We start from the raw sequence: 144,179 nt of genomic DNA, 5'->3' as shown, positions 1-144,179 counted from the left end.
CTTAAGCAAATAGCCTCATGGCAAGCATGTTGAACATGGCAACACTCACACTCATGCAAGTATGCTAAAGCTTAAAGACTCACCGAGTACTCCAAGCCAAAACAGAAAACTAGTTAGAAATATGCATGATCCTAACTATACAAAATGCCTAACGCAACACATGCAAAATGCAATTAATAGGCTCGGCTATCTAAGATGGCATATGAATGCAACAATTCGATACACGTATTCAAGTAAGTATTGAAATACAATGCAGTTTGAATGATGTGCCGAGCCCTGTGCATGCAATACAAATGAATGAATGCAAATATGCAAAGCATAAGGTATGCTAATCGAAATATGACCCTAAACAAACCATCGAAAGCGGTTAAGTAAAAGGGAGAAAGAAGTAGGATTGGAAGACATGCACACACGCACGCACACTTATTACAACATTGTGCCCTCACGAAGGAGGGTCCGAATGAATATGCTAAGCTAATCTAAGCTAAGCTAATCAACTAATCTAATTAAGATAATTAGACTAATTATTACACAACCAAATTGAACAACTAGTAAACTACTTACTAATTATTACAACATTTCAACAAATTAGCAATCTAATTAATTAATTACAAAACCAACTAAGCATGCAAAACATGTAAGCTAGGTTGCCTCAGCTCTGCCTTGAGTAATAAAGAATGCATGCTCTCGGTTGCCGCCCCGAAACGCCTTCCGGTTTGCTCTTGAGAGACTCTGTTTGTAAGGTGTCTCCAAGACCTTTCTGTTCCACCTTACCAAATCACTGCTGGGGAGTGCACCAGTGGCCTGTCGGCCATGGAATGCTACTGTTGGCCATCTGCCGACCAAGGGTGAAGCACTGCCGGCCACAAGTGAGGCACTGCCGGCCACTAGTGTATTGAAACACCAAACTGCAACAGAGCACAAAATAGAGAGAAAGAGAGGGTTTTCCAGGGACAAGTTATACTACGCCACTCCTTATCATCTCAAAACATCAAAGGAGTTGCACCATTGAACCCAAAACCATCAATCAAGCATGTTCAATGCATGATGGCCAAAGATCCAAGTTGTACACTTTCAATAAATGCACAAAAACAAGACACAAAGGACCACCACCCTATCATGCATGATCAATGGTGATGGAGACAAAGGAGATTGGCTCATTTTCATCACTTTGAGTATGAAATAGGCCAATCTACCTTGTGTTCAATATAACGTCCGATTGAACATAATGCAATGCAACTACAACATGCTTACTTTTGCATGTTTTACTTTGCTCAATTCTTGTTTACACATTCTACATTACCAAGCCATTCATTAACCGATTATGTCCAATATGAAAGTCCTCTAATTAGAGAAGGGTCAATCAAAAAGATGACTTAAGACATGAGAGAAACCATGCCTTTGACTAGGAGGAACTCTCAAAAGAGGGTTAAAGCCATTTAAGCATAAGCCTTAATCCCAAGCTTAAATACAACTTTAGGACCAACCAACCCTCAAAACAAATGAAAAGTGAAGAAATGAGGGAGATGGCAGATATTTCAGTGCTGATATGACATGCTAAAGACCTTAAACCATGCAAGCAATACATGCAAGCAACACATGCACAACATGTTAAAAAGCCAAAGGCATTAAAACTAGTGAAGGACACAACACTAGAGGCATGCAATACAATGCTCAAATGGGACCAACAGTCCAAAACAGTCCTAAAACACCCTAAATAGAGTTCTAAAACATGCTTGAAATAAGCTAAGAATAGCTATATTAAGAGGCCAAAATAATAGCACATGCTAGGCAATTTAGCACAATTACACTACAAGCATACGAAGTAAAGCTCATGTGATCAAACCAGCTCAAAACAGAGCTTAATCATGCCAAATCAGTAGCTAAAACATGATAAAACTTAGACACAAAAGGCAAGAAAAACATGCTCATTTGTTGGCTCGCAAGCAAGGCATAAAGCAGAACTCTCAAAAGCAATGAAAGAGTGAAATATGTGAGAGTGTGACAGAGGCATATCTTTGAAATCACATGCTAAATGATGCTATATCATGCAAACAACCCAAGCATAGCATGTTAAAGACCTTGAAACTCAAGGCTAATCAAGGCCAATTACACTATAGCTATACAAAGCAAAGCATATATGACCAAGACCATCCAAAACAGAACTAGAACATTCTAAATCAGTAGCAAGAAAGTGTTGGAGCTAAGCTAACACATGCTAGAATGATAGGCTAAATCATCAAGTATGTTAGGCTAGTAAACAAGATTACACTACAAGTGCAAGATGTAAGCAACAAGTGGCCAAACCAGCCAAAAACACAGTTATCACATGCTGAAATAAGGCCAAAAATATGCTTGAACTAAGCCACAAAAAGGTAGCAACACATGCTCATATGTTAGGCCATCAACACATGCAAACAAGACACAAGGAAGAAAGGCCACCCCCTCCTATTTTGGACCTCAAATCATGGTTTTTGTCACTAAATAACCTCTGAGTTTCAGTGGTAAAGGGGCTAAAAAATTTTGATTTGAAGGTGATGAGAAATGGTGCAAAAAGCTTCACAAGCTAAAGAGCCAAAAGGAGGGACAACCACCTAACTCACAAAGGCTCAAATCACCATTTTTAGGACTGAAAAATAGAGGTTTTTACAGTTGAAAACCAGCTCAAAAACAATTTGCAAAGGTGGCGAAATAAGTGTGCAAAACAAGCTTAAAGGGTGAGTCTTATACCTCTTGAAGGGAAGACAACACTTAAGCAACAAAACCAAGCCAAATGACCTTCAAGAGCTCCAAGGAAGCTCCAAGAGAGCTTCAAGCAACCTCAGCCCATAGTTGAACCACTTTCATCAAGGAGGAATAAGCTAAAGTTTGATGTATGCAAGCCTTCAAGCACAAATGCTCAAGAGAGAGAGAAAAAAAAATCTAGAGAGAGAGGTTTTAGAGAGAGAGGCCCCCAAACCTTTTGCTAAATTGTTCTCACCTTCAAAACCATAGAGAAGCCTCTCTATATATTGAAAAATGCAAGCCTTGGTCGAAAATATCCCAAAATGGACAGTTGTACTAGCTCGAACAAAAATATCTGCAAAAATCTGCCTTTCTGCATCAATGGCCGACATTTCATCATTGTTGGCCAGCACTACATCATTGTTGGCCGGCATGGGACACTCTTGGATGGCAGGGGTTGGTATAGGCCATTCATGGCCGGCATACGGCCAGAAAATCCCATTTATGGTCAGAAACTCCACCTCTGGTTGGCCAGAAAAATCTTCTTTTTGGGCCCGAATTCAAATGGACATAACTCTTTCATCTGGACTCCTTTGCAGGTCATTCTTGAGCCTAAATTGAAGCCCTGGAAGTATTCTTTCCTATGGTGGCAGCCTCACATAAAAATTCCAACTGTGAAAAAATATATGCTCATTTGAGTGAAGACTACTCAGTTTCGATCCTACCCGAATTCATGCCCAACTTCTCCCCAACTAGCTTTCTTCTCACCTCTCCTCTTTTCTTCAACTTCAAACCACTGAATAGGGTATTTTGAAAGATTTTCCAAAGAGTTCACCTCTCTTTCATTCATTTTCACTTTGTCCTTGCTCAATTTACCGAAAAGCGTGACATTTAACAAAATGCGAGCGTCGAAACATCATAGGAACCTTTTCAAAAATATTTTAAAAGAGAGGATTTAAAGGTCTAAAATCTTTTGGTCAAAATCGCTTTGGTCCAAAAAGGGGGTGTGAGGTTGAGATTTGACTCTCTCATTGCCGAAGAAATTGAACCTTTTCACTGCACACCTTTCATCACCAAGTAAACAATCAGTAGTGCCCAAGTCTTAACGGCGGTCAAAAATGGGGTGTCTACACCTAACTATATAAGATGCCTAATGCAACGCATGCAATAATGCAACTAAATAGGCTCGGCTATCTAAGATGGCATATGAATGCAGCAATTTGGTACATGCTTTGAAGCACGTATTCAAATAAGTGTATTGAAATTACGATGCAGTTTGAATGATGCGCTGAGCCCGGTGCATGCAATCCAAATGAACGATGCACTCATGCGAGACTAACGTATGCTAATTGAAACGAGCCCTAATCTAACCGTCGAAAGCGGCTAAATAAAATGAAGAAAGACATGGGGTTAGATGACATGCACACACACGCGCACGCTTATTACAACATTGCGCCCTCTTAAAGGAGGGTCCGAATGAATAAGCTAAGCTAAGCTAATTATTACAAATCAACTAACTAACTATTCTAACTAATTAATTATTACAACACAATTGAATAACTAGCTATGCTAAGCTAATTAAAATATTACAAAACAGATTAAACTAATTAATTACAACGCATGTATTAGTTAGCTACAACAAGCTAATAAAACAATAAAAATGGCCTCGTGGGCGAGGGAGATATTTATGCTCGGTTGGCTTCTTCCCGAAAATCTACCACCTTGCCTTTAGATGCCTCTATTTGTACATCTTTGAACCTCTGAAAATTATGCCAACCTCTAGATTGCCTCTGTTCCATCTCAAGAACACATTGGTGACTGATCGGCTATGATTGGTGGCCATCGGCCAACACTAGTGGCCGGTCGGCTAGTACATATGGCCGGTCAGCCACTGATCTCCTAAACTTCCTCCTTTGGCTGCAATAGAGAGCAAACACAAGACATGGCAGTGTATTTGTCAAGGGATGTGTGTACGGCCACCCTCCTTATCATTTCTCAAGCTCAAAGGAGTGTGGCACTTGGCTCTCAAGCCACCAACCAAGCATTTTCAATGCATGATGGCCAAAAAACCAAGCTTGTACAAGCTTAATGAATGCACACATAAGACTCAAAGGGCCACCACCTTATCATGCATGATCAAGGGTGACGACGACCAAGAAACATGACACGTTTCATCAATATGAGTATGAAATGTCCCACATTTCTTGTGTTTGGATTAACGTCCAATCCAAACACATGCAATGCAACACAAATGCTTATCTTGTTCATGTTTTACTTTGCTCGTTTTGTTTACACATTTTACATTACCGATTAATCCTTTAACTGATTAAGTCCAATGTGAAAGTCCTCTAATGAGAGAGGGGTCAACCAAAGGATGATTTAAGTCATGAGAGAGATCATGTCTTTGGCTAGGAGGAACCCTCAAAAGAGGGTTAAAGCCATTGAGCACAAGCTCTATCTCAAGCTTAAACACAACCCTAAGACTAACTAACACTCAAAGCAAATTAAAAGTGAAGAAATGAGGAAGGTTGCAGATATTTCAGTGCTGAAATGGCATGAGAAGTAATACAACAACATGCAAGCAACACATGCACAACATGTTAAGAGCCTAAAAGCATTAAACTAGTGAAGAGCACTACACTAGAGGCATGCAATATCAAGCTCAAATGACCAAACCAGCTCTGGACAGAGCTTAAACATGCCAAAACAGTGGCCAAAATATGCTGAGGTTAAGGCATAGAAAGCAAGAAAAACATGCTCACATGTTGGCTCGCAAACAAGGCTCGAAGCACAACTCTCAAAAGTGATGAAAGATTGGAATATATGAGAGTGTGACAGAGGTATATGCACTGAAATGACATGTAAAATGATGCTATAGCATGCAACCATCTCATGCAAGACATGTTAGAGGTTTGAAATCACTAAGCTAGTGAAAGCATTTGCACTATAGCTATACAAAACATGAGTCATATGACCAAGACCACTCAAAACAAAGTTAAAGCATGTCAAAACATTAACAAAAACATGCTGAGATAGGGCTAACACAAGCTAGAATGATAGACTAACTCATTAGGCATGCTAAGCTAGTAAGCATGATTACACTACAAGTGTAAGAAGCAAGCAACAAATCACAAAACCAGCCAAAAACAGAGCTGAAGCAGGTCAAAAAAGTAACAAAAACATGCTAAGGTCAAGCCATGAGATGGTAGAAAAACATACTCACATGTTGGGCCATCAACACTTACAAAGAAGACACAATGAGGGGAGGCCACCCCCTCCTATTTTGGACCTCAAAATCAAGTTTTTACCACTGAAATTCCTCTAAAAATCAGTGGTTAAAAGGCCAAAAAAAGTTGTTTGAAAAGCTTTAAAAGATGGCACAACACTTAGCAAACAAGCAAAAAAAGATGGTAGACCACCCCTAACTCCAAAAAGACTCTAAACCACTATTTTTAAACCTTTAAAATAGAGGTTTTTGTAGTTGAAAAGTAGGCCAAAAACAGCATGCAAAGGTGGCCAAACAAATAACTAAAACAAAGCTTACACGGGGATAAGGCTATACCTTTGAAGCACAGCAACAAACAGCCACTTTTCTGAGCCAAAACCAGCTTTAGAAGCTCAAACAAGGCCTCCAAGAACCTCAGCTCTAAGATGAAGGTGTTTTGCTAAGGGTCCTAGTGCAAACATGTAGAGAAATCTCACTTTCAAGCATAAAATAGGAAGAGAGAGAGGATTCTAGAGAGAGAGACAGAAATTTTGCTCTGAAAATTTTGTAACTCTCAAATGAGGGAGAGACCCCCCCTCCCATTATATAGAAATACAAGACAAAGCTTGCTTTCAATCCCTCTATACACGTGTATGGAGATGAGCATCAGTGACCAACAGTTGGCACAATTGGCAAATAAATATCTGAAAAAGGAGAAAAATGGCCATCAGCCATCAATGTGGCCGACTGGCCATCAGTGTAGCCGACTGGCCACCACTAATGGCCGGCAAGCACAAGCCATGGCCGATGGACATTGGGGATGGCCGACAAGCCACCCTCTTCTCCAGATGCAAAGCACAAAGCTCTTGGTCCACAACCAAGCACAAACAGACAGGTTTCAAAAGCTCAAAGGCAAGGCACTCCGCCAAGAACTTCGGGCGTTCAAAACAAACAAAAACATGGATGATCATCGAGTGTTCAACCGATGACGTCCAAGTCTTGAGGACGATCAAAAAATTTCTGTCTCTCTCTCTCTCTAGAATCCTCTCTCTCTTCCTATTTTGTGCTTGAAAGTGAGATTTCTCTACACATTTGCACTAGGACCCTTAGCCAAACACATTCATCTTGGAGCTAAGGTTCTTGGAGGCCTTGTTTGAGCTTCTAAAGGTGGTTTTGGCTCAAAAAAGTGGTTGTTTGTTGCTGTGCTTCAAAGGTATAGTCTTATCCCCTTGTAAGCTTTGTTTTAGTTGTTTGTTTGGCCACCTTTGCATGCTGTTTTTGGCCTACTTTTCAGCTACAAAAACCTCTGTTTTAAAGCTTTAAAAATAGTGGTTTAGAGTCTTTTTGGAGTTAGGGGTGGTCTACCCTCTTTTGTTGCTTGTTTGCTAAGTGTTGTGTCATCTTTTAAAGCTTTTCAAACAACTCTTTTTTGGCCTTTTAACCACTGAATTTCAGAGAAATTTCAGTGGTAAAAACTTGATTTTGAGGTCCAAAATAGGAGGGGATGGCCTCTCCTCCTTGTGTCTTCTTTGCAAGTGTTGATGGCCCAACATGTGAGCATGCTTTTCTACCATCTCATGGCTTGATCTCAGCATGTTTTTGTTACTTTTTTGACCTGCTTCAGCTCTGTTTTTGGCTGGTTTTGTGATTTCTTGCTTGCTTCTTACACTTGTAGTGTAATCATTCTTACTAGCTTAGCATGCCTAATGAGTTAGTCTATCATTCTAGCTTGTATTAGCCCTATCTCAGCATGTTTTTGTTAATGTTTTGACATGCTTTAACTCTGCTTTGAGTGGTCTTGGTCATATGGCTCATGTTTTGTATTGCTATAGTGCAAATGCCTTCACTAGCTTAGTGATTTAAGGCCTCTAACATGTCTTGCATGAGATGGTTGCATGCTATAGCATCATTTTACATGTCATTTCAGTGCATATACCTCTGTCACACTCTCATATATTCCACTCTTTCATTTGAGAGTTGTGCTTCGAGCCTTGTTTGCGAGCCAACATGTGAGCATGTTTTTCTTGCTTTCTATGCCTTAACCTTAGCATATTTTGGCCACTATTTTGGCATGTTTAAGCTCTATCCAAAGCTGGTTTGGTCATTTGAGCTTGATATTGCATGCCTCTAGTGTAATGCTCTTCACTAGTTTAATGCTTTTAGGCTCTTAACATGTTATACATGTGTTGCTTGCATGTTGTTGTATTACTTCTCATGCCATTTCAGCACTGAAATATCTGCAACCTTCCTCATTTCTTCACTTTTAATTTGCTTTGAGTGTTAGTTAGTCGTAGGGTTGTGTTTAAGCTTGAGATAGAGCTTGTGCTCAATGGCTTTAACCCTCTTTTGAGGGTTCCTTCTAGCCAAAGGCATGATCTCTCTCATGACTTAAATCATCCTTTGGTTGACCCCTCTCTCATTAGAGGACTTTCACATTGGACTTAATCGGTTAAAGAATTAATCGGTAATGTAAAATGTGTAAACAAAACGAGCAAAGTAAAACATGAACAAGATAAGCATTTGTGTTGCATTTCATGTGTTTGGATCGGACGTTAATCCCAACACAAGAAATGTGGGACGTTTCATACTCATAGTGATGAAACGTGTCATGTTTATTGGTCGTCGTCACCCTTGATCATGCATGATAGGGTGGTGGCCCTTTGAGTCTTATGTGTGCATTCATTAAGCTTGTACAAGCTTGGTTTTTTGGCCATCATGCATTGAAAATGCTTGGTTGGTGGCTTGAGAGCCAAGTGCCACACTCCTTTGAGCTTGAGAAATGATAAGGAGGGTGGCAGTACACACATCCCTTGACAAATACACTGCCATGCCTCTGTTTGCTCTCTATTGCAGCAAAATGAGGAAGTTCAGGAGATCAGTGGCCGACCGACCACATGTACTAGCCGACCGGCCACCAGTGTTGGCCGATGGCCACTAATCATAGCCGATCAGTCACTAATGTGTTCTTGAGATGGAACAGAGGCAATCTAGAGGTTGGCATAATTTTCAGAGGTCCAAAGATGTGCAAACAGAGGCATCTAAAGGCAAGGTGGCGAATTTTCGGGAAGAAGCCAACCGAGCATGAATATCTCCCTCGCCCGCGAGGCCATTTTTATTGTTTTATTAGCTAGTTGTAGCTAATTAATACATGCGTTGTAATTAATTAGTTTAATCTGTTTTGTAATATTTTAATTAGCTTAGCATAGCCAGTTATTCAATTGTGTTGTAATAATTAATTAGCTAGAATAGTTAGTTAGTTGATTTGTAATAATTAGCTTAGCTTAGTTTAGCTTAGCTTATTTATTCGGACCCTCCTTCGAGAGAGCGCAATATTGTAATAAGCGTGTGCATGTGTGTGCATGTCTTCTATCCCCACGTCTTTCTCCCTTTTATTTATCTGCTTTCGGTGGTTAGATTAAGGCACGTTTCAATTAGCATACCTTATTCTCGCATAAGTGCATCATTCATTTGTATTGCATGCACCGGGCTCGGCGCATCATTCAAACTGCATCACAATTTCAATACACTTATTTGAATACGTGTTTTAAAGCATGTATCAAATTGCTGCATTCACATGCCATCTTAGATAGCCGAGCTTATTTAGTTGCATTATTGCATGTGTTGCATTAGGCATCTTGTGTAGTTAGGATCATGCATTGATTTCTAATTAGCTTTTGTTTTGGCTTGGAGTACACTGTAAGTTTTACGCTTTAGCATACTTGCATGAGTGTGAGTGTTGCCATGATAGCATGCTTACCATGAGACTATGTGTTTAATTGATTTAACTATATGAATACCTGTGGATGAAGGCTTTGTTGCTTGAATTGGAACAATTCATCAAATGTGAGTTTTAAGCCCACTTTGCGAAGTAGCAAATCATCATGTTTTAAACCCACTTAAGGGTGGCAAATCCGCGCTTTAGCCCACTTGAGGGTGGTATTTTCAAATCATTTTTGAAAACAAACACGAGTTGTTTTGTTCCAATTCTTGTGATTTAGTCTATACTTATATGCTGTGCGCATCACATAGTAAAGTTAGCTAATAACCGGAATAAGAACACATGTGTTTTTAAAACAACATATCATGCTTAGTAGAGGCCAATCCTTTGATCGGGCGAGCGGGGGTGCTCATTTCATGACAGTCCCTCCCTCCTCGTACCCAAGTTCCCGAGCCGAGGCAACTTTGGTGATGATAGACACGTGGCCTTTGGCACGAGTCAGGGTTTCTTAAATTTTCTAAAAATAAAATATTTAGGTGGCGACTTTGTAATCTAGAAAAGCAGTTCAATTTTGGTATTATTTGATTCAAAATCTGATTTTCCAAAATGATTTGCCAAATTGGACTCTTTGGTGATTTATCAGTCTTACATTGTACTTTGTGATATTAGATTTAGAACCGTGACAGGAATCTGAATTGTAGGACCAATTCGCGCCTCTCCGAAAGGGGGGACGCGAAGAAAGTCGAGCGCTACACTAATATCCAAAAAGAAGATTTGGAAGTCGTGCCCTAAAAACAGGCTGAAACGCAGATTTATAGTAATCAGAATCGCGATCTCCGTTCGAGCGCAGGAATGGCCGTTTGAGCGAGCTGACTAAAATGTATGTGACTAAACAAGGTCTATGCTTGAGCGCAAGAATGGCCACTCGAGCAAAAAAAAACAATTCCCAGTACTTTTGCAACTCGATCCCTGACATAGTCAGTGAAGCGGCAACAAATTCCTCTACAAAGGCACAATTCGAGTTGGATTCGCATCTAAATACTCAGAGTCTCACTGAAATTAAAGACCGAATAAAATTACAACTGAAGGTGTTTTGTCTAACGAGATTGCCAATAACAAAAACCTACCAAATTTCATTAAGATTAGAATTCTGTGTTAGTCACTTATTGTGGAATATTGTTTCCACTGTTCCCTGGTTGAATGTTTCTATTAAAAAAAAAAACTATAAAAATAAAATAAAATAAAAAAAATCTTACAAGAAACTAATCGTAGAAGGTAAATGAAGACAAAGGCAAACAAAAATGAATAAATTCTAATCTAGTATTTTTCCAAGCCTATAGGAAATACCATGTCAATAGTTAAATGGGAGAAAAAGGGTTGTCACAGGTAGGGGTGGGCGCGGGTTAGTTGCGGCCACGGAACCTCAAATTTGTTATCCGTCCGTCAGATTGATAGATTAGAAAAAATCAATCTGCATCCATCCGCCAATCTGGCGGATGTGGATTGAGCGAATTAGCGGATGAATATGAATCGGTTTGGCAGTTTAAAATTTTATAAATTTTCAACATAATTCAACTTGTGCACTTCCTCAAAAACCAAAAAAAAAAAAAAAAAAAAAAAGGGTATTACAGTCAATGACTTAAAAGAGTATTACAATCACTGCATGTCTCACTCAAACAAAGAAAGTTTGAAACTTTAGGATATTACAATCACTGCATGTATTATTCACATATTACAATCACTACATACATTATTCACATATTACAATCACTACATGCATTATCCACATATTACAATTACAACATGTCTCATCCACATAATAAAGTATTACAATTTGTGGTTCTTAAAATATAAAAACAATTCAAACCACCAAAACCATGATCAGAGCAATAGTAGAGATTGTATGCCTCTGTATTGTTATATCTATATCTATTTTTGAAAACAAAATTCAACCAACATATATCATCTTTTTTATTTATTATTTTTAGATTTAGATTTAAAAACTAAAAAATATATTCAAGTTGAAAACTCTTTTTTAACAAAATATATTCAACATAATATTTAAACTCTTTTTCAATTGAAAATACAAATAGAATATCCAAACAAATTGAAAACACAAAGTCTTATAAATTACTAAAGGTGCTTGCGGTTTGGCGGTTCGGTTATAGCTAAAAAATACCTCAAATCTATCATCCGTCCAAAACTAGGCGGATTAGAAAAAATCAATCCTCAACTGTCCGCTCATCATCACACATCCATCCAAAATGCAGCGAATCGGTTCGGTTTGGTCTGTTTGGACAGATCGGTATATTCGTTGCTCACCCCTAGTCACAAGGATAAATAAATAGGAGAAGAATCCTCTCCAATTTAAAATCTAGGTTGGAGGGTATTATTTGACTCATAGGGTTTATCATAGGTCTCGTTTCAATTATTCGAATTATTCATTTTGTCAGACATTTGGTATATTTCATCCACACAAAAATTAGATCGATCTGATAACTATAACTTGTTCAATTTATTGTGTTTGTCACCTAAAAATGTATTATTTATTTTTAAAAATACAATTGTCATCAATTTTTTTGGTAAAAACATGATAAATTGAAGATGTTACGATTATTAGATCAAGCTAATTTTTTGTGTGAATAAAATACATGAAATATTCGACAAAATAAATAATTCAGATTATCGAAACGGGACAGTGGTGAATTCTACAAGTCCAAATAGCACATGCTAGTCTATGAGATCTGCCTCGAAATAAATATATGCAAAGCATTCTAACATTGATGGGCCTACTAACCGTGTTAATCATTGATAAGTAGAGATTATTTTAATAATTTTTTATTTTTTATGAAAAATTTGTAAAAAAAATAAAGAGGTGATGTAACCTAAAAAAAATAATAAGAAAAATAATAAGTATATTATTTTAGTTGCTAACCAAACAATCCCTTAGAGTCATTTAAGATGAAGTCTCATCGTAAATTTATTTTTTTAATTTCATCGTGCGAAGTCTCGTTTTTGAATTACGTGCTTGTTTTGTATGAATCTATCCTTCAAATAAAAAAATAAAAAATAAAAAATAAAAAGTAAGGGTAGTGGTATGAAAAAATTATATTCTTGTGAGATTTATATAACAAGATTCATATTTGACATAAAATTATGTAAACAAGAAAGATGAGAAATTTGTGAACTTTCATAATTTTATGGGAGCACACACACCCTCAAAAAGAAGATGAAGAAATTTTATATTTTAGGGGTTGTCTGGGATGACCTAAATAAGTGTACTTTTTATCTTTTTACGAAAAAATGTGCAGAAAAGTAGAGAGGTGATGTGATGAAAAAAAGATAAAAAGATGGATTATTTTGCAATTGCCAAACTTGGCCTTAATAAGCATAAGCTATTTCAAAAAACTAGACCAAACCTTACATTTTAGGTTAAACTAAGTTAAAAGTAGAAAAATAAATAAATTAAACTGCGCCAAACGATCACATTATAATTTTGGTTTTGGGCTCTTATGGAAGCTTGTTAATAAAATGAAAAATCATCAATTTCAACACTTAACAAGGGGTGCAACTTGGTGACAGCCCATTTCAAAAAAAAAAACAAAAAATTAAGCGTGGATAAATATTTTTGAATGGAGCAATTATGGGCTAATATTATGCATTTTTATTATAATATTATATATTTTATGATTTAAAAAATGTAATGTAACATGGTCATAAAATGTATAACATTGGAACTTTTTGAATATATTTGAATTATAATAGGATAGAGTGTTCCGGTCTCAAACCACTGTAAAATGAATTTTATCTTTGAAATAATTAGCATGATACCCGTGCTATATACATGTATCAATAAATAATCAAAAAAAAATTAAATTAAATAAAATATAAAATTAAATAATAATTTTTTTAAAATTTTATATATTTTTATCAGAGTTATACATAACAAAAAAAATTTTATTCTTATGTCATTAATTGTGTATTCTAAGTTTTTAATAAAAAATACATGTCATAATTTAATTGGTAAAAATTAAAGAATAAATCACAAACATTAATTTTAATTCATCATATGATAATAGTAAATTACATTTGTCAAAATATTATTTTTTTAATGTTTTGTAAAGTCCAAAATTTGTCTTATCAGACATCAAAATTATATGGATGACTCATGTATGGGTCTTATTAAGTGGATTTATTGTCCAATAGATCCTACGATAATTAATCAGCATGTTTGGTTTAAATTTTCTGGATTAAGCTTTTTGAAAACTAAGTTTTTTGATTTTTTTTGTTTTTTTGTTTTTAGTAAATATTTTTAAAATTTTAAACAATTTTTTTTTTACTTTTTTAGATACAACTTATTTAGATGTGTCTAAAAAGTAAAAAATTTATGAAAAAATATTTTAAAAAATTAATAAATACATAAAAATATAAAAAAAACTCTACTGAATTCTTGTTTTTTTCTGTATTTTTGGTATTTAGTAAATTTTTAAAAGATTTTTTTTACAATTTTTTAAAAAGTAAAAAAATTGCTTAAAATGTTAAAAAAATTTAGTAAAAACAAAAAAATACGAAAAATAAGAAAGTAGAATTTTTTTAAAAGTGTTTTGGGAAAAATAGAACCAAGCAAGCTGAATGGTATTTTTCATACACTATTAAAAAAGAGAAAATCGGTCTAGGGTCCCTCTCCCATTTTTCGTAATGGAAGAGATCCATAAAATTATTTTTTGATGTCTAAGGTCCCTAAACATATATCAGATGAAAGTTTCACTGGCTCCTCTCTTTCCACTCACTGAAAGACCTCTCGATCGTCTTCAACACTAGACAATTTGATTCATACAAACTCAATTTGACCGATTCAACGATCGGAAACTCCGAAACCTAACTTCAATTAGAAACCCTAGGTTTGTCCAGGATTCAACACTGCGATTACGGCCTCAGTTGGCTCTGGAGGAGTTGTAAACAGCTCAAGAAACTCCAATTGCGAAGCTACTATGCAATCGGCGATGAATCATCACTCTCATCGTTCGTCAAATGCTTAATTGGTCTCCAAAAAGTGGAATTGTGGACATGTAGGGCGATAATCGACGAGGTTCCTCTTCCTCCTCCTCTTTCATACACTTTCTCATTCTAGGGTTTCAAGTTCTTGAACCCCCTCAATTTCATTTTAATTCATCATCCCCTGTTTTCCCTACTCTTTCGTCAAGCTTTTACAGTCTATTTCATACACTTTCCCTACTCTTCTGTCCCTGATGCTTTAGATTTGCACCTTACAATGAACAAGTGTGATGATCAATCTTGGAAGCAAGATGCAAAAGAACAAGAAATGGAATGTCTGGTTGTAGGAGATGCAGTTGTTTCAGAGCCCGGGGAGACTAAGAGTTTTGGGGAGGAAAAAATTTCAACTTCTTCTATGTTTGAAACAGATGCTTCAGTTCTTGAAATTGAAAAGACTGAGAAGCAAGATGCAGAAGCACAAGCGAGCAATGATCTTATTTTGTAGGTTGCTCTTTTGAAGCCTTGGTGGATAGACATGGATGGAAGATTCTGCATGGATGGAAGATTCTGGATGCTCTTTTGTATGTTTTATGGACAGAGAAAAAGTTCCTTTATCACATCATATATGGATGGAAGATTCTGCTTCTGGTGGACAGCAATCTACTTGTTGTGAACCAGAATTTCTCTGTGAAGTCCAGAGACAATTCGACTAGAGAAATTCTCTGTGAAATGTGAAGTTCAGAGAAAATTGGACCAGAGAAAATCTCTGTAAACTAGAATTTCTCTGTGAAGTCTAGAGAAAATTCGTCTAGAGAAATTCTCTAGATCGAATTTTCTCTGACTAGTTGAGTCTAACTGATTCAATTTCCCCTTCTACAGCTTGTATTATATTTGTCAACTACACAAATGGTGTGTTCTTGTACATGTGTGCTTTTGGTATTGTTGTTGTTTCTTGGTAATAAAGTTTGTGCATCATTTGTGCTGTTTAGTTACTGATATAGAGGTTGATGAAGATGTCGAACAAGAAAATAAACCTGGAGTTTGAAACCTTCAGCATCTCTGTGTTCTACAAGAGACAAAGCAGTCAAGTAAAAGTCATTTTCATCTCGTTATTGCTCCGAGCCTTCACTTCCAACTCGGCCGAATCCAGTGACCATGACGATAATTCGGGCTTAAGCATTAGCGATTGTATGGAAAAGTGCTAGAACAATTGCAGTTGTGTTGGGTTCACCACAAGCAATAGCAATGATAGTCCAGAGAAATTCTCTGGGTTCCAAATTAAGCATTCCAGGTTCCAAATTGTGAATTGAATTTTTTTTTTTCATTTAAAGTTGAAACCAGAGAAATTCTCTGGTTTTTGAATTGAATTTTCTCTAGGTTGAAACCAGAGAAATTTTCTGATTTTTGAACTAAATTTTATCAGGGTTGGCCCAGAGAACCAGAATTTCTCTGGACCAATTTTCTCTGTGACGTGAGATGATGACAATGGTCATGATCCGGCGCTGAAGAAGTTGCAGAACTCTCCCATTAATGGAAGACTGAAGCGGAAATATAAAGGCCACGAATTGTATACGAAACACAATGGTAGAAAGAATTTTGAATTTACAGCCAATACATTGTTTTTTCTTAGGAATTGGGAAGAATTTGCATCAGGTGATAAAAGGGAAAGGGGGGAAAAAAAATCATTCGTAAACTTCTTCAAGATAAAAAAGACATTTCTTGATTATCAGTGCACAAACATTCACCAAAAACATGCATGGTGTATGTGTGGCTCCCTCTGCATAAAATTCTGAGAATAATTAGATTTTCCAGAGAAATTTGGACTGAAATTTCTCTGGACCAATTTTCTCTGGACTGAAATTTCTCTGGACCAATTTTCTCTGGACTGAAATTTCTCTGGATCAAGGTTGAGGAACCTTAGACATTATGAAAATATTGTTGATGGACCTTAGCTATCATAAAAAATATTTGATGACCTTTATGCTATAAAATCATAATATCAAGGACCTTAAAAAAAAACCCCATTAAAAAAACGTCACTAATTATTAATTTTCAACAATAGTTTGAAACTTTTGTCACAAAAAAAAGGTCACTAATTATAAGTTTTAGCGACAGTTTAAAAAAATTCGTCATGAAAAGATCATTAATTTTCAACTTTCAACAACAGGTTGAAAAATTTGTCACAGAAAAACATCACTAATTGTAAGTTTTAGCGACAATTTATAAAATCGTGACAAAAAAAGTCACTAGTTGTCAATTTTATATGTAAAAAATCGTCACAAAAAATTATTCTTAGGGACGATTGTCTTAGGACATATTTTTAATAGGACTTGATGGTAATTAAGTTCAACTATTAAGATCTATTGATAGTTTATTCAAATTATAATTTGTCTAATGTCATAACTCTTACATAAAATGAATTGAGATTGACTTGTAGTGTTAAAGTTTTGCTAGAAACTAGTCAATTCAATATTTACGCCAACCTGACTTTTAATTAATTATTAAAAATTGTCTTCATTTATGCACAACTTATAAATCGTTTGACATATTTATTTATTAAATTGATAAATAGATATTTGTAAATACTTTTTATAACAAAAATAAGAAATATGAATATATTTTATGCATACATGTTAAAATTTTTGAACTTAGCTAAAAAAATTATATATTTATGTTTAAAACTATTAAATAAATAGTTACATATATTTATGTATGAAAAATTTACCTAAGATAGAGCTGCCCTAAATTATAGATCATATTGTACCGCTAATCTTACACTTAATCTAAAAAATTGATCGGTTAATTAGTAAAAATATTTTGTAATAATAAATTTAAATTTTATGTTTAAATTATATCATAGTTTATCAGATCGTGACCAGTATGAACTAGTTTGGAGGTTTTAATATTAAATTAAACACTACAAAGTAGCCTAAAAATAAAAATTTGATGGTAAGTAACATGAGATAAATACATGTGGTTAGATAGTTATAAAATATATGTCTTATATTCAACACTTACATTGTAAAATCTACACTTTGAATAAATCTCAATCATACATTATTTTTCTAAATCAATTCTTCTCCCAAACTATTTGCTATTCTTTTAAGTAATACTTACCTTTTCAAAACTCACCCAAACAATACTCTAATCAAGCTCATCATCATTTTTGTTGTCACCATACTCACCTCCTCCACTAATCACTATGCAACTTCATTTTAGTTTTTTATATTTGCAAATATAAAAAGACAATGTTTAGAAAATATAAAGGCACGGTTAGAATTCTAAAGAGTTAAAAATGAAAAATGGGAGAAAGGCTTGATTTTAGGTGATCTTATTTCATATATGGGTAATACTTTTTTTTTAAAAAAAAAAAATCCATAAATTATGGGATTTTAAATTCTTATTTATTGATGGGTAAGACAATTAAACATATATGTTTTTAATTTTTTACAAATTAAAAAATTAAAAATTAAAATATATATATATATATATATAAAGAGAGTGGAGCAAGTGACTTAGAATTGAATATATAATGAGGCAATAATTCATGTCATTATAGAGATCAACTTGATCCTATTTTTATATGTCTTTTAGACTTTTACTATCTAATCCAATTATAACCTACTCAAACAATCAATGTTTATTTCTATTAAAGAGACTATAATGTAATTTAAATATAAAGTTTAAAATAATAATTACTAAATATTTTTACTATTTGGTCGATCACTTTTTTTAGGCTACGTCTTAGGCTAGCTCCCTTTAATATTGGATAGTTTTTTTTAGACACAAGTATTTTCTAATAAATTTGTTTCTTAAATGTTTCTAAATAAATCATTATATTATATTAAATACGAGCCACATATGCGTATATAATTATCTTCAAAAAAAAAATGATTGAAAGTGATGTGTTGTAAAAGAATAGAGAAATATTATTGACCAAAAAAAATGATTGAAAGTGATGTGTTGTAAAAGAATAGAGAAATATTATTGATATGGTCATTTGTACACCAAAATATTTTATTTAAAATTAAGTAAAAATAACTACTCTGCAGAATAGCAATTAAGATCAGGTGTCAATCCACTGAGATTTATAATGAATAATTTAATTAAGAAATTTAGATTTGTTTGCGAATATTTGGAGTGAAAATTAAACTAATTAATTAAACAAAATAAAATAAATATCTGAGAATTTCAAATCCATCACTAATGTATAATTGGGAGTAATTATACTCAGTTTTTAGAAAATCATTAATTTGGATACTGTGATGTACATTGATCAAAAATACATTGTCAAGATTTGTATACCAAAATCAAAAAGCCACGAATCATCTTCGCTTAGCATGAACCATCACCATTAAACTACAGTTTGATGCATGACTCGTCTTACTATATATGACTCGTCTAATAATTCTAATATACAACAGTAAAAATCGTCGTATAACATAATTTGAGTAAAACATTTATTGCACCAAAAAGATCTAAAGTTATACAATTATATCCAAATTAAATTAAAATTAAAAATACTAAATACAACTTATCCCAATTATTTAGTCAAAATTTTACTTTGTCCTAAGACATAAAAATAATTTCACACACTAATATTCTCACACTCTAGGCCGAAGCCCTAGCCTAGACCTCTCCACCCCGAGCTCGCTCTCCTCTTCCTTTCTTCTTTCTTTTTGAATGCCTTTTATAAGCAAATTCCACGCCATCACTGACATATATAATTATTGAGGGAGTGTGAGGGGTGATTGCCTGACACCCTCCATCTTATTTTCCTTGTTTATTTTTTTTCTTTTTGCTTTCTTTTCTTTTCTTTGGTTACAAATTTGGTAAAGTGGTCAATGAATTATTATGCACTTTATAATATAATAATATATAAAATATTTAAAATATATTATTTATAGTAATATTGATAGATGAACTAACAATGACTAGGTGAATCAGAATTCTCATGAGGGTGTTTGTCACGCAGAAGAATACAATCTGAAAGAGACAAAAAATAGAGAGAAGTTCAAGTAAGTACTCTGCATTGATTTTGGCCTAGTATTTATAGATAATATGATGTCTTGAGAGAGAAGTCATACCCTTAGGATTTTAATCCAAGAGACATAATGCTTCACCAAGCATTGTGCCTTTTCATTCAAATTTCAAACCATTTCTAGATTCTTCTTTCTTGCGGGATTGTTTAGAGATCACTCCATATATGGGCTTTGATTTGGTGTGAGGAGATCCACCATATTATGGTGTGATCATCTCTCGTACCTTCATCTCCCACTTGAGCACTCTATAATATTGGTGATAAAACCTAAGTTGGGCATGTTCATCTTGGTACGAAAATTTTGCCTCATGCCAACTTTCATTTATGAAATTACCTCATAGATCGACGTCCGATTGTGACTTGGCCATATGTGTGCACGTTTTTGCCTCTAGTCTAATCACACCCATACGAATGTGTTCTCTTACTAACAACACATTTCAGATGATTTCAATTCACTACATTTCAAATGAACGGCATCAATTTTCAGTGCTGGGTTCATAGTCCAAACCCAACCACCATTGACAACTTCAGCCGCACACATTCCTCATGTGTCGACCTGTGCTGAAATTTTTGTTAAGTACTTCCTCTAAAGCCCATTCCTGAAGGTTTTCCTTAACACACTGTATCAAAGACTTTTTGTTGATCAAGCAGACAACATCACCTAGTCAGCATGTTACATATCATGGATTTACATCTCATGCTAACTATGATATCCGTACCTTGTCAGTTTTTCTATCTTATTACCTGACCAAACACATGTTTGCATGTAAGATAGAGTCGCAAAACATCTCTTATCTAGGGCTCCTTAGAGTCATCCAGCTATGCTTTTATATAAGTAGCTAGTCATTTTTCAATCCCATATTAGTTACATGTTCTCTGAATTTTTCCAGAGACAACCCTTTGGTCATAGGGTTGGCCACCATCTCTTTTGAGGGTATATAGTCGACTTTAACTTCGCCTCTCTCCACTATATCCTGAATATAGTGGTAACTTACATCAATATGTTTTCCCTTAGAACTATTCGCTCCACGTTTTATTAATAAGATGGCGAACTGATTGTCACAAAACATAGTGACCGGTCTGGCAGGCATACCTAATTGTAAACTGTCAACAAATCATTTTATCCTGACCGCAGTACTAACGATTGTGCTGCAGGCTATGTATTCAACTTCCATAGTGTACTTTGCAGCACAACTTTGTTTCTTACTTAACTAACCAAACAAGAATACATGACCACTAGTAGATTTTATATCATCTAAATCTCCTGCAAAATCCACGTCAGTGTATCCTTTTATGTCTAGATCACACAAACCAAAATACAATTTCAAATTCTTAGTGCCTTTTAAATATCTGAATATTCTTTTAACTGCTTGCCAATGTTCCTTACTTGGATTGGATTAAAACCTACTTACCAATCCGACTGCATGACAGATGTCAGGTCTTGTACTTGTCATAACATACATTAGATTGCTTACTGCCTGAGCATATGAGACATCTCTCATTTCCTCAATGTCAGACTTAGTTTGAGGACTCATTTTTTACTAAGACTTTGTCCCTTGCAAACGAGTGTGCTCAAAGAATTACAGTTATCCATATTAAATCTCTTGAGCACCTTGTCTAGATATTTCTCTTAATCTAAATATAATAATTTTAAATTTCTATCTCTTGAAATTCTAATTTCTAGAACATAGGTTGCAAGGCCCATGTCTTTCATTTCAAATCTAGATGCCAAGAAAGTTTTGGTTTTTATAATCTTATATGGAGAATTTCCTGCTAACAATATGTCATCCACGTATAAAGACAATATTGCTAACTTGTCATCATTTTTTCAAATATAAACATAGTGATCTAATGGACTCACAACACAGCCCATTTCTAAAATGGCTTGGTGGAATTTTAAGTACCATTGTCTTGAAGACTGTTTGAGTCCATACAGGAATTTCTTCAACTTGTAGACTTTATCCTTGTTGCCTTGGATTTGGAAACCATCAGGTTGCATCGTATAAATTTCCTCTTTTAATTCTCCATTGAGAAAAGCTGTTTTAACGTCTAATTGATGCAGTTCCAAATCCATCCTGGCTACTACCGACATTAGAATCTTTATTGAGCCAAATTTTGCAACAGGAGAATATGTATCTATGAAGTCTATTCTAGGTTGTTGAGTGAATCCCTTCGTTACTAACCTAGCCTTGTATTTCTCCAAACTTCCATCTACTTTGAATTTCTTTCTAAGAACCCATTTGCAACCAATGGTTTTTTTTTTTCCATTCGGGAGATCGGTTAATTCCCAAACATCATTTTTCTTTATCAAATCAAATTCTTCATTCATTGCCTTAAGCCATTGTGTAGCATCACTGCTACTCATTCTTCATTATAACTAGTAGGATCATCTACTAAGTTATTAAATTCTTCAACTTGAAAAACATAATGATCTTTCAAAAATGTAGATGGACATCTTGCTCTCTTACTCCTACTTATCTCAGGATTCGAAACAGGTAACACAACATCATGTAGTTGTCGTTTCCTCCCACTATTAGGTGGTTCTGGGAGAACTGTAGTGCTAGTGACAAAAAAAGGAAGAGAAGAATCTGGAGATACTTCGGAGAGCAATTCAATTTGTTCAATAGGAGTGACAAGATCAGTGGATTCAAGAAAAATAGCATCTCTACTTTCTATTAATCCACGTTCGGGATGGTAAAAACGATAACCACTCTCATTTTCAACATAGCCAATAAACTTGCATTCCCAAGTTTTACTTCCCAATTTATCCCATAAAGGATTGGGAATAAGTACATGTGTTTTACATCCCCAAACCTTGAGATGTAGAACATTAGGTTTAGTACCATGCCAGCATTCGTAAGGAGTTAGAGGTTTGGCTTATGTTTTGACTCCATTTAATATGTACGTAGCGGTAGACAAACATCATAGACCTTCTCATTTCCATTAGAGTACAATTTCGTCTTTCTGCAATCCTATTTTGTTGTGGTGTGTATGGCATTGTAAACAAATGTTTTATGCCATTGTCCTTGCAAAAAGAATCCATAGCTTCATATTCACCATCTCTATCATTATTCAAGTGTTTAATGGACCGACCAAGTTGCTTTTCTACCTCTAATTTATATTCCTTAAACTTTTCAATTGCCTCTGATTTGTGTTTACGAAGGTAAATATATCCATATTTTGAATAATCATCGGTGAAAGTAATCAGTATTCCATGCCTTGATGAGTTTTAGTTCTTAAAGCGCCACAAATGTCTGAATGAATTATGTCAACTAATTTCGATGATTTCCAATGTTTGAAAAATGGCTTGCTAGTCATTTTGCCTTTGATACATGGTTCACATATATCAAAATCATCGGAACATACTTTAGGCAATAAGCCACTGTTAAACATTCGAGACATTTTATTTTTATTAATGTGACCTAATCTTATATGCCATAAATAAAAACTATTACTTGTAGAAACAGACAAATAATTAGAAATACATACATTATTATTATCAATAGGAAGAGAGTACATATCATTCACTTTTATACCTTTCATTAATACATTCCCTTTCTTAATCAACAGTATGTTCAACCTAAAATTAATCTCAAAACCCTTTTGGGTTAAAACAGGAGCTGAAATTAAATTTCGGCGAATTCTGGATACATAAAGCACATCATGAAGAAACAATAGAAATTCCATTAATAGATAATTGACAGTTGTCAATGCCCAAAACATCACTATAGGAGTTGTTGCCCAAGTAGATTATGTGTTCACCAATCTTCTTTTCAATAAACTCCACGAACATGTTTTTATTTTGCACGATATGCCTAGTTGCAGCAAAATCAATCAATCAACCATGAATTGGATGAAAGTTCAAGCACCATTGCTTCAGAAACGGTCATGGCAATGGGATTTTGATCCTTTTTCTGCTTGTTCTGAGGACAATTGGCTTTGATATGACCTTTTTTACCACAGTTGTAACATGGGCCAGTTTGATTCTTGTGATGTTGTTGTTTTTGCCATCCTTGCTGCTTTTTCTATCCTTTCTGGAACCCCATCTTCCATTTTTTCTTGCAAGAAGTTGTCTTTTTCTTGTTGAATGGTGTGTGGGAATTATTCTATGGTTGTGGCAAAGATTGTGCCATGAACAAATTAGAAGACAAACTTTCTTTACGCCTTCGCTTCATTCTTTCTTCTTCCAAAACTAAGAGTATGAGCAATGCTACCATTGAAATCTCTAGACCGCTATGAGTTACGGATGTGACAACATGATCCCAAGACAATGGAAGACTATTAAGTATGGTAGTTACTTGCATCTTGTCTAACAAAGAGTGATCAGCGTTGGATAATTCTTTAGTAATTAATTCCATTTGATTAACATGATCACCAACATAATCATTATCACTCATACGAGTGTTATTATATTTGTCCAAGAGCAATTGAATTTGAGTGTCCAATCGAACTCCATACTTACTTTCTAGTGCTTCCATTAATTGTTTTGTAGTTTCATGTTCTTCAAAAAACGGAATAATGTTGTCTTTCATATTATGTAACATAGTTGCCTTTGTCATCGCATCATCTTCTATCCATTTATTTTGAAACCAATTAGAATCATCATCTAGTTTATAAGTGGATAAAATGTGCAATGTTTTTTCATGTGTAAGAAGATAAGAAATGTGGCATTTCCATGCTTGAAAATTATTTCCATTAAGCATCTCAATTCTTAAAGAATCCATGGCATTTTTAATAGCCATACTAAAAACAAAATGTGTTACAATAAAAATTCAAATGTGGATATTACAAACTAAAATGAACAAATAAGCAAATTAAATATAACAACAAATCAATAACAAGTCTTTATAAGGACAAGCCTTGAAGTTGTTGTGTCGACCCTTGTGGTGAGCAAAAAATCGATCGTTTTGTCTTAGGTAAGAAGAATGATAAAAACCCAATAGCCTATTAAACCCAATACTTTGCATATCAGTATTGTACAAATAGTTACAAGCCTAAGGGACACAATGGCGCTTATTAAATTTTTTTTCTTTGGATGTTTTCCTGGGTAACACCCTTGGATAGCCTTCTCTATGAATTTTTCCTTCCAGAAATGTAGTGCAATTACCGACAGAAAAATTCTTAGAAACATTCTAGAAATTTTGGCTTTTGAATAACTGAAAACGGCCTTGAAATGAGCGAGAACGAGCCAAAAAACCGTTTGAACCAGGCTACTGCTAGTTCAAAAGCTGGACTAAACCGATTTGGGCCGATTGGGGCTAAACAGGCTTGACACGCGGGTCAAGGTGCGAGTCAAGTCGCGGAGTAGAAAGGCACGGATCTGGGCCCGGATCTTGGCTGTTGGGCTGCGTCTGCGGTCCTAGGTTGCTGGGTTGTGCCTGCGACTTAGGGCTGTTGGGTTGTGCCTGGCTTGTCTGGGCTGTGTCTGCGGCTCTGGGCTGCTGGGTTGGCCTAGAAAATTTCTTTTTAATTTTCAAGCCCAAGAGGACAGATTTCCTAGCAGTAACTCTAAGTTTTGGCCCTTTTGTCTTTAGCCCAAATGTCTAATCTTTCAAAACAGAATCTGCAACGGCTTTATTGCTCCGATTATCTTCTCCGATGAAGGTGTCGGAGACCAAACACTGAAACTTGAACTTTGTGGGTCAATTTTTCGCTGTTTTTCACAACGAATTTCACCGTTGTGTTCAAAATTCTAAGAAGAACAAGATAGTGCTAATTTGGAGATGCAATTTGAACCGAAAAATATTTTATAAAATTGCTTCCAACGGTATAATTCGGCTTCACTTTCGGCAAGGTTTGGAACAATAGCACCACCAATGGTTATTTTCTTTGGATAGTTTTTTGGAAATGCAACACATTGGTAATGATTAAATAAACAAATGGAATTAATCAATACCGAAGATTGATGGTCAATAATTTTCTGAATTTTTTGTAGAAATCTTTCGGAAAATTTTTGTTCCTCTGAGCTATAATTCATCATCTGCGTTTATGTGTAAATCATGCTCTGATACCACTGATAGATGAACTAACAATAGCTAAGTGAATCAGAGTTCCTGTGATGGTGTTTATTACGCAGAAGAATACAATTCGGAAGAGACAAAAAATAGAGAAAAGTTCAAGTAAGTACTCTGCATTGATCTTGGCCTGGTATTTATAGATAATATGGTATCTTGACAGAGAAGTCACATCCTTAGGATTTTAATCCAAGAGACATAATGCTTCACCAAGCATTGTGCCTTTTCATTCAAATTTCAAACCATTTCCGGATTCTTCTTTCCTACGAGAATGTTTAGAGATCACTCCGTCCATGGGCTCTAATTTGGTGTAAGGAGATCCACCATATTATGATGTGATCATCTCTCGTACCTTCAAATATAGGTATAAACACTCAAAATATATAAAAACACACAAAGTATACAAAATTACAAAATAATATAATTTAATGGACTAATAAAATGTATTTTAAATGGTCAAATGTGCAGCATTTAAGCTCTGATTAACTACTGTTAAAAAATAAAAATGTGATGAGTATGAAAAAAATTAAATATTGACTAACCTTTAACAACCTTAAAAAAAAAAGTAATAAAAATGGTGTAATACTCTCTTGCATGATATAACCATTTTAGGAGTAAGAAAGTTGCATATGACATTTGAAAAAAAATAATGGAGCTATGTAAGGTAGTTAGAATTTTTTGAACAGAGAGATAGTTTGAGGGAGTGTGGCTCGCCTTTTTCACACCCCCCCTTTCGGATAGGTTGAAAAGAAAGGCCTCACAGATCGAACTCTCATGGTTCTGAATCTAATCTCATAAGTGCAATGTGAAATTGACAAACACCAAAGAGTCCAAATCTGACAAATTTGTTGAAAAATCGATTTTTGGATCAAAATGCCAAAATTGGACTGCTTTGCCAAATACAGAATCGCCACCTAAATATTTATTTTGGAAAAATTTAGGAAACCCATGACTTGTGCCAAAGGCCACGTGTTCGTCATCACCAAAGTTGCCTCAGCTCGAGAACTTAGGTACGAGAGGGAAAGGTCATGAATTGAGCACCCCCGCTTGTCCGATCAAAGATCGGCCTCTACTAGTCATGATATGACTTTTTATATACATTATGTACTCTTGTTCCGGTTATTAGGCTAGTTTTACTATGCGATGCGCACAAGTAAGTATAGACTAATTTGCTCAAGTTAGAACAACTCAATTTCATGTTTGTTTGTGAAAATGGGTTTGAATTTGCCAACCTCAAGTGGGTTTAAAGTTTGCGGATTTGCCACCAAACATAGTGGACTTAAAACATGATTTTCCACTCAACAAAGTGGGCTTAAAACAAACATTTGTTAAATCGTTCCAATTCAAACAACAAGCCTTCATCCACAGGTATTCAAGTAGTTTAGCATATAAGCATTTAGCCTCATGGCAAGCACGCTAGACATGGCAACATTCATAGTCATGCGAGTATGCTAAAGTGTAAAAACTCACCTAGTACTCCAAGCTAAGAAGATATGAGTTAGAAAAATGCATAATTCCTAACTATACAAAATGCCTAATGCAACACACCCAATATGCAATTAATAGGCTCAACTACTAATATGGCATATGAAACAATTTAAACAACATGCGATTAAACATGTATTCAAATAAGTATTAGAATAACAATGCAGTTTGAATGATGCGCCGAGCCTCGGTGCATGCAATATGAATGAATGGATACAAGCATAAGGTATGCTAATTAAAACATGTCCCTAATCTAACCATCAAAAGTGATTAAATAGAAGGAAGAAAGACGTGTGGTTGGAAGACATACACACACGCACACACACTCATTACAACATTACGCCCTCGCGAAGGAGGGTCCGAATGAATAAAAGCTAACTAACTAGCTACGCTAATTAAGCTAACTAATTATTACAAAACTTGAATAAATGGCTAAACTAATTAACTAATTTATTACAACACTTGAAATGAATACTAACTATCTAAGCTAATTAAATATTACAACATCAACTAATTAGCTACGACTAATTAGACTAATTAAATATTACAACACAATATATTATACTAATGAAACAATTAAACAATCAAACACATTTGATGTGAGCATGACGGAAGATGGATGAAGGTTGAATGCACAGTGCCTGAAAGCTACTCTGTCTACCCAGACTGCCTCTGTTTCACCTTCAGCCACTGCCTCTATTTCTGCAAAACTACACTACTGGCCACACACCAAGGGCCGGCTGTGCATTACTGATGGCCAGCCGGGCCTACAGAGGGCCGGCCGTGCATTGATTTGGTGCAAACTCTGTTTTTGTGCTCTGAGGTGAAATCAGTGCAGATGGAGCATTTTCAGACTCTATTTGTCCTTCATTCCTTCTCTGTCATGGGAAAGCCTCAAGAGAAGGTTGGGACAACTCTAAAACCATCAATGAGCATTATGATCACTTGATGATCTCGGATATCATCTTAGACCAAAAATCAATAAATGTAATGCAAATGGACCACCCCTCCCCTTTTTGTCATGGAATGAACTCAAAAAGGGAAGTTGAGACACTTCAAGGACATCAAAAACATCATGAATTGATGCTTGATGACCCTCGACACAAGGAACTTGGTATAACGTCCAGCCAAGTTCAAGCTATTTAAGCCATTTTCTTTAGGTATGTTGATCCAAATTTTAAACTAATTGTTTTAGGCCTTGCCATTCATTAGTCCATTTGTCCATGGTGATTAAGTCCTCTAAAAGGAGAGAAGCGTCAAATGGGAAGTAATTCTCAACATGAAAGAGAGATTACACCGTTGACAATGAATCTCCGCAGAGATTAAGCCATTAAGCGCAAAACTCTAGTTCATGTGTTGAATAACCATCAACCATTTAAAACAACTCTCTAATGAAAGTAATAAATGGTAAGTTGATTATTAAAATGAGGCTCTTAAACAAGGAAATTACTTAAAGAAAAACTAGAACAAACATGCAATGAGCTATGTATATGAACATATGAGACAACAAGCAAACTAATCAAAGCATGAAACAATTTGAAAGGCTAAAACAGCCCCAAAAAGCCCCTAAACATGCAAAAAATAATAGCTAAAACCATGTTAAAAGAGCACAAAACAAAGCCAAAAGTAAGGAGGCACAAAGCTAGTAAACAAAGCTAAGAAAGGGTGGCTAACCCCTCCACTTTTAGGACTTTTAAAACATATTTTAGCCTTTGAAAATAATCCAAAAACAGTCCAAAAATAGCCTCAAAACAGTGGCTACAATCAGGTTAAAAGAGCACCAAAAGATAGGGAAGAACAAGAGGTACAAAACTAGTAAGCAAGACTAAAGAGGGGTGGCTAACCCCTCCACTGTTGGAACCTTTAAATCAAAATTTTCAGCCTTTTAGACTTTGAAAATCAGCATGTAAAGACAAGAAAAATAGAGGAAAAGAGTAGAAGAAGATGAAAGAAGAAAGTGCAAAATTATACCTTTGAAAGAGAGGTAAACTCTTAGTTAACAAACTTGATTCCAACACCCTCAAGTTTATGAAACTTAGTCTAAAATCTCAACAAAGCTTCAAGAACAAGCTCCAATGGTGTATGTATTGTGTATGTATAGTTCAAAAAAGGTTTGAAGGTTAAAAGAATGAGGAAGATGGTTTTAGCTCTCAAAGCCTTTCGGAAATTTTTTCTAACCTTGAATTCTGAAGGAAGAGGTCCTATTTATAGAATTTGAGCCAAAAATATCATAAATATCTTCAAACAAAGATATTTGTTCAATTCCCGCCAACTGTCTGTCTAACGTCATCGAGGCCTGGCCGGCCTTCACTGATCCATGGCCGACCCTCACTGATCCATGGCCAGGCCTCAAAATCTACATTCAGGCCCAACTTCAAATGGGCATATATCCTTCATCTGGACTCCTTTGCAGGTCATTCCTGAGCCTAAATTGAAGCTATAAAAGTTTACTTTCCAATGGAAGTGGCCTCACATAAAAATTCTTAGTGTGCTAAGAGATATGCCTATTTTAGTGAAGGTTGCTCAGTTCTATCTTAACCGGATTGATGCCCAACTTCCAACAACCTCATCTCCGCCATCCAAACTTGGTTTTAGATAATTTTTGAGTCCAAAGTGAAGCCCTGGAAGTCCACTTTCCAATGGTGGTGGTCTCACAACTTAAGTCCAAGTGTACAAAAGGATAGACCTGATTTAGTGAAGGCTGCTCGGTTTTCTCTTAACGGTTTATGCCCAACTTCTTCCCCAACTAGGTTTCTTCCCTCTCCTCCAATTTTCTTCAACTCTAAACCTCTAAATAAGATGTTTTAAAATATTTTGAGAGAGTTCACCTCTCTTCCATTTATTTTTACTTTGTCCTTGCTCGGTTTATCGAAAAGTGTAATTTTTAACGAAATGCGAGTCTCGGAACATCGTAGAAACTTTTGAAAAAAATATTTTGAAAAATAAGGTTTTAAGGTCTAAAATAATTTTGGTCAAAATCGTTTTGGATCAAAATGGAGTGCAAGGTTTGGGATTAGAGCATGAATCCGAATGTCTTCGCTAAAAATTCTACATGGAGTAAGAGAAAGAGTACAAATAAATGTTTTAATGTTTTTTAAAATTGTTGAGAGAAATTATGATGGGAAAGATTATGGAATATTTTGTTATTTTTTTATTTATAATTTATAGAGTAAAGAATAATTATTATTTCTAAAATAATTAATAATTAATTAAATATATCAATCAATAATTTGTTTTTTAATATTTTATAAATTAAAATTTAATAATTTTAGAATAAAAATTTAAAATTCTTAAAAAGTTTCTCACTAAAATCCCATTCTCATATATAATAATAATAATAATAATAATAATAATAATAATAATAATAATAATAATAATAATAATAATAATAATAATAATAATAATAATCACACAGGTCACGTATTCCTAAAATTTGACCTTAAATTATATTTTTGCTAAGGCAAAGGTATGTCTGTATCATAATATTCGAAGGACACAAGTTAGACCTGAAACTAGCGTGGGAAAGTACCAAGGCGGACCAAAACCGAGACTAGACTTAGCCCTAGTCCTAGTTTATTTGGTTGGTTTAGGTTTTAGAATTTAAAAAAATAAAAAATAAATAAATAAATAAATTACAAACAGAAAAAATAGTTATATTAAAATAAAACAAATAATATATAAGATTACAATAAAAATAATAAGATTCTAAAGGGCCAAACAAATAACCAAGCAACAAATTACAAACAACAAAAATAAATTTGTTAAAAAAATCGCTACGATCTTCCGAAAATCACCGATCTTCTTATGGATGTGGTTTGCAAAGCAAGATTTGTATCAACACCTGCCGTCGCCATCGTCATCACATCGTCATCACCATCACTGATGTCCAACTTCATCAACACCACCATTGCCGCTGAACTTCAGATACCGTCAGAAGTTAGAGTTGAAGAGGAAGAACATTCACAATGGTATGAGAGAAGGCTTGAGAGAAGAGGGAACCTCTGTGGGTGTCAAAAATTCAAAAATTATTGTCAAAATGGGGAGAGAAAAACTTAAAATTCCTATTTGAGACATAAAAAATTCAAATTTATACTTTAAAAATGTACATTTATACTTTAAAAGTGTACATCAATATTTTAAAAATGTAAGGAAGGTCACCGAAATTTTGCTCAAACATCACCAGAAATCTCTAGAGAGAGCCCCTCTCTCTCTAAGGGCCTCTATAAAAAATTTGTGAAAGCTTACTATGCTTAATGAATGGGAAATTTGGCTATAAACCCCCTTTACCTTCCTTTCATTGTTAAAAGGACTAAGAAAAAAATTATACTTTCTAAACCTCCTCATAATTATAAAGTCTTGCATAAAGGACAAATTTATTATTTAAATATTTTATATGACTATTATACCCACTCTCTTCCCCACTCTCTTTCTTTCCACAGATGGCATCTTCAAGAAGAGCAGCAAGCTCAGCAACTTGTGCGGCACCGAAGCCGCCGTCATCACCTTCTCCAACGCCGGCAACACCTTCGCCTTCGGCAACCCCTCCGTCGACTCCGTCCTCGACCGTTACCTCTCCATGACTTCATCATCCTCCAGAGCCTCCGCAAGCTTCTCTTCCCTCTTTCGACATAAGGTTTCAACTCAAATCTGTGCACCATGAACAATTCCGATCTCTAATCTCCCGAGATCGACCTACGTGAACCGTTGTAGAATCGGCGAATCCCTCATCAGCAACCGTTGATCAAACACAGTTCCTACAAATCGCACTGATACATATATATATATATATATATGTTTTGAGTCTTTAAGATCGGAGATTTGAATGATTTTTTAGTAGAAGAGAGACCTGTTACATCAAGTTTTCGACAAAGAATTCGAATTGTGAAAGAGTACAGAGACGAATCGCGCGACTGTTCAAAATTTTCATATTTGAACACAGTTCTTCAGATTTTTCATATATATATGTGTGTGTGTGTGTGTGTGTGTGTGTGTTTGTGTGTGTGTGTGTGTGTGTGTGTGTGTGTGTGTGTGTGTGTGAGAGAGAGAGAGAGAGAGAGAGAGAGAGAGATTTTTCATTTGGATAGTGTTGTTAAGTTCTTAAATTGATCTATTGATGAGTTGTTACTATGTTCTCTCAACTTTTTGTTGTAAAATTGTTTTTGATTTTGATAAATTTTTGTGTCGTAAGTGAGCAATATGGATTGTGTATATGTAATAGATAACAGAGAAGCCAAAAAGGTGATACGAAAGAGGCAAGTAACTGTGAAGAAACAGAAGAATAGTGGTTGTGAATGATCTAATTTCATTTGATAGAACTAGAGTAAAATTTTACTCTAATTCTATTGCTCTATTTTTTTCATTTGACAGAACCAGAGTAAAATTTTACTTTTATACAGAGTAAAATTTTACTTTTAGCTTCAGAGTCTCACAGTTTACTTGTTTTTCAGAGTAAAATTTTACTTTTATACAGAATAAAATTTTACTTTAGTTTCAGAGTGTAACATTTTACTCTTATTCAGGGTAAAATTTTACTTTTATACAGAGTAAAATTTTATTTTTAGTTTTAGAGTGTAAAATTTTACTCTTATTCAGAGTAAAATTTTACTTTTATACAGAGTAAAATTTTACTTTAGTTTCAGAGTGTAACATTTTACTCTGAAATACACAGTGAAGATGGCTTAATAGGAGAGCTGATAGATATGAGGGTATTATAGTAAAATAAACAAGTTTCAAAATATTAGGGGATTTTGAAAGTACTTATATAATTATTGTCCTTTTGAAAGACAAATTAGATAGTGAGGGGGCTATCACCAAATCCCCCTTAATGAATTGCTCTTGGAATTGTTCTACCCAATTCAAAGGGATTTGTGAAACATTCTGCCTATGATAAAAAAAAAACTTATAATACTATGAATTGCTCTTGGTATTGTTTTACCTAATTTTCTTGAAATGAACAGACTTATAAATATGTAATAATAAAATATAAGTAAAAAATAAAAATCAAGATTTCAGCTCGGTTACAAATTGAAATCTATTTTTAAATTATTTTAATTTAAATTTTGTATTTTTAAAATGATATCAATTTTAGCCAACCATTTATATATGTTAGTTATGACCAACGAAGAAAGATAATTTAAACAAGAATAATGCTATATGTACCAATTAATGTACACATTAGTGTACTAACAAATGATGCAGCATTATTTGTATGGTTTCAAGTATTTATAACTTGTATGATAAATATGGTCAATAATAATATTGTAACACTAGTTGGTATACCAGTATATACACTAATTGATGCATGTAATATCACCGTTAAAACAATTTAATCACTTTTTTCCTTTCAATAATGTCGATAGCCACCTCCCACACCTTTATTGTCACCCATCATCACCCCACCCCTCTTCCCCAATCTACTAGCATCCATTTTCCTTGTCCATCGCTACTTCCTCATTTTCCCCAACTCAATGCCATTGCTTTCTTTACTTTCCCAGTTAATAGCCACTGCCTTCATCTAGCACCACAAAAGTTTGGCAAAATACAGTAAGTCTCATGAATTTGACATAATTACAATGAATTCTCTCAAGGTTTTAATTTATATAACATTTTGACTCATTTTCATTAAAAAATTCGTTAATTGTATCAATAAAAAATGTATATATTATTTATTCTTTTACATTAAAGTATATATGTTCTCTTATGTATTTTTGCATTTTCATACCAGCTGAATTAGTTATGATTTCTTTGACCTTACTAAAAGAAGGGTCAGTATAATTATATCAAAATTATGTAGCTTAATGTATTTTCTTTATGGGGTACATGTAGGTCCTAATGGGTGGACTTATTGTCCAATAAGTCCTGCAAGAATTAATAGCGTTTTTTATCAAATACTATTAAAAAACGTCACAAATTGTTAATTTTCAACGACAGTTTGAAAAATATCACAAAAATGTCACTATTTATAAGTTTTAGTAACAGTTTAAAAAAATCGTTACAAAAAAAATCACTAACTTTTAACTTTCAACAACAGTTTAAAAAAATTGCGACAGAAAAATGTTACTAATTGTAAATTTTAGCGACAATTTATAAAAATTGTGACCAAAAACGTCACTAGTTGTCAATTTTTAATGACATATGTAAAAAAATATCACAAAAAATTATTTTTAGCGACGATTTTACAATAACTTATTTTCAATAGGATTTGATCGGAATTAAATCTAACTATTAAGACTTATTGGTAATTTATCCTCTTTATTGAATCTCAAGAGTGCTCAGTGTATTTACTAAAAAAAAAAAAAAAAAACCACCTTTTGTGACTCACTCTTAGAGATGGTCATTTTTTCCCGTCTTGTTAAGGGAGTAGGGCATGAACGGATTTTGTTTCCCCCGCCACCTTCTCCCCGACCCCGTCCCTATATATTTTATTATATATATTTATATATATAATATATAATTTAATTTTTTTCACTATGATAAAATTAAAATACTAAAATACTATACTTAATATTAATTTTTACTTATTTATTTTGGGAGCCATTATTCTCATTCCACTTTACTCTAAATACTCTTTTCTTTGTCCCTATTATACATAATTATATTAATACACTTTCACACAAAATACACTCTCTGAAAAAAATCAAAATTCTAAGGGTATTAATATAATTATGTATAATAAGAATAAATAATGGAGTATATTTGGAACAAAATGGAGTGAGAATAGCAGCTCCCTTTATTTTTTATCTTATATTTTATAACTCTCATTAAGTATAAATCATTATATGTAATATATTATATTATCTTTAATTTTTTTATTAATATTTTTATTTTTGAACTTACAAAATTAACCCGTTTCCTGTCCCTCATCCGCCCTTGCCATCCCCAGATTTGTCCCACCCTGATATGATACAAGGTGGGTGCAACTACAAACCCATCTCAATTCCGACACGTGATCATTCCTTCTCTCTCTCTCTCTCTGCAAACACATTCACTCTCTTCTCTCACTTCCACTACGTAACCACCAATCACGGCCCTCTACCACCACCCTCTCCTTGAATCGCCATGAGTGAATTGTTGTTGGGTGAGATCATTTAGGCTAGGAGTGTAAAAATGGCCCGCGGCCCGAATCCCGCTGGGGTGGGCCCAGCCCGTTTAGGCCTGGGTCTGGGCCATCATTTTGAAGCTCGGCTTGGCCCGCTCGAGGCCCAGTGTCTTTTTTAGTAGAAAATAATAAAATTTTGGTTAAAAAAATCAAAAAATAAATGGTTAGGCCCGCCCAAGCCTGGCCCAAGCCCGAGTCCAGACCTAGGCCCACCGAGCCAGCCCACCAACCTGCCCAAGGCCCGAATACTCCCTAGGCCTGAGCCTAATTTTTTGGCCCGTGGATCGGCCCGGCCCGAATTTTGGCTAGAGCCTGCGAGGCCAGACATGGGCTGGGCCAGGCTAGATTTACACCTCTAGTTTAGGCTATGTTTGACATAAATTTTTTGGGCTAAAATAGTTACAAAAAGACAAAATTTGCTAAAAAATCAAAAATAAAATGTTACATCCAAACCATAATCATTTTATTTTCTCTCACAAAAGTCAAAAAAGCTAAAAAAACCATCTCAAACGAGACTTTTTCACCTTAAGCTAAAATAGTTAAAAAAACTCAAAAGTCAACACACATCCCAAACGAAGGCTTAAGTCTCGTTTTTGAACAAACTATTTTAATAATTTTTTTAGTTTTTTAGTTAAAATATGAGATAGAAAAATTAGTATATTTGGAATATTTTTTAATTTTTTTACGAAAATATGTATAAAATAATGATAATTTTTTTTTTAATTTTTTTGTATAAATTATTAATTTTTTTATTTTTTAGTAACCTTTTAATTTTTACACTAAAATGTCAAACGAACTCCGTATTGTTTGGTTCCTTTTGATTTTGACTCCCATGGCATTGCAACATAGCCACCAAAAAAATATTGAGAAGTTGGTTGGCTTTTTGTTTTTTTGATTTTTTTAAATTATTTTAGTCTGGGTTAAAAATTCTGGTTTGGAAAGGGCTTTGACTCTTTTGACTTTTTTGTGAGAGAAAAATTATAATGATTATGAATTAGATGTGATATTTTATCTTATTAAAACTAAAAATTCTATTTTATTTTTTGTGACTATTTAACCTCAAACCCACCCAAATCTACTTCTCAAACAATACCTGAATAGTTTTACTGACCCACCACCTCAACCACTATTTTGATTCCTTTTTATCTGCTTTTGACTTTTTGTTGAAAATTGAAGGAAAATATCACATCAGTGACATGCAAAAATAATAATTATAAAACAATCCAAAAGGAGGAAGCAAGAATCAGGAAGGAGGAAACAGCACTACTAAAATAAAAATAACACTTAAATAAAACTTAACTTAATAATTTAAAATAAAATTTACAATTGTTTACTGGAATGAAGCAAATGAAGCAAACCGTTCTTCCAAATATATAACTTGAAAATGAAAATATAAAATTACTGGGATAGCTATTTTTCTTGAGGAATGAGCACTCAGATTTTTTCTAACCCTGTCGTATTCTTGACTGAAGAGGCTCTTTTATAGATGAAAAGAGTTGCTGTGGGCCTTGTAAAGGAATATGACTTTGAAAGAAGCACTTAGGAGCTGTCTACAACTTTCGGTGAGTGACTAAAGTTGATGGCTACCTTTGATTGTACTGAATTTGTCGGTTGGATAAATTATGATGAATGGTGAATAGTAATGTTGAAGCATGTGACTGAGGGAATCAATATATATATATATATATCAGCAGCTTTTCTCAAAAGAAGAGTATTGATTGAAACTGATAATTATAGCTATAATCCAATGACTATATCAAGCATATGGATCCTGAGCATCTTGAAACTGGGGCCCATAAGGGTCTTTATTGGTTGAACCTTCAGAAGAGTCTGAACCATTTGAACCTTCGTCTGAACTGGCTTCATCAGATTGTGACTTGGCTTAGGCCATGAGTAGGCGAGCTATTTGGAGAAGCTCATCTTTGGATGACTTGGACTTGGCCTTGGGCTTAGCCTGAGATGATGAGGGTTTAGTCTTGACTTTGGACTTTGTTTGATCAGATTTGGACTTTGCTGACTTGGGCTTGGAAGAACTAGAAGTTGGGCTTCCAAGATTGACTGGAGGAAGTTGGCTTCCTTGTGTTAATGAAGCAGTTGGGTTCTGCTAAGCTTTGACCGTGGCAGGTGTTGGAGCATGAATATTGACTGGGAATTCTGCTTGAACTTGTTCAATAATTCGTGGAATCTTGAAATTATCCCACCATTTAACAAAGTGTCGATGAAAGATTATGTCATGAGAAATAGCATATTGCCATTTAAATATCCATAGGACCTTGTATTTGGATATAAAAATGAGCAATGTAGGGAATTTCTTTTATTGTGGACTGAATGAAAAAACAGTAGAAAAATAGTTGATTTGTTCAATCAAAATAGAGGGGAAGATATCTTCAATAGCCCCATACTGAGTCCACCATCGGAGAAACCAAGCGGGGAACTCTGACTTGAATTTATGATCAAATTGGAGGAACCAAGAGTGACTGCTTGACTCATTTTGATACAGGAGAACTTTGAACCAAGCGTCAATATAATCATAATAACTATATTGAATTGTATGACCAGGTAAATCTCGGAGTTAAAAAGGAGGACCACATTCATTTAAAGAGACTATATTGTGAATATACAATGAATACAATTTTATTGGTGTAAGTCCGATCATAGATAGCTTTAATAACAATGGACTGATGGTTGAACAGGATATCTTTGTAGTAGGTGATTGATTTTTCTGGATGAAAAGGAGCAAAATGCCATCCAGAAGGAAAATAAGATTTGACTAGATCAAGAACTATATGATTTTTTGAGAGACTTGGTTCTTTGAAGAAGAGATTAGTTGTATGGGATTTAACATAATCAGAACGGCCTGATTTAATAGGGTTAGGAGGGTAAGGAATAACTGACTGCGAGGAAGAGGCAAAAGGGTCAGTAGCCAAAGCAGAGGTATAATTAGGTTTAGAAATATTACCAAGAACTTGGTAACAATTGACTAATTCAACAGGATGATATCTAGTGACTAATTCTAAATGAGGAACTGGTTGACTATAAGGAACAAGAGCCTTACTAGAAGGTCTCAAAGGTCTCTGAACAGACATCTATAAAATAGGTGGACAGGACTGAAATTAGCATCCACTGAGGATTTCTAATTTACTCATATGATAATCAGCACAATTAATATAGTGAGCTAATAAATTACGGCGATTGCAAATGGTATGAAATCGAATAAATTGAGCACGTTTAGTAGATTTTTTGGCTAATTTGAGGCAAGCAATATGATAAGCAGTTTGGTGAATGAGATTTTGGTAATAGGTAACTTGTGATTTATGGTAGGAAATAAAAGGAGTTGTCATCCCTTATCCCCCCTGTAAAAACTCTCTGATAAGAAAATCAGAAATAGAATTTTGACAACCAGGTATATATCCAATATCAAAATCAAAAATACTTAAAATAGATTGCCAAGGGGCAAAAATTTCCTTACTAGCAAGATTTTGAACATGTTTTTCTAAAACATATTTAGCAAATTTGCAATCAACACAGAGTAAAAAATTTTGATTTAAACTATCACCTTGAAATTTACTAATACATAAAACAGTAGATAATATCTTTTGTTTTATAGTACTATAATTTTTTTGTGCTTTATTCCAGACACCAGAATGAAAACGAACAATATGTTCAGATGACTGAGGAGTGATTTTCTGGAGAAGAATACCACCGTAACCAATATCAGATGCATCAGTTTGAATAATCTTAAATGAATTTTCAGTAGGAATACCAAGACATGAGAGAGACTTGACATATTTTTTGACTTGTTTAACAATATCAGTATGAGTAGAAGACCAAGGAGGAGGATTACCCTTCAATCAATCAAAGAGTGGTTGATAGGTTTTCCGAAAGTCTTTGTAAAATTCAACAATATAATTAAGTGATCCTAAGAATCTTTGTAACTGGGTTTTATCTAAGATTTCATTAGGGAATTTAGAAGCAAATTCAATGGATCGACTAATAGGTAAGATTGTATTTTGGTGGATGTCATATCCTAAAAATCTGATTTTGGTTTGAAATAGTTTAATCTTAGGAGCAGAAATAACTAGACCATGAGTTTTTATGGTATAGAAGAAAGCAGAAAGATGTTTCCAATGTTCACTAAGGGATTTAGAAAAGACGAGAATATCATCTATATAAACGAAAATGACTAAAGGGATTGAAAATGTCATTCATTATGTTCTAAAATTCACTAGGAGCATTTTTTAATCCAAAAGGCATGACATTTCATTCATAATGACCAAAAAGTGTAGTGAACGCAGTTTTATAACGATCTTTTGGGTGAACTTGTATTTGCCAAAATCCACTTTTTAAATCAAATTTTCTAAAAATAACAGCTTGACTAAGTCGTTTAATTAAATCTTTTTTTATTAGGAATTGGATAACGAATCCATTCTAAAACTTTATTTAAAGGTTTATAATTAATTACTAGTCGAGAAACTCCACGTTCTAACTCAGCATTTTTATTAACATAGAAAGCAGGACAAGACCAGGATGACTTGCTATGACTAATAATTTTGTTTTGTAGTAATTCATTAATTTTTTTTTTACACATTTCAACTAATTCATGATTCATTTGAATAGGTCTAGATTTAATAGGAATTTGTCTTTCATTAAAATTCTTAATATATGGAAGTGTGACTACATGCTTTTTCCGATGCCAAAAGGCAGTAGGTAAAGTAGAACAAACAGTTAATTCTAATTTTTGTTTGAATTGTTCAATTTGAGCAATAGTAATAGGATCAGTTAATTGTTGCTCAATTCGTTTATAATTTACTTCTTTAAGATATCTAATGTGACGAGTTAACCGATTAATTGTTTTAGAAATAGAACAGTCTTTTAACTGGTATAATTCTTTAACTTCAGGTGGAGATAAAAATTTGAAAGCTATGGTTTGGCCAAAGACTTGAGTAGTTATTCCTTGATTAAGGGTTGGTTTGGGATGTCCTAAAAAAGTGCACTTTTTGTCTTTTTGGACTAAAAAAGTTGAGAAAAAAATATGGAGGTTTGGGTTAACTTTTTGACTTTTTATAGAAAAATATGTATTAAAAAATTGTATAAAAAAAGTGTGTAAGAGATGATTAGAGAGGGGTGGGCCCCAGCCGTACAACCGGCAGGAGTCAATTGGAGTTGGAAATTATTGGCTAATTTTTGTACAAAGCACTGGACGGTTTTGTTTAGCCCGTGGGGGTCATCACGGGTCCCATTTTAATAATCTGAACCGTTCAATGTGTGTAACTCATCGAACACTATGTACCTATGAAAAATCATGTTAATCGGATATCGATAGCTATCTGATTAGATTTATTTATTTTTCAATCATTAATTATAACACCATCCATTTGTTGTACATAACTGATTTGATCATATAGTTATCGATATCCGATCAATGTGATTTTTGGCAGGCATATAGTACTCGACGATTTCTACGCATTGAACGGTTCAAATTATCAAAACGGGACCCGTGATGACCCCCATGGGACGAACAACGGTATGTGTAAAAACCACACCCAATCATTTCTTTTTTCTCCACTGCCGCACACAGCAGCTGCACACACATCAATTCGGTGTGTACTTTTTTTGAAGAAAATTAAATTTTTAATTTTTTTTTTTTGGGTGAATAATGATATCTTTTTGGATTTTGGAGTAACTTTTTGACTTTTTGGCTTATTTAGGATAAGCCAAACCAGCCCTAAAAGTGGTGAATGGATAAAGTAAAAATATAAATGGTGTTCCTAAAATAACTTTATCAGTCATATTTCTAACTAAAACAAATGATGTTTTAAAACAAACATTATTTTCACAAATATGGACTTTGGGTAATTTATATTTAATATGCATTTTACTGCCATTAGCAGAAGTTAATTGTTCGCCTGTTTTATAATAATATTTGGTAAGGAGTAATCATTCTTGAATACAATTAAGATCAGCACCAGTATCTATTAATGCTATAACTTCTAATTCAAAATCATTGACAACTAATTTGATTTTTGAATGCCATTTTTTAATATTAATTTTATTGATAAGATTTAATCTTTTATTTTCAGAATTATTGAATGGATTGGATCGATTATCGAACAGAACATTATCTGGATTAGTATCTTCATTTTCAGATTCATTACAAGAGATGGCATCATCATGTTGAAAGTTGTCTAAACTTTTATTAATTTTTAATACAGATATTTCTTCTTCTAAAATTTTATCTTTACTTTGTAAATCTTTGATGAGACGTTTAATTTGGTTAATTTCTTGTTGCAAATCTTGAAGAGTAACTTTTTTTTATTTATTTTTAAATCTTTCAAAAGTTTTTGTTAAGCTAATGATTGGTTTATCATGTTGTGATTTAGTATCTTTGTTAATTAATAATGATTTTAATTTGTCGGTATATTTTTGCTTCAATTTAGGATCCTCTAATTTACTAATTAAGTCAATAAGAGCAGTTTCTTCTTGATGTTGTTTAGTAAGGACGGTGATTTGTTTAATAGGTTTACAACAAGTATCATTACAGCCTAATTCAATGTTATTATCTGAAGTATCACTAGATGAATGGTAATCATATGAGGCATTTGAATTAAGTATATCAATGGGGGAGTTATTAGGGAATTGATCTAACTGGAAGATTTCAAATAATTAATTTTTAGATTCATCATTTATTTGGAGTTGATTAACTTTATATTTTAATTTTTGTTTTTCTTTACATTTATTTGAATAATGACCTTTTTTACCACAATTGAAACAGGTAATGTCTTTAGTAGATTTTGACCTTGGATTCTTGTAATACTTCTTTTTAGGTTTAGTATAAAATTTATCAGTTGATTTAGGGGGTGAATACTTCTTATATTTATTAGAGTGTTTGTAAGAAGTTTTTTGTTTACTATGTTTATGTTTTCGTCTAGAGGGTGCGACTGGAGGTAAACCATATTGTTCACAGAAATTTCCTAATTCATATTTAGTTTTATGTTCATCCTTAACAGCTTTTTGACTAAGTTTTAAGTCAATACACATTCTTAATCCTTCTTTTTGGATAGTACTGATGATATCACCATAGCTTAGATTATCATATTCGATTACACGAGTAGATTGACTAAGGACATCTCTAATTTTATGAGCAAAAAGACTAGGCAAGCCATTAATGAATTTTTCTTTCCAAAATAATTTAGTACAGTCTTCCCTAAGCATGACACGGGAGGTAAAAACATCTTTGTACCATCTGAAATCACTTAATGTAGGACAAGTAAGGTTACTAAGTTGCTCATGGATTCTAGAATATATATTAGTAGGTGTACCAATAAAATGTCTAACTATGGTGTAAATTAGGGTGTTGATTCCATCAGGTTTATAATGGCCAATTGTTTCATCAAATATGGATAAATCATTTTCATCTTTTTGATTTGCATGTAAAATAGATTCTCTTTGATCTTTAGTGAGATATTTTTTCCACCAAGATTTTAACATATCAATAAAACCAGAGGTTATTAATGAAACAATTTCAGGTTGAGTATAATCTGGGTAGTTACTAAGATAACTATTGGCAACCATGGATAAATGGTTTAATTTTTGAAAGATTTGATCTTCAGTAAGACCATCTATATTGCATTCATATAATTTTTTAGCAGAAACAGAAAATTGGTTATTAAGGTTAGTTTCTTCATATTGAAGATCAAAAGGAGTAGTCCTAGAATACCAACTTTTTGTAAGAGTTGTAGGATTGACCTTAGGATGAGTAATTCGATTAAGATTAGAAGATTGAAATTGCTGGGCTAAAAGATTAATTTCATTGTCAGATGTGTCGGTTTCTGAATGATGGGAAATAATATCTAGAGTAGGTTGTTGGTTTAATACAGTAAGACCTTTTTCAATTGAAGGAGAAGCTGTCGTTTCATTTGAAGGAGAGGCTAGTTTAGTGAATAATTGCTCTATGATTTTAACTATAGAACTATCCTGAGTAACTAGACTATCTCTTTTGGATCGTTGACTTGGTAGATTAATTAAAGGTTTGTCTAAAGGCTGTTTTGAGGAATGACTGGGTGTATATTCATCTAAATTAGTTTCTATTTTATCTAATTATTTACCAATTGTTTTTAAATATTGATTAGTGTAATTGTTTTGTTCAATGACCTTCTTTAATTCATTGTCATTACCAGGTAATTTAAATGGAGAAGCTTGAATGACAGAACCTTGGTGTTCTATAATTATGGTGGATAGAGGAGGATGACTGGAACTAACAGTAGTATTAGAAGATGTTTTCCATTTGGTTTTTGTAATTGTATTAACTTTGTTGTAATAATTTTCTAAGTATTCAAAGAATGGAACTTCTACACTGTGTTCAGTCATAAACTTATACCATTTGTGAGTAATTTTGGATTGCTGATTAGAATCATATTTAAGTCTGTAAGCTTGGCGTTTGGCTTTATTATTTTTAGATTTAGGCCAAGTTTGGGAACACCCCAAAAAGCCAAAAAGTCAAAAAGTTACTCAAAAAGTTAAAAAGTTATCACTATTCACCAAAAGTCAACAATTACGGCTGCACAACTCCCAATTCTAATTTTCTCCTACAAATCAATTTTTACAATTTTTTATTACACATTTTTCCATAAAAAGTCAAAAAGTTAACCCAAACATTCATATTTTCAACCTCAACTTTTTAGTCTAAAAAGACAAAAAGTGCACTTATTTAGTCTTCCCAAACTTGACCTTAAATTCAGTATGTAATTTATCTAAGTCAGAAGCAAAAGGTTTACTAATCGTTAATAATTGAGGGCTTATTGGAGGTATGACTTCAAAGTCAGTTTGTGTTGGTGAATACTGAGAAACAGTATCTTCTTCAGGAAAATGAGTATAACTAGAATAGACAGGTTTACTAATTTAAGAAGTTGCCGAATCATCTACTTCTTTCATTTTACTATGTGAAGTTTGACCAATATGAATTTGACTGTTTTTTTCTAAATAATGGTGTATTAAATATTTCATCTTCTGTTTCAGTATCAGTAGGTATACTAGAAGTACTATGCCTAGAGGATTTAGTAGATCTATTAAATTTAATTCTAACGGAACCATCAGTAAATTGTTGAATATCTTAAACGTCTTGACAAGTAGATTGTTTTTTATTATGTTTGTAATTTTCATTGACCGTCACCCATTGATCAGGAAGAGTAATATCTTTCCATTCAATCATCTTAGGAATATTTATATTAGTATCATTACTACTACTTTGAATTAGTAAAGTTTTATCTTTTGGACTCTTGTGTAAAGCTTGAACATTTAGATTAGTTTTAATATATTTGTAATAAACACGATAAATTAATGCAATATTATGAACTTTTTCTTTCATGTTTGTAAAAGAACCACTTAACTAAACATTCAAAGTTAAAGCATCTAATATATGTGGATCTCTAAGACTAAGGGTAAAATCAGGAAAGCAATTAAAATGGGTGGGTCCTCTATGGAGACCAGTTTCCATCATCCCCATTAAACTATCATTATAATCTAAAAAACAAGCATCTCGTAGACACAATAAAACAGAAGTTTTTTTTACCTTGTTGGGTTAATGGTTTGATACTGACTTGAACTAACCCTAAGTGAATAAAATTATGGCCAATTTTTAAACATCGTTTAATAGTGTTAGTATCAAGCAATTGGCAGATTTCCTTAGATTTTTCTAAAACATAAACTTGTTCTAAGGTTTTAACATAAAGATTTACATGGAATGTAGACTGCATAAAAGTAGTTTTATATATTTCCTTAATAGGTAATTGTGATATATTCCAACTCACATCAATTTTATCATTTTGTATTTCTACATGTTCTTTATTAATTACTAGACCTTGATTAGGTATAGAGGGTAGTGTTATAGACCTAGAGCTAACAGAAGAGTTACTTCTAAATAATCGACTCATTATTCTTGAAATGGCTTACAGTGAGCTTAATACATTGTCTAAACTTATCATGTTTTCACATCCGATGTGTTCACACATACCCATTTCGGAGAATCCCTGTGATTCCAATACTGCCTAACCAAAGGACTTACCTAAGACCTGGGACGGAAGATGGGTGACTAATGACATACAATGGTAGAGGAAAGCATCAGAGTTGATTAAATAAAAATAACACTTCAATTAGCAACATGAATCAATAGCAACTTGGCTCTGATAATATTAAAATTATAAATATTAATAATTAAATTTATAAATAAATTTTTATGAATTTGCATTTTTTTAAGTCTGACAGCACCGACAGCACCGAAAAGTAATGACTCCCAAAATTTATAAGTATATGACCATTCTTTAAGATTATTATTTTTATTATTATTTCTTTTAAGATGATTCAGTTTGAAAACCACATGTCATTGAACTTTTCGAGTGCCTATTAATTCATCTTAATTATTTAATTGCTATGCAACCTTTTGACTCTCCTAATAAGCAATTTTCCCACGGTATTAGTTAAAACCGTTGTTTTACCCATGTAGATATCTTTATCAAATAAAATTCAGCAAAAACGCGGAGAACATAAATCATCCACCACACTTTTAAAATCAAGGTAAAAATTCTTGTCATTTTTTCTGGGATTATAGCTGTCAATTGGAGTGACTAGAAATTGCGAAGAGAACACTCAACGCGTTAGAAAAAGACAATATTCCAATTCCTCATGATTTTTGTTGAAGACTTTATTATTAATTAGTACGAGAAAACTATATTGTATTACAGTAGGACTATCATATCTCACTTTTCTTTTCTTTTTTTTCTTCATTCTTTTATATTTTTCTTTTTTCCTTCATTCTTTTATATTATTACATTATTTGATGACATATTATTTACTTTCATTAAACATTTCTCATTTAATTAATAACATTTACATAAACAAATTTGAAATATTATTTATCATCGAATTTGTTCCACCTATATTTATATTCGTTCAATTCATGAGATTCACAAATTAGATTAATCGCACAAAAATATTAAATTGATCAAACTTAAAAAGTCAGATAATCTGATTACATTTATATAAAAAATAATGAAAGATCTATTCTCAAAATCATAGTTACCATTCATTTTTTTTAAACATATATAATCCAATCATGTAGTTGCTTCTCCAATCAATTTAATTTTTTACAAAATAATTTACTCAACATGTAGTATAAATTGAACAATTCTAATCACAAAAATAGATGCCCAAATAGGTCCGCAATTGGCCCAGCAAGATCCTTCCAATAGAGAGAATTTACCTTCATTATAATAGTGAGATTCACCACGTATAAAACATTTGTAAAATAATTCAGTAGTGTATCGTAATTTTCTAAATCAAAAATTAATTAGGTAACGGTGACACTATTTTACATTGTGTCAATAATTAATAAAAAAAATTATTAAAAATTAAGTTTTTCTCAATTTTAAAATTTGAATTTGACTATCATTATAGGACTCGTAAAACTCACCACGAATCCTATTTTAATTTTTCAAACCTCTCCTCTTTTGCAAACTCTTCAATTATACAGTTTTCACTATGGGACTTTTCCTTGGGGCCCATATTTCAATGGGTGACTGTTTCATTTCATGTTTCGAAAGAGTCTCTCTCTCTCTATATATATATATATATACATACACAGTTGTTTAAGAGAAACTCACTCGTGCAAACCCTTGTAGACTTTTTTTTTTTTAAAAAAAGCACTTATATCAACAAGCCCTTCTTCTTACACAGTACTGTAAAAACAAAACAGTAAACCTTTTCAAACCTTCCAAAAAACCATGAAGTTTGGCAAAGAATTCACATCCCAAATGGTACCAGAATGGCAAGAAGCATACATGAACTACAACCACCTCAAAACCCATTTAAAAGAAATCCAACGCGTCAAACTCCGACACAAACCACCACCACCACCGCCCACCGGCCTCAAACGAAAACTCACCCTTTACAGAGCTTTCAGCGGCTTAACACAGAGAATCGCTTCTCCCAGAAGTCCTTCTACCTCCTCAGACATCGAAAACCAGGCCATTGTAGTACAATGGTCTGATGGTGGCGATCAGTACGAGACGATGTTTTTGAGGGCAGCAGAGGAGGGAGGAGAGCATGAGTTGGTGTACTTTAGGAGACTTGATGAAGAGTTTAATAAAGTGGTTAAGTTTTATAAGTTGAAAGTAGAGGAAGTTATGAAGGAAGCTAACATGTTAAATAAGCAAATGGATGCTTTGATTGCTTTTAGGATTAAAGTGGAAGGACCCAGGTCGGAGAGGTGGCCGGAGAGTGAAGGGTCGGTGGAGATCAGTGAGTTTTTCTTTTTTCAAAAGCAAATTTAAATGCTTTTGTTGGTTTTCTGTTTAATTTTAATTACATAATAAGGATTTTTTTTTTTGTCCTAAAAAAATATTGAATTATATAAAACAAATTCTAAAAATCATGAAATGAAACAGTTTTATTTTTGTCCTAAAAAAATATTAAATTATATAAGTGCGTTAAATATTTTTTATTTTTTATTATTTTTCGCTACATTAGTTTTTAGCTTTCTTTTTTTAAAAAAAAAAACAAATGAATTCTAAAAATCAAAACCAAAAAATTTTCCTGAACAAATGAATTCTAATACATCAAAATAAAAGTAAAAATAAAAACAAAGACAAAAACAAAAACAAAAACATCAAAATTATTGAATTCTCACATTTGGTTTGCATTTATAATTGTGATCAAAATATTTCACGTTGGTAATTTCGGTATCAATTCATAATTGTCGCTAAAAAATCATTTTGAAAAGTAAAAAAAAAAAAACTTTTAGTAATAAAATTTTCAAAATATCGCTAATAAATATAGAAAAACAATTTAGTCCCAAAAATATTTACTTTTTGTGACAAAATTTAGTCTAAAAGGATAGTAATTCATTACTAAATGTCTAATTTTGTGGCTATAAAAATACAACAATAACACTTTGATAACTAAAATATTTTCCTTTAAAAATAATTTTATGTCAAAATTTTTGTCACTAAAACTTTAATTTGCTGCATACAACCACCACCATCATTTTTAAGGTAGCAACCAGACGCCGAAAAATATTTTTCACCAAACAATCCAAACATTACTGGAAATGTTAGGCAATTAAGAATTACAAATCAATCCCTAGTAACAAATTAAAGTTGTGATTTTTCATGATTAATTTGCAGGAAGAGCTGCCACGGAAGTAATAGAAGAAGAGGAATCAAGCAGCCATGGTCACTCAGATGAATCAGGTGATGATAAATTTTCCAATGAGAACAGATCCATCAACCAAAATGCCAAACAACACAAGCCAAAGAACTCGAAAGCCCACCCTAGGACAGCTCCTTTGGAAATACTTAACCAAGTGAAAATGAACAACACTCTCGAGACTCCTAGGTCCACCATTAAAGGCCTTCTCAGTGTTCATAATCCGAAAGAGATCAAATTCAGCAGAGAAAATCTAAAAAAAGTCGAAGAACAACTTAAGCGGGCTTTCATTGAGTTTTATCAAAAGCTTCGGCTTCTTAAGAGTTACAGGTAACTAAATGTTACGAAATCCGAAAAAGTTGAAAAGTTGGCAAAAAATAAAGTGTGCAGACTAGACTCAACTTTTCTGCTTTTTTTTTTTTTTTTTTTTTGGGAAAATTCAGTAAGCTTTTTGGGTAGAACAGTGTTTGATCTTTTTGCTGATAAATGAATAGCTTCTTGAATATGTTGGCATTTTCAAAGATCATGAAGAAATATGACAAGGTATTTTTCTATCTAAAAAATCTGAATTCTCTTTTTCTATCTCAGCAATCTGAATAGTAATATTTACTAAAGTTGTTTGTTTATACCTAATTATTGCAGATAACTTCAAGAAATGCATCAAAAGCTTACTTGAAGATGGTAGACAACTTCTACCTTGGCAGTTCTGATGAGGTGAGTACATAGGACACAAATATGATTCAAGAATAGTTATTTCAAGCTAAAATATAATACATTATATATAATAGCTTTCTTAGGTGCTCTGGAAGAACACACACACACACACACACACACACACACAAAACATTGAAGAATCTGATGATTCAATTTGGAAAATTGCAGGTTAATAAGCTTATGGACAGGGTTGAAGCTACATTCATCAAGCATTTTTCAAACTCAAACCGAAGTAAAGGGATGAACATCTTAAGACCAAAAGTGAAGAGAGAAAGGCATAGGATAACATTCTCCTTAGGTAAGATTTCAACACTCCTCACATGGTTCATTGAGAAAAAAAATTTCTTTTTATGTCCAAATCCCTAACTTAATTTGTTTGTTGTCATTTCTTTGATCCATTGACTCGAAAAAATTTCAGGGTTCCTAGTTGGCTGCTCAATGGCACTCCTAATTGCCCTTATTTTGGCTATACATACTCGCAATATCATAAGCAAACAAGGCCACGAACAGTACATGGTTACATTGTTTCCCCTTTATAGGTAAATTAAAACTCCCCCAAATGATGTTTTCCCATGCATTTTTTGGTTCATGTTCAAAAGGGTTATAGTGGCCCTTGTCTGTGTTTGGACATGTGAAAAGTCAATTCCCTCATGAAAAAAAAAGAAGGAACAAAAAAATATATATATCGCACTTGCCAAGTCCTTAAACATAACTTAAGCAATGCCTTAACACCCAAAGCTAAACGCCTAGGGGTTTCAATTTTTGTTAGCAATTAGCACTATAATTTGTTTGACACGTGTGAATTTACCTTTTGCAGCTTGTTTGGATTCATCACGCTTCACATGCTCATGTACGCTGGAAACATATACTACTGGAGGCAGTACAGAATCAATTATTCATTTATGTTTGGTTTCAAGGAAGGAACTGAACTGGGATACAGAGAAGTTCTCCTCCTAAGCTTTGGTGTTGCATTGCTAGCATTAGCATCGGTGCATGCAAACCTCGACATGGAAATAGACCCTAAAACTCAAGATTACAAAGCAATTACTGAACTCGTGCCTATGGGACTTCTAGTCGTAAGTTGATTTAACTCAACCATCTTCTTTGTAATTCCCACTTCTATATATATTTCGCTTAAAACTATAAAATCTTTCCCTCTTTACAGTTCTTGATTGTCATATTGTTCTGCCCGTTCAACATCATTTATCGATCAAGTCGCTTCTTTTTACTTGCGTGTGCATTTCACTGCCTTTGTGCTCCTCTCTACAAGGTAAAAATCTGATTGATAACGTGATCCGATAATGAAAAGGTTTGACAATCTAAACAGTTTACTTATATAAGATTTTCTTTTCCTTACAGGTGACACTTCCTGATTTTTTCTTGGCAGATCAGCTAACAAGCCAGGTGAGTAGATGTGATTTCCGTTAGGTTAAGTTCCAATTTTTTATAATTTTATTTTTGGAAATAATTAGAAGTGTTGATTATTGTGCTGTTGCAGGTGCAAGCATTTAGAAGCCTAGAGTTCTATGTTTGTTACTATTTTTGGGGAGACTACAAACTCAGGCAAAATACTTGTATGGATAGTGGTGTCTACAACACATTCTATTTCATTGTTGCCACAATTCCATTTGTGTCTCGTCTCCTTCAGGTAAGTCCTTGTTTGGTTTCTTCCAATTCAAGGGTTTATTCGCAAGATTTACCAGTTTTAAAGGCCGTTACCTAGGGTTAGTAGTACCCATTATTCTTTGGAGTTATTGTGTTCTTGTTTTGGAAGAGAGGGGGAAAGAAACATTGTTTGTAGCATTGTACTTACTCGAAGTTGTATAGCTTTTACTTGCAGCTTACGAGTCTAAAAATAAAAGAGTAATTATTAGAAAGTTAGAGAAATGATGCTTCTCATTTCTTCTTTCTAATTATCAACTTTCAGCTAACAAAAACAAAAAAAAAAAACTACACCAAACGGACTCATTGTAAGGAATGCAATTCAATGCATGACTTTAAACCTCTGCTCAAGCTTGGCTGAAAATATATGTCCAAGTTCAAGAACAAAGAATCAAGGAATTATTTTTTTGAAGCTACCAATCTTATAATTAGACACTTGAAACAGTTCATTTTCTTCTTCTCAGTGCCTTCGACGCTTTTACGAAGAGAAAGATGGTATGCAAGGACTCAATGGACTGAAATATTTCATAACCATAGTAGCTCTTTGTATGAGGACAGCTTACTCTCTTAACAAAGGGCTTAGTTGGAATATATTGGCATGGATTGCCTCTGCGATTGCCACGGTTTTTAGTACCTATTGGGACCTAGTCTTCGACTGGGGTCTCCTTCAAAAAAAGTCAAAGAACCGTTGGTTGAGAGACAAGCTCCTAGTCCCACAGAAGAGTGTCTATTTTGCAGCCATGGTGAGAAAGAAACAATAAGTTTTGGGATTTACCAAATGGATAGTTTAATGAACATTTGATCTCAAAATTACTAATGAATTTCATGAAAAATTATGTAGGTTTTGAATGTTTTGTTGAGATTTGTTTGGTTGCAAACAGTGTTGGATTACCAGGTTTCTTTCTTGCATAAACAAACCTTAGCTGCAATTGTACCTGTCCTAGAGATCATTCGTCGTGGCATATGGAATTTCTTCAGGTATTTTTCAAGATATTGTCACAATTTCATTTACAGAGCTTGTGATTGATTATCTAATTTACTATTTTTATGGTGATTGTTTTTGTTTGATTTGTTGATCAGGATGGAGAATGAACATCTAAATAATGTCGGCAAATATCGTGCTTTTAAGTCAGCACCTCTGCCTTTCAACTACGATGAAGATGACGACAAAATCGAGTGAAACTTAATAGCACAAAGCGGGAGTATGGGCAAGAAAGAGCACAAAGAAGTTCGGAAGGCCTAAAAGCATTAATGTATTTTATATTACAAAAAATTATAAAATTATTTATTTATTTATTTATTTATTTATTTATTTATTTATTTATTTATTTTTGTTGCAATATATATGTTCATTGTTGACGGTAAATTAAGCCAATAAACATAAACATAGTAAATTTGCATTACAGAAATAAGAATTCATCACAAACATACACATTAGTACTTACTCCTGACGCAACTCAAATTGAAATTTCTATAAAAAATAATCATCTTTTAATTCTAAAGACAGGAGTCAAAATCTAGAATATACTAACATGTATTCTCTATAGATTTTCTTGTGCATTTGGTAGATTTTCTTTGATTTCTTTAAACTATGTTTAAGTGGTCCAAACCACGATTATATCTTGAACGTAAAGGCAATTCTAACAACATTCTTACTCTGAACCGTATAAATGTGTTTTTAAAGTAGAAATGTTGCCCCAGTAGGATATTAATATTGCAACTTAAAAGGTGTTACAATTCATAGCAAATAATAATAATAATAATTGGACACAAAAGGATTGTATGAAAAGATATTTTAGACTAAAACAAAATCATCGTAGTTAGTAGGCTACGTTAAGCATTTAGTGAATAGATCCTCGAAAAGAAATATATAAAGCATACTATATCATTCCCTTACACATGCTAAGAATCAGATGGGCATGGTTTTGGGCTGGGGAAAAAAAATAAAGGCCATGACCTTATATAGTCTCCAAGGCCTAAAGGATATCTAAAGAGAATCAATGTGAATATCTTTTGTATAAAATGAATGAAATGTTACAGAGAGAAGATCTATTTATACAAACAATGGAACCTAACCATAACTACCTAACCTTGAATCTAACTACTTTACCAAACTATAGTTAACCTTTAACAGTTAACCTCTAACAAACTAACAACTTATTTACAACTGTAGATTACACAAGTGTGACATTGGCTGCAGCTGCAACTGCTGGAGCTTGAGCTGTAACTACTGGAGTTTGAGCTTTAGCAGAAGACTCTGATAGCTGATGTGGCTGTGATAGCTCTGTGGGCTGCTGATGTGGCTCTTATAATCTTATATAATATACAAACATAATTGAATCCAGCAAGCACCTCTCTTTCTTTTTTTCTTTTTTTTATTATTTTCTATATTATTTATACCAATTTATATATGAAAACACTAAAAATATGATCAAACACATAAAATTATATAAAATTATACAATACTACAAATGAATAAATAAAAAATAAAGTATTTTAGTGATATAAAATAATTTGGCCAAAAATGGGTGAGGTTTGGGATTAAAGCTTCAATCTGATTTTTCTGCTAAGAAATTCAATTTTCATCATTGGGTGGTCAAAAGAAAGCGCCCAAGTTTTAGGGCTGGTCAAAATAGAGCGTCTACACATATATGAAAAGAATGGTGACAGCAGTAGAAGTTTTCTTGATAAAGAGAGAGGAGTCACAGTGGCCTTGAACAAATTGATGAGTGAGAAGAAAATTGGAGAAAATAGAGAACCAACCTCCAGGGGCTTGCTTTAAACCATAGTGTGCTTTGTGTAACTTGCAGACAAGCTGAGGCTGATTAGAGTGAACAAAACCTTGAGGTTGAACCATGTATACTTCATCAAGAACACCACGGAGAAAGGCATTAAATATGTCAAGCTGCTTGATGGGCCAATCAAAATGAAGAGCAAGACATAAAAGAATTTTGATAGTTGGTTGCTTAACCACGGGACTAAAGGTCTCATGATAGTCCACCCCTTTCAGTTTGAAGAAACCCTTGGCAACTAGCCGAGCCTTATACCTAGCTATAGTACCATCTGAATTCTTCTTGATTCTATAAACCAATTTGCAGCCTATGACTTGCTTACCATGTGGGAGAGCCACCAAAGACCAAGTCCCTTGTTTCTGTACGGCTTGAAATTCTTTAAGCATAGGAAGAAGTTGTCTGATAGTAATTTTGTGGCTCAGAATGATCAATAGAAGAAAGAAGACAAGCAGTGAGAGAAGAATGAGGAAAACGAGATTTTGATCTGGTACTCATGGGATGAGCATTGGAAGGAATACAAGGAAGATCAATAGAAATATTAGAAATAGGAATCTAATCAGAAGGAGCTGTGGATAGTAAAGGAACAGGAACAGGTGAAGAAGGGGTTGGCTGAGCTGCTGAGTGAGTGACAGCAGCAACCTAGCAACAAGAGAAGAAGCTGGCTGGGCTGCTGAGTGAGTGACAGCAGAAGGAAATGAAGCTGGCTGGGCTGCTGAGTTAGCAGTAGCGTGAGATGAGGAGAAAGGAAGAGACCAGAAAAACTGCTGTAAGGAAGCAGATGTTTCAGAAGAAGACAACTGAGAAGAAGACTGCAAAGGGAAAGAAGACTCATCAAACACCACATGTTTGGAAATGTAGATTTTTTCTGTGATGGGATCAAGACACCTATAGCCTTTGATTGAAGGTTGATAACCAAGAAAGACATATACAATAGATCTAGGTTGGAGCTTATTAGTGGTGTATGGTTTGAGCCAAGGATAGCACCTACACCCACAGGATCTCAAGAGCATATAATTAGGTTTGTGTTTGAACGACCTCATAGGGGGTAAGATTATTAAGCTTGAGAGTAGGATGTCTATTGATCAAATAGCTAGCAGTGGCAAGAGCATCAAACCAATAAATCAAAGGAAAAGAAAAATGATTCATGAGAGTAATAGTAGTTTCAATGAGATGCTATGTTTCCTTTCAACTACACCATTTTGTGAAGGTGTATGTGGACAAGTTAATTGATGAGCAATGCCTTTAGTTTTGAGAAAAGTCTGAAATGGTGTATTGAGATATTCACCCCCATTACCACTTCTAAGAATCTGAAGAGTAGTGTGAAATAGTGTCTCAACAAATGCTTTAAATTCGAGGAATTTAGTAAAAACTTCACTCTTATAATGAAGAGGAAAAAGCCTAGTAAATTTGCTAAAATCATCAATGAAAAGCACATAGTACTTAAAGCCTGAAACAGATGAAGCAAAAGGGCCCCAAACATCTGTATGGATAAGAGCTAAAGGTTTATTAATAGTAGAGTTAGACAAATGAAAAGACAATCTATGGCTCTTTGAAACACAACAATGTTCACACAAACTAGAGCCTTTATTAGACAAAAGCTTAGAACCTAGATGAGTATGGGAAAGAATATGATGAAACTTCTTAGATGAAGAGTGACCAAGTCTGAAATGCCAATTAGGTGGAGCTGCAGATAATGAAGAGCAAGAAAAACAAGCTTGAGAAGATGCAGATGCAGCAGATGTGGATGCAACAGAAGGAGATGCACTGAATGGATAAAGTCCATTTGAGTAGCAGCCTTTATACAAGATTTTCTAAGTGCTCTTGTCCTGAATAACAAAAGAGCTCTCATCAAAGGTGATAGTGCAGTGATTATCCATGACCAATTGGTGAACAGAGAGTAAATTGGATGATAGTGTGGGCACATGAAGTAGTTTTGTAAGATGAAAAGGAAATGGAGTTGGAAGAAAACCCGTCCCAGTGTGAGCAATGGAATGAGTAGAGCCATCACCAACTGCAACTTGATCTTGGCCATAGTATTGCTAATAAAAAGATAGCTGACTTAGATCAGGTGTCATGTGACTGGTGGCTCCGGAGTCAAGAAACCAGTTATCAGACTATGGCTGATTTGAAGATGATGCAACATAAGCTTTGGACTGGAACTGAGTGGGAGAAGGTTGCTAAAAAGTTGTGTCTAACCTATACCAGCAATCTAGAGCAGTGTGATTGCCTTTTCCACAGATTTGACATATCAGATTTGAAGTATTAGTATTAGAAGCAGCTTGAGTATTGTAGGTATTATAGCTGGATCTGGCTCTCTGAGACTGTGAGCCTCTTTGATAGTGACTCATCTGTCCTCTAGACCTACCTCCATCTCTGTCTCTGAAAGACCCTCTGCCTCTATAATAGCCTCTAGAACCTCCTCGATTAGAGTGATTCCCCCTATGTGCAGTATAAGCAATTGAACCTGGAAAATTTGAGCCATGTGCATGTTTAAGAGAAGACTCTACATGAATAGACTCTGAACAGAGTAAAGAACATAGTTGATCTAAGGAAATAGGATCTGATCTTGTGCGTATAGCAGTCTTTGCAGCATTGTACTCCTTAGGCAGTCCATTCAAAATCAAGAGGACTAGATCTTCATCAGCAAAAGGAGATGATGCTAGAGCAAGTTGATCAGATAAGATCTTAAATTGATTCAGATATTCTTCCATTGTTGTTCCTTTCTTAACAACCTTACTCAATTTGTTCTTTAACTAATATATGTGAGATCTGGAAAGTGAAGCAAACCGTTTGGCAAGAACAGTCCAAACTTCATGACTGGTTTGGCGATGAATAACAGTAGGGAAAATAGATGGAGACAAATTTGTAGTGATGCTGCTTAATAGATGAGCATCAACAGTAGTCCATAAGACATGATTTGGATTTGAAATTTCAAGATTATTGGAATCTAACACAACTGCTGGAGGACATACCTTTGATAAGTCTACATAGCCAAGAAGCTTTGTGGCTCTCAAGATGTTCTACAGCTGATTCTTCCAAACTATGTAATTAGATGAATCAAGCTTTGTAGAAACAGAGGAACTGAGATTGAAAATCAATAATGTGAGATTAGAAGGTAATGTAGTAGATGAAGGCATCAAGGAAGAAGAAGCAGCAGTTGCAGGTTTGGAGTTTGGAGAAGCCATTGATGAGTCTTTGAAGATTTATTGCTTGTAAGAGCCTAGGGCTCTGATACCATAAAGAGAATCAATGTGAATATCTTTTGTAGTCTATGAATGAAATGTTACAGAGAGAAGATCTATTTATCCAAACAATGGAACCTAAACATAACTACCTACCCTTGAATTTAACTACTTAACCAAACTATAGTTAACCTTTAACAGTTAACCTCTAACAAACTAACAACTTATTTATAGCTGTAGATTACACAAGTGTGACATTGGCTGCAGCTGCTACTGCTGGAGCTTGAACTATAACTGCTGGAGCTTGAGCTTTAGCTGAAGCCTCTGATAGCTGCTGTGGCTGGGATAGCTCTATGGGCTGCTGCTGTGGCTGGGACTTATCAATATCAGCCTTCAAGTCTTCAAAATCTTCAACTCCAAAGCTAAATCAAACCAAATTGTCCTTAATCCCAAACTTAGCTCTCTCCAATTGGCTAAGATCCCTATTTCGAAGGGGTTATTTGGGATGTTCTAAATAAGTGCACTTTTTGACTTTTTATGAAATATGGGTTGGACTAGGAAGCACGGATACAGATACGAGATACGGATACGATACGATACGGATACGGCGATACGACAAAATTTGAAAAACTAGGATACGGGTACGGCGGGGATACGTTTGTAAAAAATATTATTTTAACAATTTTTAGTAATGCAGTATGCATAAAAATAAAACCTAAAGCAAAAGACAACTTGATAAAGAAGAAAGATTCCTATAAAACTAAGAGTCTTCAAGATCAATAGCTTCAACTTGTTCCCCTTCATCAGTGAATATCACAAGACCTTAGCTAAAGCCAAAAAACCATTCTTAAATAAAAATTTCAGCAAATATACTTTTTTAAGTCATCAATGATAGCTTAGGAAGCACGGATACGGATATGGTGATATAGGGATGTGGATATGGCGATATGTCAAAATTTGAAAAAGTATGATACGGGTACAGCGGGGATACATTCGAAAAAAAAAAAAAAATTATAATTTTAATAATGTAATATGCATAAAAATAAAACTTAAAGTAAATTAATAAATAAAGACAGGGATTCCTATTAACCTAAAAGTGCTCAAACATTCATAAAACATCCAAAACTAAAAGCAAAGGCAAATGCAAATTAAACATCATCCTTACATGCCAACACCAAAAAAAGAATGAGAGCAGAGAGAAGAAACGTGAGAGTGAGAAAGCGAGAGAGAAGTGGGAGAGACAATAAGGATACATCAATTTGACAAATTCTATTACTTTAACTCTCACTATATTCCTCTTATCAAAGAACTAAACAAAATATTATAAGTAATATGTAACTTTGAGTATCCGATACTTCAAAATTAAGTATCCGATACTTCAAAATTAATAAAAAATTAATTAAGAAGTATCCGATACTTTTAAGAAGTATCCGATACGTATCCGCGAGTATCCGAGGAGAATCGGTATTCGATAAGTATCCGATACGGATACGTCACCTTTTTTGAAGTATCCGTGCTTCATAGGGGTTGGATATGGGTTGGGTTTGAAGTGATATAGTAGAAATGTGATGTGACTTAAATAAGATAATGTGACTTAAATAGGATAGTGACTTTTTAACTTTTTGGCTTTTTTAAGTTATGACAAACAAGGCCGTACCCAAAAACCACTCTTAAACATTTGATGGGAAGAAGCAAACAATACAAATATGGAGAGAGAGAGAGAGAGAGAGAGAGAGAGAGAGTGCACCAGTAGGACATGATTGCAGGCTGATCTACAATGCTCTCACAGCCGCCAAATGAAGGAGCAATGCAAGGAATTTTCAAGGCATCAATGAACTTCGCAGTTTTCATCAAGTCCCCATCAATCTACATTTGAAAATGCTAATAAGGACTTTTAAGAATTTCAAGAAACAACCCAGAACATTGTTGTTGAGAAACAGAGTCAAACCACAATTTGGGGCTTACCTCAAAACTATCCACGCCACCAAAACCAGTCATTTGTTGCTTGGCAACATAGTGTTCAGGGTGACTAACAAGACCAGGACAATAAACTTGAGTTACCTGTAAACGTTTAATGTTATTAGCATGGTGAAAAAATCATGTTTCAACTTCCATATCCAAATAATGAAAAAGATGACGCAAAAATATGAATGCAGTTGATAAAAAAGTCTAAAAATAGTAGCATGCCACCAAAGTCATCCTCTGGTGTTATTTTCTTGTTGAATGTTCTCTCTTGTTTCATCTCCAAAAATTATCAATAATTTGATTTAAAGCAATTTTATTTATGCAGAATTTTATCCATCAAAAGACTACTATCAAAGTATCAATATTTATCAGAGAAAAACATGACGATGACATAATTTTTTCTACATACCTTGGGATGTCCCTCTAAAAGTTTGGCCATCCTCAATGCTGTTGTGTTTTGCTGCTGTACACGAAGATGCAGTGTCTTCATACCTCGAATGATCAGATAAGCGGCATTCTGTAAATAGAATTACCATCTTACAGTCATGCTTGTCCAAATGGCATTTAACTTGTGGAAGCAACTACGCAACTAGTTCATTATCAAGCATCATATAATCATATGATAGTTTGTAATTTACATACAATAAGATTGATAGAATTAAGTGCTCTATATTAACATGATGGACCCAACAAAAAAAAAAAAAGCATTAATCTTTTAGTCACAGGTACATAATAATTTGCAATCCCACAAGACAGGCAATCAAAGTATGACTTACCGGATTAAGAGCACCACCCAAAATGTTATGGAGAGTACGAACTGTAGAGATAAGTTTCTCAGATCCACTGATGCAACCACCAAGAGCCTAAAATAAAAGTGTTGTTGGTTATTATAATAGCAATTCCAGATTGCACTAGAACTATCGGCCATTATTTTATGTATTTAGCAATAGATACAAAGTGAAAACATACATCATTGTGACCTGTGATATATTTTGTTGCAGAATGCAGAACAATATCAGCACCAAGAGCAAGGGCCTTTTGGTTCAAAGGTGTTGCAAATGTTCCATCAACACAGACCAACGTTCCTTTACTGTGGCAAAGCTTTGAAACCAACTCAATGTCAACACACCGGAGTAATGGATTTGTTGGTGATTCTGTAAAGAAAAGAGTAACCTGCATCCACCAAACAAAGTCGTTCATTCAGGTGGAATGCCAATTCTGTGAGATTCTATCAAAGGAAAATTGAAACAAACCAACCAAAATTTAGAGAGCTGCTTACTTCATTCTTATCAAGTGCATGTTCTAAAGCATCCACATCTGCAGGGTCAATGATGGTGGCCTGCATACACACCATGACAAATAAGGATCATAAATTGAAGAAGAGAAGGGAGAAAGAAAAGGAAGGAAAACAATCACAAAACCTTACAAGTACCAATCCTAGGGCATATAAACAAGACATACAGGATGAGTATGTGATTTAAAAAGCCTGACATAGTTAAACCAATCATTGACATAAATTTGATGAAAGTGGTTGATTTTACGACCACTTAAAATTTATTCAAGCCATGGATCCAAAATAATTCAAAGTAGAATAAGCAGAGGGCACACAGATATTTCCAAGTACGGCAGGAACCCCTCAATAACTATGGTAACGAATTTTTTCACATGCTTTTGATAAGCCATATAGATCATGACAATATTAAGAGAAAAGTATAGAATCAGATTCCCGTGATACCACATAGATGTAACATAATGCATTTGCGGAAGCTAGATACGCTGGCAATTGGGATTTTTAAAAAAATGTTCAAGAACGAAAAAAACAAACAGATGTAACATAATGCATTTGCAGAAGCTAGATACACTAACAATTGGGATTTTTAAAAAAATGTTCAAGAATGAAGAAAACAAACAAAACTACCTCGATCCCCATTTTGGGGAGAACAGTTTCAATGAAAATCCTTGACTTCCTGTAGCAAACTGTGGTTGTCACAATATGCCCACCAGCTGGAACCAGTGCCATAAACATAACAATGCTGGCACACATTCCAGATGTCATTAACAGTGTTGATTCAGCACCTTCAAGTGCACTGCACAAATATGAAGCGAATATTGAATTATTATTAGACATATGATCTCAACAAATAGTACTTAGACCTTGCAAATGCTTTTCCAAGAGCAGCACACACCTTATCTTCTCTTCTGCAACAACAGTGGTTGGATTTCCATAACGCCCATACTCAAAACTTGCATGTCATCCCTCCTATGAAAACATCCAAGATATCTATCTATAAGACAAGAACTAATATTTTTTACGTGAAGTTTGGGTGGTCATATTGCATAAAAGAATCGAAAAGGAAACACCTTTGGAATAAGATACCTTGAAATCAAAAAGCTCAGAAGTTTTCTTGAAGAAGTAGGCAGAAGTGTTAACAACAGGGGTGGTGACTGCATCAGTAACGATGCCACGACCTAATCTTTCACCTAAAAAATCCAAAAAAAGCCAATTGGGTTACACTCTCTCACCCCCTAAACTCAAAATGGTTGACATCATCATATCATCGATACTAAACAAAGAATTATGAACTAAGAATGTATCCGACAAGTATATTTGCTTATACTTCAGCATCATAAACAATATGAAACAACCCAACCCAGCTTCAAACTCCTTCCACCCGATCTCTCAACAAGTCAATCAAACAGATACACAGCTTTTAAATATACAAACAAGGGTGTCACAGGAGATTAATCTTAGTCATCCCTCAAATGGATCTCTCATTGAAGAGATGACAAATGGCAATTGATGTCCATATAACACAAGTAGGACATAATGACCTTCCATAGTAAAACCCTCACACAACACCATTCTCTCAATAAATCAATAGACACCCAAAACGTCAAAAAGAAATTTTATTTCACAGCTTTTTGTTAATTAAAGTTATCCACACCGTAGAGATGTGATGTGATTTACAGTCAGTCTGGCAAACTGAAAGAGGAAGGAAGACCAAGGTGAAGGAAACCCCATCTCTTTTCTGTCCAATTCCTTTTAACTGTTTGGAACATGGATTTGAGTAGCAATTTGGAAATGGAAAGGAAAATTTAAAGAAAATGCGAATGAAATATAAGCTAAATTTTCTCTCCATTTCTCTAGCCTTTTCCTTTCCCTCTCCAAATCGCTACCCAAATTCACGATTCAAACACGGCTAAGCATATTTTAAGAGTTTTAATAGAAACCCTCCATTTCTGCTCTATCAAGATATCCACATAGGTGATTTGGGAGAAAAACACTTTCTTTTCTTTTTCTTTTGTTTTTCCCTTTTCTCTCCAAATCACCCAATGCAAACCCGTCAATGTCCAAAGTTCTTCACCAAAAAAACCCATCATCAGCTCAATAGAGCTACAAAATCAATTTATATGTTTTTGAATTAGAAACTAATGTAATAAAAAACAAAACAGGAACATACCAGCGTGAACACCCACACTCCCATCGAAGCTCAAAAAATCGGCAGTCTTCTTCGAAACAGCCAGACCAGACAACTGTACACCGTTTAAATTACAAGAAACATCGCCTCCGCCAACAGCCGCCGCCGAGTCCTCCACATGGATCAGATTCCCGTGATACCACATAGATGTAACTTAATGCATTTGTAGAAGCTAGATACACTGACAATTGGGATTTTAAAAAAAAAAATGTTCAAGAACGAAGAAAACAAACAAAACTGCCTCGATCCCCATTTTTGGGAGAACAGTTTCAATGAAAATCCTTGTCTTCCTGTAGCAATCTGTGGTTGCCACAATATGCCCACCAGTTTGAACCAGTGCCATAAACATAACAATGCTCGCACATTCCAGATGCCATTAACAGTGTTGATTCAGCACCTTCAAGTGCACTGCACAAATACGAAGCGAATATTGAATTATTATTAAACATATGATCTCAACAAATAGTACTTAGATCTTGCAAGTGCTTTTCCAAGAGCAGCACACACCTTATCTTCTCTTCTGCAACAACAGTGGTTGGATTTCCATAACGATACGAGACGATGTTTATGAGGGCGGCGGACGAGGGAGGAGAGTAGGGTGTGCATAATACGGCTGCAACCGTCAAAATCGCACCGAATTACACCGTTAAGGTAAATTTGTTATTATTTGTTAATCGAATCGCTGATTTTTAGTAAGAAAAATGACAAATTTTAGTGACATTTTTATTAATCCGTCGGTTTCTATTTTTTTTCCAAACCGCACCGACCCGCACCGCTATTAAATCATGTTTTATAAGATTCTAAAAATTCTTTTTTACTTAAGTTTGCTTGTTGTTCTATACCTTAGAATATAGTATTACATTACTGCTCAAGGGGAATTTTATGTATTGTATTTGATCATTGTAGCTTCCACAGATACTTGTAATGAACTGATGGCATAGTCGTTGATATTATCATATTGTTGCTACACTTACTGCATCAGAAGAAAACTTCGCAAGATGCTTAACATCACGGTATCTCTCGTCTTTTTTTTACTCTTTGATTTAAGTTTTGTAATTTGAATTATATTTTTTATAAATCGTCAATCCGCCCGAACCGCCAAGGCAAATCCGCCATTATTTGCCAACCGAACCGCCGGTTTTTTATAAGAAAAATGACAAATTCTAGTGACACTTTTATCAATCTGCCACCTGCCATACGGTTTCTATTTTTCTCTCAAATTGTACCGACCCGCACCGCGCACACCCCTAGAGGAGAGTATGAGTTGGTGTATTTTAGGAGACTTGATGAAGAGTTTAATAAAGTGGTTAAGTTTTATAAGTTGAAAGTAGAGGAAGGAGCTAGGTCAGAGAGGTGGCCGGAGAGTAAAGGGTCGGTGGAGTAACTTGCATACCACCGCTATGTACGGATTGTGTTAATAATTATCTATATATTTAAATTGTGATTTTTAAATTTTTTTTAAAATGTTTTTTTTATATTATATTAAAGTTTAATATTTTGATAATAATTATATGTGTTTGACTTTTTAAAGAATTAAATGTCTTTTTTTTATTATTATATTATATTAAAGTTTAATATTTTGATAATAATCATATGTGTTAGACTTTTTAAAAAAAAATTATGCTTGTTCTTAATATATTAAAGTATTATTATGAGAGATAATAATCATATGTATTGGGATTTTTCAAAAAAATCATGTGTTAGATTTCAAAGAATTTTTTTTATGCTTGTTCTTAATGCATTAAAGTGTTATTATGAGGGTAAGACTTGGAAGTTACGAGAAGTTAATAAATGCAAAGAGTTTATTTTTTAAATCAAAAAATTAAGAAATTTAGATTGGGAGATTGGAGCTCCCACAAGGCTTGGGGTTAAAAATCCCCTTTTGCTTAATATATAGTATAGATATAGATTATATAGTAAGTTTTATTTTTGTCCGAAAAAAATATTGAATTATATAAAAATGTTAAGTATTTTTTATTTTTTATTATTTTTCACTACATTAGTTTTTAGTTTTTTTTTTTTCAAAAAATGAATTCTAAAAACCAAATAATTTTCTTGAACAAATGAATTCTCATACATCAAAATAAAAGTAAAAACAAAAACAAAAACATCAAATTTATTGAATTCTCACATTTTGTTTGCATTTATAATTGTGATTAAAATATTCTACGATGGTGCTTTCGGTATCAATTCATACCGGCGTGAGAATTATCGCCAGAAAATTATTTTATAAAGTAAAAAAAATAAAAAATTAGTAATGAGATTTTAAAAATATCACTAATAAATAAAGAAAAATAATTTAGTCCCAATAAAATTTAGTCTAAAGGGATAATAACTCCTCACTAAATATTTAATTTTGTCGCTAAAAATACAGCAATAACACATTGATAACTAAAATATTTTGAAAAAATTAGTCTAAGGTCCCTCTTCCATTTTTAATAATGGAAGAGGTCCACAATGTTATTTTATAATGTGTAACGTCCTTCACTTTCGCTTTCTCATTCTCAACCTCTACACATCGCCTCTCTCTAAAACTTTCTCCCTCCTCTCTTCCATATCCAGACCTCTACACAATGATTTGGGAACTATAAAATTTGAGACCAGTATCTATATACATATATATAATGAAATTGTAAAAGCATTGAGGTGCAAGTGGTGGTCTGTACTGTAGTGCACATTGCCTCTCTCTTCAACCACTCCCATTTCCTTTCTCTTGGTAAAGCCAACCATCGTCGCCTCCTCAATCTTCTCTGCCTCGTTTCTCAGTCCTTCTCTTCCTCATTTGTCGCAGACCACCGCCTCCGCCGACTAACCACTATCACCGCTGTCCCTTTCGTCTTCCTCTCTTATTCTAGATCTATCGCCATGCTTTCTCGCCGTCAAGCCATCACAGGAGATTTGTATATCAACCTTAGATCTGTAGATCTGTATGTTCATCGTCTTCTTTGTTGTCGTCGCAAGTAGCAATGACACTGAATGGTTCGTTGAAGAGGATGTTGAGCAGGAATATATCTGAGCATAAAATTCATTCATCAATGCCGTCCATTGTTGATGAATCAGACGAGAGAGAGAGAGATGAGAAAGAAATCATCAGTTCCATCATTCATCAATGCCATCCATTGTTGAGCATAAAAGTTCTAGTTCAATGCATCAAATACATTTTGTGCACTACTTTTTGATTAAATTATAGACATGCAAATCAGAGAAAATTTGCGAAGAAACTCATATGAAGGCCAGAGAAAATCACAGGGGTGAGTATATGATTTGGTCAGAGAAATTTGGGAATTTCTCTGATTTGAAGAGAATTTCTCTGTGAAGTCACCAGAGAAATTCTCTATGAACCAAAATTCTCTGTGAAGTCCAAAGAAAATTCGACCATAGTGAATTTCTCTGAATTGAATTTTCTCTGGTCTGGACCAGAGAATTTCTCTGGATTAAATTGAATTTTCTCTGGTTTTGGACCAAAGAATTTCACTGGATTGAATTTTCTCTAGTTTGGACCAGAGAATTTCTCTGGATTAAATTGAATTTTCTATGGTTTTGGACTAAAGAATTTCACTGGATTGAATTTTCTCTAGTTGAATTTTCTCTAGTTTGACTTGAGGAACCTTAGACATTATGAAAATATTGGATGTCCTTTATGTTATAAAGTCTTAATACTAGGGACCTTAAAAAAAATCCCCAAACATTTTCCCTTAAAAATAATTTTATGTCAAAATTTTTGTCACTAAAACTTTATTTGCTGCATACAACAACCATCACCATTTTTAAGATAGCAACTAAAAACTAAAAAATATTTTTCACCAAACAATCCAAACATTAATGTTTTTTGAAAAATATTTTCTATAGAGCTCAAGAAAATGTTTTCATCAAAACAATCCAAACATTACTGGAAATGTTAGGCAATTAAGAATTATAAACCAATCCGTAGTAACAAATTAAAGTTGTGATTTTTCATGATTAATTTGCAGGAAGGGCTGCCATGGATGCAATAGAAGAAGAGGAATCAAGCAACCATGGCCACTCGGATGAATCAAGTGATGATAAATTTTCCAATGAGAACAAATCCATCAACCAAAATGCCAAACAACACAAGCCAAAAGAACTCCAAAGCCCCCTCCCTAGGCCAGCTCCATTGGAAATACTTAACCAAGTGAAAATGAACAACGCTCTTAAGACTCCCAAGTCCATCATTAAAGGCCTTCCCAGTGTTCATAATCCGAAAGAGATCAAATTTAGAAGAGAAAATCTAAAAAAAGTCGAAGAACAACAGCGGGCTTTCATTGAGTTTTATCAAAAGCTTTGGCTTCTTAAGAGTTACAGGTACCTGAATGCTACGAAATCCAAAAAAGTTACTTGAAAAGTTGGCAAAAAATAAAGTGTGCTAACTAGACTCAACTTTTTGGCTTTTTTTTTTTCCTTCTATTTTTGAAAATTTTAGTAAGCTTTTTGCATAGAACTATGTTTGATCTTTTTGCTAATAAATGAACAGCCTCTTAAATATGTTGGCATTTTCAAAGATCATAAAGAAATATAACAAGCTATTTTTCTATCTAAAAATCTGAATTCTCTTTTTCTATCTAGGCAATCTGAATAGTTATTTTTACTAAGTTGTTTGTTCATACCTAATTATTGCAGATAACTTCAAGAAATGCATCAAAAGTGTTAGGACCCTACTTATTGTCAATTCCGTGAACAAACTTGGGTTTCATTGAGTTGTAATTTTCTTTTGTTTTTGGTCATCCTGCTCGAGCGAGGAACGTGGTGCTCGAGCGGAGTTTCCACCATCGCAATACTTTGGCTTGTCTGCAAAAAATACTATGTGGCGTGCTTTTACACTCGAGCGTAAGTTCTTACGCTCGAGCGTGAATCCTGGTTTGGAACACGCATTTTAGCGTCCCCACTTGAGCGTTCATTACTACGCTCGAGCGGACTTCACGATTTCAGTAGCTATAAAACTGTAAGTTGCTCCAAATCTAGGGTACGTTTTTAGATCTTCTTTGAGGGTTTTAAGGTTTTCTTTTGGGGCTGTTTTGCTAGTTTTCCTTGATGTTTGATTGAGTATTAAACTCATGTTTTGATAAGCACAAATCAAGGAGTTTGATTATTCATCTTTAAGAGTGTTCTTCTTCGGTGAAATTCAAAGATTCATCACAGAGTAGTCGAAGGAGTTTGATGCTTGCGCAGTCGTTGATTCGACAATGGATGTTGTGGATTCAACATCAATCTGATCAATTCCAAGACGAAGGTTGTGGTGAAAGATATACAGATTGTTGAAGACAAATTAACAGTGTTTGGGTAATTTGTTTGGTATATTTGTAATCTTTGTTTCTTTAGTAGTGGATTGTTTTGTGGCGTTTCGCCTGTGGTTTTTTAATCACAATTGGACGTGCTCTAATTATGGTTTTTCCACGTAAAATTCGTTTGTGTCGGTTTATTATTTTTTAAAACAACAATCTAAATCACTTTCGTACGTGCTTGATGATTTAGATTGTTAGTTTTAGTTGTTTGGGAACTATAATTAATCTTGAGCCAAATCATGAATCACTTAGGTTTTTCAATTGGTATCAGAGTGGGTCACTCTTTGTTTTTATCAAAACTATAGGAGTGTACTTTTGTGTGATTGGTGATATAGATTCAATTCGTGAAGGTAACTCAACACATAGACCTTCGTTACTTGATGGTAGAAACTATTCTTATTGGAAAGCTCGTATGAGAACGTTTTTAAAATCTATCGATGAAAAAGTTTGGCACTGTGTGATTTATGGATGGAGTGAACCTGTTGTCACCATTGATGGTGTTGATATTCCCAAACCTCTTGATAAATGGGACGCATTCGATTATCAAAATTCGAGTTGGAACAGTAAGGCTCTCAACTCCCTCTTTTGCTCCATCACACAAGAAGAGTTTTGTCGTATTTGTACTTGTGAGGTAGCAAAAGAGGCTTAAGATATTCTTAAAACTATTCACGAGGGTACTACTTCTGTTAAAAGGCCAAAACTTCAACGCCTCACCTCCGCTTTTGAAACTCTTTTTATGCGTGATGATGAGACGTTTGATGATTTTTATGCTAAACTTAATGACATCGTGAATTCTTGTTTCACACTTGGTGAAAAAATCCCTGAAGCTAAGGTTGTTAGAAAAATTTTGAGGTCTTTACCCGAGAGGTTCCAGTCAAAGTTACAGCTATTAAGGAGGCTCATGATGTAGATACCCTCAAACTTGATCAGTTGGTTGGAAACTTGCAGACTTATGAAGCCCACCAGATTTCTAAGAAAAAAACAAAAAGATAGTGTGGCTTTCACTAGTGCTCATGAGACTGCTAAGACCCCTGAAATTGAATTTGATATAGAATCCGAAATGACAGTTATGTTTACCAAACAATTCAAAAAAAAATTTAAAGAAAAAGAAGCCTAATTTCAAGGATCCTAGTTCAAAAGATAAGGGGAATGGAAAACTCAAAACTTTTCCACCAAAAATTGCTCCAAAAACTGGAAAAAAAAAAAAAAAACTGTGAAGGGGCAAGATGTCAAGTGTTACAAATGTCAAGGGTTTGGACATATTACTCTTGAATGTCCATCGAAAAAGAACCAGAAGAAAGTCTATACAGTGACTTGGGATGATGAAAGTGGATCAAAGAAAGAAATTGAAGAAATCGAATCCGGTGAAGACGGAGATAGTACTTACATGGCGTTCTGGTCTACTTTCACTCAACTTCCTCCAAAGCTAGTGGAATTTGCTCGTGGTCAGAATCTACACCGTGCTCTTACCTTTGATGGGAGTAATTACCTGTATTGGAAGATCAGAATAAGGATGTTTCTGAGAGCTCAAGACCCTAAGGGATGGCAAGCCATTGAAGATGAGGTTGAAAGCGCTGACAATCCGAGCAATCAAAGAGTTCTGACTACCATTCGCGAAGTAATTTTTGACGAAGAACAGCAACAGATTGCTCACTACACAAATGCCAAAGATGCATAGGACATTTTGAGTCTATTTCATGAAAAATGAGAGTCATCTTCTGTCATGACCCGAACCCGCCCCTATGGGTTAAGGACATAACCGGCCAGTAATCCTGAGATTACCTACGGCCTCAGACCAAAACAGACATAATTTGTCAGAGTAAAGGGGCCAAACGGAAGCAATAAATAAAAACTTTGTCCATAGAGCCGTGCTTATATGCACATCAACAGACCATATTCAGTTACGTTAATAACCCACAGTTCAAAAGTACAGTTTCAAAAAATTCATTACAAACAGGATCATCCAAAATAAGTCAACCTATGACAGACTATTACATATTTACATAAAGTCCCTGCCGGCAAGACAAGATATAATTACATAGCAAAAGGCAAGGGTAGGTCTCAAGAGTGAGACGCAAGGCTGACTTCCCCAAAACTCGGATTTTTCCTAGCAGACTTCACTGGGGCTGGGTTTGGACTTCCCTTGGCTCACCTACAAACACATGAATGAGCGTAAGCGATAGCCCAGTGAATAATATCAAACGTGACAGTTATATAACAATACGTAGAACAACATGCACCAAACGGCCTTGGGCCCAATTCATAATTCTATTTAGCGAATATATATGTATATATCTATACAGCATTCAAATCAAGTAACTGTAGTCCTAACATTCTGGCCTTTGGCCCATTCGGATTTTCATTCATGGCGAAACGGCCTTCGGCCCATTCACTTAGGTCGAAACGGCCTTTGGCCCACTCTTTCATGTCAAAACGGCCTTTGGCCCACTCTTTTCATATCAAAGCGGCCTTTGGCCCACTCTTTCATATCAAAACGGCCTTTGGCCCACTCATTCATATCAAAGCGGCCTTTGGCCCACTCTTTCATATCAAAACGGCCTTTGGCCCACTCATTCATATCAAAACGGCCTTTGGCCCACTCTTTTCATATCAAAGCGGCCTTTGGCCCACTCTTTCATATCAAAACGGCCTTTGGCCCACTCATTCATATCAAAGCGGCCTTTAGCCCACTCTTTCATATCAAAACGGCCTTTGGCCCACTCATTCATATCAAAACGGCCTTTGGCCTACTCATTCATGTCAAAACGACCTTTGGTCCATTCATTTACATCAAAACGACCTTCGGTCCATTCGTTCTTATCAAAACGACCTTCGGTCCATTTATACCAAAACGACCTTCGGTCTATTCCTATCAAAACGACCTTCGGTCCATTCATTCACTCCTGTCAGACTTTTGTCCACAATCCCAATTAACAACTTATAGAGTTTATAGGGGAATAACAATTGGACATTTGACAAGCTTTCAAATATTGATATTACTCACAGTGATCGGCTTGTGGATGCGCCCTGAAGCTTGACCCTACACATTTCATGAGTACAAAAGGGTCACTAACAGTTCAATCCGTTCTTTAATTCACATATTCCTCTTTAGGCTTTATTTTTATCTCAATAACTCGTTTACAATGTTTAACATATGCCTAAGAGTGCTTACAAGTGAAAGGGAACGGAAAATGAAACACAGAACGCATAAACAAAATTCCAGGAAACAGGGTCCCCGCTCGAGCGTCAACTTATCCGCTCGAGCGGACCCTTAAGGCCTGCAAAAGTACTGGTTGCATGAAAATTACGCTCGAGCGTTAAATAGGGCGCTCGAGCGGAATGCCTGTCTACAAAATTCCACGCTCGAGCGTGATATGTCCCGCTCGAGCGGACATCCAACTCTGCAAAAATGCTGGGAGCACGATTTTCCCGCTCGAGCGGCCATTACCCCGCTCGAGCGGACATCAAAATTCTGGAAAACCCAGAACTGTGTTCTTGAGTTCCAACATCGAATTCAAGGGCCCCAAATGCATGATTTCGGCTCAAACTTCATATATATGTGTACTAACATGATATAGACACCAAATTACCACATATTGAAACTCAATTCCCATGAATCAATCACATGCAAACCCAAACTATACCAAACTTACCTCTAATACATTAAATTCATGCATTTAAGTTTCATATCTTCATCAATCATGCACGCATGTCAATTCTTGACTCCATTTCTATTCCAATCAATGCAAATGGTGTTCATTCTCATGGAACACAACAAAAACATGCTTGCATGTAGGATTTAACACTCATATTTCTATATTCATCCCAATACATGCTTGATTATGCAAAACCATGGTGATTCTATACATGCATGTGCATTTTAACTTCAATTCCATCAACTAGAGTACAACTCTTGTTCTTGATCACCAATTAACCTTTAATTCACAAAATCACAAGTTCAAACTCATGAATTCATAAACAATCACTTACCTAGAAGCTCAATCTATGGTCAGTCCTTGAGTTGGACTTCAAATTCGTAACCTTGGGCCAAAATTACACAACTTTCTCCCTCACTCTCTCTAGCAGCCGACCTCCCCCCCTTTCTTAGAGTTTGATCAGCCAAAAATGAAGGTATATGAGAGAATGAGGAGTGTAGTGCTCAAACACAAGAAGTCCCACTAGCCACAATTAAGATATTAAACAATTTGAGCACAATGCCATTATATAATTCAATTTAATCTGGCCCGAATCAATTTTTCAATTAAATTTCACCGTAGGCTCTAAAAATTATGCCAATCACAATGGCGTAATCAATTCCGGGTTCTGTGACCGATAAGGCTCTCAATTAAATTTCCAAAGCTGATTATTCAAACAGATATTCCTACGGTGAACAAATGAAACTTCAAAATCACATATATTCACATAATGGCACATAAAATCATGGTAAACACGTAATCATACTCAATTTAAGGACCAATTGGCATACTACGGAACAGGGGTATTACATCTTCACCACCCTCTATCAACCTTCATGCCTTAGTTGCTCGACTGGATAGGGTCCAGGAGAAAGAGGAGCAAAAAGAAGATGATGAAACCTCGGAAGATAATAATGAGATTGATGGTGATGACCTACAACAAGCTTATGAAAAGCTTTACAATGAATCTCTGAATTTGTCCAAGATCAATGACAAACTCATTCTCAAGCTCAAAGCATGTGAAAGCGAGAATGTCAAGCTAAAAAGAGAGATTACAACAGCAAAGCAGAATGTCATCAAGATCTCTAATGACAGGCAAGACCTATGTGGAAAACTTCTATCTTGTGAGACCGAAAGGAATGAACTTATGAAAATATATGCTACATATGAAGAGAAGATTGAAATCCTTGAGATGTCACAAGTTGCATTGGAAAAGATGGTTAGTCAGAAAGATGAAGAAATTAGAGATGCTAGAGCCACAATTGCTATGTGGAGCAAAAGGTCGAAGACATTGGAAGACATCCTTGGGTCTCAACAAATAAGTTGTGACAAAAGTGGGCTAGGCTATGGTAATGCGACAGTCCACAAGGGACAAGCCTCTACATCACATAACATCAAGACTCAAACAAAGGGAAAGGCAAAGGTTCAATAGGGTGATGACTCTCTTTAACTACCTAACGGGGGTAAGATTAACAAAAGGGAGGTAAAACATGTTTTTGTTTGTCATCATTGTAGTAGGTATGGCCACATTCGCCCTTATTGTTTTGAGTTATTTGGTAAGGTGTCTAAAAAGGATAGAAATTCTAATACTTTTTGGGTTAGGAGACAACCTTACATGTTTAGGCGGAACACCGAGATTCATGAGAGTGTTCACAACGCTAAGACATTTACCAAGACTGCTAGTCCTGATTTTGTTAAGACTAAAAAGATATGGGTAAGAAAGGGTGACTTGACTTGTTTTGTTGTTCACACTGCTTTGAAAGCACGTGACTCACACATGTAGTACCTTGATAGTGGGTGCTCTCACACATGTCAGGTGAAAAATCCTACTTCACCTCTCTTGAAAAATATGAAGGAGAAATTGTTACTTTTAGAGATGGTGGCACTTCTAGAGTCATTGGTAAGGGCTATATAAGTGTGGCCGGTCTTTCCAAGGTCGAAAATACATTACTTGTAGATGGCCTTAAAGCAAATCTTCTAAGCATTAGTCAAATGTGTGATTCCCACCATGAAGTATTATTTTCAAAAAATAAATATGAAATTTTAAATAAGAAGGGAAATACTGTCATGCATAAGGTTCGCACATCTGATAACTGCTATGGAATTGTTACCACTAATTATCTCACTTGTCACTCAGCCATCATAAGTAATATTGAGCTGTGGCATCAAAGATTAGGTCACATGAATTTTAAAGACCTAACTAAGATAGCCAACAAAGAGCTTGTGAGAGGAGTGCCAAAAATGGGTAAGAATGTGAACCATATGTGTGGGCCATGTCAACTTGGGAAGCAAACTTGTGCCCCTCATAAAAAGGTAAACAGCTTCACAACGAAACATCCTCTTGAACTTGTTCATATGGATGTTTTGGGACTCACTTGCACTGAAAACATTGGAGGTAAGCGATACATCTTTTTAACTGTGGATGACTATACTTGTTTTTCATAATTTTTTAAGAGAAAATCTGATACGTTTGATGCTTTCCAGGCCTTAGTCCTTAGAATCCAAAATGAACAAGGTGTTTCTATTGGGCGTCATAAGAATCCGAGCTGATCATAGTCGTGAGTTTGAAAATAGTTCGTTTTCAAATTTTTATGATATGCATGGGATCAAGCATGAGTCTTCTACTCCTATTACTCCACAGCAAAATAGAGTTGTTGAGAGGAAAAACAAAGTTGTTCACGAAATGGCTAGGATCATGCTCCTTAGCAAGAAAGTTCCTCCAAGGTTTTGGGCTGAAGCCTTAAATATCGTCGTTTATGTTGTGAATCGTATGTATTTAAGGCCCAGCACTTTACAAACTCCATATGAATTATAGAAGGGATTGAAACCTAATGTAAAATACTTCAAAAAATTTGGGAGTAAATGTTACATTTTCAAAGATAGAGAGCCCTTGGGCAAATTTGACTCTCGAAGCGATGAAGGCATTTTTCTAAGGTATTCAACCACTAGTAGACTTTTCGTGTCTATAACCTGCGTACTTTGTCTTTAATGGAATCGATCAATGTGGTTATAGATGACACAGGTTCTCCTACTTCAGCGATAAATGAGGAAGAAAATGGTGAGTCTCCAATCTAGGATACTGAACAACAAAGTCAAGGAGAAGCAGATGTCCAAACCTAAGAAAGTGAGCCAGTACCAACTTCTAAGGTAAGTTCGAGTCCAAAGAGTGCACCAAGAGACACCACTTCTGATGTTCCTATCACTACAAGCCCATAATTCAAAACATCAACAAGGGTAAAACTGAATCATCTGACTTAACAAGTGATTGGAAATGTCTCAAATCGAATGACAACTCGAAGACAAATTCGGGAAAAGGTATCTCATATGTGTTATGTTTCATTAATTGAACCTAAGAACATAAAAGAGGCCTTACTAGATGATAGTTGGGTCAATGTTATGCATGAAGAGTTAGGTCAATTTGAATGTAACAGAGTTTGGACTCTTGTCCCCAGACCTAGAGACATGAATGTGATAGGTACCAAGTAGATCTTTAAGAATAAATCTGATGAGAATGGTACTGTGGTTAGAAATAAAGTTAGGTTGGTTGCTCAAGGCTATACTCAAGTAGAGGGTGTTGACTGTGATGAGACATTTGCCCCAGTTGCACATCTCAAATCTATTCGTATTTTACTTGGTGTTGTATGTTTTCTTAGGTTCAAATTGTTTCAAATGGATGTGAAAAGTGCCTTTCTGAATGGGTACTTGAAAGAAGAGGCTTATGTTGAGCAATCAAAAGGGTTTAAGGACCCAAAATGTCCAAACCATGTCTACAAGTTAGACAAGGCTTTGTATGGATTGAAACAAGCTCCTCGGGCTTGGTATGATAGACTTACTACCTTTCTTCTTGATAATAATTTTCAAAAGGGTAGTGTGGACAAGACTTTATTTGTGAAACATACTAAATCTCATATACTTGTTGCTCAGATTTATGTTGATAATATTGTGTTTGGATCCACTGCTGATCATCTTGTGAAATATTTTTCGGATTGCATGACACATGAGTTTGAGATGAGCATGATGAGAGAGTTGTCTTATTTCTTAGGTCTTCAAATTAAACAGTCTCCTTCGGCTATGTTTGTTTCTCAAACTAAGTATGCCAAAAACCTTGTGTCAAAGTTCGGTCTCAGGTCGGCTAAACATGCTCGCACTCCTATGAGCACCAATCTTCACCTTTCCAAAGATTCCTTTAGTACTGATGTTGATCCTACCCTTTATAGGAGTATGATAGGGAGTCTCTTGTACCGCACAGCTAGTCGTCCTCACATTGCTTTTAGTGTAGGTGTTTGTGCCCATTACCAAGCCTATCCTAAAGAGTCTCATCTTCTTGCAGTCAAACACATCATTAAGTATGTTAATGAAACATTGGGTTATGGGATTTGGTTCTCGACCGACACTACAGCTGAAATCACTAGTTTTTTTTTTTTATGTCGACTAGGTAGGGTGTGCTAATGATAAGAAGAGTACATCCGGGGGGTGTTTTTACCTTGGGAATGATTGCTTGGCATAGCAAAAAGTAAAATGCCATCTCTCTTTCGACCATTGAAGCTGAGTACATTGCTGCAAGGAGTTGTTATGCACAAATGTTGTGGATGAAGCAGATGTTTCATGATTATGATATAGACCAGAACACTCTCACCCTTTTCTAGGATAATATAAGTGCCATTAACATTTCTAAAAATCATGTCCAACACTCTCACACCAAACAAATTGACATTCGTCATCATTTCATTCAAGAGTTAATGGAAAAGGGCCATGTTGTTCTTGAACATGTACCCACTGAGCATCAAAAAGCTAATATTTTTACAAAACCCCTTGATCTTCTTAAGTTTGAGTTCCTTAGAAAGACCTTGGGTGCAGTGCTCAGTCACTAGGGTGTTACCTGTTACTTGAATGGGGGAGAGTGATTGGTTTTATGTATGCTTGGATGCTATAATTTTATTGTCATTGATTCATGCCATCTCTGCATTTAAATTCATATGAACACTCTCATACTACTTGCAAGATTTCATTCTTCTTTGTTCATAGCTCATTCAGTCTCTTAACCATCTACCATCATTTTTCAGTTCCACAGTTCCTCTCTCAATTCATTAAAGACCGGGCATTAGGAAAAGGCTACCTCAAAGGCACCGACCAGGCCATCCTTATTGATTTCATGCTTCTTTGGTTTGGTCTCCATACTCTTGAGCGTGCATGCCACCAATGAGTGGCCAGCAAGTAAGAAAAGTCAACAATTTAAAAAAAAAAAAAAATGGACTCATTGATTGAGGGGGAGCCTCCGCGTTTACTCAACAAATATCCCTTGATTCCTAGTGGTTTGAGTTTTCTCAGTGATGTTTAGTTACTCTTGCCGGAGGTCCAGCCATCCAATCACTACGAGGATTAACTCTAGCTCTATGGTCTCTCAAGGATTGCACATAAACACATTCATTATATGAGCTCTCATGATTGTCTGTGAGTTGTGTATTCTCATGTGGCTTATGCCCATTGATCAATGTTTATCTGATTTGCTCATGATATTGTGTTCTATATTGTCAAAGTGTAGGTTAGCAGCTTCATGATTTGTGGATTATCTCATCTTAGTGTCACATTTTTGCTATTGCGCTCACCTCTGTTTATTTCAGGTCCCACTTTACAGGGTGAGTTGGTTTTTAATCTACTCAGAAGGGTGCATTTTTCATTGTTGTTGTTGTTTTTTTTTTTTTTTTTTTGACCCCGTTCAATTGAAGAGAGTGGTGCTCGAGCGGAAATGTCACTCTTCCAGTACTTTTGCAGAAGCGACAAACTTCTGAGAGGGTGTTTTTGGCGTTCGAGCGCGTGATTCCTTGCTCGAGCATAGCCACAGGTGTCCAGGTTCTCGCTCGAGCATGTAAACTCTTGCTCGAGCGGACTGGTTTGCTTTAAAAACCCAACCCTCGACACTCCACTTCATTTTTCCCCAAAATCTCATCCTCTCTCCTAGGGCTTCGTCTATGGTGTCTTTCCTTCCTCTTGCGATTTGGATTGCCTTTTGTGCGTGACTTTCCTTGCTTTTGTGTGCTCTTCTTCCATCTCTGGTTTGTCTCTTTCTGTCTCTTTGTTTTTTATTTATTTTGTTTTTTTTTTATTTTGTATTGTTTTTTTCCGACTGATTGAGGTATTTGGTGAGGTATCTTCGCCTCTGTGTTTAGTTGTTGTTCTCCACTTGTTCACACACTTTCACAGTGGGTTTTACCTGTTGGGTTTCTCATGGGAATGGTTGAGGCCTTTCTGTATTCAATGTGATTATATTCTATCATTCTCTTGGATCTTTGGTTTGGTGCTCTAATGGGTTTTGGGATATTGGGCTTTGTTGTTGATATTATCACTGCCTTCTGTTCTATTGTGATTTTCATTATGCCTATTTGGATTTTGTTACTAAATGTTACTCATTGATTGTGTTTCTGCTCGATTTTGCTACAAATGGATTATATCTACAGGATATTTGTCATTTGTCTTTAGTCTCTAATGTTTTCTGGTTATTAATTTTGTTTGTTTCTTTTTGATTGATAATGTGATCCGATAACGAAAAGGTTCGACAATTTAAACAGTTTACTTATATAAGATTTTCTTTTCCACACAGGTGAAACTTCCTAATTTTTTTCCTGGCAGATCAGCTAAAAAGCTAGGTGAGTAGATAGGATTTCTGTTAGGTTAAGTTCCAATTTTTTATTTATTTTTTATTTTTTGGAAATAATTAGAAGTGTTGATTATTGTGTTGTTACAGGTGTAAGCATTTAGAAGCCTACAGTTCTATTTTTGTTACTATTTTTTGGGAGACTACAAACACAGGCAAAATACTTGTATGGATAGTGGTGTCTACAACACATTCTATTTCATTATTGTCACAATTCCATACATGTCTCGTCTCCTTCAGGTAAGTCCTTGTTTGGTTTCTTCCAATTCAAGGGTTTGTTCGCAAGATTTACCGGTTTTAAAGGCTATTACCTAGGTTTAGTAGTACCCATTATTCTTTGGAGTTTTTGTGTTCTTGTTTTGGGGGAGAGGGGGAAAGAAACATTGTTTGTAGCATTGTATTTAGACTCAAATTGTACAACATTTGCTTACAGCTTATGAGTCTTTAAAAAAAAAAAAAAAGAGTAATTATTTAAAGTTAGAGAAATGATGCTTTTCATTTTTTTTCTTCTAATTATCAACTTTCAGTTTACCAAAAATAATAATAATAATAATAAATACATAAATACATAAATAAATAAAATACCAAACAGACTCATTGTAAGGAATGCAATTAATTTAATTCAATGCATGGCTTTAAACTCTACTCAAACTTGGCTGAAAATTTATGTCCAAGTTCAGAACAAAGAATCAAAGAATGTTTTTTTGAAGCTGCCAATCTTATAATTAGACACTTGAAATAGCTCATTTTCTTTTTCTCAGTGCCTTCGACGCTTTTATGAAGAAAGAGATGGTATGCAAGGACTCAATGGAGCGAAATATTTCATAACCATAGTAGCTCTTTGTATAAGGACAACTTACTCTCTTAACAAAGGGGTTAGTTGGAATATATTGGCATGGATTACCTCTGTGATCGTTGTGGTTTTTGGTACCTATTGGGACCTAATCTTGGACTGGGGTCTCCTTCAAAGAAAGTCGAAGAATCGTTGGTTGAGAGACAAGCTCCTAGTCCCACATAAGAGTGTCTATTTTGCAACCATGGTGAGAAAGAAACAATAAGTTCTAGGATTTACCATATGGTTCAATCTCAAAATTACTAATGAATTTCATGAAAAATTATGCAAGTTTTGAATGTTTTGCTGAGATTCGTTTGGCTATAAATAGTGTTCCATCAGGTTCCTTTCTTGCATAAACAAACCATAGCTGCAATTGTAGCTGTCCTAGAGATCATTCGCCATGGCATATAGAATTTCTTTAGGTATTTTTCAAGATATTGCCACGATTTCATTGATTATCTAATTTACTATTTTTATGGTTATTGTTCTTATTTGATTTGTTGATCAGGTTGGAGAATGAACATCTAAATAATGTCGGCAAGTATCGTGCTTTTAAGTTAGTGCCTCTGCCTGTCAACTACAATGAAGATGATGACAAAGATGAGTGAAACTTAATAGCACAAAGCAGGAGTATGGGCAAAGAAGAGCACATAGAGGTTCGAAGGGCCTAGATAATAAGAAAGATATTCTACAGGCTGCAAAGAAGAGATTGAGTACAGCATAAGGCCCATACTACTGTAATACACTGAATCATTTCCCTTGTAACAAGATCTCATCCAATAGTTAGATTATTAGTGAAATAGTTCGGCTTCCCATAACTGATATATATAGATATCAGTAACATTATAAATGGTGTGTTGAAAAGTAATAAAATCAATCTTGATCTTTCATTATGGTATTAGAGCCTGTCTCAGCTCCGATGAATGATTGACGATTCTCTTGTGAGATTAAACTTGCCATCCATCGATTCTCAAAGCTTCGACTCCGACGAAGACCCTCATGTATCTTCTCCATTATCTATACCTGTGATTGCTACAATGGAGTCGTCCTCTTCGTCTGAAGTTGTCATTCCTTCAAATCTTGGTCTTTCGATCTCGAATCTTGGATCACGTGTTACAGTGATGTTGGATAACACTAATTTCATAGTGTGGAAGAGCCAGATGCAAAACATCCTTCGTGCCACTGATCTATTAAAGATTATAGATGGTACCTTTTTTTACCCTAGCAATACAATTCGTAGTATATTAGGAATAGAGATTGTGAATCCAGAAGCAATCCATTGGAATATGATTGATGCACACCTTCTTAGTTGCATCACAGCCACACTTTCCGGTTCTATATTCACCTATGTTCTTTATCTTCAGACCAACTCTCAGGTATGGCAAATGCTTGATAAGCGGTTTACTTCTCTATCAAGATCTCATATTCGTCAATTAAAGAACAAATTGAGTTCAATTTCAAAGAAATCAGACTCCATGGAGATATATTTGAGTAAAATCAAAAGTTTAGTTAACCAATTGAGCATTGCCACTTCATTTGTTGATGATGAGGATATTGTTCTCCTCACTTTGAATGGCTTGCCTAATAAATATGATACTATTAAAACTATTATTCGTACTCGTTCAAAGAGTATCACTATAGAAGAGCTTTCTTCTTTACTCTGCTAAGAGGCTATTCATATTGAAGGCAAATTGAAACAAGCCTCGGATCTCCCTATTGTTTATGCAACAATGAAGGAACTTATGTCTTCTTCAAAAGATTTTACTTCTTATTCCCATGGTTCTTGATATTATCATCGCGGAAATAGATCTACTCAAGGTCGATCTTCTTTATTTCGTAGTAGATTGCAAGGTCGAAGAGGCTGATCAAGTTTTGGTAGTTATGGCATGATCTGTCAAATCTGTGGCAAGAAAAATCACACTGCTCTAGAGTGTTGGCACAAACTAGACCCTAATTTTCAACCTTCTCCTTCATATCCACATCACTCAGCTCAATCTCAGCAGCATCAATCTAAAGCCTTTGTTGCATCTGTGCCAACTGATACTACTACTTCAACCTCTTCTCCTTGGTTCTTAGACTCTGCTGTATCTGATCATCTTACCAATGATTTGTACCTTTTGAATTCCTATCAACCATATAATGGAGGAGATCAAGTCACCATTGGTAATGGTTCTTCACTCCCTATTCATAATACTGGGCAAGGTATTCTTCCTACTCCTCGTCACTCTTTTAAACTAGACAAAGTGTTGCATGTTCCTTCCATCTCTTCTAATCTTGTTTTTATCCAAAAGTTAGCCAAAGATAATAATTGTTCTGTTATTTTTTATCACTCTACTTTTTCTATTCAGGACAATCATTGCAAGGCTATTCTTCATAGAGGTCGTCATGCTAATGGCCTTTATCAATTTTTCTGACAATATTTTTCATGCTTCACCTTATGCTTATAGTAGTTCAACCTCATCTTCCTCTTTCTCTGCATCTGCTGATACATGGCATCGAAGACTAGGCCATCCTTCTTCTTTTAAGTTTCATCTTCTTAAGCAGCATTTGTGTTTGTCATCTAATAAGACTACATATTCATGTATTGACTGTGTTGTGGCTAAGTGTTATAGATTACCTTTTTACCTTTCCAAAAATCATGTAAATCAGCCTTTAGCATTAATACACAGTGATATCTAGGGGCCATTTACTTCTTCTTCTTCTCAATACAAGTATTATGTGTTGTTCATTGATGATTTTACTAAATTTTCATGGCTTTATCCCGTTTCCTATAAAAGTGAAATGCATGCTAAATTCATGGAGTTTAAAGCTTTTACTGAAAAACAATTTGGTTTTCCTCTTAAGATTCTTCGAATGGAGGGCGGAAGGTGAGTTTGTTAATCATTCCATGCAAGCATTTATGCACTCTCATGGCATTCATCACCAGTTTTCTTGTCCTCACACTCCATCTCAAAATGGAGCTGCAGAGAGGAAGCACTTACACATTAATGAAATGGCTATTTGCTTGCTACACCACTCTTCAATTCCTCTCACTTATTGGTTTGATGTTGTTGTCGTTATAACTTTTTTGATCAACAGATTGCCTAGTGTCTCTCTTTCTAATCAGTCTCCTTATGAATTACTTTTTGACATGTCAGATTTGTTGAATCTATTTTTCCTTTTTCTTCTACTAGTGCATCTTCTTCTTCTGTCTCTCCTATGCAGGACTTCTTTTGGTCTTCGTCTCCCAGTTTTTCAACTCCTCAAAGGTCTCAATAGCCCAGGCCACTGTACTCATAGCTTCCCAAGCCACAATAGTCCTCTCCCAGGCCACAATAGTCCTCTATTCTGCCCAGGCCACAACAATCCTTTGTTCTGCCCAGGCCCCATCTTCCTGTCTCTGAGCCACAACAACAACCTATTTTTGAGCCACAGCAGAATCCACTGCAGCAGCCTATTTCTGACCCATAGCATCTTTCCTATGTTCCTATTAATTCAATGTCAGTTGTGTTGCCTTTGCCTCCTCCTACTGCTAATTGTCATCGCATGCCGACTAGGTCTAAAACCAGCCCTATTTGCTTCACTGCTTGTGTAGATAATTCTGAGCCTCTCTCCTACAAAAGTGCTTTGACTTCTTTAGCCTGGTTTCAAGCCATGCTTGATGAATACAATGCTCTTCAACACCAGGGCACTTGGTCATTGGTCCCTCTTCCTTCTTCCAAACAGGCCATTGGATGCAAATGGGTTTTTAAACTCAAACGAGCCTCTAATGGGACTATTGCTCGGCATAAGACTCGGTTGGTTGCTAAAGGCTTTCTCCAACAGCATGGCATTGATTTTCAGGAAACCTTTAGTCTGGTTGCCAAGCAACCAACTATTCGTATTTTCTTATGTCTTGCCTTACATTACCATTGTCCTATTAAACAGTTGGACATCTCCAATGCCTTCCTTCATGGCAAGTTGGCCGAAGAAGTTTATATGGAACAACCACCTGGCTTTGTTGATCCTTCACATCCTTCACTAGTTTGCAAGCTACACAAAGCCCTTTATGGTTTAAAACAAGCACCAAGGGCCTGGTATTATACTTTTAGTTCTTTTCTCCTTTCTTAAGGCTTCACTCAAAGTCTTTGTGACTCCTCTCTCTTTATTCATAAAACTTCATATTCCTTCACCCACCTTCTTTTTTACGTTGATGATATTCTTCTCACTAGTTCTGATCCTATCCATATTCACCAGTTTTTATCTCATATGCACCAAGCTTTCTTTATGAAAGAGCTTGGTCATCTTTCCTATTTTCTTAGTATATCAGTTCAACCTACTTCGACTGGTTTCTTCATTTCCCAACACAAGTATGCTGCCGACTTGCTTGCCAAATCCGAGATGATTGATTGCAAACCTTATGCTACTGCAGTTTCCATTAAACCTCCCTTATCTACTGATGCATCTCTTCCTTGTACCCAACCATTTCTATATCGCAGTATTGCCGGTGCCCTTCAATACCTTACCATTACTCCACCTGAGCTCTCTTTTGCTGTCAACCAAGCTTGCCAATACATGCATTCTCCCACTATGGGTCATTTTGCAGCTGTTAAATGCATCATGCGCTATGTTAAGGGCACTTTAACAAATGGTCTTCATTTCAATTCTAGTTCGTTTACTCTTAGTGCCTATACTGACTTCGACTGGGCTGGTGATCCTACTGATCGCCGTTCTACCTTTGACTATTGTATTTACTTGAGCTCTAACCACATCTCTTAGTCCTCTAAAAAGCAATCCACTATTAGTCGCTCCTCCACCGAAGTTGAATATCGCTCTCTTGCTCATATTTCCGTTGAAGTCACTTGGTTACAAATGTTGCTCACTAATTTTTCCATTCCTCAATCGTCTCCTCCTATTATTTGGTGTGACAATTAATCTGCCATTTCTATGGCTGCTAATCCAGTGTTCCATAGTCGCTCCAAGCATGTTGAGGTGGATTCCCACTTTGTTCAGGAAAAGGTTGCTGTGAATCTTATTCACCTTATCAAATATATCCCCACTCTTGATCAACTAGCTGATGTGTTCACCAAGCCACTATCCACTCCCAAATTTTCTTTTCTTTCTTCCAAGCTAATGGTCTGTCCTCCACCCCTTAGCTTGAGGGGGAATGATAAGGAAGATATTCTACGGGCTACAAAGAAGAGATTGAGTACAGCATAAGGCCTATACTACTGTAATACACTAAATCATTTCCCTTGTAACAAGATCTCATCCAGTAGTTAGGTTAATAGCTAGATTGTTACACTACAACAAATTTAAGTTTTAAAGACAAATTTTTATGAACAAAAATAATATGACTACAAAAATCATGTTTTTAAGGGCAAAATGAAGGAATTTCAAAAAATATACATTTAATCATATTATTATCTTTTAGAAACAAGTCTATTTGGTTGCAAAAATGTCATACACTTTTCTCTACCCTTTTAATCGATCCCAATAAACCCAAATCATACGTTATTTTATTTTATAGATTCATTCTTTGAACTCAAACAGACGGGAAATAGTAGGTTTTGTATCATAGTAAGTTTTGCTTTCTCTCTCTCTCTCTCTCAAATCCCTAATCTAAAATAGCCTTTATTTCTCTGTCGTGAATGCACTAGATTTCTTTTTATCTGGCCTCGTTTGGGAACAGGCTAATTTAGTAACTTTTTGGCTATTTGGCTAAAATATGATCTAAAAAAACCCAGTATGTTTGGGATGACTTTTTGACTTTTTACAAAAAGATGTGCAAAAAGTAGAGAGAAAAAAGAATCTTTGACTTTTTGGTATGGGTTGTTGGCTTTTTAGCTTTTTTAGTAACTTTTTGGCTTTTTGGCTAAACCAACCTGTTGCCAAACAAGGCCTCTTGAATCAATTTGTTGATTGCTAAGGAGATTCAATCCTTTGTTGATTACTTTCTTTATATCTCATGAATGCACTAGATTTGTTGATTTCTTTCTATCTCAAAATTAACTCAATAGTGGCACTGGATTTCTTTGTTGATTGCTTCTAAGATTCAATCCTTTAATCTGATCTTGACGACAATTTCATCTCTCGACAGTGATTTCAGTATCCAAGTTTGATCAATTAATCAATTCCAGTCTCATAGATTTGGTTTTCGATCTGTGATTTTCTTGATCTTAGTGAGGGTAGTCGTTCAATTTTTTTGTTTTGGTTCATGGATTTATTTGTTAAATAGTTATATTTTTGTCAACATCTGGAAAGGATTTCTATAGAGTGATGTTGCAAATTTACCTAATCCTAATGATCTAGGCTAAGTATATTTGCTTGATGTTGATTTCTATATGCTGAAACATAGCCATAATTTATTCTTTTTTTTCCTTAATAGGATTGAAATGGCAGGTTATATGTGTGCATTCAAAGCAGTAGTGACTGCATAAAGTTGATTGTAGTTTTAACTTCAAGTCAAACAACTTGAATTGCTATGAAATTTAATGCAAAGTTTGAACCAAAACTATACTTATCAATGTTGACTTGGTAGTTGAGGTGGATTGTCCTCGAAAAAATGCAGCATAATGTCATTTAGTTATGTCAACTTGTTGAGAAACTTTGTTTGCATATGAGAATGGGACCTATTCTTTTTCTGATTTGAAGGAACATTTAGAGATTTATATATAACACATTCAGAGATTAGTGGTAGTTAGATTATATATTTGTTTGCATTGTTTCTATGACCACCTATAGCAGGGAAATTTATGAAGCAATTGTGTGGTAGACTAATCAACACTTGTTCTGCTTTTAGTGCATATGTCCAATTGCTTTATATATATATATATATATATATATATTAAATCACACTTTACTCCATTTTGGTTTATTCACACATTTCATTCTTTCTTCTTTGACTTCTTCCTATTCTTATATATTTATATATAGTGATTGATCAGGCTTAGATTTGGTGATTGACCCTTATTTTCCAGGTCTAAAAGCATCCACAATGATTAGTTACTGCATTAGAGCTGTTACTGAATAAGTTTGCTGATAAAGAAATAGACAGATTTTAAGGATTTTCTTCAAGAGTGATTTTTATTAGAGTGATAAGGTGAGACTTTGAGAGTTGGAAAATAAAATGATTATTGTACCTTCAACTTTGATAGAATTAAATATCAATCATTTAAAAAATCACTCTAGAGGATCTTCACTCTTTGTTGACTATAGTGGGTCATTAGATAATTATATCGTTTGTCGAGGAAAATTTTTTCTTCTTCGGTTTTATGTAATTTTAACCCAAGTTCACAGCAATTTATTTACATATTATGTAATTTGTATTTATAACCTAGTATCTATGGAAAAATCAGATTGCAATGAATGGCTCAGAAGTAAATCTATGGAAAAAAACAGAGATGAATGACAATGATGACTCATAAAATAAAAATGACGAATATCTCGACAATGTAACAGAGAAGTCAAATAGCCCCAATACTAAGGTGCGAGAAGTTATTCATGACATACGAAGTGGAACAACCACATTTGGTTATGTGGGAAAAGCATCTAGTAGTCATAATCCTGACTTACCTAGTAGTTGTGGTGGAGAAACAAATAAATTTGCAAAATTAATGAGGGATGCTGAGCAAAATTTGTATCCGGATTGCCAACGATTTTGTAAACCATCATTCATGGTTAAGTTGCTACATCTAAAGATATTTAATAGATGGAGCAACAAATCACTCACGATGTTGTTGGAATTGTTGAAAGAGGCACTTTCCATTAGTGAAACGCATCCATGCTCTTACAATGAGGCTAAACAAATAATTCAAGATTTGGACCTCGACTATCAAAAAATACATGTATGCAAGAATAATTGCATAATTTTTTGGAAGAAGTATGAAAATGAAGATGAGTGTCCTACTTGCAAAGCGCCAAGATACAAAGTTCATAAAGGTAAAGGTAAAGGTAAAAAGATCCCTCACAAGGTTCTGTGATACTTTCCTTTAAAACCAATGCTATAAAGGCCATTCATATCAAGGAAGATGGCTACTCATATGAAGTGGCACAAAGATAAACTTGTAGAGGAGGAAAATGTATTGCGTCATCCGGTTGAATTTGAAGCGTGGAAAGACTTTGACAAAAAGCATGTGTCATTCGCCAAAGATCCTCATAACGTTAGGCTCGGACTAGCTAGCGACGATTTTAAACCATTTGAAAACATGAGTACCTCATATAGCATATGGCCAGTTTTTCTTGTCCTATACAATTTACCACCATGAAAATGTATGAAGCATCCATTTTTTATGATGCCTTTGCTTATTCATGGGCGTAGGGCTCTCGAGTTTGACATATGATGCATCAAATGGCCAGAATTTTCAATTATGTGTCACATTATTATAGACCATCAATGATTTCCCTGCATATATCCGGTTTGAGCACCAAAGGGAAATTGGCCTATCCTTCATGTAATGAGGATAATCTCACCAATACTTACATCATTGGAAGAAAACTTGTTACACGGGACATCGTTGTTTTTTGTCGCATAATCATGTTTACGAAAAAGCAAGGCATTCGATGGTGAGCCTGTAACGCCCCCAAAATTATATAATAAATATAACCCATAAGCAGAAAAATAATATAAATAATATGCTTTCATTCATCAAAGTTCGTATACAAAATATAACACATACGATATACATTCACAAATTGTTCATCATGAATCTACAGCATGTGTTACAATAATAAAAGAACTGAAAACTAAATAGGTAATTATATGCCCTATAGGCTTATATCTTTCCAAGTCATTGCATGGTTACAACAAAATGAGCCTAGCTCAATATAGTTAAAGCCCTTGGCTATACAAAAAAAAAAAAAAAAAAAAAAAACATACACAAAAGAAAGAAGCTCTTGCTCCTAAATGTCCCTCAAAACTATTGTCTTTGCGGAGGCATATCACCAATACCTGAAAATGATTTTTCCCAAATAGGGTGAGCCAAAGCCCAACAGGAATAATCTAACACAATATATGAGATTTAATAAAGATATAAATACAACGTGCATATACAATGCCTGTGACAAAATATTCACAATTTTATATAATCATAAAGTACCAAGTTTATATCTTATTCCATTTTCTTTCAATTCATTTCAATCATGAGCCAATTTCATTATCTTTCAACAACCCGAATGAGACTACAACTTAATGGTTATCTAATCAACACAATTACCACACAAACACTTCAATCTGCCATTTTAGAAAAATTTCATTTGCGGGATCAGCGCCCATGTATACGCGTGATTTCAGGACTTTCACCCAAGACACTCCAACCAACTTAATTTCAATGGAGTCCATCCTCTATCTTCTCCTAAACATGGAGTACATCCCCTTTCTCCTCCCAAACATCATACATATACAATGTATTTAAAACATAGTCATATTCAATGACAACCAACAATAGATTAATTTTAATTCACCTAATCCTCATGCAATTTCTACAACAATCATAGCTATCTTCTACAGATAACCCAATACAGTTATTTCTAAACAGATATTCAATCTCAAGACAAATAATTTATTCAAAATTTCCAAAGGCGTGAGATAATACATATCTAACTCCACCATCTATTTCAATATTCATCTAATTTCATATTTACAAAACTAATTCCATTTATTTATACAAAATAAATATTTAAATCATTTTAGGGCAAACTCCATTTTTCCAAATATCAACCCAAGGCCAAAATCAACTATTTTGTAACCATACCACCTTATATTTAACCTCATAACCATTTCCACAGCATACACTAAGAAAACCCTCTTTTGATTTGACAACCCAAACCCTAAGTTTGTCCATAATACACCCAAAGCCCACCATTATTACACAATCATCAAATAACTAAGTTAAAAATCATATAAAAGTGTAGAAAATCCCTACCTTAAGCTTAGAAGACCAAAGCAACAAAAGAGAAATTTCAAAGATGTCGAAACCAACTTCTACTCGGATCAAAATGGAGCTCTTGAGACGCTCTACCTTTTTCTCAAAGGGGGAAGATTCCAATGGATTTAGGTGAAATAGTAGAGAGAATATGTGTTTTAGAGAAAGAAACTCGAGATCTAGTTTTTTGGAAAATCTTAGAGAGAGAGAGAGAGAGAAATGAAAAAAGTGATGAAAAATGTCATTTTCGCAATCTGTTGTACACGCAGTCTGCTCAAGTGTGAAAAGTGACGCTCGAGCATCAAACACATTGTTTCGCTCGAGCGTAGAATACACATTTTTAGAAGTTTTGCAGACAAAGGATATCGCTCGAGCTTAAGATTGGATGCTCGAACATCCACCCTCTCGAGTGTAGGAAACGCTGCTCGAGCATAAAATACACTCATCCAGTATTTGCAGGTCTGCAAAAATATTGAGAGTTTGCAAAGCCCGCTCGAGCGCAAGAATGGTCGTTCGAGTGGAGGAGCAAAAATCTGGGCAACAAAGGTTTGGAAAAACAAGCAACCAACCTATTCCAAGCACACAACTACAATCTAATAACCAAATTTAAAGGAAATTTAAGGGGGATTAAGGGGGAAAATGACCATGAACAACATTCAGAAACTATAAGCCCGAGTCCGGAATGCAACAAGAGTCAGGTCAAAATCGGAATCGTTATAACCTCCCCCTTTAAGGAATTTCGTTCCCGAAATTTTAAATCAAGTTCAAAATCATTATTGAATCATTCACAACAACGTTAATCTAACAAGTTCAACACCATGACCCACTCTCCGGTCATCCATTTTCATCAACTCGATACACAAGTCCCATATTGAAAGTACAATTTACGATTTCCCAAAACATTTACAATGTTCAAAATTTACACAACATATACAATTTTTTCAAAAGTGATACAACACACACGATATTCCATTTTCTCAAAACATATGCAATGCTTCTATTAAATCCATGTTTCCAAGCACCCCATAACATATATAATGTTCCCGTATTTTAAAACATATACAATGCTTTTACATTTCATTAGCATACTCAAGATCTCAATATATATTCAAACACCAACAAATAAGTCCGGATATTTCTCTCGGACTTCCAATTCATGCTCCCAAGTTGCTTCCTCAATTTCGTGATGTTTCCACAATACTTTAACCAAGGATTTTGTCTTGCCTCGCAAGACTTGGTCCCGTGTATCCAAGACCCTCACTGGTCTCTCCTCATATGAGGTATCCTCATCTACCTCTAAGTCGGTCCAATCCGTGCGATGGATCCAGGTCATACTTCCAAAGCATACTAATACGAAACACATCATGAATCTTAGAAAGTTGTGGCGCTAGTGCCAAACGGTAAGCAACCTCTCAGACTCGCTCAAGGATCTCAAAGGTCCAATAAATCGAGGGGACAACTTCCCACTCTTCCCAAATCTCATCAAACCCTGTTTAGGTGATGTTTTCAAAACGACATGATCTCCCACCTCAAAAGAAAAAGATTTTCTCCTACGGTCGGCATAACTTTTCTAGTGACTCTAAGCCGTAACTAATCGCTTACGAATAAGTGCCACCTTCTCCGTTGTTTCCTGAACCAACTCTGGACCCAACAAAGGTGCATCACCCACCTTGGCCCAACACACCGAGGATCTACATAGTTAGCCATACAAGGCCTCAAACGGTGCCATACCAATACTCGATTGGAAGTTGTTATTATAGGCAAACTCCACTGTGACAACCCTCACTACTGTTCACTGATAACACTACTGATTACTGCTAAACTGAGACTGATCATGATTAGTAATTAAATTGATTGAAATCCTAAACTGATTGATTGTGTATATTAGCTTAAATGCAAATCTATCTGTTTGACTGTTAATTGATCTGTCCATGTTTTATGTTTTAAACTGCTAATTGAAGGCCTTATCGGCAGCTGAACCAAAAATTGATTAATGTTTTGTGTTAATTAGAATTTATGTGATTTTGTGGTATATTTAATTGAAATGTGATTTGGTATGATTAAATTAGATTAAATATTGATAAATTACAAGAGTTGGCCTTATTTACAACCTTGCCACTTAGTGGCCCACTCCATATCACATTTTGAGACTTAGAATCAACATTTCTTTAGCCATTTGCTTGCACCAAACCGACTAGAGAGAGAGAGCTAGGAGAAAAACTTGGTTTCATCTTGATTTGCTTGGAGGCTTAGGGATTTTGGAAGATAATTGGCAAATTGAGCTTCTAAACTTGTAATTGAGAACCCAATGTAGGATATTCAACCTCTCATTAATGTATTCAAGTTAGTTCATGCATGGTTCTCGATTTATGGATGAATTGAGTCTTGATTTAGTCTAATAATGTTGAATTGGAGCTTAATCCATGCATACATGCGCATGGTCTTGCCTTTTGAGGTTGTTCTTCATGAAATTCCACATGCATGTTCATATCTTGAGCTTAGTCCATGAATTCATCTTGATTTTGATGGAATTAGCTCTTTGGAGCAAGTATTTGAAGCCTTGAAGTTGTTTAAATCCATGCATGTTACACTTAATTTATGTTCTTGGAGTTTTGTTTGATAATGGGTTTAACTGACTCACTTTTGGGCCTTGATTTTACAATTGAGCTTTGAATCATGTTATATTATGAGTTTTAAAGTGTTTTCTAGAAAATTAGCCCAAAAGGATCGAATTTGGTATATTGAAACTTGATTTTGAGCTTGAGATTCAAATCTGGAAATTTCAGATTTTGGGCTCCCGTTTGAGCGGGGTAAGTGGTGCTTGAGCGGGAAATTCACGTATCCAGCACTTTTGTTGTGTTTACAGTCCGCTCAAGCGGGGTTTTGCACGCTCAAGCGAGGACTTGTGTCACACGCTCGAGCCGGTGTCGAGCGCCCATCGAGCGTGATTTTCACAGATCCAGTACTTTTGCAGTCCGCTCGAGCGGGGAATCCCACGCTCGAGCAGGACCTCTGTTTTCTAAAAATTCTAAAAATGTTTTTAAAGTGCATCTTTGCATCCTCATTCCATTCTAGGCATTCTAGGCCTAGTTTAAGGCATCTTAATGAGGATATTGATGTAGAACCACACCGAGGCAAATTAGGGATTAAGTTATTATTTTCCCAACTGCGTAGCTTAGTGTATGTTCACCCTGTAACTGTATTAACTATGTAGGGTTGGCATCCAAGGATGCTCTACCCTATCCGTAGCCCAGAACTCTGTGAGTAACAATGTTGTAAAGATACGTTCAATTGAAATTACTTCCTGAACAAATGACTGAACTGCTTTATGAAATATCATTGTTTACTGAATGAATGTTTGTCCTAATTGCGAACTGTATTCGTGGCATCCATAGCATTTACTGTTACTGCTACTATTACAGTGATCTCTGTCGGTTCCCATGTTGGAACCACTACTATTTACTGTTATGATGGCCACCAACTGACTGTTCGGTCTGTTAAGACCTACTGTACTGTTTGCTATCGGATGTACCACTTTATGACTGTTATGATTGAGTAACTGATAAACTGTTTAAACGACTGTTTTACATACATGAAAGGACACTCATTCTTAACCTCTTTACGCATATGTTATTCACTGGGCTTTAGCTCACTGTTTATATATATATGTAGGTGTCCAGGCACCAGATCGGAGTTAGGAGCGTTGGGTTAAACTCCCTTTTTGTCAAGCCAACCACTGTGCCTCACTGAGAGGTTCCAAGCCTGACCGAGCCAAGGCTATTGGAGGCATTTTAGTTTTCCCCTTTTGCCTCTATTTGTAAATACTGTATGGAATTGTACTGTACTATTATGGTGGGAACTCGGTCCCTAACCTGAATGCTTGTAAATAATGTATGTATGTACTGCTTTTGTATCCCATGTGAATATGTTATGAAAAGTCTTTTTGTATACAGACCGTCACAGCTCATTGGACATCTTTTAATTACTATTTTGGCTTCCACCAGCCCCTGTACTCTGTATTTCTGTTTGACTGTTAAGTAGGCCTTCGGTAATCTCGGATTACTGGCCGATTACGGTGCTAAACCCATAGGGGCAGGTTTGGGTCGTGACATCCACTAAGCGCAAGTGCCTCTCCCATGACCCCTTAAAATTAAAAACACAACCTCGAAGCATATCCTTAAGGATCTGAATGGTACGCTCGGACTACCAATTAGTCTGAGGGTGATATGCTGTGCTAAAAGTCAGTCTAGTGCCCAAGGCACTCTGCAAGCTCTGCCACAACCGAGCTATAAAACGCGGATCTCTATCCAAAATAATCATCATAGGATCCCCGTGCAACCTCACTATGTCCGTAATATAAACCCAAATGGCAACACTACCCCGTTGAGTCCTCAAAAGGCCCACAACAAAATCCATAATGACATGCTCCCACTTCCACTCGGCTATAGGCAAAGGTTGCAACAAACCTGTTAGCCTCTGATGCTCGACCTTCACTTGCTAACAAGTAAAGCATTTTGACATAAACACAGCAACATCCTTTTTCATAACCCTTCACCAAAATTGGCAACTAAGGTCATGATACATCTTTGTGCCCCCCGGATGCACCGCAAGGCGTGAATGGTGAAACTTTCGAAGTACTTCCTCTTGGCAAGCCTCCAACACAAATAGATGGTCAAGGTATCTAACACTCGAGTCAGAATGCACATTCAAGCCCCTTTCCACCTTCCCACTGGAGATCTTTTCCCAGAGGGTTTCTACCTCAAGATCATTCTTCTATGCTTTCAACACTCAGTTCACAAGTGTGGATTGTGCAATTATCGTAAACAATGTTGCTGACTCAACAAACTCGGTAAGTTACAAGTCAAACTCACCAAGAGTACCCAACATCTCCCATTTTCGGATAGCGACACAAGCCACACTACTAATTGTTTTCCTACTTAAAGCATCGGCTACAACGTTGGCCTTTCCCGGATGATAATGCAACTCGAAATCATAATCCTTTATGAACTCCATCCACCTCATCTGCCTCAAATTCAAGTCTTTCTGTGTAAACAGATACTTCTAACTCTTGTGGTCAGAAAATACCTCAAATTTCTCCCCATGCAGATAGTGCCTCCAAATTTTCAAGGCAAAGATCATCGTCGCCAACTTTAGGTCATGAGTAGGGTAGTTCCTCTCATGTGTTTTCAACTGCTGCGAGCCATAGGCTGTTACCCTCCTCTCTTGCATCAATACACAATGCAAACCTTCTCGTGAGGCATCACAATATACCAAATAGTCCAAACCCCTCTTCGGAATAATCAATACTAGAGCAGTGGTAAGTGTAACCTTAATCTCTTGGAACGACTTCTCACAAGTCTCATTCCACACAAACTTAATTCCCTTCCTTGTCAGTCTAGTCAGTGGTAAGGCTAGCCTAGAGAAATCCTTTACGAATCTATGATAATACCCAGCCAACCCCAAAAAACTACGAATTTTAAAAGCATTCTTAAGTTGTGCTCAATCTTGCACTGTCTCTATCTTGGATGACTCTACAATCACCCCTTTTCCGGATACCACATGGCCTAAGAACTTAATTTCCCTCAGCCAGAACTCACACTTTCCAAACTTAGCATACAGTTTATGCGCTCTAAGCAACTTAAGTACCACCCACAAGTGTATCTTGTGCTCCTCCTCAGAAGGTGAGTAAATCAGGATGTCGTCCACAAAGACGACCACAAAATGGTATAGGAATTTATGGAAGTTCCGGTTCATCAAATCCACAAACATAGCTGGAGCATTGGTTAGCCCAAAAGGCATCACTAGAAACTCATAATGGCTATACCACATACAGAATGCCGTCTTCGGGATATTCTCCTCCTTTACCCTCAACTGGTGATAACCCAATCTCAGATCTATCTTAGAGAAACAACAAGACCCCTTCAACTGATCAAATAGATCATCTATACAAGCCATTGGGTACTTGTTCTTAACAGTTACCCGATTCAACTTCCGGTAATCTATACAAAGTCGCAACGCTCTATCTTTGTTTTTTACAAAGAAAGCTGATGCTCCCTACAATGACGTACTAGGGTGGATAAAACCCTTATCTAACAATTCCTGGAGTTGAATCTTCAACTCACTCAATTCAGCAGGTGTAAATCTATACGTGCTATAGAAATCGGTGCCATACCAGGCACCAAATCAATAGAGAACTCGATCTCTCAGTGAGGTGTTAAACTAGTAAGATCCTTGAGAAAGACATCGGGGTATTCACGAACCACCCTTGGCAACTCAGCCTGGACTTTATCACACTCACCACCCAAAAAGGTTGCAAGAAGGCAACTAAGTTCACTCTGCCCATGCGGATCATATACTGGTGATAAAACTCTATCTACCTGGTCTCCCAAGAAATAAAAAAATCACCACTTAGGGTACATGCAGTAACCCTCTGACAGTAGCAATCTATAACAGCTCGGTATGACGATAACTAGTCCATATCCAAAATAACATCAAAACTAGACATATCAAGCAATACGAATGCAAAAGGAAGTCGACGACCGGCAACCTCTATATCACAACCCCGACACCCCTGCTTTAAAATAACCTCACCACTGATAGGTGACTCTACACAGATAAGGGATGCTAACTCAGCCAACTTTAACCCCAAAACCGATGCAAATGCAGACAAGATAAAAGAATGGGATGCACCCATATCAATCAATACATTAGCAACTGAATTACAAAACAAGAAGGTATCTTTCACTACGGAAGGAGCAGGTACAAGATTTGGCGCTGTAACAGCATACACACGCCCCGTAGGTCTCTGCTCAACCTGCTCACCCCTCGGAGCATAAGTATGATACACTGACTGAGCCGAAGAGGCTCCCTAATTGGCCCTCATGGCCTGTGCTGGCTGGTGACTCTGTCTGCCTTAAACCAAATGTACCAGATGTGCCACCCAACTGAGGGCAAAATCTCTGCGTGTGCCCCACCTGTCCATACTAATAACAAGTGAGTGTATGCCCTCTCCCTTGACTCTAGCCCTGAGAACGAGCCGAAGACGGTGCAGACCATTACCCTCCTCCTCTCTGTGGGTAAGCTGGAGACATGTGGCCCAACTGACCACATTTATAACAAGTAACATCTCCCTGACCACTCCTCCTAGACTCGAACTCGATACTGGAAAAGTGGACCACGATTGAGCTCCCTGGGACGGCTGGGGGTTAGAACCCCTCTGCCTCTTGCTGTCCCCCTGATTATCCTAACTCCTCCTAGAGCCTCTCATTCTTTCCTTCTTCATCTGCATAATGGCCTCGAGATGGGTCGTCGCCTCCACAAGGCACCCATAATCTCTAATCATGGATCTGGCCACTCTAAACATGAGCCCGATCCTCAATCGCTTCTCAAACTCTAAGCAACGACACTCTTCAGTCGCCATAAGCTCAAGTGCAAACCTAGACAAGCTAGTAAAGGTGGCCTCAAACTTGGCCACTGGTGTGTTCAACTGCACCAACTTAGAGAACTGGTCCCTCAATTTCTCCTTAACCATGGAAGGTAGAAACTTGTCCTAGAAGGCGTTGACAAAAGCCTCCCAAGTCACCCCAATGTGTCCAAGCGCATACTTCCACCATTGACCTGCATCTCTTTTCAGCTGGAAAGATGCCAAGGTCACCCTCAACTGGTCGTCCTCGATGCCAAGCATCTTGAACGTCTTCACTATTTGCTCTAGCCACTCATCTGCCTTCAATGGCTCCTTAGGATCACCCAAAAACTCATCCGGATTTGACCAGAAAAACTCTTTCTTCAAAAAAGATGGCCCTGCCTCAGCTACTTGGGCCTGGACTTGATTCTCAATTCTGAGAATGTCTATAGATTTTCGTAATGCTCCGGCCATTTCGCAGGCCAAGGCACCCATGGCCTGTTGACCCACTGGTTCAGCCACATTGGCCTGACCAACTCCCTCCTCTTGTGCCGAAATATCATCTGGTATGGGCACCTCATGCCTTCTAGGCCTACCACACCTACCACCACCATGTCCTGACATCTAATGAAGGTAACACAAGAGATTAGCACATTTACAAATGTGCCGAAGCTAACTCACTCGCGTCCCAATACATTGGACAATAGTAATTCACTCCATATAAGCACGTAGTCATATAAACACATACAAATTTCCTTCCTAGATAATGACCGTCCCACAACGTTACTAGAGTTCCAATTAGAAACAACAGTAATCAAGTGCTCTTCTAATAGGACTTCTAAAAACCCATAGACATCTTAGAAACTAAATCTCATATCCATATAATCATATAAGCATGTTATCACATAAGCATACAATACTTACTAATGTCTCAACTAAGCGAGGCAAACCCATTATGGTAACAACCACTTCCTACGTACCCAAAGTATTCAAATCCGGTACGCTCTGATACCAAGTTGTAACGCCCCCAAAATTATACAATAAATACAACCCATAAGCCGAAAAATAATAGAAATAATATACTTTCATTCAATAAAGATAGTATACAAAAGATAACACATGCGATATACATTCACAAACTGTTTATCCTGAATCTACAACATGTGTTACAATGATAAGAAAACTGAAAACTAAACAGATAATCATATGCCCTATAGGCTTACATCTTTCCAAGTCATTGCTTGGTTACAACAAAATGAGCCTAGGTCAATACAATTAAAGCCCTTGGCTATACAAAAAAAAAAAAAAAAAAAAAAAAAAATACACAAAAGAAAAAAGCTCTTGCCCCCAAATGTCCCTTCAAACTATTGCCTTAGCAGAGGTATATCACCAACACCTGAAAATGCTTTTTCCCAAATAGGGTGAGCTAAAGCCCAGCAGGAATAATCTAACACAATATATGCGATTTAACAAAGATATAAGTACAATGTGTATATGCAATGCCTGTGACAAAACATTCACATTTTTATATAATCATAAAGTACCAAGTTCATATCTTATTCCATTTTCCTTCAATTCATTTCAATCATGAGCCAATTTCATTGTCTTTCAACAACCCAACTAAGACTACAACTCAATGGTTATCTAATCAACACAATTACCACACAAACACTTCAATCTACCATTTTACGAAAATTTCGTCTGTGGGATTGGCAAGCATGTATACGCGCGGTTTCGGGACTTTTACCTAAGACACTCCGGCCAACTTAATTTCAATGGAGTCCATCCCCTATCTTCTTCCAAACATAGAGTACATCCCCTTTCTCTTCCCAAACATCATACATATACAATGTATTTAAAACATAATCATATTCAATAACAATCAACAATAAATTAGTTTTAATTCACCTAATCCTCATGCAATTTCTACAACAATTATAGCTATCCTCCACCGATAGCCCAATACAGTTATTTCTAAACAGACATTCAATTTCAAGACAAATAATTTATTCAAAATTTCCAAAGGCGTAAGCTAATACATATCCAACTCCACTATCTATTTCAATATTCGTCCAATTTCATATTTACAACACTAATTCTATTTATTTATACAAAATAAATATTTAAATCATTTTAGGGCAAACTTCTTTTTTCCAAATATCAACCTAAGGCCAAAATCAACTATTTTGTAACCACCACCTTATATTTAACCTCATAACCATTTCCACAACATACATTTAGAAACCCCTCTTTTGATTTTACAACCCAAACCCTAGGTTTGTCCATAATACACCCAAAGCCCACTATTGTTACACAATCATCAAATAACTAAGTTAAAACCCATATGAAAATGTAGAAAATCCCTACCTCAAGCTTAGAGGACCAAAGCAACAAAAGAGAAGTTCAAAGAGGTCGAAACCAACTTCTACTCGAATCAAAACGGAGCACTTAAGACGCCCTACCTTTTTCTCAAAGGCACTAGGGTGAAAATCCCAATGGATCTAGGTGGAATAGTAGAGAGAAGATGAGTTTAAGAGAGAGAAACTCAAGATCTCGATTTTTGGAAAGTTTTAGAGAGAGAGAGGGGAATGAAAAAGTGATGAAAAATGTCATTTTCGTGATCTGTTATACACACAGTCCACTCGAGCGTGAAAAGTGATGCTCAAGCGTCAGACACATTGTTCCGCTCAAGTGCAAGAAGTGACGCTTGAGCGTAGAATACACACTTTCAGAAGTTTTGCAGACAAAGGGCATCGTTCGAGCTCAAGATTAGACGCTCGCTCATCCACCCACTCAAGTGTAGGAAACACCGCTCGAGCGTAGAATACACTCATCCAGTATTTACAGGTTTGCGAAAATACTAAGAGTTTGCAAAGGCCGCTTGAGCGCAAAAATGGCCGCTCGAGCGAAGGAACAAAAATCTAGGCAACAAAGGTTTAGAAAAACAAGCAACCAACCTGTTCCAAACACACAACTACAATCCAATAACCAAATTTAAGGGGGATTGAGAAGAAAAACAACAATGAACAACATTCAGAAACTATAAGCCCGAGTCCGAAATGCAACAAGACTTGAGTCAAAATCAAAATCGCTATAGAGCCAGAGCGTAGATCGGAACTTTAGTTGTTGTCTAGGGATGAGGTTTTGGAGCAATTGGAGCATGTTCACTTGATAGTATTTAGGAAGATAGAAGAACGTGGAAAGAAACAAAAACGTTCTCCTCAATATTTAAATTGGATAAGGAGAAGCATCTTCTTTGAGTTACCTTATTGGAAAACCCTCAAAGTTCACCATAACCTCGATGTTATGCACATTGAAAAGAATATATGCGATAGTGTGATGGGAACATTGATGAACATTGATGGAAAAGCCAAGAACCCATACAAGGCTCGTCTTGATCTAGTAGCTATGGGTATAAGCGCACGGATCCTCTAGAGTTAATTCTCTAGAGTGATCTCCTAAAGTACTTGATCGAACGGCTCAGAATAAAACTCACCAAAACAACGTCGTTTTGGTGAGTATTTTGAAAAAAAAAAAAAATCAGATTTTTTGAAGCTTTTTTTGCAGATCAACAATGGCTTCAATTTATTATCATCATCACAACCCAACAACCCAAATCAGATTAACTCTCTCTCTCAAATCCATTCTCTCCATCACCCTCCTCATTCTCTCTCTCTCCTCCCCCACTCTCTCTCTCCATAAACGACTTCACCAAATCCGACAGATCCACTGCCGTCTCCGGTGGCGAGTACTTGCTTCCACTACTCTCGCAGAACCTAGCGCGCCACTTCATCAAACGCCTCTGCCACCCTCTTGAACCTCGCTGCCATTGTTGATCTGCAAAAAAAGCTTCAAAAAATCTGAATTTTTTTTTTTTTTCAAAATACTCACCAGTGGGGGAGGAGAGAGGGAGAATGAGGAGGGTAATGGAGAGAATGGATTTGAGAGAGAGTTATTGCTGTGATACGGAGTTGAAAGAGAGTTCGATTGGGTTGTTGGGTTGTGATGATGATGATGAATCAAAGCCATTGTTGATCTGCAAACAGAGCTTCAAAAAATCTGATTTTTTTTTTCAAAATACTCACCAAAACGACGTCGTTTTGGTGAGTTTTATTATGAGCCATTCGATCAATTACTTTAGGAGATCACTCTAGAGAATTAACTCTAGAGGATCCGCTCGCATGGGTATAAGGCCTGAATTACACCCAAGGCAAGTAGATGGAAAAACTTTCCTACCTACTCCTTGCTTCATACTCTCACCAACTAAAAAAATGAGTTTTTGTAAATTCTTAAGTACAGTTAAGTTGCCAAATGGCTATGCATCAAACATATCACATTGTGTGAGCACTAGTGATTGTCGAATTACATGGTTGAAAAGCCATGATTGCCATGTTATCTTGCAAAGATTGCTTTTTGTTGCTTTACATGGACATTTGAAAAAGGATGTGAGCCAGGCTTTAATTGAGCTTTGCTTGTTCTTTAAAGAGTTATCGGCAAAAACATTGAGAGTTGATGTCTTAGAACAACTTAAGAAAGAAATTGTTTTAATTTTGTGCAAGCTTAAAAAGATATTTCCACCATCTTTTTCCGATATTATGATCCATTTATGCATACACTTATCACGTGAAGCAATCCTTGCAGGACCGGTGCAATACCGGTGGATGTATGCATTTGAGAGGTACATATATATTCTTAAGGGCTATGTGCGTAACAAAGCTCGTCCAGAAGGCTCTATTATTGAAGGTTACATTGATAATGAGGCTCTTACCTTTTGCTCTGTGTACTTCAATGAAGGTGAGACAAAATTTAATAGACCAGAGCAGAATTATGATGGGCCTATTAAAGCTACACAAGATGGAAACATTTTTGTATTTAAGCAAAAAGTACGTGGAATAGGAGCTGTAGTTAATGATGTGTTGAATTTAAAAGATTTGAAGAAAGCTCGATGGTATGTGCTGAATAATTGTGATGAAGTTCAACCGTATATGAGGTACGTAAACCACCATACGATTATATTCACTAGAAAAATTTTCTTTTTGAATTCTACTACTTTCACAACTATATGTGTCAAATAATGTTGTGTAATAATTTATAGGCAATACATGGATGAACTTGAGATATAAGGTTTGAGGAATGTTTAAGAGAGGCTAGAATCAGAGTTCCACATGGTTTCTAAAATACATAAGAGCTATAAATTTTTAACCTTATTTGTGCATTTAAATAATGTAGTTAAGTATATGCTAATACATTTCACATCATAAATGGAATTAGGTCACAAAGCAACGACTTGAAGGGACCATGGAAGCTTCCAATCAACTTATGAACGTAGCCTGAGGTCCTGATAGTCGAGTGATACGATACAGTGGTTGCATTATCAATGGAACCAAATTTCACACTCAAGATCATGACATGAACCGAAAAACTCAAAATAGTGGTGTGCTTGTTAAGGGTGACCATAAAGGAGAAGTTATTGATTTTTATGGAGTTGTTAGAGATATAGTCAAGTTGAAATATTTAGGGAGAAATCGGGTGTTCCTCTTTAAGTGTGATTGGTGGGATGTTGGCAATGAAAAAAATAGAATGAAATTTGATGATTATAAATATGTTAGTGTGAATGTTAAGAGAACTTGGTACAAGGATGAACTGTTTGTGCTAGCATGCCAAGTTGTACAAGTGTTTTATATGAAGGACGTGAAATTTGGCAACAATTATCGCGTTGTACAAAGAATAATACCTCGGGCAATATATGACATTCTAGTGAAAAGGGAAGAAGAGGAAGAGAAAGACGAAGAGGAAGAAAAAGACAATGAAGCATAATAAGAATTTGAATCATTTAGTCTTGAAAATGTAGTGCACATGGATAATCAACCCATAGAATTATGCGAAGAAGACATGGAAATGATTTGTGTTGATATTGATGGCGAATTCCATGAGGAGAAACTTGAAGATGATAAAGTCAATGATGATATGATTGATTATGATAGTGATGATAGTTAATGAAATTTGCTGCTATTTAATTTTCTACGACTTTATGGCTGCTTTTGAAATTCTAAATATATTGTTTGATTTCGTTGGAAATGCCCCTTTTTTGTATGGTTGGATTGATGGAATGATGCCAAGCTTTTTAACATTACATGCAATGCCTCCTTAACTCTATTCAAACTTAGTAGTTTGCATGCATGAATTGGGCATGGTTGGTTTGAAATATAGTGCTAAGTTTGTTGATTATGGGTCTTCATGTCATTTATAATTTTGTTGATTTTATGAATGCTTTGAGTGTTTTTCTTTTTTATTTTTTTTCTTCAGATCTTTAACATGTAAATCTTGGACTTTTGTAGACCTTGAGCAGATACTGCAAGAAGTACAACACCGCTGGCTCCGTCCTGCTGAAATCTATGAAGTTCTTCGAAACCACAAAAAGTTTCACTTGACACCAGAACCACCTGCTAGGCCACCAGGTTGTCACCAATACCATTCTTAGATGCTTGAATTGTTGATCATATTTATTTATTTTGGTTTTTATGGTGAATTTGATTAAGTTTATGATAATTTTTGGATGAACACAGGGTCTTTGTTTTTACGCTTCTCTAAAGTATCATGCATGGTACCAATTTTAAAAATCTACTTGCAAAAGTTACAATGTTTTTATTTCATATAGGCGCTGGCTTCAATTCTTTCAAACAATCATTTTTTTCTACTTATATAGTCATGTATTTTTTTTTTCTTCTCTCATTTTGATTTTTTACTCAACTCAAAAAGCTTTGAATCCCAAGTACTTGGGGTGGTTTCTTATTGTCTCATTTCAATCTATAAATTATTGCTTTGAATTCCATGTGTGAGTCACATCTTAGACCTTTGTGATGGATCTCACTTTTCTTGTGATCTCTTAATTTAATGATGTTTACTGGAAGAATGCACTGCATGATTCTGCTTAATTTTTGGTTACCTATACTAAACCTAATGGGACAAAGTACAAATCATTATTGTGTTTTACTGTAGTATTAATTATGCATATACTGTCTATTAGTATATATGCATAAGTATGTATGCAGTGCAGAAATATATGATATATATACCCTCAGCTTCTAAACAGGTATGTCCACAAAGGCCAGAGGACGAGTAGGGTATGTACCTAGACCCCATGCCCCCACACCCCATGCATCCACTAAATCAGTTCGCTCATCCACTCAATTAACACCTGGACCCCATGCATCCATTAAATCAGTTCGATCATCTACGCTACACCCATTTACATCAGAATCGGTACATGAAGTTACATCACAAGTTTCACACTCAGATACTTCTAGCACACATTGCAGCATTGATGATTTGTAAATATTTTAAGTTTATGTTTTGTTTTGATTGGTGGTCTCTTTTTTTCAATCTATATATTAACATGATAATTTTTCATTATTTCTAGTAGGCACATCCAAGGGTAAGAGAGGACGTGGGAAATCATAAAGCCCCAAATTGGCCAAGCTAAAAAATCAAGGGGTGCAATTGCCTATTCAACTTTGTAAGGTTAGTGGACGACCATATGGTGAAGCATCTGAAAAATTTACCAGTGAATTAGGGATTGTCACTAGGAAATTTGCCCTACAAAATGAGCCATTGTGGACTGATATTAGTGAAGAGGATAAAGAAACATTGATTGCATACCTTCAGGTAAGTGGTACAATTGCTGAGATTTAGATTTCCTCTTCCCAAATTATTTTCTAGACAATTATTTCCCTTGTAAATTTCCTCTTCCCAAATTATTTCACCAAGCATTTTGATAGCACTGTTTGTACCATTTATTTGTTTCTGCCACAATAATTAACAAGCACCATAAATAACTTTGAGGGAGCATAGTTTTGCTCAGTTGAAACTAGAAAGCTTAATGGGCTGCTATTCCCATCCACATCTTCTGCATGAATTTATTATTATTATAAATATATAGATGTATATATATACTGTGAGATGTGTGGCCTTCAGACCTTTTATGTTTCCACTAGTTGTGTGTTCTCTTCTACCAGAAGACACAATTGTCTGCTATCCTTCCTTACCAGAGCTATCTATGTCCTTTTCAGTGGGAACATAATCTTTACAAAGATAGAATCTTAAGAAATTAAGAAATTAAAATGGTAAAACATACCATGAACTTGAGCAAAGGAGACTTTGATAATAATACATGTTTTGTGCAAGAATTATTAAAGGAGTCAGTACTGATGAGTATGGGGACCAAAATAAGAACCAGTTGATTTCTATATATGTGACTCACATGTGCAGCTATATAATTCTGTGCATTATCTTTCAATCTGCATAAGCAACCTATCAATTTTCATAAAACGAGAGAGAGGTAATGACCCCTTGAATGATCAATTCAATAATATCACTTCTTCATAATAACACCACATTATACACATTCAGAACTCTTTTTTAATGTGCTTTAATTTTTTCTTGTTTGGTATGACAGGAAGGTTTTAAGTTTACCAATGAACCGTATGATATCGAATCTATCCTCAATTTGATGCATGACCTATATAAGAGCTATCGTCATGACCTACAACAACACTTTAGAAGTTTCCCTACAATGGAATCTACCCTTGCGGATCCACCTGAAAATATGGAAAAAGAGGTGTGGAGGTTCTTGTGCGAAAAGTGGTCTGACAAGGACTATAAGGTAACTTTGTCAATCTTGTCTCATTTTCTGTCAAACACAGTGGTTTAACTATGAAGTGCTCCAATTCTTTGTAGAAACACAATGGTTTTAAATTCTATTTTTCCAAGCTAACCACCCAAAGAATTGGACTTTGGGTAGGATGTACTTAACCCAAATCAACCTGCTTGTGTTCAAAACACACACAATTTCAAAGCACATCATCTTGGGATAATCTGAGCTGACTCTCTTCTTATAAAACACTTTGTACTCTAACTTAATAATAAAACACTTTGTACTCTGATTTGGGATGTACTTAACCCAAATCAACCTGCTATCTCCAATTCTATATTTTCTGTAGATGAGAAATGTTTAATAATAAAAGAAACACTCTGTACTTTGACTTATGAATTTAATAATAGGTGAGATGTGGCAAGAATAAGTTGAATCGGGAGAAGTTGAAAGTCCTCCACACTGCTAGCTCGAAAGCCTTCAAAAAAGTGCAATATGATGAGGTATTAATTATAGAATCTATAATTTATGTTTTGCAATTGTAATTGAACAACGTAATCTATATTGATGTTTAATGTGTGCTATAAATGGCACAGTGAGACCGTGCCACTGGAGAGGAACTTGGACTTGTTGAGTTATACAAAAAGACGCATTTTAGTGAGAAAAAAGAGGCATGGGTGCATGCTAATGCTGAGATTAGACATGTAAAACATCAATTTTTACGTACTTTCGTTCTTGATATCCTTAATAAATTGTGGATGGATACTTAGTTTTATCTCAACTAATGATTATTGTAGTACAAGCTTGAAAAGCAACAAGACAAAGCTATTGAAGATGGATCTGGCTTGCTATCTGATGAGCAACTTTCTATTGAGGTATTTGGACAAAAATCTGGCTACGTACGAGGTTTAGGGCATGGTCGAAACCAAGTACAACATTATCTGGAAAACGTACCCATGCCCAACTTGAGAGGGATAATGAGGCTCCTACAAGGGAGGTTAAAGAGCAACGAAGAATCAATAAGGAGCTGGTGGGAAGAATTCATATCTTGGAGTCCGATCGCACGGGAATACAATGCCAAAGTCGACTTCTTGATGCAGCAGATCAATCGAAGAGGACCCTCTATTGATTCTTCTTCTTAGTAAGTCATCTTCTGAGATCTACATTTGATTTCCTTTGTGGGTTTCTATACGACAGCATTAAGTAATTTACACATTATTCCCACATAAAAACACAACACTCACATATCAGAAGTCAGTACCCCATTTCTAAATGCATTTTTGTGCTTGCATATGTGTTTGCATACAGCTATAGATCTGTTGTGTTGATTATTTGATTAAGCTTATATAAGGAAGACAGGAAGTATAAACAAACTTCATGGATGAATATCAAATAGACCTGAGCGCCCTTTATAGTTGAAAGCAAAAGGATGAATACACACCGAATAGACCTGAGCATCCTTTATATTTGGAAGCAAAGGAGATTATTACACAAAGAGACCTCTAATTTTTTGTGCCAACATGAGATTAGAGATGAACATTGTTTTCCTCCCTAAACTCTTTAATCATGGCAGTTAGCATTTCACAATGGATATAAATAGGAGTTTTCAGGAATAATTTAGACTGCTACTTGATTACTCAAGGCATCTTTCTAATTATAGCTAGTTAGTTTTCAGCTTGAGTTCTCTTGTTTTCATTAGCAAGACAATTTTTTGACAGTTCGTTACATATTGTTGTAATATAGTTTCTTAGTAGAAGAAATCTGTACTAATTTTATTGAATGATTACACTAAAAGACCACTTATGATAAGCCTGCACCTTTTTTTTTTCCTTTCTAATGTCATGTAATATTAATATGTTACTTCAAGCAGTGTGTCATTCATGAAAGGTAGTTGTGAAATTTTCACTTCCTTATACTTGAAAAAAACATGTTTCTTACACTATTCAAATTTTCCATTCCAAGTTAAATTCTCCCGACACTTCAACCATTCTATTTGAAGTTTTGGGCCATCAATTACAGTTCTCTCAGGTAATCAAGCTTTTGGTAGGCTGTTTGCACATTCCATTCTTTCCTTTTTTGGTGGACTTCCATAATGTTACTTCATAGTATGATTTTCTGGTCAAGTTTGCGTCTTTACCAATTGACCACATGAGTCCCACCCTTGGAGATGGTATTGGTTCAGAGTCTCATGATAGAATCCAATAGCTTGGCCTCAAAATGGAAATTTGTTGTTTTTCCTTCTTCATCAAGAAGGCATATCTCAAAATCCAGAGCATATATTGAATCTAAAATTGAATGCATTAGCTTGCTTGGAAATGTTTGTGCTACATGAATTACCTTTCTTTGTTTTTTTTTTTTTTTTATCAATAAATATCCATATATCGTCATGAAGAAGTTAGATTTGGTGGAGAGCTATTTCATCTTGGCAATTGTGATTAGATGTTAAAGGAATCCATATTTTTTATTTTATAAACCTTTATTCTTAATCTTTTGGCTTGGGGATGTTTTTCTTTTTTAATTTTTTCACTGCTCTCTCCTCCTTTTTTTTTTGGGAGTGAGCGTTTGAGAAAGCATTATGTCTTCAATGTTTCTTATTATCATGTCTTGCAAGTTTGGTCTAAGATCTCAGTTCTATGCAGGTCCTGCAAGCTTGCGACGATTTGAAGCTTGGGAGCTCTTTGCTAGATTTTGAATGCCATTTCAACGAAGTATTTGAGAAGAAGATGCGATGAGTTGTTTTGTTATGTAGGTAGATATAACTCCAATTACAATCTGTTCATTGAATAGTTGAATGCTACAAATAATACTTATGGCACTAGCTTTATAAATTGGAAATGATACTTTTGAAATCTCTGTCAATTTATGATATACAATCAAGATATTGCGTACTAATAAATCAGAACATGGTATTTGTTTGTTATTAAATGTGATAAGCCTTTTTTTTTTTTTTTTTGGTGTGGTTGAATTTTAATTTGGAGATGAACAGATGATCCAGTGATGTTTGATATTTTTTGTTTAGTTGTTAAGAAATCAAGAAATAAATATAAATTGATATTCAAACTAGTATTTTTAGAATAATTGTTACAAAATCAAAAGGCCAAAAAATATATATATTTATCAAACTTTTCGAGACCAATTTTAGTTGTCTCAAAAAAATTATAACCTTTGCACACCACTTTTAATTTCCTGCAAAACTAATTTAACCACCACTTTCATTTGTCCCAAAAACTAAAACTTTTAGAGACCACTTTCATTTGTCCCAAAAATTAAAACTTTTAGAGACCAATTTGTAATGTCTCAAAAATTAATTTTTTGTCTCCATAACTATTTCTTTTGCCCTTGGCTATAATTAGACATTTAGAGACAAATTTTGGTTGTCTCAAAATTAAAACTTTTTGTAATTACGTATTTTTGTCTCTAAAAGTCTATTTATAGTGACAAATACAAAATTTTGTCTCTAAAAGTCATTTTTTGCCTTTTCCGAACGGACCACTTGGGACAAACTTCACAACGGAGTAAATTAGTTGGCTAAAGTTTTTCCCAACAAATATTACACTTTTAGGAATGGAATAAATTTGTTCCTAAAAAGCTGATTTCTTGTGTAAGCTTCCCATAATTGATATATATAGATATATATATCAGTAACAATGTAAATGGTGTGTTGAAAAGTAATAAAATCAATCTTGATCTTTCATCACTAGAAGCATTAATGAATTTTATATTACAAAAATGTATAAAATTATTTATTTATTCATTTTCGTTGTAATAAAAAACATAAGCACAGTAAATTCCCATTACAAATAAGAATTCATCACAAACAACATACGTATTTACCACTTACTTCTGACGCAACTCAAATTGAAATTTCTATAAAAAAAATAATCATCTTTTAATTCTAAAGACGAGAGTCAAAATCTAGAATATGCTAATATATGTTCTCTATAGATTTTCTTTTGCATTTGGTACATTTTCTCTGATTTCTTTAAAATATGTTTAAATGGTCCAAACCACGATTATATCTTGAACATAAAGGCAATTCTAATAAAATTCTTACTCTGAACTGCATAAATGTGTTTTTAAAGTAGAAATGTTGTCCCAGTAGGCGATTAATATTGCGACTTAAAAGGAGTGACATTTCATAGCAAATAATAATAATAATAATAATAATAATAATAATAATAATAATTAGAAACGAAAGAAATGTATGAAAAGATATTTTAGACTAAAACAAAATCATTATAGTTAGTAGGCATTTAGTGAATAGATCCTGGAACAAAAATATCCTGGAACAGCAAAACATAAAGCATAATATATCATTCCCTTACACATGCTAAGAATCAGATGGGCATGGTTTGAGGCTGGGAAATAAAATGAAGGCGATGACCTTATTATTTTCTCTGTTAAATAAACAACTTAGGATGTTGGAGTATCTTTTATCTATTTTACAATGTGAACATATATCTTTATTGCTAACTTGGTCAATTACTCTTAATATATTTTCATAATGTAACTTGTTTAATTTATTGAGTTTGTCACTAAAAAAATGTATGGTTTATTTTTAAAAATATAATCGTTGTCTATTTTTTATTTTTTATTTTTTTTGCAAAAAAAAAAACGATAAATTGAACAAATTGTAGTTATCGGATTAACCTAATTTTTTTTATAAAAATTCACAAAGTGCCTGATAAAATGAACGGTTTGAATTATCAAAACGGGACCTATGATAGATTTCACAAGCCCAAATAACACCCTTCAATTCAAACGAGAGGGGATCCTCCTCTGATAGGGATATTATAAAGTTTATTCATTTCATTGAGATTAGAATTCTGCGTTAGTCACTTATTGTGGAATATTGTTCCCACCGTTCCCTGGTTGAATGTTTCTGTTAAAAAAACAAAAATAAAAACTATAAAAAAATCTTACAAGATGCTAATCATAGAAGGTAAATGAAGACAAAGGCAAACAAAAATGAATAAATTCTAATCTAGTATTTTTCCAAGCCTACAGGAAATACCATGTCAAAAGTTAAATGGGAGAAAAGGGGTTGTCACAAGGATAAATAAATAGGTGAAGAATTCTCCCCAGTTTAAAAGCTAGGTTGGAGGGTATTATTTGGTCTATGGAATTCATCACGGATCTTGTTTCAATTATTCGAATCGTTCATTTTGTTAGACACTTTGTATATTTCATCTACACAAAAATTAGATTGATCTAATAACTGTAATTTGTTTAATTTATTATGTTTGTCACCTAAAAAATGTATGATTTATTTTTAAAAATACAATTGTCTTCAATTTTTTGGTAAAAACGTGATAAATTGAATATGTTACGATTATTCGATCAACCTAATTTTTTGTGTGAATGAAATATACGAAATGTCTGATTAAATAAATTGTTTAGATTATCTAAACGAGGCTGTGATGAGTTCTACGGGCTCAAATAGCACATACTAGTTTAGATTTTGGATTGGAAGAGATCTACCTCCAAATAAATATATGCAAAACATTCCAACGTGGATGGGCCTACTAACTGTGTTAATTATTGATAAATAGAAAATAGATTATTTTAATTATTTTTTATTTTTTTATGAAACAATGTAAAAAAAAATAAAGAGATGATGTGATTAAAAAAAAAAAAAAAACAATAAGTATATTATGTTAGTTGCTAACCAAACAATCCCATAGAGTCATTTAAGATGAAGTCTTATCACAAGTTTTTTTTTTTTTGGTTACAGGAAAATCCTCCCACTCTCCTGCAGGTCCAAGACAACGCCCTTTGAGGAGATCACCAGGGTGTCCTGTTGTCCGTTCCGAGTAAGAGACTATAACCTGGAAGCTTGTCCCGACCTCCCAAGGTAAGCTCCGCTTAAGTCAGGACTCGCACAGCGGGGGAGAATTAAACCCACGCCAAGTTGCTGATAAAGCATCCTTAAGGTCAACTTCCTGGAAGCTTGTCCCGACCTCCCAAGGTAAGCTCCGTTTAAGTCAGGACTCGCACAGCGGGGGAGAATTAAACCCACGCCAAGTAGCTGATAAGGCATCCTTGAGATCAACTTCCTAACCAAACTGTGCTACGCCTAGGAGATTGGCCCAGAAGAGAGTTGAACGCAGGACCTAGGGGCTTAAACCTCTCGTTTTTAAATTACGAGCTTGCTTTTATATCCTTCAAATAAAAAAATAAAAAATAATTAAGGATAGTCAGGGCCGGCCTGGGGTGAGGCGACTAAAGTGCTCGTTTCGAATCCCTAATTTTAAATAAAATTTATGATTCTTAATTAGGGAAGTATAATATATCGTGTTATTTTATAATTATTTTAATATTAATTTAATTTATTTATTTTCATATTTTCGTATGGTATTATTTTAATTACTTCAATATTAATTTAATTTATTTATTTTTATGTTGTCGTATGGTGTTCCTTTGATTCGTGTCCGATTCATATTTAATGTGAAAACTTTCACTTTTAGTTAACAATAACTTAGCAAGTGTATGGAGAGATTAAAATTTTTCCCATATGTTGAATTTTATAAAAATTTATTTCTACTAAATAAAATTATTCATAGAATGTTTGATTTTAATTCAATTGCATTTTTTTAATTAAAAAAAAATTGTACCTTATTACTATATATTTTTTTACTAGATTGACTCTAAAATAGGTAACAAAAAATACATAAATTAAATGAAAAAAAGATACTAGCCTTAATTATTATTTTGCATACTTTTTTATTCAATTAAATGGAGTTAAATAAAATATTAAAAAAATGTCATGGCATCCCTTAGTGAATATTAAAATATATAACCAATAATTTATGTTATTGAGTCATATCATACTTAGATTCATGTTAAAAAATAGTTAATTCTAACTTGCTAATTTTATAGATTGCTTGAGTAGTGTTGAAAATTCTCATCTTTACTCCCAATAAATTTTAGTTATTATAGCATTGGCAAGCTAAAAAATAAATATTCGATTCAACCAATTGAAATTCAACTATTATACAAATATATGTTATCTAAATTTTGTTAAATTATAATACAATAGAAATAAATTTTTATCTTTTTTATTTTATTCAAACAATTAAAAATTTTACCTCCCCTAATAACTCAAGGCCGCCCTGAGAGCAGTGATATGAAAAAATTATTATCCTTGTGAGATCTATATAACAAGATTCATATTTGACATAAAATTATGTAAGCAATAAAGATAAGAAATTTGCGAACCTTCATAATTTTATGCGAGCACACGCACCCCCAAAAAGAAGAAGAAGAAACTTCATATTTTAATAAGGATAAGCTATTTCAAAAAACTGGACCAAATCTTACATTTTAGCTTAAACTAAGTTAAAAGCAAAAAAATAAAGGGATAATTACGTTTTACTCTCTTGTGGTTTAACACGTTTTCACATTACCCCTTGACGTTTATAAATGTACTCATAAACACGCTGTGGTTTTGACTAAAGTGCAAAAGTGACAGAAACCAATAAAGTTAACAGCGCGTGTGTAACACGCACTAGAGAAGCGTGGCTGCGTTGGTTTTAAGTGTTTTGGCGCCAAAATGGAAGGGTTAAACGACCAATTTGGCCCTAATTTGGCCGACTACTTGCCTATATAAACATGAAGCAACCAAACCCAATTTTCCAGCCAAAAAATTTCTGGGGCCACTTCTATTATTGAAAATGTCATCCTCTCAAGGTTCCCACTATAGTGGGCAAAGTTTAGCTCGTACATACTACTGTGACCAAAGATCTCTGGTTAGAACAGCTTGGACAAATGCAAATATGGGAAGAAGATTTATAGGATGTGCAAATTATGGGGTAATCACTTTCAATATTTAATAATTAAGTAATTTATTTATTTATTTGTTATGTTATATAATATTGAAAAAAAAATCTAAACTTATTTATTAAAATTTTCAGATTCATGCCACTTGTGAATATTTTGAGTGGATTGACCCACCATTGTGCCGCCGCTCGCGTGATCTACTACCAAGACTCGTGCAACGAATAAATCATATGGAGTTAGAAGTGGAAAAGGCTAAAAAAAAAAAAAAAAAAGTTGCATCGAAGAATGTTACTAGGAAGCTGGATACTATTTTTATGCTATATTGCATGTACTTTCAAATGAAAGCAAAAAAAAAAATGTTATGTAACCTAATATGAGGAAGGAAGATATGTAATATTTCAGTCTATTTTTGCTATAAATGAAATATATTTTTGAAGAATTATGCTATTTGACTACCTTAGACCAACATTTCAACAATTCAATTACAAAACCTATACAATTCTAACACCTGAAGCATGTTCATTAAGTATCAATAAATCAACATATGTTTACAAAACCTGCTTCCTAAGACCAACATGTCAACAATTGAATTACAAAAACCTGTTTTAATGTCAACAACATTCCACCATATCAATTACAAAAACTTGTGCATTCCAACATAAGATAACATTCCAACATGTCAACAAAAATAACAGGTGTTGTGAGTACAATTCAATAACATTCCAACATGTCAACAACATTTCAATTACAAAAAACTTCTTCTGTTTGAATCATAAGATAGGCCATCTAAACCTAATCCCTCAAGCCCTTTGCATTGTCCTTTACATTCATTTCAGCTGCTGCAAATCCACTTCCACTTGCACTTACTCCACATGGCATTGTTGGTTGTGATTGAGTAGTGGCAGCTAGTTGAGATGAAGACGGGTGAGTACTAACAGCTTGTTGGGATAAAATAGGATGAGTGGCAACTGGTTGGGATGAAGATGTGTGTGTTGTAGCTTGTTGAGATGAAGAATTTGAGAACAATAACAATTCAATTCAAATTGAAATGGATAAAATGAAATTACTGAAATTGAAATGAATTTAGTTTGTATACAAATGAAATTAGTAAAATTGAATGAACTTACCTTGCTTGGTTGACTTGCAGATTTTCTGGAACTGGTGGTTGGTCCACCCCTCCTCTTGAACATTATGGATTTCTTGTGTGCTAGACCTTTACATGATCTTTTGTTGTGTCCAAAACCTATACACTTTGCACATTGCACTATTTTCGACTTCCTTGACATCCTATGTACATTCTTGGGCTCATCAGTAGCTTTCTTCCTCTCTTTTCTGGGCCTCCCTACTAGTTTTCTATAGTAAGGAGGGGCTATTGTATCATATCCAGTTTCAATCCAATCATGTTCCCCTAGCATAGGATTTATCATGAAAGAATATGTCCTCAAGTATGTCTCCTTGCTGAAGTAATTATGCACATAAGCTTTAGGTTTCTCCCTAGTAAGGTATACAAAACTTATGGCATGTTTACAAGGTATACTTGTTAGATCCCAATCCCTATATACACATGTTTTTTGCCCTCGAGTCCACTACATGAGTTGTATCATAACAATCCACCTCAAACTTTAAGTCACCTGCAAAGTTAACAAAGCAATTCCTAGCATCCTCTTTGTTTGACTCTAATTTCTGTTGCACAGTTGGACAAATAGAGCCACCATATATTTCCATTCCATTTTTCTTCACTTGTACTCTGTTCATCAGTTTCCTCCTAATCCACTCCATCATTGAGATGATTGGTTTATCCCTTACTAGAAATATGTACTTGTTGAAAGACTCACTTAGATTATTCACTTGAATATCACAGTTGGATCTTGTGCTAAAGTAAGACCTGGCCCATGTTTCAGGATTCTCTTGCATTAACCACTCATTTGGCTTATTTTCTTTCTCCAATTCCCCCAACTTCTTCATGTGATAACCAAACTCCTTTTTTGTCCTAGCCTTTGTAGCTTTCCACATCAGCTCCTTAAACTCTTTTCCCCTAAACTTCTATTTGAAGTTGGTGTAAAAGTGCCTCAAGCAATACATATGCTCAACATTAGGCAAAATCTATGTAAAGGTGTGCACCAATCCTTTTTGTCTGTCTGAAATGAATGTTCACCCAATGTCATTGCCAGCTCCTATGTCCTCTACTAATTGGGTCAAAAACCATACCCATTGTCACAACCCAAACTCGCCCCTATTGGGTTGGCGTCATGACCGGCCATTGGCTTATTTTCTTTCTCCAATTCCCCCAACTTCTTCATGTGATAACCAAACTCCTTTTTTGTCCTAGCCTTTGTAGCTTTCCACATCAGCTCCTTAAACTCTTTTCCCCTAAACTTCTGTTTGAAGTTGGTGTAAAAGTGCCTCAAGCAATACATATGCTCAACATTAGGCAAAATCTATGTAAAGGTGTGCACCAATCCTTTTTGTCTGTCTGAAATGAATGTTCACCCAATGTCATTGCCAGCTCCTATGTCCTCTACTAATTGGGTCAAAAACCATACCCATTGTCACAACCCAAACTCGCCCCTATTGGGTTGGCGTCATGACCGGCCAGTAATCCTCGGATTACCAAAGGCCTCTGACTTTAATATCATAAAATCCCCTTACCGCATGTCATTGACGGAATTGAAGGAATTAAAAACCCAACTCCAGGAATTCATGGACAAAGGTTTCATTCGACCTAGTACCTTACCTTAGGGAGCTCTAGTATTATTCGTAAAGAAAAAAGATGGCACGATGAGGTTATGTATCGATTACTGGGAGCTGAACAAAGTCACCATCAAGAATCGATACCCCTTGCCAAGAATCGACGACTTGTTTGATCAACTTCAAGGTGCCCAAGTATTCTCTAAAATTAACTTGCGTTCCGGCTATCATCAACTAAAAGTCAAAACGGAAAGTATCGAGAAGACTGCATTCAGAACACGTTACCGGCACTATGAGTTTCTTATCATGCCATTTGGTGTCACAAATGCTCCAGCGGCCTTCATAGACCTCATGAACTGAGTGTTCAAACTATATCTTGATGAGTTCGTCATCGTCTTCATTGACGATATTCTCATATACTCCAAATCAGTAGAGGATCATGAGCAACACTTATGAACAATGCTGTAAACACTACGTGATCATAAACTTTATGCCAAATTGAAGAAATGTGAATTCTGGATCACTAGTATACACTTCCTCGATCACGTTATCAACAAAGATGGCATCTTAGTTGACCCCCAAAAAGTTGCAGCAATCATGGATTAGCCACGACCTACTAACGTGTCCGAGATTCAAAGCTTCTTAGGTCTAGCCGACTATTACCGACATTTCGTTCAAGATTTCTCGAAGATAGCATCACCCTTGACCCAATTAACTCAGAAGAACACACCCTTTGAATGGACTGACAAGCAAGAACGTTGCTTTTAGGAGTTGAAAAATAAGCTTGTGGCAACTCCTGTACTAGCACTCCCCAGAGGAACTGATGCGTTTGTAATTTATAGCGATGCCTCATACAATGGTTTGGGTTGCATTCTTATGTAAAAAGGAAAAGTCATTGCTTATGCCTCACGTCAACTAAAGCCTCACGAGAAAAATTATCCAATCCATGATCTGGAATTGGCTGTAATAATCTTTGTCCTCAAAATCTGGCGTCATTATCTCTACGGAGCAGCCTGCGAAATTTACACATATCACAAGAGCCTTAAAGATCTGTTTACACAGAAGGAACTGAATATGAAGCAGCGACAGTGGCTGGAATTCATAAAAGACTACGATATGGAGATTTACCACCATCCAGGCAAAGCTAACGTGATAGCAGACGCTTTGAGCCAAAAGACTACCAGAAGTTTGGCATATACCCTCGTCTCCCCACAAAATCAATGGACTGCTCATTAACATAATCGTGGAACCCACATTGATTGAAAAAATTAAAGCACACTAACGTGAAGATAAACTTTTGAAAAAAAAAGTACGAGGAGTAAAGAAGTACGCCCAATCCTAACTTCACTATAAGCAATGAGATGCTGAAATTCCAAAATCGAATTTGTGTACCTGACATACCAGAGCTCAAGAAGAAGATATTGGTGGAGGCTCATAGATCGAGGTTTGCGGTCCACCCTAGCAACACCAAGATGTACCACAATCTAAGAGAATACTACTGGTGGGCAGGAATGAAAAGAGACATAGCGAGCCACGTCTCCAAATGTCTGTAATGTCAACGTGTCAAAGCAAAACACCAGAGACCTGCAAGAACGATGCAACCACTCCCTATTCCTGAATGGAAATGGGAGCACATTACTATGGACTTTGTAACGCCCTCAAAATAATAACATTAAACCCATCAGATAAGACATGCATTTACATATAAACTAACCGCATTCCTTTCATTCATTAGAATTCCAAGACATAAGTATTACATGTTAACCTCATAACAAAATGCCCTACGGGCTTACAGCTTTCCAAGTTAACACTTGGTTACAACAAAGAGTTCTAACTCGTTTACACATTAAGCCCTTGGCTTGAAATTACATGTAATACATCAACAGTAAAACGACAAAACTATGTCCGCCACTAGCCTCCCAGCTATGTCCTTGGAGGTAGCATGCTTCCTGCACCTGAAAATGATATTCCCATATAGGGTGAGCCACAGCCCAGTAGAAATACACTAAACCAACCATGGACAATGACTAAAACATTAGCAATTGATAGTTGGTCAACACTGATTCAATCACATAAATTACATATTTATGTCAACGACTTACAAGTCCCAATTACTTTTCATTTTCCCTTTTTCAACAGATAAGCATGCTAGCTCTATCATCATTTCCACAGATATGTATAAAAACTATATCTCACATTCAGATAAGTATAAAAGCTATATCCACATTCTCAACAGATATGTATATCAACAATATCCACAGATAAGCATACAAGCTGTATCCACACTCTACAACAGATATGTATATCAACAATATCCACAGATAAGCATACAAGCTGTATCCACACTTCACTTCACAAAGATAAGCATATGAGCTCTATCTTCACTTCTCTAGGCAAGCATATGAGCTCTGTCTACGGAGTACATCCCCTATCTCCTCCAAATACCTATCCGGTTTAGAGGTCCATCCCCTATCTTCCCCTAAACCGCGGAGTACATCCCCTATCTCCTCCTCTACACATAACGTATATAAACACATTGGTTCTATATACAATCACACAATACAAACAATTAATGTATTCTAGCAACTGTCAAGTTCCATAACACATTCCATTGATTAGTTTCAGTTTGCCTAATCAACATACATTGTCTACAACAATCACGACTATCCTCCACCGATAGCCCAAAGCAGTTATTTCTAAAACAGAAAATAAATGCACAAATGGATATTCAATCAACATTTCATTTCCTCATTTCTCATCAATCAATTATCCCAATTAATTAAACAATGCAATTAGACCATTTTCCATAATTACCATTTCAACCCTTAGGTCCCATTTTCTTCAATGATTCAGCAATCATTCCATTTTTTTCATGCTAAACATGCATCTAGGTTTATTATGAATAAAACCCCAACTTTTTGTAAAATTACACAAAAGCCCCAAACTTTCACAAAATTACCAAACCAAGCCCAACATCTCAAAATACCAAAATTTAAAGACAAAACCCATAGAGAGGAGTAGGATATCCCTACCTCGAAGTTTAAGCCACAAAGGAGATGAAGACTCCAAGATCAACTTGCTCCAAATCCAAACTTTTTCAGATTAAATCGAAGCTCTCAACGCCCTCTATCTTTTTAACAAAGGCCCTAGGCTAGATTCACACCTTAGGGAGATCAAATCTTAGAGAGAGTGCAAGTTTAGAGAGAGAGAGTGTCGGATTTAGGGTTTAATCAAAGAAAGGGACTGAAAAAGTGATGTTTTAGACGCTGCTGTCCGCTGATATAAAACACGCTCGCTCGAGCGAAGGATTGGTCGCTCGAGCGACCAGACACAGAAAACTCTCGCTCGAGCCAAGAAGTTCTCGATCGAGCGAAGAAAAACCCAGACCGCTCGAGCCACGAAAAGCTCGCTCGAGCCAGAAACTACAACTCTCAGGTCCAGAACCGGGGCAACACTACTCCTCGCTCGAGCGACAAACTCCTCGCTCGAGCGAAGGACCAAAAATCTGGGCAGCAACACTAGGCTCCCAAACGCAACCAACCTGTAACAAACCTGCCCAACACATCCCATAACTCAAAATACAAAGTAAAGAGGATGCAAACTAGGAAATAAACAACTACCAACCTTCACGGACACATGTCCGGATCATTGTACAACAAGGGTAAACCCGGGATCGCTATAACCTCCCCCCCTTAAAGAATTTCGCCCCCGAAATTAAGCACAAGTTTTCAAAAACAGGTTTTCGTCCATTTTAAACAATGTTACAATTTAACATTCAACAATTCGACCCATTACTGGTCATCCCATCCCTTAAACAAGAGACATAACACAAACATATGTATTATTAACATGCACTAACATTATGCACTAACTTTCCAATGTCAACAATATACTTAACACCTATAATGTTACATTCAACTTCCATATGAGGCAAGTTCCAAAACATACTTCCAATAACCAAAACATTTTCAATGTTTCACAACTTAAGACATATATAAAAGCTCTTAAGTTCAACAAAATGTAAAATTTAAATACAAGATTACGTATCAACAAACAAGTCCGGATATTTCTCTCGGACTTCCAACTCACGTTCCCAAGTGGCTTCCTCCACTCCGTGATGTTTCCACAAGACTTTCACCAAAGGAATGGTCTTGCCACGCAAGACCTGATCCCGCCTATCCAAGACCCGAACCGGTCTCTCCTCATACGAGGCATCCTCATCTACCTCTAAATCAGTCCAATCCAACACATGTGATGGATCTGGCTCATACTTCCGAAGCATACTCACATGAAACACGTCATGCACTCCGGACAACTGCGGTGGTAAGGCTAATCGATAAGCAACCTCACCAATCCTCTCAAGGATCTCAAAAGGACCAATAAACCGAGGGGATAACTTCCCACTCTTCCCAAACCTCATCAGGCCTCGTCTAGGTGATATCTTCAGAAAGACATGATCACCTACCTCAAACGCCAAAGGCCTCCTCCTACGGTCGGCATAACTCTTTTGTCGACTCTGGGCTGTAACAAGCCTCCTACGGATAAGCTCAACTTTCTCCGTCGTCTCCCTAACCAACTCCGGACCCAACAAAGGTGCATCACCCACCTCGGCCCAACAAACTGGAGACCTACACGGTCGGCCATACAAGGCCTCAAACAGTGCCATACCGATGCTAGACTGAAAACTGTTGTTGTAGGCAAACTCTACCAATGGCAAGTGCCTCTCCCACGTCCCACTGAAATCCAGGACACAACCCCGAAGCATATCCTCGAGGATCTGAATAGTACGCTCGGACTGCCCGTCAGTCTGAGGATGATAAGCCGTACTAAAGGTCAACTTAGTGCCCAGTGCACTCTGCAAACTCTGCCACAACCTAGCAGTAAAACGAGGATCTCTATCTGAGACGATCGTCACTGGGACCCCGTGCAATCTCACTACGTCCCGAATATACAAATCGGCAAGATGATCTACCGAATCTCTCACGCGCATAGGAATAAAGTGCGCCGACTTAGTCAACCGGTCTACAACCACCCAAATAGCATCACTACCCCGCTGAGTCCTCGGAAGACCTACAACGAAGTCCATAGTGACATGCTCCCACTTCCACTCGGCAATAGGCAAGGGTTGCAACAAACCCGCTGGCCTCTGATGCTCGGCCTTCACTTGCTGGCAAGTAAGGCATTTCGATACGAAGACAGCCACATCTCTCTTCATACCCTGCCACCAAAACTGGCGACCCAAATCCTGATACATCTTAGTACCTCCCGGATGGACCGCAAGGCGCGAATGGTGAAACTCTCGGAGTACCTCCTCTCGGCAAGCCTCCGGTACAAACAAACGGTCTCGGTATCTCACACTCAGGTCGGGATACACCGTCAAACCCTTCTCAACTTTCCCACTGGAGATCTTCTCTCGGAGGGATTCTACCTCAAGGTCACCTCTCTGTGCCTCTAACACCCTAATCACAAGTGTAGGTTGCGCGACAACAGAAAACAAGGCCGCAGCCTCGACAGATTCGCCCAGTAGCAAATCAAACTCGCCCAGTGCTCCCAACATCACCCATTCCCGGATGGCTATACTAGCAACATCACTAATGGTCTTCCTACTAAGGGCATCGGCCACAACATTGGCCTTTCCCGGATGATAATGCAACTCAAAATCATAATCCTCGATGAACTCCATCCATCTCCTCTGCCTCAAATTCAAGTCTCTCTGTGTAAACAAATACTTCAAACTCTTATGATCCGAGAATACCTCGAACCTCTCACCATAAAGGTAGTGCCTCCAGATTTTCAAGGCAAAGATCACAGCTGCTAACTCTAGGTCGTGTGTGGGGTAATTCTTCTCGTGTATTTTCAACTGACGTGAGCCATAAGCTACCACTTTCCCCTCTTGCATCAACACACAGCCCAAACCCTCTCGTGAGGCATCACAATAAACCGCATAACCCAACCCTCTCTCCGGAATAATCAATACCAGAGCGGTGGTCAATCTAACTTTCAGCTCTTGGAACGACTTTTCACAAGTCTCACTCCACACAAACTTGACTCCCTTCCGAGTCAGTCTAGTCAACGGTGACGCTAACCTGGAGAAATCTTTCACAAACCGACGGTAATACCCAGCTAATCCCAGAAAACTGCGGATCTCAAACACACTCTTAGGCTGTGCCCAATCTTGCACTGCCTCAACCTTGGATGTATCGACAGACACCCCTTCCCCGGATACTACGTGACCTAAAAATTTGACTTCCCCCAGCCAGAACTCACACTTCCCAAATTTGGCATACAGCCTATGGGCTCTAAGTAACTCAAGCACTACTCTCAAGTGTGCCTCGTGCTCCTCCTCAGAAGACGAATAGATAAGGATGTCATCCACAAAGACAACCACAAATCGATCTAAGAACTCCCGGAAAATCCGGTTCATCAAGTCCATAAAGACTGCCGGTGCATTGGTAAGTCCGAATGGCATCACTAGAAACTCATAATGGCCATACCGCGTACGGAATGCCGTCTTAGGAATATCTTCCTCCCTGACCCTCAACTGATGGTAACCCGATCTCAAGTCTATCTTAGAGAAACAACGGGAACCCTTCAACTGGTCAAACAAATCATCTATACGGGGCATAGGATACTTATTCTTAACCGTAGCCCGATTCAACTTCCGGTAGTCAATACACAATCTCAAGGCACCATCTTTCTTTTTAACAAAGAGGGCCGGTGCTCCCCACGGTGAAACACTAGGGCGAACAAAGCCCTTATCAAGCAATTCCTGGAGCTGAACTTTCAACTCAACCAACTCTGCTGGAGCAAAACGGTAAGGTGCCATAGAAATCGGTGCCGTACCAGGCACTAAATCAATAGAGAACTCTATCTCTCGGTGAGGTGGCAAACTAACAAGATCTTCGGGAAAGACATCCGAATACTCACAAACCACCCTCGGCAATACATGCTGGGTCTCACCACTCTCACCACTCTCAAAGCTAGCAAGTAGACTACTAAGCTCACTTCGCCCTCGCGAATCATACCCCGGTGGCAAAACACTACCAACCCGGTCTCCCAAGAAATGGAACCACTCCCCGCTCAAGGTACATAACGTGACCCTCTGGCGGTAGCAATCAATAACAGCCCGGTATGACGATAACCAGTCCATACCCAAAATAACATCAAAACCCTTCATGGGCATGACAACAAACGGAAAAGGAAGCCTATAATCGGCGACCTCTATATCACATCCTCTAACACCCTGTTTCAGAATCAACTCACCGCCCAAAGGCGATACCACACAAATAGGAGATGCTAACTGTGCTAACTCCAATTCCAAAACAGATGCAAATGCAGCAGATACAAAAGAATGAGATGCACCCGTGTCTATCAACACATTAGCAACCGAGTTGCAAAATAAAAAAGTACCTCTCACTACTGATGGAGCTGGTACTAAATCCTGCGCGGTAACAGCATACACGCGCCCCGTAGGCCCCTGGTCTACCTGCTCACCTCTCGGAGCAAAAGACTGCTGCACAGACTGGGATGACGAAGCTCCCGGATTGGCCCTCGAGGCCTGCACAGACTGAGCTGGCTGAAAACCCTGCGTCTGCCTAGAACCAGACGCTCCCGAAGTGGCACTCAACTGTGGGCAAAACCTCTTCATGTGCCCAGGTTGTCCACACTGATAACAAATCAAGAGCTGCCCCCTGCCCAAACTCTGACTCGGCGGTCTAGCTGAAGAAGAAGCAGCTTTCTGACCCCCACCCTTCTGCGGGCAAACTGAAACCTTGTGACCCAGCTGGCCACACTTGTAACAAGTGAATTCCCCCTGACTGCCTCTCCCCGAGCCTACACTCGGCACTGGAAAGGTCGATCTAGAGACTGCACCCTGAGACTGCTGAGGGTTATAACCCTTCTGTCTCCTGCCATCACTCTGACTATCCTGGCTCCTCTTGGAGCCTCTCTGACCCTCATCCTCCTCCTGCATCATAAGCTCCATATGAGCTGCAGCATCCACTAGGTGTCTATACTCTCGAATATAAGACCCACCAACTCTCAACTTGAGGCCCCGCCTCAACTTCCGCTCAAACTCATAGCAACGGCGTTCCTCAGACGCCACTAGTTCAGGTGCAAACCTAGACAGACTGGTAAAAGTAGCCTCAAACTCGGCCACTGACAAGCCCTGCTGATTAAGCCGGCTAAACTGATCCCTCAGCTTCTCCCTAGCTGCTGCTGATAAGAACCTCTCCTGAAAAGCATTCACAAACGCCTCCCAAGTACCACCAACACGAGCTTTCTCGTATTTCCACCATTGACCCGCATCTCCCTTCAGTTGAAAGGATGCCAAGGTCACTTTCAGTGCTCCGTCCTCGATGCCAAGCATCTCAAACGTCTTCGTTGTCTGTTCGAGCCATTCATCTGCCTTAAGCGGCTCTTTAGTATCCCCGATAAACTCATCCGGATTACACCGAAAGAACTCCCTCTTCAAGAAGGAAGGCCCTGTCTCAGCTGCCTGATTCCCAGCTCTAAGAATACCCAAAGCTCCCGCTATCTCTCTGGCCAAGGCACCCATAGCCTGCTGACCCACTGGCTCGACCACATTGGCCTGCCCAACTCCCTCCTGCACTGCCGGGATCTCACCCTGTAACGGTACTTCCTGCCTCGCAGGTCTACCACGCCTAGCACCTCTTCCTCGTCCTGATATCCTAATAAAGGTAACACAGAACGTTAGCACATTCATAGGTGTGCCGAAACTAAACACTCACGTCCTAATGCATGGACAAGTGTAATTCACTCCACATAAGCACATAAACACATAAGCACTTACGAACTTCATTTCCGGATAATGATAGTCCCAAGACGTTACTAGAGTTCCGGTTAGAAACAGCATTGATCAAGTGCTTTTCCAACAAGACTTCCAGAAACTCAAGGATCCAATCAACATCCAAGAAATTAAATCCCATACCCACATAGTCACATAAGCATGTTATCACTTAAGCACATAGCATATGATACCACATCTAAGTCTCTATCAAGCGAGACAAACCCATTGTGATCCTAATCACTTCCCACGTACCCAAAGTATTCGAACCCGGTACGCTCTGATACCAAGTTGTAACGCCCTCAAAATAATAACATTAAACCCATCAGATAAGACATGCATTTACATATAAACTAACCGCATTCCTTTCATTCATTAGAATTCCAAGACATAAGTATTACATGTTAACCTCATAACAAAATGCCCTACGGGCTTACAGCTTTCCAAGTTAACACTTGGTTACAACAAAGAGTTCTAACTCGTTTACACATTAAGCCCTTGGCTTGAAATTACATGTAATACATCAACAGTAAAACGACAAAACTATGTCCGCCACTAGCCTCCCAGCTATGTCCTTGGAGGTAGCATGCTTCCTGCACCTGAAAATGATATTCCCATATAGGGTGAGCCACAGCCCAGTAGAAATACACTAAACCAACCATGGACAATGACTAAAACATTAGCAATTGATAGTTGGTCAACACTGATTCAATCACATAAATTACATATTTATGTCAACGACTTACAAGTCCCAATTACTTTTCATTTTCCCTTTTTCAACAGATAAGCATGCTAGCTCTATCATCATTTCCACAGATATGTATAAAAACTATATCTCACATTCAGATAAGTATAAAAGCTATATCCACATTCTCAACAGATATGTATATCAACAATATCCACAGATAAGCATACAAGCTGTATCCACACTCTACAACAGATATGTATATCAACAATATCCACAGATAAGCATACAAGCTGTATCCACACTTCACTTCACAAAGATAAGCATATGAGCTCTATCTTCACTTCTCTAGGCAAGCATATGAGCTCTGTCTACGGAGTACATCCCCTATCTCCTCCAAATACCTATCCGGTTTAGAGGTCCATCCCCTATCTTCCCCTAAACCGCGGAGTACATCCCCTATCTCCTCCTCTACACATAACGTATATAAACACATTGGTTCTATATACAATCACACAATACAAACAATTAATGTATTCTAGCAACTGTCAAGTTCCATAACACATTCCATTGATTAGTTTCAGTTTGCCTAATCAACATACATTGTCTACAACAATCACGACTATCCTCCACCGATAGCCCAAAGCAGTTATTTCTAAAACAGAAAATAAATGCACAAATGGATATTCAATCAACATTTCATTTCCTCATTTCTCATCAATCAATTATCCCAATTAATTAAACAATGCAATTAGACCATTTTCCATAATTACCATTTCAACCCTTAGGTCCCATTTTCTTCAATGATTCAGCAATCATTCCATTTTTTTCATGCTAAACATGCATCTAGGTTTATTATGAATAAAACCCCAACTTTTTGTAAAATTACACAAAAGCCCCAAACTTTCACAAAATTACCAAACCAAGCCCAACATCTCAAAATACCAAAATTTAAAGACAAAACCCATAGAGAGGAGTAGGATATCCCTACCTCGAAGTTTAAGCCACAAAGGAGATGAAGACTCCAAGATCAACTTGCTCCAAATCCAAACTTTTTCAGATTAAATCGAAGCTCTCAACGCCCTCTATCTTTTTAACAAAGGCCCTAGGCTAGATTCACACCTTAGGGAGATCAAATCTTAGAGAGAGTGCAAGTTTAGAGAGAGAGAGTGTCGGATTTAGGGTTTAATCAAAGAAAGGGACTGAAAAAGTGATGTTTTAGACGCTGCTGTCCGCTGATATAAAACACGCTCGCTCGAGCGAAGGATTGGTCGCTCGAGCGACCAGACACAGAAAACTCTCGCTCGAGCCAAGAAGTTCTCGATCGAGCGAAGAAAAACCCAGACCGCTCGAGCCACGAAAAGCTCGCTCGAGCCAGAAACTACAACTCTCAGGTCCAGAACCGGGGCAACACTACTCCTCGCTCGAGCGACAAACTCCTCGCTCGAGCGAAGGACCAAAAATCTGGGCAGCAACACTAGGCTCCCAAACGCAACCAACCTGTAACAAACCTGCCCAACACATCCCATAACTCAAAATACAAAGTAAAGAGGATGCAAACTAGGAAATAAACAACTACCAACCTTCACGGACACATGTCCGGATCATTGTACAACAAGGGTAAACCCGGGATCGCTATAGACTTCGTGGTCGGGCTACCACAGTTAGTTTCAAAAAATGATGCAATATGGGTTATAGTAGATCGATTAACAAAGTCGGAACATTTCTTACCAATCAAAATCACGTACTCCCTTACTGAGTTCGCTACTTTGTACATCAAAGAAATCATTCGATTGCATGGTACTCCAGTTTCAATCATGTCTGGCCGAGACCCCTGCTTCGTATCTCACTTCTGGAACAAATTGCAAGAAGCTTTGGGAACAACACTGAAGTTTAGCACTGGTTATCACCCACAAACTGATGGACAATCTAAAAGAGCAATCTAAACTTTGGAAGATATGTTACATGTGTGCGTGCTAGACCTCAAAGGAAATTAGGATGATCACCTACCGTTAGTGAAATTCGCCTATAACAACAGCTACCAAGCAAGCATTGGAATGGCACCATACGAAGCATTGTATGGAAGGAGTTGTCGGTCACCTTTGTGTTGGACAGAAGTCGGGGACAGGAAACTGTTAAGCCCTGAAATCGTGCAAATAATGAGTGATTAAATTCAACTCATCCAACAGCGAATTCGCACTGCTCAAAGCCGCCAAAAAATCTCTGCGGATACGCAGAGACGAGATTTGGAATTTCAGGTAGAAGAGCACGGTTTCTTAAAAATCTCACTAACAAGGGGAGTCATTCGATTTGGAAAATGAGGGAAGTTGAACCCACGTTACGTCGGACCATTTGAAATACTGAAAAAGATTGGCCTTGTAGCATATCATCTTGCTCTTCCACCAGAATTGTCCAATGTTCACAATGTGTTCCACGTTTTAATGCTTCGACGATATTTTTGAGATCCAAAGCATTTTGTTGATTATGAAAACCTGGACACTCAAGAAGATCTTTCTTATGAAGAACAACAGTGCAGATTCTCGATCGTCGTGATCAAGTTCTCTGAAACAAGACTATACCCCTTGTAAAAGTCTTATGAAGGAATCATTGAATCGAAAAAGCTACATAGGAAGCCAAAAATCAAATGCGGGCCAAATATCCATACCTCTTCGAAAATCAAGGCACGTCAAGTTTGACGACAAACTTCTATTTAGGAGGGGAGAAATATGACACCCTAAATGTTTAATTAAATACCATGAAAATATATATATATATATATATATATATATATATATATAAATAATATTAAAGTATAATAAAATATGGAATGGTTAATAAAGTGAAATGTAAAAAAGAAAAGAAAAATGGGATATACCCGTCCTGTCACCACCCTAGCACGTAGGGTGGTGAATATGCATATTTAGCTAGGATAAGTCACCTAGGGAAGGAGCAGATGGCAAATGGATTAAGTGACATGTGGTGGCAAAACTTGCCACATGACTATGCATATACCCCTATAAATAGTGAGTCGCTGAACTTTGGAAAGGAACAAAAAGATACATAGATACAGAGCAAGTGCAACATACTAGTAAACAATAACAGGAAAGTAAAGGCTAAGGGTTAATAATGAGGTGAGTAATATTATATTTTGATTCACTACAATATATTTTATGAATGTTTTGAGTTATCACAATTTATTTTATATTTTATGAATGTTTTGAGTTATCACAATTTATTTTATATTATATTTTGATTCACCACAATATATTTTATGCTTTATAGTTATGTTAATGTGTTAATTACGTGGATTATTTTCTGAACTCTATTTGCTTAAATTGAAACCCATGGATATGTTTGTTTAACTTTTAAAAATTATTTGATAATGATTTTATAAACATTAGTTTTGAATAAGTACTATCACGGAGGTCCCATGCCTTGAGGACTTAAATAATTATTGGCCATCTGAATTGTCACTTTAGTGACCCTATGACAATCTCATGCCTGGGGGACTAAAATAACCATTGGCCCTCTAATTAGTCACGTTGTGACCCTCTGTCTGCCATGGATCCATTGACCCTCTATTTTATTATGCACTGTGGTTATGATTGTTTCATATGATTTTGAATTATATGTCTGTTATTAAAATAATTAATTCGAGCTAAACTATTCTTTGTTTAGCCTAAGTAATTATCCATGATGATTTATATATACCCTTATACTCTTAGTATAATATTTCTCACTCTGTCATGTGCTTATAGCTGTTAAAACCCCTTTCAGGTGAAGAAATTTAAGGAATGACAGTTTTATCTCATGGATCAAAACCTCAAATTTGATATAAATATCATGTTTTTCTTTCCTTCTTGTAATCATCATATAACATCATTACAATAATAATAATTTCCACGTACGCTTCGGATATTTATCAACGCCTTTTATTTTATTTCGCTGCATTATTTAATTTAATAACTTGGAATTAGAATTAGCTAATTGTGAATCCAGCCTTGGTCGCTAGTATGGGCCGTGACAAAATCTTTTGAAACCTTAACCCGTGTGTATCTTTCTCTCTTTCTATCTCTGAAAATCATAGTCAAACAACTGAAAGGACTATAGCATGTAAGCAATATAAATATTTAGGGATATTCTAGTCTTTTCCATCATTCTGTCATATCCTATCACTTTTGCACTTTAGTCAAAATCACAGGGTGTTTATGAGTATAGTTATAAACATCAAGAGGTGATGTGAAAACACGTTAAACCACATGGAGTAAAATGTAACTATCCCAAAAATAAATAAATAAATAAAATTAAGCTGCATCAAACGGTCACATTATAATTTTGGTTTTGGGCTCTTATGGAAGCTTGTTAATAAAATGAAAGGTCATCAATTTCAACAACTTAACAAGGGGTGCAACATGGCGATAGCCCATCTCAAAAAAACAAAAAACAAAATTTAAGCGTGGACAAGATATTTTTGAATGGAGCAATTATGGGTTAATCTTATGCATTTTTATTATATCACTATATATTTTATGATTTAAAAAATGTAATGTAATATGGTCATAAAATGTATAACATTGGAACTTTTTGAATATATTTGAATTATAATGGGATAGAGTGCTCCGGTCTTGAACCACTGTAAAATGAATTTTATCTATAAAATAATTAGTATAATACCCGTGCTATGTACAGGTATAAATAAATAATCAAAAAATAATTTTTAAAATTAAATAATAATTCAAAAATTAAATAATAATAATTTTTAAATTTTATATGTTTTTATTAGAGTTATACATAACATAAATTTGTTTATTCTTATGTCATTAATTGTGTATTTTAAATTCTTAATAAAAAATACATGTCATAATTTAATTTGTAAAAATTAAAGAATAAATCACAAACATTAATCTTAATTTATCATATGGTAATAGTCAATTACATTTGTCAAAATATTAAAAAAATTTTATGTTTTGTAAAGTCAAAAAATTTGTCTTATCATGCATCAAAATTATATGAGGGACTTACGTATAGGTCCTACTAAATAGATTTATTGTCTAATTGATCCTATGATAATTAATAGTATTTTTTATACATTATTAAAAAACGTCACTAATTGTTAATTTTCAAGGACAGTTTAAAAATTTTGTCACAAAAAATGTCACTAATTATAAGAGATTGTTTGGGGTGTTCTAAATAAGTGTACTTTTTGTCTTTTTTGGCTAAAAAATTAAGGAAAAAAATATGAATGTTTGGGTTAGCTTTTTGACTTTTTACGAAAAAATGTGTGTTGAAAAATTGTATAAATAAATATATAGGAGAAGTTAGTGAAAATAGCCTGTACAGTTTGGCAGAGTAGTGGGCTAATTAGGAGATAGGAAATGGTTGCCTCCTTTTCGGGCTTGAATTGGACAGTATTGTTCGGTCCATGGGGGGCCACCACGGGTCCCGTTTTACTAATTGGAACCGTTCAATGTATAGATTTCGTTGAGTACTATATGCTTGTAAAAAATCACGTAGATCAGATATCGATAGCTATCTGATCGTGTAGTTTTTGGTCAACTGTTAACTATAACACCATCTATTTTTTTATACAAAACTGATTTGATCATGTAGTTAGATATATCTTATCAACGTGATTTTTTATAAGTATATAGAACTCAGCGATTTCTACACATTGAACGGTTCAGATTATCAAAACGAGACCAGTGATGGACCCTCATTGGCTGAACATCACAGTGTTTTTTCTGCACCCCGCCTATGCAATTTTTCTCAAAAAAGCAGCAAAGTTTGTGGGGGAGACAGGCACCAATTGTAATAATTAAGTGTAAAATTATTTTTTTTTAATATTTTTTTTGGTGAATAGTGAAAACTTTTTAACTTTTTAAGTAACTTTTTGGCTTTTTGACTTTTTTCATGTATCCCAAACCAGGCCTAAGTTTTAACGACAGTTTAAAAAAATCGTCACAAAAAGGTCATCAATTTTCAACTTTCAGTGACAGTTTTAAAAATTCACCACAGAAAAACGTCACTAATTGTAAGTTTTAGTGACAATTTATAAAATCATGACAAAAAAGAGGTCACTAGTTGTCAATTTTATATGTAAAAAATCGTCATAAAAAATTATTCTTAGGAACGATTGTATTAGGATATATTTTTAATAGGACTTTATGAGAATTAAATTCAATTATTAGGACCTATTGACAGTTTATCCAAATTAATAATTTGTCTTATGTCATAACTCTTTCATAAAATGAATTAGGATTGACTTGTAGTGTTAAACTTTTGCTAGAAATTATTCGATTCAATATTTACGCCAACATGACTTTCAATTAATTATTAAAAATTGTCTTCATTTATGCACAACTTATATATCGTTTGACATATTTATTTATTAAATTGATAAATAGATATTTATAAATATTTTTTATAATAAAAATAAGAAATATAGATATATTTTATGCATACGTATTAAAAATTTTGAACTTAGGTTAAAAAAATTATATATTTATGTTTAAAACTATTAAATGAATAGTTACGTATATTTATGTATGAAAAAATTACCTAAGAGAGAGCCGCCCTAAATTATAGATCACATTGTACTCCTAATCTTACACTTAATTTAAAAAATTGATTGGTTAATCAGTAAAAATATTTTATAATAATAAATTTAAATTTTATGTTTAAATTATATCATAGTTTGTCATATTGTGACCGGTATGAACTAGTTTAGAGGTTTTAATATTAGATTAAACACTACAAAGTAGCCTAAAGATAAAAATTTGATTGTAAGTAATATGAGATAAATACATGTGGTTAGATAGTTATAAAATATATGTCTTATATTCAACACTTGTATAGTAAAATCTGCATTTTGAAAAAATCTCAACCACACATTACTTTTCTAAATTAATTCTTCTCCCAAACTATTCGCTATTCTTTTAAATAATACTTATCTTTTCAAAACTCACCCAAATAATATTCTGTTATTTTTGTTGCCACTATGCTCACCACCTTCACTAATCACTATGCAACTCCATTTTAATTTTTTATATTTGCAAATATAAAAAGACAACGTTTGGAAAATATAAAGGTACGGCTAGAATTCGAAAGAGTTAAAAATAAAAAATGGGAGAAAGGCATGATTTTAGGTAATCTTATTCCATATATGGGTCATATGTCTTTTTAAAATTCATAAATTATGGGATAGTGTTCATTATTTTAAATTTTTATTTATTGATGAGCAAGCTAATTAAATATATATTTTTTAATTTTTTACAAATTAAAAACAAAAACAAAAGTGGAGCAATTGACTTAGGATTGAACATATAATGAGGCAATTATTCGTGTTATTATTCTAATTCAATTCTAACCTACTCAAACAACCAATGTTTATTTATATTAAAGAGACTATAATGCAAGGGTTGGGGGTAATTTTATTTTCACACACGAAATTTTTTTTTTTTTTTGATGCATATATTTAATGAAAACTTTTTCAATACATACATTAAAAAAATAAAAAAAATCTCAATACATATCTATTTATTTCAATAATATCTTTATATTGAATTTCAAAATCCTATTTTTTCTTCTATCCACCCACCCCTTTTTTGCCATCATTTCTGCCACTCTTAGCCCTCCATACCACCACCACCATTCCCATTTCATCCACTTCCATCCTAAACCTCCTCAATCAACCTCGAAAATTAGTAATTCGCAATAGAGAACTTGTGAAAGTATATGATTCATGGCAAAAGGTAGTTGCAAGTGGATGGAAAATGAGACGGTGAAAAGAGATGGTAGAGAAGAGAGGTAGCGCTAGCGATGAAGGATGATTGTGATGTCTTAGAATTAAGTTTTGGATGAAACACTACAAGAAAATACACAATTGGCGACCACTTTTGCCGACTAAAAATATTTTGGTTGCCAAAAGTTGTGCAATTGGCGACCAAAAATTATGTTAGTCGGTAAAAGTACAATATTTAGCTACTAAATTTTTTTAGTCGGGGTATATTAATTTTTGGCGACTAAAAAAAAAATTAGTCGCTAAAAATCTCACAATTGGCGACTAAAAAAAAATTAGTCGCTAAATTTGCCACAATTGGCGACTAAAAAAATATTTTTGTTGCTGTATATATAGTTTTGGCAACTAAAATAATTTAGTCGCTGAAAGAAAAATAGAAATTTATTTTTTATCTTTTGCGACCAAAAGTTTGGTCGGCAAAACCTTAATTTCAGCGACTAAAAATTAGTTTGGTCGCGGTATATATAGTTTTGGCAACTAAAATAATTTAGTCGCTGAAAGAAAAATAAAAATTTATTTTTTATCTTTCGCGACCAAAAGTTTGGTCGGCAAAACCTTAATTTCAGCGACTAAAAATTAGTTTGGTCGCGGTATATATAGTTTTGGCAACTAAAATATTTTAGTCGCTAAAAGAAAAATAAAAAATTATTTTTTTTCTTTCGCGACCAAAAGTTTGGTCGGCAAAACCTTAATTTCAGCGACTAAAAATTAGTTTGGTCGCGGTATATATAGTTTTGGCAATTAAAATATTTTAGTCGCTGAAAGAAAAATAAAAAATTATTTTTTATCTTTCGCGACCAAAAGTTTGGTCGGCAAAACCTTAATTTCAGCGACTAAAAATTAGTTTGGTCGCGGTATATATAGTTTTGGCAACTAAAATATTTTAGTCGCTGAAAGAAAAATAAAAAATTATTTTTCATCTTTCGCGACCAAAAGTTTGGTCGGCAAAACCTTAATTTCAGCGACTAAAAATTAGTTTGGTCGCGGTATATATAGTTTTGGCAATTAAAATATTTTAGTCGCTGAAAGAAAAATAAAAAATTATTTTTTATCTTTCGCGACCAAAAGTTTGGTCGGCAAAACCTTAATTTCAGCGACTAAAAATTAGTTTGGTCGCGGTATATATAGTTTTGGCAACTAAAATATTTTAGTCGCTGAAAGAAAAATAAAAAATTATTTTTCATCTTTCGCGACCAAAAGTTTGGTCGGCAAAACTTTAATTTTAGCGACTAAAAATTATTTTGGTCGCGGTATATATAGTTTTCGCAACTAAAATATTTTCGTCGCTGAAAGAAAAATAAAAAATTATTTTTTATCTTTCGCGACCAAAAGTTTGGTCGGCAAAACCTTAATTTCAGCGACGAAAAATTAGTTTGGTCGCGGTATATATAGTTTTGGCAACGAAAATATTTTAGTCGCTGAAAGAAAAGTAAAAAATTATTTTTTATCTTTCGCGACCAAAAGTTTGGTCGGCAAAACTTTAATTTTAGCGACTAAAAATTATTTTGGTCGCGGTGTATATAGTTTTCGCAACTAAAATATTTTCGTCGCTGAAAGAAAAATAAAAAATTATTTTTTATCTTTCGCGACCAAAAGTTTGGTCGGCAAAACCTTAATTTCAGCGACTAAAAATTAGTTTGGTCGCGGTATATATAGTTTTGGCAACTAAAATATTTTAGTCGCTGAAAGAAAAATAAAAAATTTACTTTCACTCATCACTCTTTCTCTCTCTTTCTATCTATCTGTCTCTCTTTTTCTCTCTGTGTCTCTATCTCTGTCTCTCTTCTCTTTCTCTCTCTCATTCATCACTCTTCTCTGTCTGTCTGTCTCTCTTCTTTTTTTCTCTCTCACTCATCACTCTTCTCTATCTCTCTCTCTGTGTCTCTCGTTCATCTCTCTTTTCTCTATCTTTCTCATCCCTCGTTTCTCTTTGTCTCTCTTCTCTTTATCTCTCTCGCTCATCTCTCCCTGTATCTCTCTCGTTTATCTTTTTCACTCTTTTTCTCTCTCTCTCTCTTTGTCTGTCTCTTTTCACCTATTTTTTTTATCTTCCTCTCTCTATTCTCTTTCTCTCTCTTACTCATCACTTTTCTCTCTCTGTCTATTTGCCTATCTGTCTATCTGTTTGTCTCTCTCTCTGTGTCTCTCACTCATTTATCTCTTTTCTCATTTCTCTATCTCTCTCTGTCTCTTTCGTTCATCTCTGTTGTCTCTATCTCTCTTGCTCATCTCTCTTCTCTCACTCTCTCTCATCTCTCTTTTCTCTCTGTCTCTATTGTTCATCTCTCTCTTATTTCTATCTCTCTCTCTCTGTCTCTCTCGTTCATCTCTCTTCTCTCTATGTCTCTCTCGCTCATCTCTCTTATCTCTATCTCTCTCTTTCTATCTCGTTCATCTCTCTTCTCTCTCTGTCTCTTTTTCTGACTCTCACTCTTTATCTCTTTCTCTCTTTGTCTTTCTCTCTCTCTCTTTGTCTCTCTCTCACTCATCACTCTTCTCTATCTGTCTGTCTTTGTCTCTTTTTCTCTTTGTCTATCGCTCATCTCTCTTCGCTCTATCTCTCTCATCTTTTTTCTTTCTCTATCTCTCTTATTCATCTATCTTTTTTCTATCTCACTCTCTGTCTTTCCTACTCATCTTTCTTCTCTCTTTACCTCTTTCTTTTTCTATGTATTTCTCTCGATCATCTCTTTTCGCTCTCTTTCTCTCTCTTTGTTTATCTCTTATTCATCTCTTGTTTCTCTCTGTCTCTTTCTCTTTCCTACTCTGTCTCTGCCTCTGTCTTTGTCTCTTTCTCTCTCTCTCTATCTCTCTCTCTATCTCTCTTCTCTCTCTGTCTCTTTCGTTCATCTCTCTTCTCTCTATCTATCTTGTTCATCTTTATTCTTGAGCTCTCTCGCATCTCTGTCTCATCTCTCTTCTCTCTTTGTCTCTCTCGTTCATCTCTTTTCTCTCTATCTCTCTCTCTGTCTCTCTCGCTCATATCTCTTCTCTCTATCTCTCTCTCTGTCTCTCTCGTTCATCTCTCTATTTCTCTCATTCATCTCTCATCTCTCTCTGTCTCTTTTTCTGTCTCTTTCCCTCTTTGTCTATTTCTCTCTCTCTCTCCTCTTTCTCTATCTCTTTTTTTGTCTCTCACTCTCTATCTCTTTTTCTCTTTGTCTCTCTCTTTTTCTCTCTCTCTTCTTTTTCTCTCTCTCACTCATCATTCTTCTCTGTCTGTCTGTCTTTGTCTCTGTCTCTTTTTCTCTTTGTCTCTCGCTCTTTGTCTCTTCTCTTTATCTCTCTCATCTTTTTTCTTTCTCTATCTCTCTCACTCGTCTATCTTCTCTCTCTCTCTCTGTCTCTTATGCTCATCTTTCTTCTCTTTCTATCTCTCTCTTTTTCTATGTCTTTCTCTCGATTATCTCTTTTCGTTCTCTTTCTCTCTCTCTTTGTCTATCTCTAACTCATTTCTTATTTCTTTCTGTCTATGTCTCTATCTCTTTCTCTCTCTATCTCTCTCTCACTCATCACTCTTCTTTCTCACTTTCTCTCTCTATGTCTGTCTCTCACTTTTCTCTCTCTCTCTCTCTCACTCACCCACTCATCTGTCTGTCTGTCTCTCTATCTCTTTTTCTCTCCCCTCTCTCTCTCTATATATATATATCTCTCTTTCTCTCTCTCACTCATTACTCTTCTCTCTCTCTTTCTCTTTGTGTGTCTGTCTGTCTCTCTCTCACTCATCACCATTCTCTCTTTATTTCTCTCTGTGTGTCTGTCTGTCTCTCTCCCCCATTGTGTTCACCTTGCCCACTCTCTCTCTCCCATCTTTTCTATTTACCGAGCTCTCTGTCTCTCTCATTCATCTCTCTTCTCTCTATGTCTCTCTAGCTCATCTCTCTTCTCTCTATCTCTCTCTCTGTCTATCTCATTCATCTCTTCTCTCTCTGTCTCTTTTTCTGACTCTCACTCTCTATCTCTTTCTCTCTTTGTCTCTTTCGCTTTCTCTCCCTCACTCGTCACTCTTCTCTGTCTGTTTGTCTTTGTCTCTGTCTTTGTCTCTTTTTCTCTTTGTCTCTCGCTCATCTCTCTTCTCTCTATCTCTCTCATCTTTTTTCTTTCTCTATTTCTCTCTCATTCATCTCTCTTCTCTCTATCTCTCTCTATGTCTTTCCTACTCATCTGGATTTCTCTCTATCTCTCTTTTTTTCTATGTCTTTCTCTCGATCATCTCTTTTCGTTCTCTTTCTTTCTCTCTATGTCTATCTCTCACTCATCTATTGTTTCTCTCTGTCTGTGTCTCTATGTGTTTCTCTCTCTGTCTCTCTCTTTCTCTGTCTGTCTATCTCTCTTTCACTCATCACTCTTCTCTCTCTATGTCTCTTTCTCTATCTCTTGTTCATTTCTTTTTGTTGTCTCTCTCTCTCTCTCTGCGTATGTGTCTATCTCTCGTTTTTTTTCTTTCTCTCTGTCTCTCACTCATCTCTCTTTTCTTTCAATCACACTCATCTCTTTCTCTGAGCCCATTGTTGTTGAAAGAGGAAAGAGTCAAAAAATGAAATGGGTCTCTCTTTCTCTCCTTCTCTCTCTCTGTCTCTCGCTCATTCTCTTCTCTCTCTCTCTTTCACTCATCTCTCTTCTCTATCTCTCTCATCTCTTTTCAAATATTTATTTTCAATTATAATGTGTATGATCCCATCGTCATAAATAATAATAAAAAATATAAATATTTTAGGCCTAGACAAACATGTTTTTTAGTTTATATTTTAATTTTTTTTAAACATTTTGTTCAAACCAAATGCGTTTGTAATTTATGTTTTTCTAAAAATAAACAAAAACCAATTTATAAAATTTATGGAAAATATTTTTCATTAAAATATTACCTCTACTTCTACCAAAGTAAAAAAATAAGAATAATTTTTTATTCATTAAAATAAAAATGAAACAAATAAATTTTCAACTTTAATTACTAAAAATAAAATAAAATCATTAACTATAAAAAAAAAAATTATTTTAACAATTTCTCGCTCATCTTTCTTCTCTCTCTATCTCTCTCTTTTTCTATGTCTTTCTCTCGATCATCTATTTTCGCTCTCTTTCTTTCTCTTTGTCTATCTGTTACTCATCTCTTGTTTCTCTCTGTCTCTGTCTCTATCTCTTTCTCTTTCTGTCTCTCTCTCTCTTTCTCTATCTCTCTCTCACTCATCCCTCTTCTCTCTCTCTTTCTCTTTCTATGCCTGTCTGTTTGTCTCTCACTCTTCTCTCTCTCTTTCTCTCAATGTGTCTGTCTGTCTCCCTCATTGTGTTCACCTTGCTCACTTTCTCCTTCCCCTCTTCTCTATTTACTGAGCTCTTCACTAGAAGAAAATACACTTTTAGTGACCACTTTGTCTCTCTCTCTCTCTCGCTCATCACTCTGTCTCTGTCTCTCTCTTTATCTCTCTTCTCTATCTATCTTTCACTCATCTCTCTCTCACCACCCATCTCCTCTACCACATTCACTACTACTGCAAATGTCATTCCACTACCAGCATTATTACCATTGTTGCCACTCCATCTCTACGACTACCATTACTGCCAGTATCGTTACCACTTCACTACCACTACCACCACTACTACTACTATTACCTCTCCTTTACCACCGCCACTCCATCTCCTCTACCACTACCACAACTTCATCATCAATCTCCTTCGCCACCACCACCACCACCATCACCATCACCTCTTATCCACCACCTTCACCACTACTGTCGCTCTCTCTCCTCCACCACCTTCACAAAAAAAATGGGCTACAAAAATCATATTTTTCATTGACCATAAAAAATTAATTTTATTTTAACGAAAAATATTTTTCATTAAAATATTACCCCTACTTCTACCAAATAAAAAAAAAAATTCATTAAAATAATAATGAAACAAAATTTCCCTTTTTTTTTCACTAACTCGCCCGCCCAAACTTAATTTCCCCCTTTTGTTTTTTCCCTCTGCCTTTCCCCCCATTTTTTCATTTCCTTTCAGGTTTACAGAGTCCTAAGTTTCGAAACAACACACTCTTTCTCTCTCTCTCTCACACACACGGAGGCGAGCGATGAGCGGCGAATATTTTAAAAGTATAATTCATTCTAATGTTTTTTAAAATTTTTCGATATACCAAACATAAATACACTTTAAAAGTATAATATTTGTAAAAAAAATATTTAAAAAATTCACTGAATACTAAAATAAAACAAATTCACTTAATACTAAAATATTTTAAAATGTCACTCTTATTTAAGTTCTAGGTATAAAAAGTTTTAGTTGTTATATATGGGTTATTTGCCAACAAATAACCAATTTAGATGATGTTTGGGAAGTGAGTTTTTATGTAGGTTTTTTTAGATGTAAGATATTAAAATGTCATTTTTTTTTTTTTTTTTTTGTGTTTGGGAAGATAGTTGGATTTTTTTGTGATTGGATGTGATATTTGTGAGAAAAAAAGTGAAATGATTATGGGGTTGGATGTGATATTTTGTTTGGATGTGTTTTTTTTTATTTTGCAACATTTTTGTCTTTTAATGAAAAAAATGAGAAAAAACCTAGGTAAAATTCTTCCCAAACACCACCTTAGTCGCCACAGGTCTAAAATTTGAGGGGGAAATTACTTTTTCATTTCGCGCCCTCTTCTACATTCTCTGTTTAAACAAACACAAAAGTCCTCTTCTCTCACACATCACCACCAAACCTCACCCCACCTCATCTCAGCACAGTCCCTTACCACCGTCGCTCACCGTAGCTCACCGTACATTGCACATCGGCACCGCCGCAGCCGCAAATCACCACCGCCACCGCCGCAGATCACAGGTTCTCTCTCTCCCTCTCTGTGTCGGTTGCCCTCTCTATCTCGCTCTCTTCTCTCTCTCTCTCTCTCCCTTCCTCTATTTCCCCAACTATCAACTCTTGCTATAGGGTTTTATATGATTTATACTAAATAATTTCGTGTTGATTTCTTAAACTGGTTTGATTTTGGGCAATACCCCTCATTTGGATATATCCCAAGGATTTATATGATTCTTTCTCAGATTTTCTTTTCTTATTTGACTGGCATATAAGATCTAGAATTCTATGAAAATAACAGGATTACATTTTAATAAATTACAACTATTATGAAACTTTTAAATCCTGCGTGGCTGTGTGTCGCCATCTCCTTTGTTCCTTTTAAAGAAAGGAGGCTCTAATCCCATTTATTTTGTCATTGTATTTTTTGATGCAATGTTTTGATGCTTAATGTGATCATCAATGATATGCTTTTTTTTCTAATTTCAAATTTTCAATCTTAGGTGGTATTTTTAAAGTTATAGTCAAACTCATTTATGCAAACAGCTTACAGAAGAAGATAAGGAGGACGTTAGAAACATGAAGGTTTTCTGGTGAATGCTTGCCATTTAAGTTGAACAGTTTGGGGCATGTGATCTGCACAAGCAGTCACACATAATCACACATACATACACACAAATGGAAAATTTATGTCATGCATAAAATTTCATGATTATTGTCTTTGTTATTATTATTTTAAGTTGCAGTGCATATGTGCTTGCATTTAGAGTTTCAAAATTTTAGGGTGCCTACCAAGTTGACACTAGTATACACACATGAAAGTTTATGATATTAATTTATCGTGCATAGGATACACAATAGAATGCTCTTCATCGAGTTGAACTGGTAATGTAGTGTCAGCAGGCCTAAGCCAAGCTGGTTGTACAGTTGATGTGCTTGTGGGATGGAAGCTGGTTTGACCTGCCTGAACCAGGCAAGCTTTTCCTTAACCAGCGTGTTGTGGTGGTCCAGTCAGTTCTGAAACTCTCATACTGCTATATTTTTCCTTCAACATGTGATTAGTAAGGTTTGAACTCAAGTAGAGAGTGTAATAGCTTAATACATCCGCTATTAACCCAGATGAACTTATTACTGGAAGGCTGTGATGTGGTTAGCTATCATTTTGCTTGATTGACTATGAAAAAGATTGTGTATATGTGAAGAGATTAGGAAAATACATAGACATGCGTACCCATATGCACACAAGCTTGCTCTTTTGTCTCCTTAATACAAGGCACCATCAGTGATGTCCCCATTGTTCATGCACATTGCCTCCAAACATAGGATCCCCACATTTACAGATCCCCATTTAACTTAAGGATTTATTACTAGAGATTTAAAAGGGGTGTTGATGACTTGTGGCTTCTAGTTGTTTTTCTTTGTTTTCATTTGTCTCCTTTTACACTTGTAAAACATGTGTATGTGTGAAGATGAGAATTGAGAAATGATATGGTTGAATGTATGTTTCATTGTATGAGATATTGCCTGCTCTGGTTTTTGATGTTTTGCATCACACATAAGTTTCTTGGTCAGTCTAGACTTTTCATATTTCAGTGACTGCTGCTTTCAGTTTTTATCATATTGCAGAGTAATTTGACAATTTAATTTTTAGATATGTAAGTAATTATTCTGCCATTCAGATTTATTATGCCACTAGACTTGGGTGCAAAGGGAAGCTGTCAAATTGGTGGAAATGTCTCAACTAATGCCGGTGGTTTGCGCTTTGTCCGTTATGGATCACTCCATGGGAATGTACTTGGTAAGGACCCTTTTTCTTATGTTTTCAGTGTACTCCCATTTCTATCAAGAAACTTATACTGAAGTCATTAAGGTGATAATTGCTTTGTTATCAGTCTCTTTAGGTATATCACTTTGTAGGCAACATGCATGCAGTAAAAATGTGTGAAGTTTTACTACAGCAATTTTGGACTCAGATAAGAGGAGAGAAATAGCCATAATTTAATATATTTAATTTGCCTTGTGTACAGAATGGCTGTACATCATCTGTAGGTTGAAGGATGAGAATTGAGAAGCAAATCTATTTTCACCTCATATTCACATTAAATTATGTATTTCCAATTTGGTTTACGGGTTACTCTTTCGAATGGATACTCATGCAGAATACCTTTATGCTTAAGGTTGTATCAAATATGGAATGTCAATGTTTTTCCCTCCACGTTGGGAACACAATTTGCTGATATTCGGCTTTTCAACAAAGCATTAGAAATCTGTATCTCTCATATAGAGAGAAGGGTTTGGGAGGATACTATCAAAATGAGTCACCAGAGCTATCCTGGATTCCTGCAGAGACTCTATCTGTGTGTCAAAGCGGAGCATCTAGTATGGTGGTTCAAGATGAGAGTTAGAATCACTGGATGCCTTTTGTGATTTAGTATATTGCCTTTCAATTTACGTGGATGGGGAAGAAACTGAGTTGTGAAGCCTCTAGGAGTGTTATATTAGTGGGAATTCAACTTCTTATAATCAGTAGTGCCATTTTCCATGGTAGATTTACATATAAAATTTTCTACTTACAGATAAATCACTGATTAGGCTTATTAATTTTGTTGTTGTGATTTCGAATATGGGACAACTAACTACTTAAAACAAATTAAGCTAAATTGCAGACAAGATGTTTTTGTTCTATCCATAGATCGCTGACTTTGTGATTAAAACACTGTTTATTAATTTTGAGGTTGTGAATTTGCGAACCTAAAGACAACCACTCTGAACAAATTATGTTAAATCAAGTCCATACCCTATCCACCGGTCCCAAGTATCAATAAAGACTAAACTTGACATAGATAACTACACGAAGTCTTTGCTCCCTCAGTGACTTCTAATTTCATTGAAGTTAAGTGCATGAATTCTAATTTCATTGAAGTTAAGTGCATGCAGAATCATCTTCGTAAATTAGCTAACATGCCATTGTAAAATTTCAAAGCAAGATATTGCCCTTTAAAAGTTTCATCAGTGTCAAAATCATCATCATCATCATCATCATCAAGATATCAATATTCATTCAAACAAAGACAGCTCTTTATTGGGTTGTAGCTTGCATGTTCATGCCGTGAAATGTGAAAACTCATCATAAGCTAAATCTCAGTGCTTGGTCAAGTAGGATCTTAGTTGTTTAGTTATCTAAATTGTGAAACTTTAGAGAATCCTATAACATTTAGTTTTGAAATTTCTACTAGTTTTGTCATGATTATTAATTGAAAGTGTCTTTAGTGCATTGTCGCTTTATTTTGTTTGTCATGAGCACCATTTGTGTGGTGTGATTGAGTTATATAAACCGTCTTGGTCCATCCATATATCAGGCTTGGGCCAAGTGTGGACTGGGACAATGACCCTCTTTTTAGGCGGATTTGGTGTATTTTCTGGATTTTTCTGTTCATTAGGATTGGACTGGCTTCGGAGGTTTTGTACTATCTCTTTTCTCTTTATCTCTCCATAGAATAATAATTCTAATATGGCCCCCAATTTAATGCTTTGTAATTTTCAATGTGAATCATGCCAAAACAAGAAGTTAATGTGAAAGCTACATGATAACGTATCTTTGTGTTAGCAAAGACTTTTTATTGGGTGTCCGGGCCTTGCCTCAATTAATTTTTAGGTATATATAGTCTTTCATTTAACTTAGTTTCCATTGTTGAAGCATAGGTCAATATTGGCATATTGTGGAACAATAGTTATAATTGATATATACATATGAATGATGTTTAATTTACAAAATGGTATTGATTGTCATTTAATTTGTTAATGTTTCCTTTACTTTCCATGTAGAAAAAATATTTTTTGTCCAATTTTACAATAAAGTTATGTGCAAATATTTTTAACCAAAAGTTACCTGACATTATTTTTCATTTTCTTTGGTACAGATGGATGATCTCGTGCACGAAGCTAAATTGTACAGGACTAATGGGCACTATAAGCATTTTTGGAAGGAATATATATTTTTGAATAGATGTGTATGGAAAATATTTGGGAGGAGTAGTAGTTATTTTTTTTGGATGAATGTGTATGAAAAATATTTAGATAGACTACTAGTGTATATATTTTTTGATAGCTGAGCATGGATAACAATTTAAAACATAACAACAACTAATTGTTATGTTTTAAATTGTTATGCTAGATGGATGTGACTTGGATAATTATATAGATTACAAGTGGATTTTTAATTGGAGGAATATGTATCTTTGAAATTACTTGTGGATGAAAGTTTATAATAGTTGATGACTTTCATTAAACAAGTTTAGGCTTGGATGATTTATATTTTGTCAATTGTTCATGATTCAGTTGATTTGAATGAAGCTTGCAAATTACATATTATATTGAATGAATTGGATGAATTATTATGAATTACATGTTTATTTTGTTGGATGTTGGCGACCAAATGTTGATCTTGTTTTTTTTGTTTTGGCGACCAATTGATTAGTTGGGAAAGATAACTAATATTTTTGCCGACAAAATAATTAGTCGTTAAAATTATTAATTTTGGCAACTAAAACGGAAATTGTCGTTAATAGGTCAATTGCCGATTAAAGTTTTAGTTGCGCAAACATTTTTTTTCGCGACTAACATATTTGGTGGTGGAATGTGACAATTGCCGACCAAATTTTTTTGGTCGTGGAATGTGCCATTTGTCGACCAAACTTGTTAGTCGTGGAATGTGACAATTGGCAACCAAATTTTTTGGTTGTGGAAACGGGCCTTAGTTGCCGACCAAACTATTTAGTCGTTAAATGTGCGAATTGGCAACTAACATATTTGGTCGGGAAAATATGACTTTTCGCGACTAAAATGTTTTAGCAACTAAATGGATTAGTCGCAGTAATTATATATTTAGCGACCAAAAATTTAGTCGGCAAATATGACTTTTCGCGACTAAAATGTTTTAGCT

General features: G+C 35.5%; 3 protein-coding genes, 1 long non-coding RNA gene and 2 pseudogenes across 21 annotated transcripts; 5 read left to right on the top strand and 1 right to left on the bottom strand.

Annotated features, from left to right (window-relative positions):
- The first annotated feature begins 47,054 nt into the window (after positions 1 to 47,054).
- LOC114315890 (phosphate transporter PHO1 homolog 3) lies at positions 47,055 to 52,147 on the top strand. Its single transcript, XM_082871026.1, is given in 13 exon segments — positions 47,055 to 47,571; positions 48,429 to 48,807; positions 48,972 to 49,020; positions 49,120 to 49,191; positions 49,360 to 49,489; positions 49,610 to 49,730; positions 50,009 to 50,267; positions 50,357 to 50,461; positions 50,551 to 50,595; positions 50,690 to 50,839; positions 51,318 to 51,596; positions 51,695 to 51,831; positions 51,934 to 52,147. Coding segments are annotated over 13 exon segments (2,343 nt in total). The 3' UTR covers positions 52,034 to 52,147.
- Positions 52,148 to 52,847: 700 nt separating this feature from the next.
- Positions 52,848 to 62,899, bottom strand: LOC114315887 (cystathionine gamma-synthase 1, chloroplastic-like; annotated as a pseudogene). The gene is made up of 12 exons (XR_014330776.1): positions 62,779 to 62,899; positions 62,254 to 62,679; positions 61,170 to 61,273; positions 60,979 to 61,052; positions 60,711 to 60,879; positions 60,072 to 60,131; positions 59,762 to 59,965; positions 59,569 to 59,655; positions 59,202 to 59,309; positions 58,793 to 58,888; positions 58,575 to 58,693; positions 52,848 to 57,309 (listed from the first exon to the last, which is right to left on the bottom strand). The product of XR_014330776.1 is annotated as a cystathionine gamma-synthase 1, chloroplastic-like (transcript).
- An 11,410-nt stretch (positions 62,900 to 74,309) lies between these two features.
- Positions 74,310 to 79,490, top strand: LOC145791993 (phosphate transporter PHO1 homolog 3-like; annotated as a pseudogene). Its single transcript, XR_014331224.1, has 6 exons — positions 74,310 to 74,413; positions 77,883 to 77,910; positions 78,009 to 78,158; positions 78,680 to 78,958; positions 79,042 to 79,175; positions 79,262 to 79,490. The product of XR_014331224.1 is annotated as a phosphate transporter PHO1 homolog 3-like (transcript).
- A 64-nt stretch (positions 79,491 to 79,554) lies between these two features.
- Positions 79,555 to 103,701, top strand: LOC114315888 (uncharacterized). 16 transcript variants are annotated; one of them, XM_082871017.1, is made up of 4 exons: positions 79,555 to 79,959; positions 100,678 to 101,026; positions 102,375 to 102,494; positions 103,460 to 103,701. In XM_082871017.1, exons 1-3 carry the CDS (start codon positions 79,677 to 79,679, stop codon positions 102,379 to 102,381), a joined length of 639 nt encoding a protein of 212 aa, XP_082727143.1. In that variant the 5' UTR covers positions 79,555 to 79,676; the 3' UTR covers positions 102,382 to 102,494; positions 103,460 to 103,701. The 16 variants fall into 16 exon arrangements, with proteins under 16 accessions (XP_082727143.1, XP_082727142.1, XP_082727144.1 ...); XM_082871016.1 differs by having other exon boundaries at positions 103,457 to 103,701; XM_082871018.1 differs by lacking the exon at positions 103,460 to 103,701 and adding an exon at positions 103,130 to 103,299.
- A 55-nt stretch (positions 103,702 to 103,756) lies between these two features.
- On the top strand, positions 103,757 to 107,611 carry LOC145788611 (uncharacterized). The gene is made up of 4 exons (XM_082871025.1): positions 103,757 to 104,698; positions 105,097 to 105,189; positions 105,484 to 105,827; positions 107,326 to 107,611. Coding segments are annotated over exons 1-4 (591 nt in total). The 5' UTR covers positions 103,757 to 104,545; the 3' UTR covers positions 107,327 to 107,611.
- A 31,291-nt stretch (positions 107,612 to 138,902) lies between these two features.
- On the top strand, positions 138,903 to 143,339 carry LOC145791109 (uncharacterized). The gene is made up of 3 exons (XR_014330775.1): positions 138,903 to 139,264; positions 140,917 to 141,035; positions 143,158 to 143,339. It is a non-coding gene; the product is annotated as an uncharacterized LOC145791109 (long non-coding RNA).
- The last annotated feature ends 840 nt before the right edge of the window (positions 143,340 to 144,179 follow it).

The sequence above is a fragment of the Camellia sinensis genome, chromosome 5 (genome assembly GCF_055761805.1).
Source record: "Camellia sinensis isolate YWXY chromosome 5, ASM5576180v1, whole genome shotgun sequence".
In the NCBI taxonomy this organism is placed as follows: Eukaryota; Viridiplantae; Streptophyta; class Magnoliopsida; order Ericales; family Theaceae; genus Camellia; species Camellia sinensis.
The sequence above is the reverse complement of the archived record's forward strand: the minus strand, read 5'-3'. Positions and strand labels throughout refer to the sequence as shown.

Coding starts and splice junctions, on each gene's coding strand:
- LOC114315888 (XM_082871010.1), top strand. CDS start 100,218: ATGGGTATAAGGCCTGAATTACACCCAAGGCAAGTAGATGGAAAAACT.
- LOC145788611 (XM_082871025.1), top strand. CDS start 104,546: ATGCATGACCTATATAAGAGCTATCGTCATGACCTACAACAACACTTT. Junction 104,699..105,096: donor GGTCTGACAAGGACTATAAG/GTAACTTTGTCA, acceptor ATTTAATAATAG/GTGAGATGTGGCAAGAATAA. Junction 105,190..105,483: donor AAAAAGTGCAATATGATGAG/GTATTAATTATA, acceptor TGATTATTGTAG/TACAAGCTTGAAAAGCAACA.